A 129297-nucleotide genomic window follows, 5' to 3' on the forward strand; every position below is an offset into this window, starting at 1 on the left:
TTGTCACATTTTCTGCGTTGAAGGTTTTAATTTGTTAAGCAATGTTAATTCAATACAGTGTCACTGTACTTTTAATAGATTCCACGTTTTCTTAATCTTCTTTTTTTAATCCGTAATGAAACAGCAGGAATAGTAATAGGCTATTTGCTTGGGCTACTATTTAGTGGGCAATTACACACCATGTGTGAATTAAGCGATCTTTTGCTGCGGAACATTGCGAAACCTTTGGGGGATGAAAAGTGATTTTAAACGACAGGCAAATGACAAGTTAACGCGAATCATCATTTTACAGTACGCCACGTGACGCCTTACATGACATATGATTTGACAGCTGAACTCATACTGAATTTCAATGGGCTTCCAGGTTTAGCTAGAAATATAACTTTTAATCATAAAGTGCCAACCATATCGCAAAAGTTGAAGACGACAAATAAAGCGCTGCTCGTTGGTGTTTTCACTTTTTTAAAATAAGAATAAAAATAACTTGATCAAGACCCCTGAAGCACTTAAAAAATTTTGTTGAGGGGATAATTGCTCTGAAGCCTTCCGGCCCGTGTTATTTGATGATATTGGTTCAAAATCACCAAGGAAATATAATTCTCGTTAATATTTTGGTTTCTTCCTTGTTGTTAAAAACGTTTTTCGTTTCAGTTTTTTTTTTAAATTGGGATTTCATGGTTACTTTTATTTATAAGTTTATTGTAGTATTGCAAACGAAAATAATTTTGAATAATAACTTAGTAAGTTTTAATTTTGAGCAGGACCAATAAAACAATATTTTTTCTCGCATTGCGATATTTCCTTTTTGTTCTTTTACTTGTAATATTACAGACTTCCGCGTAATGTTAAAATTATTTTAAATCCCTTGCATAATTTAGAAATCGCATATGTGTTTCTGATAGCTTTTAATTGAAGACGGATAATAAAACCATTTCTTTTATTTTATAGAGGCATTTTCTAAATCATTTCACTAGTTAAACCGGCTTCTAATCTTAGAGAAAACAGATGAAAAGAAGACAATTTTTTTTACATTGATCAAAACTCGGCATTGCCTTGAGTCATGGCGGTTGCTGTTTTTCACCTTCAAGTTTTTGCTTTGGATGTTGTACTTCGGGAAAATTCGACTAAAAGATTGTTGGTTAACATTTAAATTTTTCTTATAATGTAAATATAATATCGCATAAATACCTAAAATAAGTACAATTACTAACCCTGAGATATTAGCTTAATGTACCTTTCGAAGAATAAACTGCATTAAGAATTAAAAAGTTGAATTTGGGGTTTAAAAAATCAACCACTTTCTATTTAAGGTTTTTGTATCATCAGTTTCAATTACGGCTTGCTATCGAAAAGAAAGAAGTTACAGTCAGCCCGGAAGTTCTTTAGCTTGCATTTGTAACGCTTCCGGTGCAATTTTAGAACAATTACTGGCAGTTTGGTGGAACAACTTCCTAATTCAAATTATGTTCCAGGGTGTGTTCAAGAAAGTTCCTGTTTAATTTTGTTCTTCCGAGAAATTTTGCTGCGGGATTACAGTAAGAAAATAATTACTCTTTGGTCAACTTCTTATCGATTCTTATCGATATACTACAAGAAATTTGTGAAATTTCGACAGGGTGCTTCGAAACTACGCTGTCAGGAAACTTTGAATGTGGGAAATTCATGACCTGCTCGAAATTAGAAATTCTTATCTTAATACAGAGTGAAAACATAAGTTAACATTATTCAGCAGGCCACTACATGTATATCGACCACGGCGTTTGCAGTGTAGCCCGTGTGATAACAACTCAAGATAATCAATAGTCATGTTTTACTATATTTTGTATATTTTTGAAATTATTACATTTTAAATTGTGATTGGTTGTTAGCATGCCCTTTTTGACCAAATTGGACCGCGAGCAACTTCGGTTTCCAATAACCAAATATCGAAGGACAAGGTGTTCAATGACATCTGAAAGGCATCCAACTTGATTGCATTTCCTCTGTGGCAAAAATTATGTTTAATATATCTTAGAGCATTTTCGACAAAGAGCATTTTTCACAAAGAGATGATTAATTGGTGACAGGCTTCGGTTTGTCTAAATTTGTAGCCTGCCGCGAATTATATCGAGGCTACGACTAATTGGAAACATAACCTCGTGCCGTCGAATCTATTTTATAAAGATTCTCACTGCTGGTAATTCACTGGTAATCCTATAACCCGTATTGTAACCTGTTTTTGCAAAATAAAATTGTTAAGAATAATAATAATTCTCGCTGGTGTCATTCTTTAAACAAATCGGACTCACTCGTACAATAACAGACCGAATTGGGCCCCCTCTGTCTCATTTACATTGTGTATTAAATTGATTAACATTAATTTATTACATTTTATTAGTATAATTAAATAAGGAAGCTAGTGTCTGTGTCAATTAAAGTTTAACCGATAAAGAATTAAAGAAAGAAAAATGACCCAGTTAGTAGAAAGGTTTAATTGGATATTATTCGTTTTTCCTGACGTATTTATTAAAATGTGACAAAACTGACCACATAAGTAACACGGTCAGTAAAATTTGCTGCCCACATGCGTAACTAAATAGATCAATATTCACAATTTACAAAAAATATTTTATGGACTACCGCTTATCGTGGGTGTTTGTGAATTTGGAGGCAAATCTCAACAGGAAAGTAAATAAGTTAAGTTTCCGGTGCATAATATTTTGTACCCTATCGAAGTTTTGGGTCAGATTATTTGTCAGATCTGCATCCGCATTTTTTATTAGGCACTTTTGTGTGAAATTTTGTTTTTGGTATTAACATTTAAACCTCTGAATTAAAACAATTTTTTGAACTACTGTTAGTAAATTCAAAGTATCTAAACGTTTCGAAATACTTCTGACACAGGACTGTGTGGGAGTTAAAAGGAGTGGCTTTCAGAGGCAGCTCGAACGCGTTAACAAAAGCTTTTATTTGTCAGTTAAACGGTTTAAAATATTTATTAGTTATATTCCACTTATATTTAAGCCCTGCACGGCTAAGAGTTAAAGGAATTCTTATTTTTCCATGTATAAAATATATTTTGAAACATTATTACATTATGTCACTTATACATTCAAGTTACACATTCATTAGAGCGGTTTTCACTTGTTTGTCGAAAGTAAATTGCGTTTCTTTGTTTTGCTTTCTACCCTTAAAGATCCCGCGCCACTTTCTCACCCAATAAGGAAAAAAACCAAAACCAAGACCCCCCCCCCTTTTCCCCCCTCCTTTTTTTTTTTTTTTTTTTTTTTTTTTTTATTTTTTTTTTTTTTTTTACAAAAACTAAACAAATACACGCAAACCCGAATAGTAAACCAATAATTGTGCTTAAGACAAGAATTTATAACATAGAAATGATATAAAAGAATATTTATAACAAATACAACATATTTTGGTAGACGGTTAATTTTCATGCATTTATTTCTGGATGTTTTTAAGCCTTAAAGTTCATTGAGAGCCTCCACGTACTCACATTTTTTGCTTTGTTGTTATAAAATTGCAACTAATCAATCCGTGACAGTAAAGCCCTTACTTACATACCATTATCCGTAAAAGTTGTCCTAACATTTCGGTTCATGGAATGAAGATTTTTCTCTATTTAGAAAAAAATGCTTACGTACAAAATGCAACCTTATTTCCGTATCTAGCCTATAAGGAGGGGCACACAAATACCCGCGCTGACTTCAAACTAATCTGACTTGGACACCATTCACGAAATTGTGACCAAACTTCGTGACTTCTGTTAAATTATCAGAAAACATATGTGTCAAACTGTTTGGTCGGTGAGTGTGGTTACCGAGATTTGGGTTTCTTTGAAGCTTGAAGACCTTTTTTAGCCTACTTGTTATTCTTTTGTGTTAATGCAAGTTAACCTCCAAGCCTCGTAGCAGGCAAAAAAAAAAAAAATTGAAACTGCAGCGAAGCTTGGAGGGCAATGCAAGTACACAAAAGAATAACAAATAGGCTGCAAAAGGTCCATTTTCCATCTTTTAAGTGAAATTCTTTTGAGAGGTTTTCTGACATTTTTGAAAAATTGAAAATCCAAGATCGCGGGTCAAAGATGGCGTATATATGACGTCGTTATAACGTCGTAATTGGCACTTTGCTGTGATATGAAGCATCCCTTTTAATTTGTCGGCTTTACACACCTTATAAGTTGTGAACTCCTTTGGAGGTTCCTTCCCCCCCCTCCCTTTCGCTTACGAACGAGAAAAAATAAAACAGGCTAATGAAGGTTAAAACAGATACTACGAGGTACGGTCTGTTTTAAGGTGCAATATTATAAAAGACTATTACAAAGGACCAGATTAAAATCAGTGAAAAGATAAAAACTGGTGTACAGATACTCCGAGTACATTTGAACCCACCTCGACGGGATCCTGACATAATTAGAAGGATCAATACAAGGAAACATATGATCCACACAAACAGAATAACGAGATTCCTTCTGAAATTATATACTCGACAATTGCCTCGCCTTAACATGCCTTGAGCTGACATGTTGTCATTTAACCCAAACTGCATTACACACTTGCTATTAATTTGTACTTTTGCAAACCCGTCAAAGCCGAGAAATGCACGTCTCGTCTCCAACGAATTGTATCTTGTAGGAATGGATACAATATACAAGTGGCTATTGATTTCTAAAGACGCATGTACGCCGATATCGTCGTCATGTAACTGTGGCTTTGTCACTTTGTTTCCAGGTGCAATAAAGACGTACGCTAATCTCGTCTGCCTCTTCTTCAACTTTGTTGTGATATTGAGGAAGTGGCTCCTCCTGAGCCCAGCCTCTGCCCGGTGTTCAGTGCTTTGGGATTGCACAATGCTGTGGCCTTCATGAGAGTTGCCCAAGAGAACTGAGTAAGTCTCACCATACAAAGTAACTGAGGCAAAGGTTGCTCCGTGTTTGTCTTCTTGTATGTCAAAGGGCGAGTTTCTGTTGTGAAAAAACGCTCCAACATATCGAGCTGGGCTTTCAACTTTTGTCTCAATATGGTCAACAACTAAAAGAACTCCAGGTCTTAGCAGTACAAGAGCACGATACACACTTGCGAGTCCCAGGGAAGAACTGTACCAACCAGACATCTCGCCACTTACGAAAACAATTTCTTCAGATTGTGTCGCTGCAACAATTTCAGCGTGAGCAAGCCACACGTCTTCACCTTTGAAATTCATCCATTTTTCGCAGTCACCAATTTGGCCCTCAAAAGGCCCAGAACAAGTGGGCTTCGTTGTGGGGCCAAATAAAAGAACGTTATTCAGCCATGTGTATTTTGGCCCATAAAGAGCCTCCGTGATGAAAGGGACGCCGTTGGGTGCAAATACAAAGGAACCTTGGTCCGGGTGTTCGTGACCTGGATTGAAACTACGCCATCCTGTTATCCAGTCATAGGGTTTGCGTCTAACAATTTCGTTAACTGCCCTTCCGTGCAATACGCTGGACTTAAACGAAAGGAAAGTGCTCTTATGTCCGTCTTTATCCAAAGCGCCACCTCCATAAGTAACGACACCCCAGTCGTTAAAAACATGAAGTTGAGGTGTGTATGCATTAGGTGGCTCTGTCTCAGGAATGCTTGCATCAAAGAAAAGGAATTCAGTGTGTAGTGTGCAGAAACGATGTCCAAAGGAGCCTTTCAAATCAGGTTCTTCTAATCGTAACCTCCTAATTTTACTCGCGAGCCAGTTTCCGTAACCATTTCTCATGACAAAATTATCTAAGAAAACTAGTTGACTTTCGGGACCGTAAAACCAGTTGGAATTTGAATCAGCAATACCGACCGTCTCAGTAAATCCTGGAAGAATCGTGTAGTAAATGAACCAAAAGTGTTCTTGTAACCAAATGTTGTTTGTCAAATCAAGACCAAGGTGCCTCTTGGCCAAGAAAATGTACTGAGTCAGAGACCTTGAGGTATAAGAACCATAAGCAACTCCTTCCTCCATGGATCCATCTACGACATGGCCCAGAAGGAACATGGTCCTGTTCAGCATGTGATGAGCTCTTTCTTTCCAGACTTTGGCCTCTTTGTTGTGTTTTTCAACAACTAAGGCACCAGTGAACATTGCAACGTAATTTGTTGCAACGTGATTTTGAATATACTGCGTACCCCAAGAAAGCTTAAAGGATCTTTCGTAAAGTTCCTTACTGACGCCTGAGACCTTTTGAAGGATTTTTGATCGGAGTGTGTCATTAAGATGCTCGTACAAAAAATCGTAAGCCGTTGCCACAGCAACCAAGCTATGTGCCACGGGGACATCATCTACCATCGAAGCATTTACACGCCAGTTTGGTAAGGAGACAAAGGCTTCAAAGAATTGCATAGCAACATCCCTAGCTAAGAGATCCTTGTCGTTTAAAACACAATACATTGCTAGAGCACCAAAATTATTTCCATGATCTTCGTTCCATCTGCTGGAGAATTTCTTCCAATCACGCGGAGGAAGAAACCTTAATGGTTCGTACTTCATTTCTTCGGTTGCTTCCCTCAAGCGAGCGAAAATGTTGTGATGGGTTGTTTGTGCTTGCTGTTGTAAACGGTTGATATCAGTCGAGGAAAAATAGAGATTTGGGTGAATGGCCTGTTCTTCCCGTGTAACGTGTATTCCATAGAGCAACAAGAGGATCCTGCCAAAAAGGTGGCCGACGGTCGACATATCTTCAAACCTGATAAATAAAAGAGGGAAGGAATTGACAATTGAATGACTTAATAAATAACGTTTACTCTGACCTTGTGCACGAAGTGTTTGTTTAGAATGGAGCAGTCTTATTGGAAGATGTTTGAATAATTCATAACTTACCAAAATCTTGAATGAATCAAATTTAGACATAATTTTTCTGGCTTCATCGAGACCTTTTTTCCAAACGCAGTGTTGGTTGATATAGGTACCATTTAATTGAAAGATGCTCAAATAATTCATAAATTCTTAAAATCGGGATCTTCTTTTCTCACGTAGTATTTGTTGCGACAAGGGCAAAATAATTGTAAGGTGCTGAAATAATTAACAAAATTGATAACTCTGCAATGCAAATTACAAAGTCTTTGTTTCTTCATTAAAGAGCCTTCCATTTACTTAATTCACTCTTTGTTTGCGTGAGTGGCTGGCGCTTGTCATTTCTTTTGAGAATTGTACATCTAAATCAAAACAAAAAGGAAAATTGGATGGTTAAAATTATTTTTAAGCTATGGATTTCTTTCTACTATCCTTTTTATTCATTTCGCATGATTGTATTTAAAAAAAAACAGTTACACGAACAGGCTTAAGACGAAAGGATATTTTAAACATGACAAAAATTGATCATGATCAAGATAAGGCAAAAGAACGGTAGGGGAATTAAAACAAATTGAATTTCCAAAGGCATTTAAAGGTAAAAAAAGAAAATTAATTATCACAAGATATTCTAATATAAAATAACGGTAAGCACAAAGCTGCTTTTTCTTACCTTATTTCCTCTTTTGCTGTTGTTATCGGTGATGGTCATGTAGACGACTTTTGCTGTGAGTTCGTGCATATATATTATATATTCCCATAAAGTGCTTATTTGCTAAAGGCAAATAGCAAACATCGATTAAAGAATAATTTTGGACCGATAAAGAATCTTTACGCTTTAACTAATGGACTCCAATTGGAAGAGGCGCACATTTATTTCAGTTCAATTTAAACTGAATCACGGCATCAGCTTATTTAGAAAGTGTTTTATGTTACTCGGTGAATAACACAAAAATAATTAAAATTGTGATTGAGGGTGGTTATTCCCGCTCAGCTGTGCATACACCATAAAAGTTTTTGACATCTTTAATGTAAAGCAGGGCACAATACAATCGATTTGTTAGTAGACAAAAAAACTTCCATTAGTAAACATTGTCGCTTTTTCCGTGATTATCTACTACACTATTTTAGTAAGTTAAAAATCACGCAAAACTTAAAGTGTCTCGAAGATATTTTTTGATTTGAAATGGTTTAACGTAGGTAGCTAGGAAATGGTAGGTTTTTAGAATTTTTACAGATTGTGAGCTGAAATCTTTCGTTGTACTTATACAATTTAATATTTACTTTTTATATCGTAGCTACCAGCGTACTTAAGGAGAAAAAATGATTAATGAACATTCACCACGTGTCGTTCAACTTGTCCACTGGAAGCAATTTTTGTCGAGTTAAAGGAGACTACACCCGAGGGGACATGTCGCTGCAGGGACGTGTCGCAGCCGCATGTAGCAGCGACAAAACCATGTACTGCTCACACTGAGGAGAGATGTAGCAGGGACGCGTAGCTGGGACATGTAGCAACTACAAGACCACAATGTGTACACACAAACACACATGAAAAGTAGTAGAGACATGTCCCAGGGACATGTCACCCCGACACGGGTGGGGTAGTAGCCGGTAAAGAGAAAACTGTCTCGCTTATAACAAAGAAAAAAAAAACGATACGGCTGTAGACGGACAAATAGAAGTTCAGATGGTAAAGTAACATGTTGTCGTTAAGCCTGGATCGTGAGTAGTTCGGCATTACTATATTTTTCCATTTCCAATGAAAAAACTTTTGTTTTCATTTATATTATCATTATTCATAATAATGTTTTAAGAAAAACGACAATTTTTTTTAAGTTTTAAAGACATGTTTCGACAGAGCATCTGTCATCTTCAGTTGAATGGTTTACAAAGCACAGAGAGTTGAATAATAAGTAGATAAAAAATGCTAATTAAGACAAGTAATAACAACAGAACGTGAAAATGTGTGAATTAGAAGGATAATTTTAGATTTACATGGTGTAATTGCTGATTGAGGCAAGGTAGTTCCTTTTGAATATGGATAGCCTCCTTTGTCTTAAGTTGAAAGCTGGTAGAGGCGTGATCTAAAATATGAAAGCAATCTATTGAACACAAGGGCGACAACGTTCAGAATTCTGAAGGTGTTTGAAAATGTGTGAGGCCTTATCACTGGCTAAGTGCTCACGCACGCGTGTGGCAAAATGTCGGGTGGTTTCGCCGACATAACAGGCATTACAGCCCGCACATGCAAACTTATAAACCACACGCGAACGGAGACCGCCGGGGATAGGGTCTTTCACCCCAAAAAGATTACCGATCTTAAAAGAAGAAAAAACTAGTTTGATATCTAAATCATTACAATAGCGCTTAATTAAGTGTCTAATCTTTTTCTGAGTGACAACAGAAAAATAGCCTACGTACGGCAGCTTAAAGTAGAATGTGGGCAAAGTAGTAGGGAGGGAGTCCCCGGGACAATGGTTGCTATGGATACCAGTGATGTAACGTTTAACTACTTTTTCAATTAAATGGGCAGGGAAAAGGTTCTTTTTTAAAATTTCAGTAAGCTTGGTTATATCCTCGTGTAACCCCAGCCAGGTGTTGTTGATCTTGTAGGCCCGGTCGACAAGAGTTCTAATCAGACCTACTTTGTACGAGTACGAGGTGAAGCTAAAATAATTAGTTAATAGCCCAGTAAAGGTTAACCAAGCTTACTGAAATTTTAAAAAAGAACCTTTTCCCTGCCCATTTAATTGAAAAAATAGTTAAACGTTACATCACTGGTATCCATAGCAACCATTGTCCCGGGGACTCCCTCCCTACTACTTTGCCCACATTCTACTTTAAGCTGCCGTACGTAGGCTATTTTTCTGTTGTCACTCAGAAAAAGATTAGACACTTAATTAAGCGCTATTGTAATGATTTAGATATCAAACTAGTTTTTTCTTCTTTTAAGATCGGTAATCTTTTTGGGGTGAAAGACCCTATCCCCGGCGGTCTCCGTTCGCGTGTGGTTTATAAGTTTGCATGTGCGGGCTGTAATGCCTGTTATGTCGGCGAAACCACTCGACATTTTGCCACACGCGTGCGTGAGCACTTAGCCAGTGATAAGGCCTCACACATTTTCAAACACCTTCAGAATTCTGAACGTTGTCGCCCTTGTGTTCAATAGATTGCTTTCATATTTTAGATCACGCCTCTACCAGCTTTCAACTTAAGATAAAGGAGGCTATCCATATTCAAAAGGAACTACCTTGCCTCAATCAGCAATTACACCATGTAAATCTAAAATTATCCTTCTAATTCACACATTTTCACGTTCTGTTGTTATTACTTGTCTTAATTAGCATTTTTTATCTATTTATTATTCAACTCTTTGTGCTTTGTAAACCATTCAACTGAAGATGACAGATGCTCTGTCGAAACATGTCTTTAAAACTTAAAAAAATGTCGTTTTTCTTAAAATCTTTACGTGTCTGCTGTTCTCAAGGTCATAATAATGTATTTTGTATTTAACGCTGTTGCGTTGGTTGGCATGGATATGTGAGGTTAACTGAAACACGACAAGCAACTTCAAAAGAGAGGAATGGTAGAATTAATTGTATTGACCTAGCAGCAGTCATTTGTATCCTTCAAATTGTCAATTGTTTAAAATAAAATTCACACAGAGGATAGTCGAATCGGCCAATGCTTGTTCGAGACCGTAAAGGGCTTTAAAAGTGAGGAACGAATGATATTGTTTTGACTAAGGTAGACACACAATAACAAATAGTTTTCTTTCAGTTGAAGAAAAAATGCAGCTGAACACTGTTTCGCGAAAATCTGAAGGTGCTGACAAACAAGGGGAGATGTACCCGCAACATGCAGCAGGAACAAAACTACATGTGCCAAGGTACAAATGAAACAAACTTTAGCGGGGGACATGTTGCAGCGACATGTGCTCTTAAAACCATCAGCACACAATAGGGGCCGTGTCGCTGCAACATGTCCCCGCTACATTGTCTTGTGTAGGTACATTGTTGTATTTTGTCCCTGCTGCATGTCGCTGGGAGGCAAGGTGTTATGGGAGGTGCGGCGGCCTAATGATTGGTGCGCTGGACTTTGGATCGAACGGCCCGGGTTCGAGCCCTGGCCGGGGCACTGCGTTGTGTTCTTCGGCAAGACACTTTACTCTCACAGTGCCTCACGTCACCCAGGTGTATAAATGGGTACCAGCGAATTTACTGCTGGGGGGTAACCCTGCGATGTACTAGCACACCATCCAGGTGGGGAGTAGAAATACTCCTAGTCGCTTCATGCTACGGAAACCGTAATAGGCTCCGGCCCGATGGGCCACGAGGCTCGTGAGACTTAACCTTACATGTCGCTGGGACATGCCCTGGCAATGTGCCCCTTCTTGAGTTAGGAGCTTAACAATCTTCTGAATGCTGAGCCAGCGATGAACAAAAACGACAGAAGTATGTCTGTAAGACAGCTAAATGCCGAAGTTATCTTATGAAAATCAGATCTTTTTCTTCATTTTACTTCTGTCAATTGTAAGCGTCAGGTCAACGAATCATTGTTTCAAAATTTGGTTGAAATGTCAGTTCACGTCTCGACTTGAACCAAGCCACTTTCCCAATCAGCTGGACGGCAAGAGGGTAACTCTGAAATTCATGATAAAAATTTTATTTGGTATGTACGAAATGTAAGTTCGAGAACAGTTCTCAGGACCTTCAGTTTTAAAAGGGCTCCAGGGAAACGGGCTTCAAAATGGAAATGTAAAGGGCTCCAAGGCTCGAAACAGTCTGGGCTCCACGACATCGTGGACCCCCGGCAGTGATCCCAAGCTTTCATAATAAAACACAGGAACATGAATTTTGAAACACGCAGAGGAAGTCAAGCAAACTCGTCATTTGATTTACTTTCTTATCTAGATCAACCAAATAAATTTCAATGATTTACAAAGTTATTCTTTTCACTTACTTATCATCTTGTCTCGTGAAAGGAACTGTGTCACGGATTTTTGCCAAATAAAGACATAAGAAACTGGCCACCAAATTGAGTGAAATATAAAAATAACCACTTAAAACTAGTGAAGGAACATTTCAATAACACAGCAAATACAAAAGAAGGTATGGATGGAAAAAATTTAAGTAGAAACAGACTGCGTTATGAGTGTTTGAAAAACTTTGGGGTGAACAGTTTTCGGGGTTTTTTTTGCAACTTTTAATTATAACGCCTGGGAGACATGTTTATTTGTAGTGAAGCTTGGTTTTGCCATTTAGATCCATGAGTAATTTCTTCTAAGTTTCATGGCGAGTATTTGACAGATCTTAGTAAAAATTTAGGCTAAGCAAAGCCGTGACACAGTCCCTTCAAGTAACGGATCACAGTATACAAACGCTTACGAAAAACGTTTTAACTTAAGACTAACTTTCAAGTCCAATGGATTCGTATTCTAAAACGAACCAGTCAGTAGGATGCGATAAGTTTTTAATTAGGCAATTTGCTTTAAGTTTAAATCCAGTATCCTCATCACATCTCCCTGTCTAAGAGTTTACACCTATTTCGTATATAGGATAAAAATTGTGAGCTACCCAACCTAAGGACGTTGCAATTACATTGTAATTTAAGAGACAAACATAACTTGCATTTATTACAGTACTACAAATCTCAACAATCAATATTTATACAATTATACTGGCCTACCTATTTCATATATATATAAATGTAGAAAACCCAAACAAACTTCAACCAAGTAAAAGCATCACTTGCAATAATTTTAGTTTCAAAGATCCTAGCAAATTATGTGTGCCTGTGGTAGACTTGTTTCGGTTAAACTGTTGAAAACAACTAGCTACCCAAACCTCGAACATCACTTACAAAAAATCGTCATTTTTCTTAAAAAACTTTTTTGATGGATTTCCCATCATCCTCTGTTATAGAGCGGTTTTCACTTGAGTGTCGAAAGTTAATTGCGTTTGCTTTGGTTTTGCATTGCTACGCTTGGTGATTGGCTTAAAAATTTCGCGCCACTTTCTCAGCCAATCAGAACTAAAACCAAAACCAATCGTGACTCGCTCGCGCACGTTTTCCCGCGCTTTGTGTCAGCTACATGTATTTGCTTCAAGTTTTGATTGGTTCACTGGATTGTCAGTGTTCTTTGTGATTGGCCAGAGTAATTACTTTGGTTTTGGTTTTACGACACTCAATTGAAAACTGCTCTAACAGATTTGCAAATTACTAGTTTGTGTTAAACCAGGCTCGTTTAACTGTTGAAAACAGTGAACTTTGAAAGCCATAGAATCCCTTACATTACAAAACTTTTTTTACTTAAAGACAAGGTTTGATGGATTTTCCATCTTCGTCTGTTGCAACATATTGCAAATTAATTGAATTTATGTTATTTTAAAAATGCTAACAATACAAGGTATGTAATGCATAGTTATTCATAATTCGAAAGGCAAAATGTCAGATTGATATGGAAAATTTGTTCATTGAGATTAGGTTTTTCCCAAAGCTCAGTAATCAATATTCATGCTAGAAAAGTGTGAGCTTTCCAACCCAAGGAGCTCTGGCGAATTAAGTAAAAGAAACATTACTTGCAATAATTCATTTTAGTTTTTACTCACATCAGCGATCAATATTTAGGGCAGCTTGTGCTATTGTCATGCAAACCGTCATCAATTTTGGGTACATATAGATGTTATATTTCAATGAAATATCTGAACACGGTCGTTGTATCTTTCAGACACAACCAGCTGACCATTGGTAAAAAATGCTACAGCTGACGGCAGCTTAAATTCTCCTACATTCTCGCCTTTTGTTCCAAACTTGCAAATGAACTTTCCATTCATTTCAAATACTTGTATTCTATTATTCCAAGAATCACAGACCATCAGATGTCCCGATTTGTTTACTGACAAGCAACGCGGGTTATTAAATTCCCCATCCCCTCCACCCTGCTTTCCAAAAGTGAATTTAAAATCTCCTTTCCTGTCGAAAACCTTAACACAATGTTCATGACCGTCTGACACTATAATTTTTTCGTCATACTGAACACAATGAGTGGGGCATGTGAAAAAGCCCTGCTCGCCTATCTGCATTAAAAACTCACCATTAGGAGAAAAGATCTTAATCAGTTTATTGCCTGAATCAGCAACGATAATATTTCCACTGCTGTTTATAGATAAACCATGAGGATTGCAGAGCTGATTATTGAGGCTTCCTTGACTTCCAAAGGTACCTAGGTACTCGCCCAGTCCGCTGAAAATCTGGATCCTGTGGTTTTCAGAATCTGCTACGAAAATGTTTCCATTTTTGGCAAAAGCTATTCCAATGGGCTTGTTAAACTGTCCCTCGTTACTTCCTTGTCGACCAAAGGATCTCAAGTAGTTGCCTTCACTGCTGAATATTTGAACCCTGTGGTTGGACAGCTCAGTCACAGCAATGTCATTAGAGTCATTCACCGCCAATCCACAAGGAGAGTTAAGCATTCTAATGGAGGAACCTTTCCTTCCAAAGGATAAAAGTGGTGTGAACTGCATTGGTTTGACTTGGACAGGGAAAGGACTGTCGCGGACATTTTCCTCGTTGATCTTTACTGACACTTTACATGTGCCCTGATGGCTTGGAAAATAGCTGATCTTGTAGATTCCATCTTGGGATTCTTTGATTAGCACTTCCGTCACGTACTCTCGTCCTCTTTCGTCGGAAATTTCTACCGTCACTAAGTCGCTCTTATTGTAACATTGTCTTCCCTCGGCATCCTTTGTGATCAAAACAAACATTGCTTCACGTCCAACGATTGCGTCTCTGAGACCTTGACCTTCGGCAACAGATTGATTTGCTTTTGTTTGGCGCAGTATTTGAAACGAACCAATCTCTTGGGTGTTGACAAAATCGAAGACCTTTTGATTTTCCACGAAGGCTAAAACAGGAAGGCCTTCCGATTCACGCTTCGCTACGGTTTCAGCAACGCCGGATACTCCGCCAACGATTGTCTCTAATGTTTCCTTCATTTGAACAATTTCAGCGTTTGTACTCCGTGTTAATAGTTTTTCAGCTTGTTCCAGCGATGATCCGATGGCATTAATTTCATGCTCCATCTCGGTCTTTTGAGTTGTTAGACCCTCAAGTGATTTTTTTGTCTGGTTTTCAACCGCTTCAAAAATACTTTGTTTCTTCGCTTCAGTGGCAGCAATGATCTTGTCAGCAAACGTTTGGACATCTTTCTTTACGCTTTCGCTTTGCTGTGTCAGTTTAGCGCAGTCTTCTTCAAGTTGACTAACTGCATTCACCTTTGCTTGCAAGTTATGTCTTTGAGTTTCAATTAAAGATCTCATCTGAGTCTTCTGCCGTTCAGCTTCTTCTTCTATGTGTTCCAGACCGTGACCAGCGTGTTCCAGGGTAACGCAAGTTTGACAAACGGCTGCTTGACAATTCTTGCAGAAGTATCTCAGCTCTTCATTCTGGTGTCGTTGCTTTGTGCAAAACACAGGTCGTTTCAAGACGTCCTCATAGTCCTTGTCTTGAAACTCTTTAAGCGCCAGAACTCGATGATCTTTATAGCTGCGGATAATGTTGTGACCACTAACGCATCCCTCACACCAGAAAGAACTGCACTGGAAACAGTAGTTACACTCGGAGCTTTTCTTGTCGCAATTTCCACATTTTACTTGGCCGCTGTTACATTCTTTTATAGTCAAAACATCGATCATACCGTTCAGATAGAAACTTGTTGGAAGATCTTTCAGATCGCCACTCTCGGGTACTCTGCTAAGTGCTTGACAGTTCGGACATTTGATTGTTCCTCGGCCATTAAAGCTTGCTCGGTGCCATTTCCTTAAGCAATGCAGACAGAAACTGTGTAAACATGGAAGCTGTTTCGGTTCCGTAAATATGCTCGTGCACACCGAACAAGACACTTCTTCGCGAAGGTTATGAAGCAGCGTTTTGATGTCCATGTCTGCTGTTAGCAAAATTAGTGAGAATGAAAGGAAAATTACAAACAAACGTTGACACTTTGTAGGCTTCTCGGAACTCTAGATTATTTATAAATATTGCGCAAGGCATGTGACTTCCTTTCTTGCGCACGCATGCAACTGGATACGAAATGTAAATAATACAAGTTAAGGGTCTTGTGACTTTGTTTTCTGTCACGCCTGCATTATTTTATTTGATATATAATGATGACCTTGTCCGTTATACTAGCCAATGACTGAGCGTTGTTATCATAAACAGAAAGCAAAATTACAAACGTTTACAGTTCGCCGTTTGAAGGCTTCTCGGAGCTATTAACACTGAATTTATAAATAATATTGCGTAAGGCGTGACTGACTTTCTATTTGCGTATGCATGCAACTAGATATGAAATGTAAATATTATAAAAGTCTTGTGACTTTTTATTCTGTCTGCCTTTGTTATGATGACCTCTTCCGTTGTACTAGCCAATGACTGAGCTTTGTTATGTTAAAAAAGAGTCCTTATTGTTTTGTTTTGGTTTCAGATTCTCAGAAATCAGTGACCTTATAATTTATGGCTCTCCACGTTCCGCCCTTGTTAAAACATGTCATCATGTTAGAACGCGAACAGAAACAAGAGAAATCGTTTACAGTTGTCTACAATACAAAGATTATGAAGCGACATTTTGATATCCATAATAATTTAATTATTAATAGTCATGTAGCATCAAAGCACAGTTTCAGCCATCAGTCAGCATCAGTTCACAATGTCTATTCTTCACTGAACTCGACTGTCTCGACTAAGTCATGTGATTATATTTTACCATCTTTCGACGACCTTTCAGTTCTGTTCGAACTAATCACTGGACTAAATTATAAGAGGATTTTAATTGTTTTCCTTCAGTTTCTAATGATCTAATCGCAAAACGTGTTGACACTGGAAGTGAGGTGTTCCGCTCTTGCTGAAGCCGTATGGCATAAAATTAACGAAGTTATTAAGATAATTAAGAGAATAGTCTGTATAACGTGATCCCGAAATAACTCATTTTCGGAGTGAGATGCAATTCAATAGTTTATTTATGCCATTTTACTTCGAGATCCCTTCTTTCTCAACTTACAAATGTTATAGACAAAAACAATAAAAATGAACCTTCCAACTTAAGACAATTTGGCATTCCAGTTCCAAAAGCATTTTTCTAAAGAAAAAATCACAAACCGTGAAGAGCTACAAACGTTAGGCAAGCGTGACGAGCGTGACCAATCTGTCACACGACAACATTCGAGCATGGCGTCGACCAACACAAGGTCCCGGGGGGGAGGGGGGGGGGACTGCCACATGAAACGGACGGGGATGCTCGTCGGAAATTTTGAAAAGAACCCCTAAAAGAGACCAATCTGGGTGTGGCTCAAGCTTTTCTTGACCCCTAAAAGAGACCAAAAAACTAAGAATGGAGTTTATATTTGTATATTTCTTCGTGTGTAACCCTAAACGAGACCATTATGGCTAAAAATACTGGCGTTTTGCCCGGAACACCCTAAGCGAGACCAAAAATCCGACATTTACACCCCTAAGCGAGACGACGAGCATCCCCGTCACTTTCATATGCGAGTTCCCCCCCCCCCCCCGGCACAAGGTAACATTCTTTCGTTCGCTTTCGTGACAGCATTACCGCTTGGATGTATGTTGCTAGCCAGTGTTTGAAATCCAGCAATTACCGAATAGATACTAACTAGTAGGTCAAAGAAATTCCTGTAGCCCTCAAAGAAAAAAGCTGGTGTTTATATCGGACAAATGAAAAGATTCTAGACAAGTAATGGCTTTATTGCATTTTGAAAACAGCAGTGATTATTGTTAAATTGGTACTTTCTCCCATTTGTTATCTTTAATCACCTTGAAAAAAGAAATGACAATAGTGTTTTCATGGCATCATATACGGTCTAGGTCAGAGGTGAAGACAAGGAAAACTAACAACAACCTCTGTTACCAAAAATATCAGAATTATAGAGCTTTCTAGTGTGACAGAACAAAACTGTGACAACTTTTTGAGAATAACATTAATTTAATCAGCTGATTTAATACGAGTAGTCTGTTTATTCCACCTTTCATTTCACCATTTAAATAATATTGTAGTCCACCTATTATATTATGGTCCTTTAAATATTATAGTCCATTTTCAGCGTTAAGCTTTTGTAATTATTTCTTTCTTTGGTAAAAAGCATCTCCAAATAGTTTCTCTGAAGATAAATCCATTGACACTCGAGTAGAGGTTTTATCTCTTCGTTTAAAAATGAGATGTCACTCACTGGCTATGGAATTTGGTCCTCATTTCCGTGACAAGCAAAATTAACTGTAGTGATTTTTCACGGTAATTTTGACCAACCAAAGGCCAGAAAAGTGTTCGCTTTTTAAGAAAATCAATTCCAGCCCAATCTTTAACCCAGCTTCTTTACAAAATAATTTGTTTCATGAAATCATCACAATCCACATTAGTAAGATAAGTCCAAAAATTATATATACTGTGCGAACGAGCCTTGTTAATTTAAATACACGTCGACCAGATCTTTTCAGGTAGAGTAACACAACGAAACCAAGAATCCACCCAAAAATAATCAGAACATTTGTTTTTGAACAGTTCAATTGGCAATTGGCACGCTTGGACATGCACTGCGTTGATGTGTTATTGTATAACCCAAAGTCTATCACACACTTGTTACCAACTTGGACTCTTGCAAACCCGTCAAAACTGAGAAAAGATCGCCTTCCCTTTGACGAATTGTACTTGGTAGCAATGGACACACGACACGGGAGGCCATTGATTTCTAAAGACGCATGTACGCCACTTTCCTTGCCTTGTAATTTTGGTTTTGTAACTTTGTTTCCAGGTGCAACAAAAACGTACGCTAATCTCGTCTGCCTGTTCTTCAGCTTTGTTGTGATGTTGAGGAAGTGAGTCTTTCTTCGCCCAGCTTCGGCGCGATATTCGATGCTCTGGGATCGTACAATGCTGTGTCCTTCGTGAGAGTTGGTCCAATGAACTAGGTAAGTTTCATTCTGCAAAGTAATTGAGCCAAAGGTTGCTCCGTCTTTGTCTTTTTGCACCTCAAAAGAGGTGTTTCTATTATGAAAAAAGGCTCCAACGTCTCGCGTAGGGCTTTCCACTCTTTTCTCAATATGGTCAACAACTAAAAGAACTCCAGGTCTTAAAAGTACAAGAGCACGATACACACTTGCGAGTCCCAGGGAAGAACTGTACCAACCAGACATCTCGCCACTCATGAAAACAACTTCTTCGGTTTGTGTAGCAGCAACAATTTCAGCGTCAGCGAACCAAAATGTCTCGCCTCTGTAATTCATCCACTTTCCACAGTCTCCAATTTGTCCCTCAAAAGGCCCAGAACAAGTGGGCTTCGTTGTGGGGCCAAATAAAAGTACGTTGTTCAGCCATGTGTATTTTGGCCCATAAAGTGCCTCCGTGATGAAAGGGACGCCGTTGGGTGCAAATACGAAGGAACCTTGGTCCGGGTGTTCGTGACCTGGATGGAAACTACGCCATCCTGTTATCCAGTCATAGGGCTTGCGTCTGACAATTTCGTTTACTGCCCTTCCATGCAATACGCTGGACTTAAACGAGAGGAAAGTACTCCTCTGACCTTCATTGTCCAAAGCACCTCCTCCGTAAGTTACAACACCCCAGTCTTCGAAAACATGAAATTGAGGTGTGCGTGCTATAGGCGGTTCTTTCTCAGGAATGCTAGCATTGTAAAAAAGGAATTCAGTGTGCAGAGTACAATAGCTATGCCCGAAGGTGCCTCTAAGTGTTCTGTCTTGCAACCGCATCTTCCGAATTTTACTTGCGAGCCAGTTTCCATAACCTTTTCTCAGGACATAATTATCTAAGAAAACGAGTTGGCTTTCAGGACCGTAAAACCAGTTGGAATTTGAATCAGCAATACCGACTGTCTCGGTAAATCCTGGAAGAATTGTGTGGTAAATGAACCAAAAGTGTTCTTCTAACCAAATGTTTCTTGTCAAATCAATACCAAGGTGCCTCTTGGCCAAGAAAATGTACTGAGTCAGAGACCTTGAGGTATAAGAACCATAAGCAGCTCCTTCCTCCATACATCCATCTATGACATGGCTCAGAAGGAACATGGTCCTGTTCAACATGTGATGAGCTCTTCCCTTCCAGACTGTGGACTCTTTGTTGTGTTTTTCAACAACTAAGGCACCAGTGAACAAAGCGACGTAATTAGTTGCAACGTGATTTTGAATATATTGCGTACCCCAAGAAAGCTTGAAGGATCTTCCGTAAAGTTCCTTACTGACGTCTGAGACCTTTTGAAGGATTTTTGATCGGAGTGTGTCATTAAGATGCTCGTACAAAAAATCGTAAGCCGTTGCCACAGCAACCAAGCTATGTGCCACGGGGACATCATCTACCATCGAAGCATTTACACGCCAATTGGGCAAAGACACAAAGGCTTCAAAGAATCAAACTGCATAGCAACATCCCTAGCTAAAAGATCCTTGTCGTTTAAAACACAATACATTGCTAGAGCACCAAAATTATTTCCATGATCTTCGTTCCATCTGCTGGAGAACTCCTTCCAATCACGCGGAGGAAGAAACCTTGAAGGCTTGTTCTTCATTTCATCGGCTGCTTCCTTCAAACGAGCGAAAATGTTGCCATGGGTTGTTCGTGCTTGCTGTTGTAAACGATTTATATCATTCGAGGAAAAATACAGATTTGGGTGAATGGCTTCTTCTTCCCGTGTAACGTGTATTCCATATAGCAACAAGAGGATCCTGGCAAAAAGGTGGCTGGTGGTCGACATATCTTCAAACCTGTTAAATAAAAGAGGGAATTGGCAATTGAATGGCTTAATAAATAACGTTTTCATTTACCTTGCGCGCGGAGTGTTTGTACAGAATGGAGTAGTTTGATTGGTAGATGCTCAAATTATTCATAACTTGCCAAAATCTTGAAAGAATCAAATTAAAACATAATTTTTCTGGCTTCATTGAGACCTTTTTTCCTCGCGCAGTGTTGGTGGAAATGGGTTAAATTTAATTGAAAAATGCTCAAATAATTCATTAATTCTTAAAATAAATTTTTTTGTCACGTAGTGTTTGTTGCGACAAGGGCAATATAATTGTAAGGTGCTGAAAAAAATAACAAAATTGATAAGTCTGCAATGCAAATTATAAAGTCTTTGTTTCTTCATTTAAAGAGCCTTCCATTTACTTAATTCACTGCTTGTTTACGTGAATGACTGGCGCTTGTCTTTATTTTAAGAATTATACATCTAAATCAAAACAAAAAGGAAAATTCGATGGTTAAAATTATTTTTTAAGCTATAGATTTCTTTCTACTTTACTTTTTATTCATTTTACATCATTGTATTTTAAAGAAACAGTTACACGAACAGGCTTAAGACGAAAAAATATTTATAACACGACTAAAAGTGATCATGATCAAGATAAGGCTAAAAAATAAGGGAATTAAAACAAATTGAATTTCCAAAGGCATTTAAAGTTAAAAAAAAGAAAATTAATTATCACGAGGCTAGGTATTCTAATATAAAATAACGGTAACCACAAAGCTGCTTTTTCTTACCTTATTTCCTCTTTTGCTGTTGTTATCGGTGATGGTCACGTAGACGACTTTTTGCTGTGAGTTCGTGCATATATATTATATATTCCCATAAAGTGCTTATTTGCTAAAGGCAAATAAGCAAACATCGATTAAAGAATAATTTTGGACCGATAAAGAATCTTTACGCTTTAACTAATGGACTCCAATTGGAAGAGGCGCACATATATTTTAGTTAATTTTAATCTGAATCACGGCAGCAGCTTTTTTAAGAAGGGATTTAGTTTACTCGGTGAATAAAATAAAAAATAATTTAAATTGTCATTGAAGGTGGTTATTTCCGCTCAGCTGTGTATACACCATAAAAGTTCTTGACATCTTTAATGTAAGGCATGGCACAATACAATCGATTTGTTAGTAGACAAAAAAACTTCCATTAGTAAACATTGTCACTTTTTCCGTGATTATCTACTACACTATTTTAGTAAGTTAAAAATCACGCAAAACTTAAAGTGTCTCGAAGATATTTTTTGATTTGAAATGGTTTAACGTAGGTAGCTAGGAAATGGTAGGTTTTTAGAATTTTTACAGATTGTGAGCTGAAATCTTTCGTTGTACAATTTAATATTTACTTTTTATATCGTAGCTACCAGCGTACTTAAGGAGAAAAAATGATTAATGAACATTCACCACGAGTAGTTCAAATTGTCCACTGAAAGCAATTTTTGGCGAGTTAAAGGAGTCTACACCCGAGGGGACATGTCGCTGCAGGGACGTGTCGCAGCCGCAAGTAGCAGCGACAAAACCATGTACTGCTCACACTGAGGAGAGATGTGGCAGGGACGTGTAGCTGGGACATGTAGCAACTACAAGACCACAATGTGTACACACAAACACACATGAAAAGTAGTAGAGACATGTCCCAGGGACTTGTCACCCCGGTGGGGTAGTGGCCGGTGAAGAGAAAACTGTCTCGCTATAACAAAGAAAAAAAAAACCGAGACGGCTGTGGACGGACAAATAGAAGTTCAGATGGTAAAGTAACTTGGAGTCGTTAACATCATTCCATTTTCAATGACAAAACGTTTATTTTCATTATCGCGAAACTCGGTTGGACTATGGAGCCACGTTTGAAGCGAGTCTTTAAAGCATATATTTTCATTATTAATAATAATATATTTTGTATTTAGCGCTATTGTGCTGGTTGGCATGGATATATGAGCTTAACTGAAACACGACAAGCAACTTCAAAAAGAGAGAAATGGCAAAAATTGTATTGACCTAGCAGAAATCATTCGTATTCTTCAAATCTTCAACGCTTTGAAAAAAAAACACTTTAAAATAAAATCTAGCAATATGGTTAAGAAACAACGTTTCGCCGTACGTCCTCAAAATGGCATTTTCAAGTTCAAAGTGTCAGTGTCAAGTGCGATGGCTATTTATGAATATTATTAAAATATGCAACCACCAAGTGAGTCTTTCTGAAGAATTACAGCATGATGGGCTGGAGCTCGGATTTTTTCCGAGTTTCTATAAAAATTTATCACGCTGATTATAATATGGCTGATTATAATATCGTTATGAGGACGGCGAAACGTTGGTCCTTCCTTATATCGCTAGTTTTTCTAAATGTTTTAACAAAACATCTTTAATTATGATCTTTAAAAGAAAATACAGAAATTGATAACACTACCCGCAGAAGTTAGTCGGAATGGCCGATGCTTGTTCGAGACCGTGAGAGTTTTAAAAATGTGGAACTTATAATCTTGTTTTGACAAAGGTAAGCTGAAAGGTGATTGCAATGTTGCTATGAGCTGGGTACTAGAAGGTAAAAGGAGAAAGGGAAGGCCAAAAACCACTTGGAGACGTACAGTTATGAAAGAAAGGCAAGACCGCAGCAACCAATCGGGAAGGGTGGAAAAGTTCTGTAAAGGGCCTTTGTGCCACAAGGCATGGGGAGGATAGGTGAAGGGGAAGGTAAAGGTGGACAAAGGTGGACGCACAATTACAAATATTTATCTTTCAGTTGAAAAAAAAAATGCATCTGAATACTGTGTTTCGCGACGGTCTGAAGGTGCTGACAGACAAAGGGAGATGTCGCCGCAACATATAGCAGGAATTGCATGTGCCAAGGGACACATTCAACAAAATTTAGCGGGGACATCTAGAAGCGCTCTAAAAGCATCAGCACACACAAGAGGCCGTATCGCTGCAACATGTCCCCGTATATTGTCTTGTGCAGGTACATGTTATGATTTTGTTCCTCCTGCATGTCGCTGGGAGGGGAGGTGTTATGGGAGGTGCAGCGGCCTAATGGTTAATGCGCTGGATTCCGGATCGAAAGGCCTGGGTTCGAGCCCTGGCCGGCCACCGGGCCACTGCGTTGTGTTGTCGGGCAAGTCACTTTACTCTCACAGTGCCTCTCTTCACCTGCAGGTGTATAAATAGGTGGTAGCGAATTAAATGCTGGGAAGGGGGTAACCCTGCAATGGACTAGATCCCATCCAGGGGGGAGTAGAAATACTCCCTGCCCCTATATGCTACAGAAACCGGGATAAGCTCCGGCGAGTATCGGCCACTTTGCTCGAGGCTTTACTTACATGTCTGTTCTTGTGTCAGGAGCTTAACTATTTTCTGAATACTGAGCCAGTAATAAAAAAAAATGACAGAGATATGTCTGTAAGGCCCGGTTCATACGTCGCATTTCTGCCGTGTCGAATTTAATTCAATTTAGTGCGGCAGAAATGCGACTGTTGATTCATACGTCGCACTTCTGTCGCACTTAATTTGGAAGTTATACTGCAAGTTGTGTTTACTGGGTATAGCCGAACTATATATCCAAACGCAAGATACGTGTATTCTTTATTAGATTCGACACGGCAGAAATGCGACGTTTGAATCGGTGTCGCATTTCTGTCGGATAATGCGACAAGACTAGTCGAACGTGCGGCAGAAATTCGACAGCCGATTCAGACGTCGAACTTCTGCCGAATTTAATTCGTTTAATTGAATTCGACACGGCAGAAATGCGACGTATGAACCGGGCCTAAGACAACTAAATGCCGAAGTTCTCTTATAAGAACAGATTATTTTCATCATTTTACTTCTGTTGAACAGTTTTCAAGCGTTAGGTTAAAGGACCCCAGTCAGCCACGCCTTTGTTTTTGTTGACATACGGGATTTTCAGTATATTATTTCTCACAGAGCGTGTCTAAAAGAAAGACATCACCGTGAAACTGCTTTAGGTAATTAAACAAACTTCCAGAAGCACAACGTGCGGCGATTCAATAAGATATCCCTTCATAATACAATTTTTTATCATGATAATTTTGATGGCATCGAAATGGGTGGAGGCAGACAAGGATTCTTCAACGAACCATTGTATCAAAACTTGGTTCAAATGCCCCATGTTAGAAATGTTATTCGGTATGAACGGAATATAAGTTCAAAAACAGTTCTCAGGGCCTTTCAGGGAATTTAATAGGGCTCCTGGGAAACGGGCTTCAAAATGGAAATGTAAGGGGCTCCAAGGCTCGAAACGGTCTGGGTTCCAGAACATCGTGGAGAAACCCGTTAGTGCCCCTGAGCTTTCATAATTAAACACAGGAACATGAATTATGAAACTCGCAGAGAAAGACAATCTTCATTCTTCATTTGATTTATTTTCTTATCTAGATCAACCAATTGAATTTCAGTGCGTTACAAAGTTATTCCTTTTCACTTAATAATCAACTTTTTTCGTGAAAGGCGGTTTTAGCCACATTTAGACATAAGAAACTGGCCACCAAATTGAGTGAAATATAAAAATAACCACTTAAAACTAGTGAAGGAACATTTCAATAACACAGCAAATACAAAAGAAGGTATGGATGGAAAAAATTTAAGTAGAAACAGACTGCGTTATGAGTGTTTGAAAAACTTTGGGGTGAACAGTTTTCGTTTTTTTTTTGTTTTTTTTTTGCAACTTTTAATTATAACGCCTGGGAGACATGTTTATTTGTAGTGAAGCTTGGTTTTGTCATTTAGATCCATGAGTAATTTCTTCTAAGTTTCATGGCGAGTATTTGACAGATCTTTTGTAAAAATTTAGGCTAAGCAAAGCCGTGACACAGTCCCTTCAAGTAACGGATCACAGTATACAAACGCTTACGAAAAACGTTTTAACTTAAGACTAACTTTCAAGTCCAATGGATTCGTATTCTAAAACGAACCAGTCAGTAGGATTCGACAAGTTTTTAATTAGGCAATTTGCTTTAAGTTTAAATCCAGTATCCTCATCACATCTCCCTGTCTAAGAGTTTACACCTATTTCGTATATAGGATAAAAATTGTGAGCTACCCAACCTAAGGACGTTGCAATTACATAACTTAACATAACTTGCATTTATTTCAGTACTACAAATCACAACAATCAATATTTATACAATTATACTGGCCTACCTATTTCATATATATATAAATGTAGAAAACCCAAACAAACTTCAACCAATATAAAAGCATCACTTGCAATAATTTTAGTTTTCAAAGATCCTATCAAATTATGTGTGCCTGTGGTAGACTTGTTTCGGTTAAACTGTTGAAAACAACTAGCTACCCAAACCTCGAACATTACTTACAAAAAAACGTCATTTTTCTTAAAAAACTTTTTTGATGGATTTTCCATCATCCTCTGTTATAACAGATTTGCAAATTACTAGCTTGTGTTAAACCAGGTTCGTTTAACTGTTGAAAACAGTGAACTTCGAAAGCCATAGAATCCCTAACATTACAAAACATTTTTTTCTTAAAGACAAGGTTTGATGGATTTTCCATCGTCGTCTGTTAAAACATTTTGCAAATTAATTGAAGTTATGTTATTAAATGCTAACAATACAAGGTATGAAATGCATAATTATTCAGAATTATTATTATTATTCAGGCAAATTGTCAGATTGACATGAAAAATTTGTTGATTGAGATTAGGTTTTTCCCAAAGCTCAGTAATCAATATTCATTCTAGGAAAGTGTGAGCTTTCCAATCCAAGAAGCTCTGGCGAATTAAGTAAAAGAAACATTACTTGCAATAATTCATTTAAGCATTTACTCATATCAGCAATCAATATTTATGGTAGCTTGTGCTATTGTCATGCAAACCGTCAATAATTTTGGGTACATAGAGATGTTATATTTCAATGAAATATCTGAACACGGTCATTGTATCTTTCAGACACAACCAACTGACCATTGGTAAAAAATGCTACAGCTGACGGCAGCTTAAATTCTCCTACATTCTCGCCTTTTGTTCCAAACTTGCAAATGAACTTTCCATTCATTTCAAATACTTGTATTCTATTATTCCACGAATCACAGACCATCAGGTGTCCCGATTTGTTTACTGACAAGCAACGCGGGTTATTAAATTCCCCGTCCCCACCACCCTGCTTTCCAAACGTGAACTGAAAATTTCCTTGCCTGTCGAAAACCTTAACACAATGTTCATGACCGTCTGACACTATAATTTTTTCGTCATACTGAACACAATGAGTGGGGCATGTGAAAAAGCCCTCCTCGCCTATCTGCATTAAAAACTCACCATTAGGAGAAAAGATCTTAATCAGTTTATTGCCTGAATCAGCAACGATAATATTTCCATCGCTGTTTATAGATAAACCATGAGGATTACAGAGCTGATTATTGAGGCTTCCTTGACTTCCAAAGGTACCTTGGTACTCGCCCAGTCCACTGAAAATCTGGATCCTGTGGTTTCCAGAATCTGCTACGAAAATGTTTCCATTTTTGTCAAAAGCTATTCCAATGGGCTTGTTAAACTGGCCCTCGTTACTTCCTTGTCGACCAAAGGATCTCAAATAGTTGCCATCACTGCTGAAGATTTGAACCCTGTGGTTGGACAGCTCAGTCACAGCAATGTCATTAGAGTCATTCACCGCCAATCCACAAGGAGAGTTAAGCATTCTTATGGAGGAACCTTTCCTTCCAAAGGATAAAAGTGGTGTGAACTGCATTGGTTTGACTTGGACAGGGAAAGGACCGCCGCGGACATTTTCCTCGTTGATCTTTACTGACACTTTACATGTGCCCTGATCGCTTGGAAAATAGCTGATCTTGTAAATTCCATCCTGGGTTTCTTTTATTAGCACTTCCGTCACGTACTCTCGTCCTCTTTCGTCGGAAATTTCTACCGTCACTAAGTCGCTCTTATTGTAACACTGTCTTCCCTCAGCGTCTTTTGTGGTCAAAATAAACATTGCTTCACGTCCAACGATTGCGTCTCTGAGACCTTGACCTTCAGCAACAGATTGATTTGCTTTTGTTTGGTGCAGTATTTGAAACGAACCAATCTCTTGGGTGTTGACAAAATCAAAGACCTTTTGATTTTCCACGAAGGCTAAAACAGGAAGGTCTTCCGAGTCACGCTTGGCTACGGTTTCAGCAACGCCGGATACTCCGCCAACGATTGTCTCTAATGTTTCCTTCATTTGAACAATTTCAGCGTTTGTACTCCGTGTTAATAGTTTTTCAGCTTGTTCCAGCGATGATCCGATGGCGTTAATCTGATGCTTCATCTCGGTCTTTTGAGTTGTTAGACCGTCAAGTGACTTTTTTGTCTGGTTTTCAACCGCTTCGAAAATACTTTGTTTCTTCGCTTCAGTGGCAGCAATGATCTTGTCAGCAAACGTTTGAACATCTTTCTTTACGCTTTCGCTTTGTTGTGTCAGTTTAGCGCAGTCTTCTTCAAGTTGACTAACTGCATTCATCTTTGCTTGCAAGTTATGTCTTTGTGTTTCAATTAATGATCTCATTTGAATCTTTTGCCGTTCAGCTTCTTCTTCTATGTGTTCCAGACCGTGACCAGCGTGTTCCAGGGTAACGCAAGTTTGACAAACGGCTGCTTGACAATTCTTGCAGAAGTATCTCAGCTCTTCATTCTGGTGTCGTTGCTTTGTGCAAAACACAGGTCGCTTCAAGACGTCCTCATAGTCCTTGTCTTGAAACTCTTTGAGTGCCAGAACTCGATGATCTTTATAGCTGCGGATAATGTTGTGACCACTAACGCATCCCTCACACCAGAAAGAACCGCACTGGAAACAGTAGTTACACTCGGAGCTTTTCTTGTCGCAATTTCCACATTTTACTTGGCCGCTGTTACATTCTTTTATAGTCAAAACATCGATCATACCGTTCAGATAGAAACTTGTTGGAAGATCTTTCAGATCGCCACTCTCAGGTACTCTGCTAAGTGCTTGACAGTTCGGACATTTGATTGTACCTCGGCCATTATAGCTTGCTCGGTGCCATTTTGTTAAACAATGCAGACAAAAACTGTGTAAACATGGAAGCTGTTTTGGTTCCGTAAATATACTCGTACACACCGAACAAGACACTTCTTCGCGAAGGTTATGAAGCAGCGTTTTGATGTCCATTTCGACTGTTAGAAAATCAGAATGAAAGCAAAATTACAAACGTCAGTCGACAGTTCGTCGTTTGTAGGCTTCTAGGAATTCTAGACTATTTATAAATATTGCGCAAGGCATGTGACTTCCTTTCTTGCGCACGCATTCAACTGGATACGAAATGTAAATATTACAGGAGTCTTGTGACTCTGTTTCCTGTCTGCCTTTGTTTTATTTGATATATAATGATGCCCTTGTCCGTTGTACTAGCCAATGACTGAGCGTTGTTATTATAAAGAGAAAGCAAAAATACAAACGTTTACAGTTCGCCGTTTGTACGGTTCTCGGAACTCTTAGCACTGAATTTATAAATAATATTTCGAAATATTGCGCAAGGCGTGACTGACTTTCTATTTGCGTACGCATGCAACTAGATATGATATGTAAATATTTTTGAAATCTTGTGACTTTTTATTCTGTCTGCCTTGTTATGATGACCTCTTCCGTTCTGTTCCGTTGTACTAGCCAACGACTGAGCTTTGTTACGTTTGAAAAGAGTCCTTATTGTTTTGTTTTGGTTTCAGATTCTCAGAAATCAGAGACCTTATAATTTATGGAGCTCCGTGTTCCGCTCTAGCTAACAACATGTCATCATGCTAAAACGCGAACAAAAACAAGAGAAATCGTTTACAGTTGTCTAGTCAATACAAAGATTACGAAGCGACGTTTTGATATCTATAAAATTTAATAGTTATCTTCTAGCAACAATGCACAGTTTCAGCCATCAGTTCACAATGTCTGTTCTTCACGGTACGGCTCGATTGTCGGTCATATTTTTGGTTTTTTTTTTTTTTCGCCTGTCATGTGATTATATTTTGCCTTCTTTTGATAACCTTTCAGTTGTGTTCGAACCAATCACTAGACGAAATTATAAAAGGATTTTAATTGTTTTCTTTCAGTTTCTAATCGCAAAACGTGTTGACGCTGAACGTGAGGTGTTCCGTTCTTGCTGAAGCTGGATGGCATAAAATTAATGAAGTATGTTCATCGGCTTAAAAAGAATAGTCTGTACAGTGGAACCCCGATATAACGATATAATTGCCAAGGGAGCAGTAAAATAATATCGTTATATCGAAACTCCCGATATAACGATATGGCCGTAAAATAACCGAAAATATCGTTATATCGGGGTAAACCAGGATAAAGAGAAAAATTTTGATAAGAAGGCTTAGAACCCCGGGGGGGGGGGGGGGGGGGGGGGGGGGGGGGGGTTTGGAAAAAAGAAAAAAAAAAATTTTTTTTTGGAAAACCCCCTTTGGTTAAACCCCCCCCCCCCCCCGGCCCCCCCCCCCCCCCCACAGTATCATTTTCGTATATCATCGTACAAAGCTGTTTTTAGAAACGTTAGAGATGACTCGATTACCGTAATGTTATTGCATTAAATTCGATGTTTTGCAAATAAAACGTGACGGTGTTCTGACAATTCAATATCGTTATATCGGGAGGATTTTACGTTCGGTCCGCTAAATTCTCATCGTTACATCGGGAATATCGTTATATCGAAGATCGTTATATCGGGGTTCCGTCCCTTACATTTTACTGTAAATTTTGCCGGGACATAGAATATTCATCGTTGTATCGGGAATATCGTTATATCGATGATCGTTATATCGGGGTTCCACTGTATACCGTAATCCAGAAATAATTCATTTTCGGAGTGAGATGCCATGCAATTGTATATTAATGCCAACTACTTCGAGATCCCTTCTTTCTTACCTTACAAATGTTATAGACAAAACAATAAAAGTGAACCTTCTAACTTTAGACAATTCGGCATTCGAGTTCCAAAAGCATTTTCTGAAAGAAAAAATCACAAACCGTGAAGGACCGTGAAGGGCCACATACGTTAGACAAGCGTGACCAGCATGACCAAGCTGTCACACGACAACATTCGAGCATGACGTTGACTAGCCTGCGTTACAGACGAACTATACCAGGGTTTTGTTCGTCTGCAACGCAGCCTATACGTTGACCAGCGCAAGGTAACCGTCTTTCGTTCGCTTTCGTGCCAGCATTAACGCTTGGATGTAGGCTGCTGGCCAGTGTTTGAAATCCAGCAATTACCGAATAGATACTAACTAGTAGGTTGAAGAAATTCCTGTAGCCCTCAAAGACAAAAGCTGGTGTTTATATCGGACAAATGAAAAGATTCTAGATAAGTAATGCAGGGTCGTAACCAGGTATATTTTTTTCGCTTCCCAAATTTACTCTAATTTTTTCCCCAAAAGACCTCTTTTCCGCCCGACACACCCCCGCCCCCCGCCCCGCCCCCACCCCCAAGTAATGGCTTTATTGCATTTTGAAAACAGCAGTGATTATTGTTAAATTGGTACTTTTTCCCATTTGTTATCTTTAATCACCTTGAAAAAAGAAATGATAATAGTATTTTCATGGCATCATATACGGTCTAGGTCAGAGGTGAAGACAAGGAAAACTAACAACAACCTCTGTCACCAAAAATATCAGAATTATAGAGTTTTCTAGTGTGACAGAACAAAACTGTGACAATTTTTTGAGAATAACATTAATTTAATCAGCTGATTTAATGCCAGCAGTCTGTTTATTCCACCTTTCATTTCACCATTTAAATAGTATTGTAGTCCACCTATTATATTATAGTCCTTTACATATTATAGTCCATTTTCAGCGTTAAAAGCTTTTGTAATTATTTCTTTCTTTGAAAAAAAACAACAACAACAACAACATCTTTTTTTTTCCGAAAATAAAAAATAATAAGAAAAAAGAAAAAAGCATCTCCAAATAAATTCTCTGAAGATAAATCCATTGACACTCGAGTAGAGGTTTTATCTCTTCGTTTAAAAATGAGATGTCACTCACTGGCTATGGAATTTGGTCCTCATTTCCGTGACAAGCAAAAATAACTGAAGTGATTTTTCACGGTAATTTTGACCAACCAAAGGTCAGAAAAGTGTTCGCTTTTTAAGAAAATCAATTTCAGCCCAATCTTTAACCCAGCTTCTTTACAAAATAATTTGTTTTATGAAATCATCACAATCCACATTAGTAAGATAAGTCCAAAAATTATATATACTGTGCAAACGAGCCTTGTTAATTTAAATACACGTCGACCAGATCTTTTCAGGTAGAGTAACACAACGAAACCAAGAATCCACCCAAAAATAATCATAACATTTGTTTTTGAACAGTTTAATTGGCAATTGGCACGCTTGGACATGCACTGCGTTGATGTGTTATTGTATAATCCAAAGTCTATCACACACTTGTTACCAACTTGGACTCTTGCAAACCCGTCAAAACTGAGGAAGGATCGCCTTCCCTTTGACGAATTGTACTCCGTAGCAATGGACACATGACAAGAGAGGCCATTGATTTCTAAAGACGCATGTACGCCACTTTCCTTGCCTTGTAATTTTGGTTTTGTAACTTTGTTTCCAGGTGCAACAAAAACGTACGCTAATCTCGTCTGCCTGTTCTTCAGCTTTGTTGTGATGTTGAGGAAGTGAGTCTTTCTTCGCCCAGCTTCGGCGCGATATTCGATGCTCTGGGATCGTACAATGCTGTGTCCTTTGTGAGAGTTGGTCCAAAGAACTAGGTAAGTTTCATTACGCAACGTAATTGAGCCAAAGGTTGCTCCGTGATTGTCTTTTTGTACCTCAAAGGAGGAGTTTCTATTATGAAAAAAAGCTCCAACGTATCGAGTAGGGCTTTCCATTGTTGTCTCAATATGGTCAACAACTAAAAGAACTCCAGGTCTTAACAGTACAAGAGCACGATACACACTTGCAAGTTCCAGGGAAGAACTGTACCAACCAGACATCTCGCCACTCATGACAACAACTCCTTCGGTTTGTGTAGCAGCAACAATTTCAGCGTCAGCAAACCAAAATGTCTCGCCTCTGTAATTCATCCACTTTCCGCAGTCTCCAATTTGGCCCTCAAAAGGCCCAGAACAAGTGGGCTTCGTTGTGGGACCGAATAAAAGTACGTTGTTCAGCCATGTGTATTTTGGCCCATAAAGTGCCTCCGTGATGAAAGGGACACCGTTGGGTGCAAATACAAAAGAACCTTGGTCCGGGTGTTCGTGACCTGGATTGAAACTACGCCATCCTGTTATCCAGTCATAGGGCTTGCGTCTGACAATTTCGTTTACTGCCCTTCCATGCAATACGCTGGACTTAAACGAGAGGAAAGTACTCCTCTGACCTTCATTGTCCAAAGCACCTCCTCCGTAAGTTACAACACCCCAGTCTTCGAAAACATGCAGTTGAGGTGTGTGTGCTCTGGGCGGTTCTTTCTCAGGAATGCTAGCATTGTAAAAAAGGAATTCAGTGTGCAGAGTACAGTAGCGATGCCCGAAGGTGCCTCTAAATGTACGGTCTTTTAACCGCATCTTCCGAATTTTACTTGCGAGCCAGTTTCCATAACCATTCCTCATGACATAATTATCTAAGAAAACGAGTTGGCTTTCGGGACCGTAAAACCAATTGGAGTTAGAATCAGCGATGCCGACCGTCTCAGTAAATCCTGGAAGAATCGTGCGGTAAATGAACCAAAAGTGTTCTTGCAACCAGATGTTGCTTGTCAAATCAAGACCAAGGTGCCTCTTGGCCAAGAAAATGTACTGAGTCAGAGACCTTGAGGTATAAGAACCATAAGCAGCTCCTTCTTCCATGGAACCATCTACGACATGGCTCAGAAGGAACATCGTTCTGTTCAACATGTAATGAGCTCTTTCCTTCCAGACGTTGGCCTCTTTGTTGTGTTTTTCAACAACTAAGGCACCAGTGAACAAAGCGACGTAATTAGTTGCTACGTGATTTTGAATATATTGCGTACCCCAAGTAAGCTTAAACGATCTCTCGTAAAGTTCCTTACTGACATCCGCGACCCTTTGAAATAGTTTTGATCGGAGAGTGTCATTAAGATGCTCGTACAAAAAATCGTAAGCCGTTGCCACGGCAACCAAGCTATGTGCCACGGGGACATCATCTACCATGGAAGAACTAACACGCCAATTGGGTAAAGAGACAAAGGCTTCAAAGAATTGTAAAGCAAGATCCCTAGCAAAGAGATCCTTGTCGCTTAAAACACAATACATTGCTAGGGCACCAAAGTTATTTCCATAATCTTCATTCCATCTGCTGGCGAATTTCTCCCAATCACGCGGAGGAAGAAACTTTAAAGGTTCGTTCTTCATTTCTTCGGCTGCCTCCTTCAGGCGAATGAAAATTTCGCGATGCGTTGTTTGTGCTTGTTGGCGTAAGCGATTGATATCATTCGAAGAAAAAAACAGATTTGGATGGTCGGGTTGCTGTTGATGAGTTACTGTTATCCAATTTATCAGGAAAACCACAGCAAGGTAGACAAAATTCATTTTCTTCCTCAGTTTTTCCTCGACCACTGTTGGAAAAAGAAAAAAGGTCACTGCAACTGGCAGATGCTCAAATAATTTGTCAGGTCTCACAATCTGAAATGAATAAAATTATCACAAGGGTTTTTTTTTCATTGTAGCTTGGTTCATATGTTTGCCTCACGTCAAAGTCGGCGAGTGATGAAGACTTAAGGGAAACGGCAGTCGCAACTCAAAATATAATTCATCATTATTTCACAGACATCTGTTGGATGAATCCTGTGCTTCGCTTACTCACGTACCGGTTTTTAATACCCACTAATTGCATGAGGGAGTTTTTTTAATTTGACTTTGAGAATTAAACAAACATTTTAGCATTTGCAATTTAAATCCAAACATATGGACAAACTAGCCGTCGAAGTTAAATAAATAAGCCATAAATAATGTTTTTTTTTTCTTTCTTTCTTTTTCTCTTGAACGTTCGACTTTAACAATTAATTGATACACCAAAAGGCTACAAGTGAAGAACAAGGCTACCGAAACAAAAAATGGAAAAAAATTTGAAGAAAGCTATAGCGAGCGAAAACGGTGATTAAAGCAAGTATCATTTCCACAGTGTCTTTACATCTTAAAACAAAAAATATTATGTCTATTTTGTGATACCGATACGCTTTTACTTCATTTTTGCGTTTTGCTAACTTTTTTCCTTCCTTTTTCGCCATTATTGTTGGTTTTATTATTGTGATGAATTTTAAGTGCGACATTATTTACTAAAACTATAGCTACGGACGAATTAAAACTTATTTTGTAGTAGACGAAAATGACAAACCTCAATTAAAAAGCAGTTCTTTATCCATGGTTATCTTTAGATTTCATTCATCTCCAAGAAGGTTTATTGAAATTTAAATAGCAGGCGTCAGTTTTTGCCGTGATTGCGGAAGAGCTGCGTAGAAACCCGACTAAAGATTTTTCTTGTAAACATAAAACACGGCTAGACTTTGTAAGACTGCAGCTGTTTAAATACAACATAAGTCTTGTCGGCGCCTCTAATATAAAATAAGTCAGATATTTACTCTTTCGTGGAGGCAGTATCTTAGTTAATGTAACAATACCTTATTCACACTTTGAATATCAGGAAGACTTAGCAGCCACGAGAGTAAAAGATGATTGGTCAGAAGTCAATCTTTACTTGTTCCACGCGGTCCTTGTCGAATCTCAAATTTAACCAGCTGACATCTGAAGATTTTCTTCTCCGAATAAAGAACTATTGTTATTTATGACTGCCGAGACTTTTTTGGCGATAATTTAGTCATTCTGATGCAAATGAGCAACTGCTTATGAGCGTGATAAGAACATACAATGTAAATCTGTATTTTATTCCACTTATTGAATGGAAATCTTACCTGGGGGCAAGCTTCGCGGCTTGCAAAGGACCGACAGGAATGGAGGCGAATTGTTGATGCCCTATGCGCCACTGGGCGTTAAAAGGATTGATGATAATTGAATGGGAGTTGTTAATCGTCACGTGATATAAACCACAATTTGATATGACAGCTGTCAGAAACACCCCTCTTCGTTTCAACCTTTGATTGGTTCATAGTCTTCTTTGGGACATGCTAACCGACATGTCGAACCCATGTTTAACCTAAGAACATAACGAACTAGCGTCTGGGTACAGATAAAACTTGTAAATCCCTTTCTCCACGTTCGGTTTAAATTTTCCCTGCTTCGTTGAGAAACGTCGATAAAATAATGAATTCGTAGTTGAATTTTTTTTTTAGTTAAGAAAAAAAAAACAATAAAACCAAAGCACAGCAATTATATTCTGAATGTAAACCGCGGGACGAACAAAAGAGAGCAAACATTATTTTAACTAAACAATTGGAGGCAAGCTTTATTTCAATCATATTCTTCACAAAAGATACAAGTGTTTCTGAAGTCAACTTTTGTCGTGTTAAAAATTTTATCTCAAGTGTTTTGCTTTACGATTGTAGTTACTGTTTTTCAAAATATAAAACGCTGGAAGAATAAAAAAAAAAACAGCCCGAGTGATCTTGAAAGACATTTTTAAACCAAAAAAAGACAATTTTTAAACCAAAATATTTTAATCTTTACTGATGTTAATTTGATAATAACATTCATCATGTTTACGGCTTGGAAGCGTGGTAGTTTTCTATCATTATCTTGTTTAAATCGCTTTAAGAGGGGGTGAATAGGGGGCAGGAGAATCCGTCGATCCGTGCTTTTTTAGCCAAATCCGTCAATCCGCCACTATTTTCGTTCAAAATCCGTATCCGCATTATTTAAAACTTTGTGTGGTATAGTTTCACTGCAACGGACAGTAGATGCTGTTTTTTATGTCAATTTTTCAAGAAGTTTTGCTCACATTTCTTGTTTTTTTGACAGTTTCGCAAACATACCGACAAAGACCAACAAAAGTGATTCGAACTTCCTGACATTTAGAGGCCGGCATCCTGGCCAAATTTGTCAGCTATTCCGCGATCCGCTGCCGTGCTTTTTCGAAATCCGCGAACCCTATTCACCCCTCTCCTTAAATGTTTTGTTGTTGTAAATTCTATTTAACGTAAATACTTCTTTTACTTTGAAATGTTAAAATTGGTGATCACCGCTTCACACTGGTCAACATCTTTTTTGTTTTGCTGATAGATTTTTGTCAGCGTAGATATATTCCCATTTATTTATTATGTTTGCTTGTACTTAAGGGAAGACACCTAATGTATGCTAAAGTCGTATTCTGTCGGTTTCAACCGTTTTTAGATTGGTTGGGTTTTTAGAACGTTTCAGTTCGGTTGTTGTGATCAGTCAACTTTCAAACCGGCATTAAATTTGTTGGAAACGGTTGTTTTGGTTCAAGTTTCCTAATAGAGCACGTTTCTACCTGTTTTCACCGAAAACAGTTTTTTGTCCAAAAGCACATCGCACGAAAAACCTCCAACGCCACAACCAACTGAAAGTGGCTAATCCCAGCAGAAATGTTCCAAACAGTTATCAACCAAAAGTGGCTGAAAGCCCGGGAGTTATATTGGAACCGGTCACAGTTAAAATGGTTGATTCCAATATGACACGACCCAAGCTCAATCAACGAACCATCCAACCGTCCGTCCGTTAGTCGTCCGTCCGCCCATTAACCTGACATCCTAAGCACCCATTGGGGGGATATTCCTACCATTAAACTTTAAACAAACTTGCAAGTTTGGAAGTCGTTGTTTTCTTGGAAACTGTTTCAAAACGTTATCCATGTGCAAGTGTTTTTCAAGTGACTTCTACCAGTGTGCAAAATGAAGTAAAATCCTCAAATACTTCCAGAAATTCTTTAATCTTTAGGACTCACTTGAAATACAGACTCAGTGTTTTGGGGGGGGGGCCCCCCCAATCTCAGACTTTCCAACAATTGAGATTTTCCTAGATTTCACTAGACTCTTCTTTTCGATGTATTAGTTTGAAGTAATTTTCCGATATCAGATGTCAGTCAAAGCATCACGCGCTTCGATTACGTAACTAGACACAAATACGAAATCTCTTTTTGGCAAGTTGTGATCTTGTACGTGGGACATTTCTTTTTGTCGCATGCCGTTCTTGTCAACATCGAGCTGTTGCCGTGGTAACCTTAGTGTCAAACTCCTTTAACTCCATTTTTTGCGTTTTCTCACTGGCGAAAAGAAACAAGCTAGGCACTTTTTTAAGACAAACAACGGCCAAACTATATTAAGGTTACAACTATAATGACCCTAATAAAAACACCCACTTATGATATTTCATGCTGGTAAAGTTAAAACACGCAAAGCACCTGCCATAGCTTCAAACAAGCTATTTTAGTATGAACTAAAATTACAAGTTGCAAGTTACCCCAAAGTATTCCATTTTCTCCTTGATTATGTTATTTTTTGGGAGAAAATGGCTAGAGAACTGAATTTATGGCTAAAGCGCTGTAGAATGTAGAAATAAAAATATAAAAACAAACCAGCCCAAGACCAAATTACTTTTAACAGCCACTAAATCTTTTGCACGACCCATTTACTGAAAAACATCGTCTTTCACTCAGTACAAGATATTTGAAAATATAGAATTCCAAAAACAAAAATGAGATAACAGAACTGACGTTCGGGAGTCCAGAGGACTGTAATATTAATGAAAGTTTGAATAGGATAATTGACCTCATATCGTGAGACAGCATTTTAAGCTAATGAAACAAAGCACTGTCGAAGCTTTCTACGTTCCTCAGTGCCGTTTACGTCTGTTTTCATTGGACGCTTTGTCGTGATAATTATCAAGTTTTATTTAAATTGCTTTCAAAACCGGAATATTTTTACCTCCTATGGCGTTCCCTTTGAAGCTGCAATGCAAAAAACATCTACCATTTCAACTTCATATTGGACTTACAAGGACAAATGGATTGTTACACCTTTTAAGTTTTTGAAGATCGCTTTGGAGTGCGTATTTTGAACGTTTAACTCGATCCAATTGGAATGAAATGGGTTGTTGTCGTCTTACGGTAAGTTCAAAAATTGCTATAGTTCAGTAACGGAATTCCAAAATCACTTTCATCTTTCGGTGACTTTGCTATTTTTCTTGTTCAATAGGCCATTATTATTTTCTGTGCCTTCGGATCAATTCTGGTGGAAACAGGTTAGTGGCATTACTATAATTTACGACATTATTAATGGCTAGCATAATTTTTTTGGCAGTGCGGGATTCAGTGACGCTACATAAAATACCAAAACGACGTTATAAAAAAAACCGTTGCAAGTTATGTTTCTGAAAGATATCATTTTAAATACAGTTTTAACAACGTAAAATAAGTGACTGCAGAAGTTGGATCTCCTTTTAAACCCTATACCTAAGTTATTTTTGTACATTTTCATTTGCCTCAAGCTGCAGGATTAATATTATACTTGTCATCCAAAAATTAAGTTGAAACGAAAAAAGAAATTAAAACACGGTTTCGAATTTTTGAAATGCACTTTACAATTTCATGGTGATCTTTTAAGAACTTCAAAATTTCGAGCAGCCATAATTCAAACCTGTTTAATTTACGATGAATGTTCTAGAATCTTATGTAAATGCCTATAAATTAAGATAGGCTTTCAAGGTGAAAACCGTTTTGCAGTTTTATAAATGTACGTTGCTCTCCTGGTTCAATAAATAACATTGCATCTTTCCTTAAAACAGCATATTTAAAAGGTTTTTTTTTATCGAAACGGGCAATTATTTTTGAAAACTTTCACCTGAGTTTTTAATGTTCGTCGTTCTTAATTCGAAATCTTAACTTTTGTTGTTTATTTATAGTTTTTAATTATGTGAGGTTTCGTATTGAGTTTTCTTTGATTTTTAAGCCAGTTTTGTACACTTCTTGACATAGTCTCGATAGACTTGTAGTCTGTCTCAATTTCAGCATGTCGAATCATAACCACTATGTAATTGTGGGATGTTGTAGCGGTTAAAATCAAGTTTTTTCCTGACTACGTGCAGCAATGCGTTTTTATGCGGACAGGTGTCAGAAGTGAAAAAAATATGTGAATCAAATTTCACCTGTCGCTGGAACACCCATGAATTTCGTAAAAAAAACAATGATGGCCTGCTGCTTACGGGAGAATTCAGATTGCGTATGCAAAAATGAGAACTGATTTGTCTCGTATTCATCTTTGAAAGTTTTAAGTAGCTCACCCTGCGATAACGTAAACTATTTTAAAACTATTTTTAAAGGCCCATTAACACAGGCGATTTTTTTTGTCACTTTTTTTTCGCGATTTCCACTTCGATTTTGGTCGCGACCAGCTGCAATTTCATCGCCATGTAAGCGGGATATCGCTAGAATTTTTATAAAAAGTGTTAAAATGAACAAAGCTCTGTATCAGGAATTTAAAAGCAGAGACCGTTACAACGTAGAATGACTAAATTTTGTGCTTAATTTCGCGATTTTCAAAAAAATGGCGAAATTAAAGACTAGCGAAAATTTATCTTTAACGTATTTTTACTGCTTTAACATATTTTTTGGACAAATCGCGAAAATTAAGTCCCGCGAAATACGCCCGTTCCATTTTCGCGTAAATTTCAAATAAACATAAGTTCCCGCAAAAATAAGTAACAATAAGGTGTATTTCGGTTGGCCAAGTCAGCAACAGCATAACCTTTCCCTTCCTCTCCTAGCCACACTGTAACGACATGCAATTAATCCCCATTGAAAAATAAAGTATATTTTCCAACAGAGACTCAATCCGTAAGACCAGGGAAGCTTTTGTTTAATTTTAAAAGGCAGAACAATTGATCCCGATGGTCTTAACATCTGTTAAGAAACATATAAGTTAATTTACTGGCGATTTACAGTTTATGTAATTTTTGTTCATTTTATCTTTAGTCTTACTTCTATTGATTTTTTCGTATTTCCGGTAAAATACCTCAATCAATACATATTTTAAAACACCCCCTTCCAATGCAAACTCCCATTGTACCTGAAGTAGGCCGGTTTGGCCAGCCGAAATATAGTACACAAAATTTATTCTACGTTCTATCGGTCTCTGCTTTTAAACTCCTCATTTTGAACGTAAAGCCGATTTGATCACGTTTGATCCAACGTATACCAGTAGGAATATCGTCCACAGTTGCTTGCTTGAATATTTTTAAATGTTCAAGCAAGCAACCGGGGAGTAAATACTCATTTCTAACAGGGCATCTACACCCGTTTTGTAAGCAAGGATGGTGTTGTTTTCGTCGTAAGTTTGAAACCTCCGGCGATATCACTCTGAAATCACGACCAAATCGCACTGGCACAGCTGGTTGAAATGCTCGATTTGCAGGTGCAACCCTAGCGCGATGAAAATCGAACTAATCGCGAGTTTAAATGGGCCTTTACTTTCCTCTAATAGTCCTAAAACCTCAGATTAAAACCTTGCTGGCTGTTTTTTACAGTTGAAATATTGGGCAGATGGAGCTTAGATGAGCTGGACAGCGGCCAGCTGACAGAATCTCTCAGTCAGAACGCCTCCTCCACCTTGTTGGTCGCTCGCAAAGGTGCCACACATACCCACATGGGGGTACTGAGCGTAGAAGATGTAAACCATTTGAGTATTGCTGTTCCCAATGGCGAGTGCCTTGTGGATATTGACGCATGTGCAGGAGGTCTTGGTGTGTCTTTCTGGATGAGACTTAAAGGTTGGAAGTAATATAAGACGGGGGGTTCAACGCCAGGGCGCATGCGTAGAGGTGCAAGGGGTGTTCACGGGGTGGTCATGACGTAATAATCCCTGAGGAATGAGGTTATTTCCCCTTCTGGAGGATGACATTATCGAGTGGAGGGGTGTATACGCAGGGAGGAAAGGGTGTTCCTGACGTAATTCTCCGCCATGAGATAACCCTTTTCAGAGGATGACATCATAGTTTAAAAATAGATAGGATGATATAATAGAATATTTTTAGAGGATGACATCATGCAATTAGGCATTTCTAGATTGTGCTAGTAAAAGTAGCATATTATGCTGGTAGCACTGCTCTTTTTCTGGCCAAATTATGCTAAAATTATGCTCGTTTTTCCAAATTATGCCACTTTTTTTTAAATTATGCTCTTTGAAAATTATGCTCATGTAGCTTGTCTGCGATTGTTATATTGCAGCATTACACTTGCTAGTGCATTGTCTTGCTGCTCATGGAAAGACGCCGAAAGCAGGCTAAAAACTCTTTCTGCGGCAGCCGACGAAGGTTGAACAAGCAATACTTTCTTGACTGCAAAAGACTGAGAACGTTACAAGTTTTCGTTCGGATCTGGCAAGACTGGCATGGCCGACGCCATTTTGTAGCCTTGCCTAATGAGAGGTACTGGGGCTGACATGGTTTACAATGTGACCTCCGGTTCCGGTGCACTCCAGGCCCCAGTCCCCAGTCCCCGGGATCAGTGAACTGCAAATGCTACTAATTGTACTAAAACATTAAATATCGAATAACGTGTGCTTAGGACTTGAAATCAAAAATGATCAAATTATAGGATGAAAAATGATCCGATAATTATCAAAATATGCGAATTATGCTAGCAGTGCTAATTGGGAAAAATTATGCCAGTTTGCTCAAATTATGCTAAAAATTATGCTAGCACAATCTATAAAAGCCTACATGCAATGATACCCTTGCCTCCATCTGGTTTATTGTCATAAAAGATAATAAAAATAATTATTTTGATGAAATATTTTATAGTAGGGCAACTTCATATCACCGTTAAATATCCGTTTTAATTGATATTGTGAGAAAAATTACTTGTTTATCCGCGATGGAATGTGTCCAGACCATAAATACGTATTTACACTTTGAGTAGTCGCTCAGCACGGCAAAATGTTTCCCCCAAAGTTGTATTATGGAAATGAGAAAAGTATTTTTAACCTATCGATTATCTAAAGAACAGCAAATGGGAAAAAATAAAGCAACGATTCTTGTAATCTGATCTCGTATGTCGATATATTTTTCTTTACAAACTGAAAAATTTAGTTATTAACACTATTGTTTCTGTCTTTGTTTAATAAACAATCATTTTACTATTGTCAAGTTTAACTTGGGAGTTTTTTAGCATTCAACGATTAGTTTCTTCTTCGATAATTTTTTCTTTTACTGCAATCTTCTAGGAAAAGTTAATGTGTTCTCACCCAACTTAATGTAGAGAAAATTTCTCTCCGCGTTTTCATGAAGATTACGTTCACCAAGCTGTTTTTAATATAAGCCTTGACTCACAGATGTAATAAAACTAATCACATGATATACGCTCTATCGACAGCGTAAGTTCCAACATATAACATTAAAATCTATAAAACTTCCGTGCCAACGTACAATTGTGTTAGCCTGAATATATTTACCGTCTACTTGTTTGCTGTCTTGTAAAGAATCGTAGCTACGCTTTTGTTCAAAGGCGAACATGGTTTCTCAAAGGACTCTTTTCAAGACAGCTAACAGTTAGAGATCCGGAGGTCCGTATAGGGAAAAACTGTGACCGAGTGAATGTATGATAATGATAATGGTTCTTGTATAGCGCATTTACAGAGCTCAATGCGTTTCGCAATTAGAAATACGGGACGAGATCGGACATCAGCATATCAGGCGCCTTTGGCAGCCGCTATCCGTCCATGTATATGATCTCGTCCCACCACCCCAACCCATGGATACAATTGAATAGGCCAGACCACAACACCGGGAACTCCGTGGTTTCTTTAACGTCCCCTGCTGACCATAACACTGAGAGGTCTTGAGTAGGCCGTAGGCTGAGGGCTGTGTTCAAGAGCGCGCGAGTTGTTTAGACTAAAACAAATGACCTGCTGTCACGGAATTAGACTTTTATGTTGTTCTGTTGTAGAACCGTGTCGCTAGTAAGCTATATATGCTCATTTCGTTCCTTTTTTCTGTGTTGATTAAAATAATCTTTCCGTACCTTAAAACACTTTCTGCGTTACGTTTTCCCTAAGCTTTCAGTAACCCACACGTCAACAAATTTCAATACCTCTCGCTCGAGCAAATACCTTTTCACCGCTTTGGAGCACTATCCTGGACAAATTTCGGTAATTCACATGTGGTAAACTGGGTTTTATAGACAACCATTCAAACTAAGACAATTCATCTTATTTCCCTCGTGATTGGAAAAACGATTTTAGGCAGTACAGTGCGTCTACGTGTATTTGAAAGTACAGTAGCTACGCTTTTGTTCAAAGGCAAACACGGTTTTCAAAGGATTCTTTTCAGGAAATAATTAGCAAACAATTTGACGGTAAATATATTCAGGCTTACTCCAGATGCGCTTCAATAATTAGGCTTGTTGGCACGGAAGTTTTATAGAATTTAACGTTTATATATGTTGGAACTTAATTATGCTATCGAAAGTCGCAGACACGGGTGTGCTTATACAACTACATATTAGGTATTTATTTTTATTGGTTCCGTTGATTCAAACTCATCAAACAGCTTAGTGAAACCGTAATGAGGATGACAAAGTGGACAAAAAAATTTACTTTGCTTAGTTGAGCGTAAAAACAGTTACAATAAAAGACCAAAATCGTGAAATGCAAAACAAATCCCGAGTTAAACTTTGCAGTTAGTAAAATGATCGTTTATTAAATAACACAGAAACAATAGTAAATGGTTTGAACCCAGAAGTGTCAGTAGCTCGTATAATTTTATTGTGACTGTCCGGGTGAGAGTTGAACCTGAGCGGAAGTCATCTTCAGAGTCAAGTGAAAAGTTGTTTTCAGTCAGTGATGTTCTAAATCTGGTCCGTTGAAGGTGATTGACCAGTTTAGCCGTTCGTGTAAAGTTTGTCAACAATAATTTGTCACATTGCGGACCATCATTTCCAAAAACATTTCATACGCCCAGTTAATTCTTTATAACTACACTTTGCCAAATAATTAAGCTCAAACTTGCTGTTGCGTTTCTTCTAGGATATTAGTTTTGTTTGTTAAGCCCTTCGGGCACTCGTGTCCTTTCTATTGTCGTATGCCATGTTTAAAAAACATGTCTCGTCTTGCTTAGACCAATGCTACCTCTTCTCATTCTCCTCCGAACATATTTATGCTGTTATCCTTTTTCGCGCAGTGCACTGCCTGATCTGACTCGTCCCCAGTCGTCTTCATATAGCATCTCACCTTGCGCTCCCTTTCTCGGTACCCATCTCTCCCTCCGCTGTACCTTGGCCGCGTGCTATATGAAGACGACTGAGGAAGTGTCAGCTGCCTGATGTGAACATTTTTCATGATTGTACTTAAAAATGTTTCGCCTTATTGTAGCTAGCGCTGTTTTCGTGGATTTTCGCGCAACGTTCTTCCCCTAGCGTTACGTTATGACCCAAGCGTCACGTAACGCCCAAATAACGACTGAAAAGGCGAGTTTAAACCACACATACACTGTTTTCTTTCTAACCAGGACTTATATCATTTATTATTGGAGACCAAATCGTAATGGAGAATAAACTCAAGGGCTGGTTAGATGGCGTTACAAGCCCTGGTATGCGCTGGGTGAACTGTTACCGAGCTACAGAACATGGCTGGGATGCGTCCGCATTTCATAGCAGATGTGACTTTAAGGGCCCTACAGTTACTCTTGTTGAAGTAAACAAATTCATTTTCGGGGGATTTACTGACCTGGATTGGGGAGGTGAGATTTACTTTGCTAATATTTCAGTATCGCTTATAGCTGCCCGGTGTTTAGTTATATCCAACGGCTACCTGCTATCTGCCTACCTGCCTACCAACCTATAAAGCCTTCATAAGCGCTACCACTTTCTTACCTACCTTCCTACCCCTTGTCCACCTACCGTCCAACCTACTGCTCATGCACCACCCGCCATATACCAACCTATTGACCTGCTTGTCTTCATATCTGTCTACCTACCTTCTGCCAATCCACCCACCCAAATACCAACCTTCCTAACCTACATAAATCCTCCTATAATATAACGTCCGACTGCCAGCGAATCAACTCACCCACTGATCATCTACCTACCTACAATCTACCTACCAAACAACTCCTACCTACCTACCTACCTACCTACCTACCCACCCACCTACCTACCTACCTACCTACCTACCTACCTACCTACCTACCAACCTACCTACATACAAAGTACCTTTCTGCCTACAAGCTACTTCCTCGATCCTTGCCACCAGCTATATGCCTACTTACCCATCAACCAACTTACCGTCCTTTCCAACTGCAAACAGTAATAATAAATAAATAAATAAATAAATAAATATATAAATAAATAAATAAATAAATAAATATTTCTATAGCGCCTATCCAGGCCTGCTCTAGGCGCTTTACACTAATGTTAAAAAATTATGGAAAAAAACTACTGAAATTACAATATAATAAAATCGATAAAAATGTAAATTCGATGTTCCCACCAACCAACTATCCGTTCTGCCTTCTTACCCATACAGGGTCTACAGGCTTCAAGAGAAGTAGCAGCTCATTTTTATTTACCCTTCGCAATATGGACAACACAGCAGGAGTAAAACTCGGTGTTCAAAACGCTGCAAGAGCAATCTACAATGATCCATCTTACGGGCCGTACTTTGGCAATGGCGACCTTGTCATCGGTGATATGGCAGCCAAAAATCTTAATTCAAGCAGTCACCTCGGTACCTCTTACAGTCTGCCAAATGACGTCATTGCCGGCAGTGTCGAAGCTTTTAACCACTTGGCTGGGAGTGAATACTTTTTGCCTGACGAGGTGGAAGTTTTTCACATAGGTAGGACGAAATATCGTCAACGTCCGATAATGGGTTAATGAGCCTTAGCGGGGCTTACTTTGGGAGGGGGCTATTATCTTGAGGAATTTTGCGTTTTAAAATTGTTTGGGCTTATTTTTGTAAGGGACTTTGCGTCCGAAACTTTTTTAGGTGCATATAAGAATTATACTAAGGCTCTTTTAACATGTCGATATGAAAGACAAAACATAATTAAGTCTTTACAAGTATCTGAAGAAACTCTTACATCAGAAAATCTAAATCTAAATAAAGGCCCGTGTGGTTCTATTCGAGGAAGCTATATGATACGTGCAAAATAGCACGTGGGCTGTCTTGATGCACCGCTTCAATACCGCCAACTTCTAAATTCTCAAATGTAAAGCAGTAAAGATTAGTACTCTTTGAAGCTTGGGACCGAATAGCAGGTTTTCACAAATGTGAAACATCTGCGTATGATTATCGAACCCAAATGGGGGTAACACGCATTGGTACCAACACTTTTTATACAGTGGAATCTCGATCTCTCGAAGCTCCAAAGGGAAGCGAGAATTGGTCGGAGAAATTGGCGTTAAAATTGCAGGGTTCGATTTAATGAAGAAAATCCCAAAGGAAAACGACTTTGCTTGGGTTTATCGGGAGGTTCGAGAAATCGAGATTCCAGTGTATATTTTTGACAAAGTTCTTACTTAATATACAGTCGAACCTCCCCGCACGACATCTCTCTAATACGGCCACCTCTCTATTACGGACAATCTCCGGTGTCCCAAAAAAATTCTCATATATTTTAGAATTATAGAAAAAACCTCTATAATACGGACCCTCTCTAATACGGACAACGGACACTAAACCTCGGCCCCAGGGAACAAATTCATATAAACTTAACCTCTTTATTACGGACAATCCGGTGATCAGGCGGTGATATTTTGTGTTCGTAATGTATTTCCTGTTTGTGGTTACATTAAAAAAAACACCGTAGTACTTTCAGTCATCTTAGACGTTTTCGGATTTGTGCTTAGTGTTAATTTTTTACCTGCAGCATTGCGTCGCAGAACCTTTTTAAGTTACTAAATACTGTAAGCTCTCATTGAAGTCAACAGTGACGTCATAGTGGTGACCTCTATAATACGGACACCTCTCTAATACGGACACTTTGCTCTGTCCCTTCGGTGTCCGTATTAGAGAGGTTTAACTGTATAACATATTTTCTGTTTCTATAATAAAGAATGCTTCCATCCGCTTGGTATGGAAAATGGCGATATTCTTGATGACCAGATAACACAGGCAACTGGTAGTTACAAAGGTGGAGATGTTAACAATGCTCCGTGGCAGGCAAGATTAAACAACCCGACTGGCAATACCTTTATTTCTGCAAGTCCAAACAGTGTATTGGTTGTGGACTTGAGAGATGTTCACCGTATTCTTGGAATTGATGCACATGGTAACAACAAATTTCCAAGCAAACCTGGATATCCAACTGATTTTAACATCAAATATGAATGGCCATCGGGATCCTGGCAAGCTGCCCTTTCAGTAAGTATTACTTACCCGGGCTTTAAGCGAAGACTTCAGGTTAATAAGGTGTCATGGAAAACTTGAGAATTGTTAAGCAACGATCAAATAAACAACGATCACCTATTAGTTAGATAAGAAATTGACTAAGCGTTTGTTTAGGCCGAGATGAAATGGTCGAAATTGCGAGGTGTTCGTGTTTAAGAATGGTCGCAGGGCGTGGCTACACTGCTAATCATGATAATCATGCAGACGTGTGGAGGCAAAAATTGCATAGTTTGTCAAGATTCGTGCCGAAACTTTGTGATTTACGTTAGCACTATTAGTTTTCTTCCCGATAAGTTGTTAAATTGAGTAGAACTGAGCATTTCGAACAGACTAACAATATTTGAACGCCGAGAGAATTACTTTGCATTTACGGCTTTGTCAAAAGGTCTCCCAGAATGAACGGCTTTGTGCAAACATATCTGAAAGATACTTAACAGAAGCCTTCATCTGGCTTCAAAAATATACACTGATATTTGACTTTGAACATTTTTTTATTACGGAATAGATAACATCCGCCGACAAATACCAGTTCATATCTTCGCGCCAAATGCAGAATATTGTTAATATATACTGGATTTACATGCTATTTGTCTACGCACTTAACTAATTGGGCTACTTAAAACAGTAAAGAGGTCCATAATGAAATTCTATTACTTATGAACTCTCCATGTTCTCATTTTTTTTCAGGGTCTGAGCTTAGATAATGGGTTCTCAATCAAGCGATTTCTCTTCATACCGTCATTTATCACAAGAAAACTTACATTCGAGCTCAGGGCGTGCGAGAATAGTGAATGTGGTTTTGCAATAGAGATTTATGGATGTTCCGCAGGTATGTGATTAATTCAGGTTCATTAGGCATAACATTCGCTAAAACATATAAATGTGTTATAAAAAAGCTAAAAAAGTTTGGCTAAAAAACAACACTTAACCTTACAATAGAGGGAAACGTGCGAGAATAGTGAATGTGGTTTTGCAATATTGTAAGCTACACATTGTATGGAAGTAAACTTTGGTGGCCAGTAACTGTCCAAATCTTCCATTTTTTTCTGGTGAACATTCAAAGGACCACCACTTAAGACGTCAATGGCCTCAAATTAGCAGCTATGATAATACTGTTTTCATTGTGATCTTTTCATTTTTAGCATCCTTAATATCGTTTCCCAAACTGTAAGTGGGAGGTAGGTCACATGCCCTGGAGCTTCAAAGGGGCTTGTCCTCACGATAACGTTTCGGCATACATTTTTATTTTTCGTTCACATGAGTCCGATGATTATTTATTAATCGTTTACGTCTGTTTACACGAGAAAGATAAGAGGAATCGAGAACGCTCAAATATCTATCAAACGAGGGCGCCTGTGTACGAGATTGGCGATAAAAATCTGCATTAAACATGCGCATGACTTCATCGACATAAGCGGCATTCAAAAAGCGTTTGAAAATAACCTGGCAAGAAACGACTTTAAGACTCTAATGAGTGATATATTGTAAGAAGTCCACCCCCATTCCCCCCAAGCATTAAATTCGTCGGTACCCATTTATACACCTGGGTGGAGAGAGGCACTATGAGAGTAAAGTGTCTTGCCCAAGAACACAACACAGTGACCCCGCCAGGGCTCGAACCCGGACCGCTCAATCTGGATTCCTGCGCACTAACCATTTGGCCACCGCGCCTCCCAAAAGTTGGACGGGGCAGGACTTATAACCGGGTTATGTATTTCGTTAGCGGACAGATGGACCTAAAACCGTGGGGGCGGGGGGGTCTTCTAATTGGCATTTTACGGTATAAGTTTACGATAACCGTTTATGTCATCAACGTGTGAACAAACGCATAACAACTTTCGTTTACGGGCATAAATGTACTGTGACTGTGAACATCGCCAAATCCGTGGAACATTCCCTGTGCCTGATGGTGCACCTTTACGGCCAGTTCATAACTGAAAGCGTCTTTAAAGTCAATAAAGGCTTAAGTCATAAATAGTTGTAAAGTAGTTTTCTTTTTCTTAAATTGATATATGTTTATTTGATTTAGAGTCCTGTGATCAAGCGCTTCGTATGGTAAACATCACGGCTTCCTCCTCCTCTCCGCAATATCAGCCGAGTGAGTCTGGGATCGATTCTTCGCTATGTTGGAAACCCAGCACTGACAATGATCCCAATGACTACCTGCAAGTTGACCTGGGAAGGGTCAAGGTTTTAACAGGCGTGGTCACAAAGGAAGCAGCGTCTTTGGTATATGTCGAGTCGTACAAAATCCAGTACAGTATTGACGGCGTGAAATGGAAGTATTACCCTAACTTCGACGGCACGCCAAAGGTATTTGACACTTTATTTACCGTTGCTGTCTCGTTCCCAGGCTTTCCCTGGGTCAAGAACGAAGCGTGTAGAGTGTAGAGGGGCATGTATATATTTGTCGAGCTTCCGGTAGGATTCGGGAGCACTTCCTGTCGGAAGTGCGCCTGAATTGAGATTCAGTTTCGGAATATGAGGACGAAGCTGTAAGGTTTCGTAATTCTTCATAAGAAAAAAGATGGCAACTGGTACATTTAACCATAATTCTTACCGCACAGAAACCCTAAAAGCGCTCATAAAACGTACAGAAAAGTTAAAAAAACTTCATACCTAGCCGATACACAATGTATTGTTAGTGCCAGGGTGATGGTCGCAAAAATAAGTCTTTCTATGTGCCTATTGGCAAGCTTAAGGTATTGCGGTAAAATGTACAGCCGCCATCATCTTTTTTCTTACGGAGGATTCTTTTGAACTTATACGTACGTATCTTTCTTTTCTATATATTTGTCCAGTGGGACAGTGAAAAAACAATGTTGAAAGGAGGGAAGAGCCTTTGGACTCTACAAACTAAGAATCTAATAATCCTTCGGGGATCGGACCTTTCTAGAACCGTAAAGGATTGGGTGCAATATTAAACACGATAGAGAGTGTTCTATCGTAAGTTTTTATAAATGTTTATCATTTATCAAGTATTTTTACTAGTGAATGTTGCATTTTTGTTTTTCTAATAAAATATGAAGTTAGACTCGTGGTGGCTGGGTCAACGTGACAAACATCCTGCCTACTGCTAGGATTAGCGTGAACGTCAATGTGTTGCTTTAACGCGATTATGAAACTGAAGATAGTATATTTGAAGTCTGACTCGGACTTTCTTTTTTCCGAGTATGCCTTTATCCTAACGTGAATTTGCAAGGACCACCGTGACAAAATAGAAGTACCGGATCCTCTCACTGTAGAGGATCTGATCAGCTATAACTAAATAACCAATAAAGAAAAAATTGCAAGGCCGATTTAGCATTACTTACTGATAAAACATCATCTTTCATTTAAATCACCTACCTTATTATAGAAAATAAACGATGCATGTTATTAACGCGAATTTCAAAAATTCGCGTTAATTTTATGCACCTTAATTACGTCACTGTTAAGGTGGCTCCATAGGGTAATCACATATGATATGGCGCGCGCTAGTGTTATGTTTTGAAATGTGGTTTTGCACTCGTTTTTTTTACTTCCAGTTCGCTCAAACTTATCAAATGCAATCAGCAACGATGATATTGTGTTCTACAACCATCTCTGTTAAAATGATGGGTTCAAGTCGTGAATTAAGACTACTAAAAAAAATGCGTCTTTTAGTGTTTACGTGGCTTTAAATGCGATTTTCTTCAATTTCCTTCGGTGAATTCTTCCTAATTTTTTACAGTTCATGAATACTACCTGGACAAATATTCTAAACAGCATAAAAATAAAGTTTGTAAGGCACATTCTTTGCTATTTGCAAATTTGTGTCTTTTCCCTCTGCGAAAAAACAGGTCTTATAGAGCGGTGCGTAAAGCAAAATAATTGTAACCCCTCTGCCAACGTTTACGAAATTTCACCAAAGAAAACTCGAGAAAAGCTTGACGAAAGTTGCGATTTTTGCCCCAGACATTTGTAGCAACAACGTCAGCAGAATATAAAATTCGCCAAGATCGCTATTTGAGCATGCGTCAACGTTGAAACTACTTGGCTTGCTTACAGTGTTAACTGGGCGTTTGATGAAATTTCATGTAGAAAAGCTACAAACTCATAATCTTTGGAAGATTAAACAGCATTGTCCGGCCTTGAAAATCTATTTCGGATACATTTATCCTTTGAAATGTTAATATAAATCCGTGGATGATTATTTTTGCCTGAGCTCGCGTCAGCTCGTGCGCGCAGATTTAACTCAAACTATTTTTTAGCATCGTTATTTTTAGACACCCTTATTTCAAACAAAGCTACATGAAATCTACCTCTCTCGTGACGTTTCTGTTTCTGTTTTACCATTTACCGGTGTATCTGTTGTTAGGCATTTGAATTGTCTTGTGAAAATTACAGGAAGCTGTAGAAATTTTTCACGCATATAGCACCAAATTCGCGTTAATTAAATGCTTGTTAACATAACTTTTGGAAAATTTGCGTTAGTTTTATTACGCGTAGATTTTGTTCGCGTTGTTAAAACGCTGCGTTATATTCCTATAATAAAGTAACTATACTATCTTCATTTCTATCATCGTGAAAATAATGACAGTTTTAGCAGTTCATCGTGGTATTTTTAGTTCTGGTATTCTGGTGTTCCGTAATATAAATAGCTGCAAGAAACCAACATCGTTCCAAGGACGTTGTCCTTTATAAAATGGGATAAACTTAAAAGCCTTGGAACTGAGGTTGGAAAGAAATGACAGCTGAAAATGTGACTGCCTTGCCCTAGTTCCAAGGAACTATCTGTGAATCGTTTTATATCAGGGGAGAAATTTCTCTTCTTTTTTTACTTGAAGGTGTTTACAGGTGGAAGTGGCCTTGTCACTGTAACTCTTGAGCCCGTGGTGCAAGTGCGTTTTGTTCGGTTCTATCCGGTCAGCGGAGACAAGTGTGTAAAGTTAGAGCTCCGCGGATGTTTGTCAATTAAAGGAGAAAGTAAGTAGCTAGCTATAGGGCCACTTGTTTGTAAAGTGAGTAGCTAGGGTCACGTGTTTGTTAAGTGCGTAGCTAGGATCACGTGTTTGTAAAGTGACATAACTACTCAATGACATTTATGACGTACATCAGTTGCATCAAATAAGTAATCAGCGATGAGTAATTAATGAATTATCAGTTGATAAGTCATTGAATATTGACATTTATCAATAATCAATGAGTAATCATGAGAAGTCGTTTGTGGGGTCACGTGTTTGTACAGTGTGTACAAGAGGCACGTGTTTGTGAAGAAAGCTACATTTTAGGTTTCAAGTATATACTGAATGAAATATTAGCGACTTTACACTCAGTTTTTTCAAAAACGCCAGCTGTTTGTCTAGAATATTAGAAAAGGTTATAAGTAGCTTTGTTTGTTCCTCGTCGAGATCGCTAGTATAGTATTCTATTCACGGGTTTATAAAAACCATATTTGATAGGTGAATTAAATAGCGAGCAGGATTGTTTTAATCTCTAATTTAGTGAATAAAGAATTCATGGCTAAGATACGAAACAACCTCGCGATTTCCCCCCTTTAATCTATTCGCGGTATTTTATACTTTAGGTGCTGGGATTTTGTCATCTGGTAGCAATCCAAAGGACGAAACTGGCTTGTTGATTTACTCTTCGTCTAAGTTGAAAGCACAGTACCATACTTTAAATGAAGATTGCTACACAAAAGCCCAACCGCTGCCCTCAACGGAATGGGCTCGTTTTACATTTATGTTGAAAAATAATAAGGATACGCGTATCTTTTTGAACAATGCTAGGGTCAGCCCAAGCAATGAACACCCTAGTGGTTTCGTATTTCCGTTAAATTCTGCAAAAGTGGTCAATTTGGCCAGCAGTTTGTCTTCCTTCCAGTGGTGGAGTGTTGAGAATATTCAACTATCTGATCTGAGTTTGTGGATCGATATAACGAGTGATGGTAGCTGGGACGATTGGGCTGAAAATCTACCTGATGTGCTGGGTAATATTCTGTTACTTATTGATTGCAGTTTAAGTATCCTCACTATTAGAGTTATTGTATTGTTGAAAGTATTATTTTGTTAAGAAGTGGAAGAGTATTTTTTAACGTTCTGTTCATCTTGTAACACGATTAATATTCGTGCCACCTTTCATACAAATACTTTATACTGTACGATGATTATAATTACACTGCGTCTTTAACACAAATTACAGGCTTTAAAGCTTACTATGATTTGCAATATTGAAAACGTGTTACTTACTGTTGCATTTTAAAATCACGGTTACTAACTTTCGTGCTACCACAATTATATAGTTGAAAGAGAAATCAAAAGAGAGTTAGCATTAACTCATATTGTGGAGTCAGCGTTGAAAACCTCAGGATAATCTTGGGTTATTTAAGGAACTTGGTTTTGGAGGCATGACGATTTGCTGAGAAAAGGGCAATCAAATCCACAGGTTGTTATCTCCTATCGTTTAGTGAACAAATATTAATTTTGAAGATTTTTGGCTGCAATCCTTTAGAGTGTGTAGACTACTCGCCCTGTTTTCCATGAGACGATAGTCAACTCTGCTGCGCCTCGTTGACTATTCGGCCAAAGAAAACTCGGGCTCGTAGTCTAATTGTTATAAAAACAACAATGAGAGAACGAATCAGATTTGTGGATTTTCAATAAAGCACGGTGAGTATCTTTTAATTTAGTACTTCACTCGAGCTTACTGGAATGGAAATAAAACAATAATTCGAAACATTTTTTTAGCGGAAAAGCAACCAACACACACCCCATCTTATCGACACCTTGCTTATTACTTGAGCAGATCACTTAAAGAATTTTTTCTCGACTCTTGTGAAGTAGACACCTTTTAATGTGGTATGAACTTTTAGAAAATTCCGGGATGTATTCTCTAGCAGACTGAACAACAAAAAATTATAATTCTCTTTGTCTTCAAGATCTGTGTAATTTCGACGACACGCCGTGCCCGTGGAAGATTGGGAACTGGACGCTTGGAAAGGAGTGCGTGCCGAGCAACAGTTTGGGGACTGGGCCTTGCCAGGATAAAGATGGTGCACCAAGTAAGTGGTGTTACGCCAGTCCTCGTTTTCAATCGGGGGAAATAGGCCATGTTTTCGACTGTCTACAAGGCAACGTTTGCACCCCTTTTAAAAACTATTTTAAATTTTAACTCATAATCGTGATACGAGGAACTGTAGAGCCACTGTTGTTCTACCTAAAGTGAAACTTGAATTTGCACGAAAAAGTTTTTATTTCTCTGGTGCAAATATTTTTAATTCTTTACCTTTAAAAACTAGACAAACTAGCAGTAGGGTTTTATTTAGGCAGTCTTTAAACGAATTATTTTTATAGGTTAAGTAAGCATAATTTAATAGATTTTTAACTTTTTAACTTTTTATCCTTTTATATGATGTTTTTATTTTTATATTGTTATATATTTTTTTTCTTTTTACAGGACCCCTTTGATAACAGTACCCATGTACTGAAGGGCCATCCTGTTTAAAAATTCGTTATTATTATTATTATTATTATTATTATTATTATTATTATTTGTCTCCGTTTCAAAACGAGGTCTACGTATGAAACCATTCAAATAAATATGAGTTTGATTTGCATGAAAATAGACCTGTAGGTGAAACTCATTTTCATATGAATGATTTCGCACGTAGACTCGAATTGAAACAGAGGCAAAGGGAAACTCGGAAATGACCCATTGTACCACATTTTTATGTCATCAGTTCAATGGAGGCTATTATTATTATTATTATTATTATTATTTTTGATTGGAAAGTAAAAATCGGGAACTAAACGAGTGCCTCAAAGATCAAAAAATGACTTGCTCCCAAAACTGTATAATAATAAGCGCTTTCCATTTGCACGGAGAAACTAGTTGTTCCGGTGAAAGTCAAAGAACGTCCTTCACAATGGAAAATTTCGGTAAAAATAGAATACCTTCAGAGATATTCCTCTTTTCCCGGTTTTTACCGGAATGCTCGGAATGTCATTGTACTATTTTACCCTCTCGAAATATTACCACACTTCTTGATCAAATGCGCGGCTGTTCCGGTGGGAAACAGTAAAATGGAATGGTCCTTTTAGAGTGTTTTTAAATGGTTCACACTCGTCCCGTAACAAGTTTGTTGAAAAATTGTACTGTTTCTTTTCCGGAAAATTCTCACCGGTTTTTCCAAACAAATGAAAAACGCTCAATAAAAAAAGTTCTAAATCCTCCTTCAAGAAAGAGGCATCTGAGATTAGCTCTTCTTTTTCTTTCTCTCCGTGCATTGTCCCTGATTGGTTGTTTCTTGCGCGCGAGAATTTAAAACCAAGCAAAAACCAATCAGAGGCAAAGCGTGAATCTCTTTAGATCATGTAATCAGTATCGAAGTTTTAGTTTCCAATCTTTTACGTCTCTCATGGGCGTGTACAAACTGAGCGCAGGAACAAAAACGTTCCTTTGCTCAGGAAATATACAGTACGTAACAGCGAAGAATAAATGGCCTGTTTATAATTTTCGATAATGCAAGCAGGTTTAGAGATTTCTTCTCGCTAAAACGTTATTTTCTGCTCATTTATCGTTCGGCTTGACGAAAGAATTTTTTGAATGACAACGTGTTTCTTGTTTCTTTATATTGAGAATTTTCTTTTTAATCTATGCTATTTTTGCATCCTCGTCCGGTTCCGTGTCAAGGTAATTATGTAATTGCTACTATCAATTTATACTCTTGTGAGAGGCGTAATGGCTTAATGGTTAGTGCGCAGGACTCGAGTGGTCCGGGTTTGAGACCTGGCTGGGATCGCTGCGTTGTGTTCTTGTTATGCCGGGGGTAACCCTGTTGGAAAACAGATCTGTGTACAAAGAGGCGTGGTCAGGGCAAAGTGCTTTACCCAAGAACGCAACAAAACAACCCCAGCCAAGACTCACACCAAGACCTCTCAATCCGGAGTCAAACACTCTCAGACTAGCCACTAGGCCACAACACTTTCCAATACAAGGTAACGTTAGAGTCTAATTGATGTTTCCAACGGTTACAGGCTTTTACATACACCTGGAGTCTTCTTATCCTCGTTCAAAAGGTGAAAGTGTCCGCTTTGAGAGTCCGTATGTGATAAGTTCGTACAAGTGCGTGGCGTTTTGGTATCACATGTGGGGAGAATATATTGGTCGTTTGAACGTCTTCCTTGTTGATAGACTTGGCTCAGAAAAGCTCCTATGGCGACTTAGCGGTGATCAAGGAAATTCTTGGAACGAAGGGAAAATAAGAGTAAATAGGGGGTTCGCTTTTAAGGTAAGGATAGTTGTTTTGCTATAAGTGCTTTCTTTTAGAGTTGATGTCGTACGAAATTGGCCCTGCCCTTTGTACGACCTGGACATGTGGTAAAAAAATTTCCCTATTTTCGCGATATTTTGAAAATCGCGAAATTTAAGACTCGCGAACGCATTTTGGAACGTTTTTTTCTGCAAAACATGTCCTTTCCTTTTTCGCGAAATTAAGTTCACGCAAAAATAAGTAACATTAATTTAATTCGCGCTGGAATGTAGCAACTGCAACAGTTTTTCAGACCTTGCCAGCCACATCAGCACATTTTGTACCATTAGACCATGCCATAAAAAGGGCCTGTTGTTAGATATTTACTAACATTCTCTATACTCATTAGCTGAGAGCATACCGCAAATTTTCGAAATGACAGCGCGCGTTATAACTTATTGATAATGTTGAGCGTGTTAGCGAGAACTAGATTGAGATGTGGTCATCAGTTCTGCTTTGAAACATTTTCGTCCCAATAGGACACCAGAAAGATCGAGGACCTCTGACGAGGAAAATGGCTTCGAATAATGACACAAATTGAACTTTATTTTATTATTAGCTTGGGGTTAATATAAGTTGGTGTAGAACCCTTTAATACTACATAATTGCTTTGTTGACTGTTAATACCATTCCTGCTCTGGGAGCAGGGATGGCGCAGTGGTGAGAGCACTCGCCTCCTATCAAAAAATTATCACTGCGACCCGGGTTCAAATGAATCCCGGATCCGGCGTCAAATGTGTTGGTTCTCTTCCTCGCTCCGACAGTTTTTCTCCGGGTTCTCCCGACCGGTTTTTCTCCCTCCACAAAAACCAACATTTCTAAATGTCAATTTGAACAGGGAATCCAAGGGCCACAGGTTTGTCAGTCGCAAGACTGTTATCTGCAACCCTCTTTAAACAAAGTTGATTTTTCTATCTGTTTTATTTAATACAGGTCATATTTGAGGCAGTGGTTGGGGATGGATTCCTTGGAGACATTGCTATGGATGAAGTACAACTGTTGACAACATCCTGTACTATTATTCCAAGTAACGCAAAGCCAGGCGTCTCCACCAGCCTCTATGGTAAGTACAGTAAAACCCCTATCAAGCGGCCACCCTCGGGGAAATGGCAACTGGCCACTTAATAGAGGTTGGCCGCTAAATAGGGGTTCGTCAGAAATTAGCATAAGGCCATTTAAACACAAAATAACGTGAAAAAGAAAACGAAACCACATGAAGACGACAATAAACCTGTGTTTGAATGGTTTTATCAGCCTTCACTGTCCGAGCTTGTTGAAAGTAAATCCAAACATCGTACATATTACATTCTTACTTACTGGCCGCTAAATATAGAGGTAAAAACAATAGAAGAACGCTCATCGGGACGATAGAGGGGTGGCCGCGGCCGCTTAATAGAGGTGGCCGTTTAAAAGAGGTTTTATTTACAGTATTATACTTATGGTTTCGGGACTTTAGTAACTGGCCGCTTAATAGCGGGTGGCCGCTCAATAGGGGTTTGACTGTACTTGAAAATTATGAATCATTCCACCCCACCTATTTGTTAGACCGCCATTGAGAGGCAGTTTGAGTTTCGGTCTCTTGAAGCCGCAATACAGCGCTGGAAACCTCAACGCTAATAAAGAAAGAACGCAGGCCGATAAATGCTATTTGCGATTGGCACTGTGACCTCCCATGCAGTGGCGATGTCATAAATGTAGTTGGGGCCTTGTTTCATTATACTGTACCCCTTCATATAAGGGCACATAAAGTCATTCTAATTAAGGGGACAGACCATGAACGTAATGGCGCTGCTGAAAATATCTAATTGCCGTAACCGTTCATTAGTAGGATGCTTAAAATGCGTGCAATTCCATGCACAATTTGTTTCGGCTCCATTAAATCCTATACCAATTGCAGAACATTTTAGGAGAAGCCACCCACGTTTTGAGCACACATAGGGAAAATAACGTAAAATAAATGTAAACCGTTAAATTACGCATTTGAAATATATAAACACCATAGGCCACCATAGTTGACAAATACGCGATATTAATAAAACATAACACACTTTCTGAATCAAAATGAAACTAATTGAGAGATTAACAGTCAGCACAGGCGTTTTATACATAAATTTGTCATAACTGAGGAAATCGTCCCAGAATTGGTGTCGAAAAAGAGAAAACCAGCAAAGCGCAATTCGTAAATCGTAAATCCAATAACACACTATCTTCGACTATCTTTCTGGGACGTGACTCGAGATGAATAACGCGACCCCGTTAATATAGTGTGAGAATTGTCAGAACATAATTCTTGAATTATTGTTGTACTGTCTCATCAAAGTACTAACGTTGTATTTGTGTGGATTCCTTTAATTATTAGAATGTGAAGCTCTCGGCATGGAAAATGGTGCAATCACTGACGGACAGATCAGTGCATCTTCCGCATGGAGTAACTATGACGCCCACCTGGCCAGACTAAACAATAACAAGGGGTGGTCAGTCGGTGTTGTCACCAATAATGAATGGCTTCAGATTGATCTGGGTTGTGGGAAACCTACCGTCACACGAATAGCAACACAAGGACTTGAAAATGGTGATGAGTGGGTAACTGAGTACAAACTAGACTATGGTAACGATGAAGTGAACTTCCAGTACTACAGGGAACAAGGACAAATTGTAGACAAGGTAATTCTGACGTAATACACTGGGAATGTTGATAAGAGAGATCATATTGTAGATCTGAGTACGAGCCACCATAAATTTATATATATTTATACTGTACGAAACGTGGAAATGATTATTCAGTAATTCAATAATAATACTATTGCGCTTTTTCTCTTGTTATGATCTAGTTGGGGAGATGATATACTGATTGGGAATCAATAAGCTGTGGAAATCATAAATCCTTTTAAGCACATTTATCATTTTATTGATTTAGGTATTTACTGGAAACACGGACCGGAACACTGTTGTGTCACATGACCTAAACCCGCCAATCACAGCACGTTATATACGTTTTCGACCAGAATACCAGATTCGGTGGATAGCAATGCGAGTGGAATTGTATAAATGTCCAGGTACAGTAGTTTCTAGTTAACAATTAGACTACGAGCTCGAGGTTTCTATCGGCTGATTAATGGCGAGGGGCGAAGCCCCGAGCCAACTATCTCATTCTATAGAAGCCGAAAGCGAGCAGTCTTATCGTTTTAGCAATACCTAGTGGCTGATCTTGACGGTTTTGTTTAATACTTTCCGGTCGTAATGCCCAAAAATCCTGCGCGCAGTGCGAGAGTCTTCTGTTATAAAAACAGAATGTTTCAGTCGAGGGCCTACGGGCTGGTAATTGCCCCGAATTTTTTGTTGTTGTTGTTTTTAAAAAACAATTTTAATTGAACTCATAGTCTAAACTCTATCTTGAACTCATAAATTTAATATTTAAATGTTGAATTTATTTTTATTTTGAGTCCGAGTTAGAATGTCGAGGTAGAGTTAGAATAAAAAGTTAGAGTCAAAATTCCGATTTTTTTTAAAGTTCGGTTTTAAGCTTAATGGCGATAAATCTGAAAAAAGTGTTACCCTTGCCTACATATGAAAGCTTACCCTAACTTTAACTTAAGGCTCACCGTAGTGCTTATTAATCGCTCGGGCTAACCGGAATGCTATTAGGCTAACCGCGATGCTTTTAAGGCCAACTAAAGTTTTTCATTAGCTACATTTTTGTAAAATTAGTAATTTGACGTTTTAACTCGAACTCAATATTTCCAACTCGAACTAGTGAAATGGAGCAATAAAAAATCACAGAGTTTGCCGAGAGGTCCACATCTTCGACAACTTTGTTGGGTTCTCAAATTTTGTTGTAAAAATAATGTTTGTACTCTTCAACGTCAATGGCGGTTCGTTGAAGGAAAAGTCACCATCCTTTGCTCGCAATTAACGTTTTGGTTGGTTACTTTTTTCCAAGTGGCGCGGTTAAAGTAGTCGCACTGTGACATGATCCAAAAGATCAATAAACCAACTTTTCATATCAGTCAAAGATAAATCGAACCAAATTCTACAAATAAACCAATTTCATCAGTAACTGTCATACAACTGATTTTTGACGATTAAATTGTCACGACTAAACATTCACATTTCATTTTTTGTACGCATTGCATGTATATGTTTATGTCACGTGGCGACCTCGTGGTTGTCGGCATGTCTGAATAAATGGTTTGTTTTGACGAATTTACAGTCCTCATTTTGGTTGTATATATATTTCAAGCGACACAAACGACTTTCAGATCTGTTGTTTAGTCGAGATTTTAGTGTAAACAAATCTTTCTTGAAGCGCGCGCTTGAAGAGAATTTCCAAGAGCACTCGTGAGTAATCCAGAAATTGTCATGTCAACATGACACAATGAACATACTTCGTGTTGCTTAGCAACCAACGAAATCCGTGGACTCAGTTTAGACTCGGAGACAGGTTCTCGCGTGCCATCAACTCGTACTTTTTCCCCCGACTGTTTTTCTTAGTACGCAAAAACCATAAGTTTTTTATCCTTGTGTAACCGCCGTCGTTATATATGCTAAAATTTTTCTTCTTTAGCCTCATCAGTTCCTGGTCTTGATAAGTCTGCAATAATTGGCCACCTTGACGGGTTCAAATCTTTCCTGTTACAAGCACTGAGTGATGCTGGTTCAACCGACAAGATCTGGGTCCCATGCTATCGGGCAATAACCAACGGAAGAGACGTGGCAGAATTTTACTCCAGATGCGCAGGGAAAGAAGGAACTGTCACAATTGTGCGGTCGGACAACTTTATCTTTGGTGGATATACGGACAAAGACTGGGACGAGTCTCGAGGTTAGATTAACACTCCATAATTACGCATTGCTTTCATACGCAGCTACCTACCTACCCACCTACCTACACTGTACTTACATTGTACTTACATGTACAGCTGCTTACCTACCAACCTACCTACCTACCTACCTACCTACCTACCTACCTACCTACCTTCCTACCTACCTACCTACCCAAAAACCTACTTACCTATTAAACAAAGCTGTCTATCTATTTACATGCCTACCTACCCGCCTACCTACTTATTTACCTAACAAAGCTAACTACCAAAAGATCTACTTACCTTCTTAACAAAGCTACCTACCTACCCACCTACATACCTATTAATCTAAAAAAGCTACATACCTACCTACCTACCTACTTGCCTACCTACCTACCTACCTACCTATCTACCTACCTACCTACCTACCTACCTACCTACCTACCTACCTACCTACCTACCTACCTACCTACCTACCTACCCAAAAACCTACTTACCTACTTAACAAAGCTCCCTACCTATCTACATGCCAGCTACCTACCTAGCTACCTACTTACCTAACAAAGCTACCCACCTACCTACTTACTTACCTACCTATCAACCTACCTACCCATTTACCTACTTAAGGAAGCTATGTCACGAGGATTTCGTAGATTTTTGGTCTAAACTGTTCTAAAATTAGTGGTAGGCAACTGAACACATGAAAAACATTATCTTTAAACATCTAAAGGAAGATGGAACCTAATCTCTAAATATCGATGTTTTTGATGACACGCGGAAACAAGTTGAAAACGTTACTCTAACTTTTTCAAGTTGCAATCCGTTTCCATCCGAGCCATCCGCAGCAAAAGATGCACGTTAACAGTTTCAGTCCTCTAATATAGCAATAATTAATAAAAATAGATTTTTATTTTTAGGTTTCCTGGGGCACAAATATAAATTTTGGCTCTTCAAAAATCTGGTAAAAATCCGTGACATAGTCACTTTAACTACTTAAAAACGACCTATCTGCCTAGCCACCTACTAACCTTTCAACCTACTTACCTTCTACCCTAGCATACATGCCTACCTACCCTTAATCTTCAAATTTTCTTCGCAGAGATCGGAGCTGGTGAGAGCTACGAAGGATTTCTCTTCAGCCTAAACAACAAGCAGGGCACAAACCCGGTGTCATTTCCCCTAAAAACCGACAAGCGATACACGGCACATCCTGTGAAGCCGGGTGAAGGACCTACATTCGGTGATGGTGATCTTGTCCTGGAGACAATGTCCAGTGGATACAGTGAGCTGGGGAATTCTTTTGGTACTAGCGACGACGCCGCGTTCCAGTTTGCAGACGCGAGCACTTTCGTCATTTCTGACGTTGAGGTGCTGTATATGGGAGGTAACTATGTCAGCGTTCTATACGTACCTTTGTTGCTATTAAGGCTTCAAACCGGAGGGGAGGGGGGGGGGGGAGGGAAGCAACTTACAATATTTCATATTTTAATCGACGTTGTCCAGGGCATCGCTGTCGTAGTTGCTTAAGCTCCCTACTATTTTCAAGTATTAAAATACTTGAAACAGTGTTAAAGCTCGCTGTCAAATTTCGCGGGAAAAGATGGCCAGCTTCCTCATCGTCGAATATCGCTGCCTGGCACGTGAATTAATCGCTTTGCAAGTTGTGAGAACATCGCTTTTTCGCACCAAACCTCCTTTCTTCCACCCTCCCCCCCCCTCCCCCCCCCCCCCACTCTCAGTAAAAAAATACACTGTAACGAAAAGGATGCTGTTAATTGCACGAGCGTTAATCTACCGTTGGAAGTTGTTGTCGTGAAACTGGTCCCTTAAGTTTATTGCAATACGAAGTGTTCGCCAAATATTTCGACTTAATTAAGGATATTTGTCAACACACATTTTGTATTTTTATTGTCAGGATATTTAGGCCAAAACGTGAAATTGACCGATTTAATAATTAACTTTGTTACCAAGTTCACTGTTGTAAATGTTATGGTTTTGGTATATTTAAGCACGTTAAACTGGGCTTAATTTTGCATGAAACAATAAGACAATTCCCCCACATAACGAAAATTTCGCAAGATTACGAGCTCAGAATCTAACAGATGTATGGCTTACGGAGTAGTTGTAATTTGAGTGTCGGAACACAAAAATCAAAGCAACCACCATCCTTTTGGATGTACTACACACTATTAGAAGTTTTAATGCTTAGCTCTACATCATTTACTAGTATTGATATCTTCTCTATAACAGACACCTTGTGCAAAGACTCTTGTTATCATGCCGAAGACCTCTGTGATGAAAACACTGGCAAGTGTATCTGTGATTGGTCGGATCGCAGCGTGGAGTGGTGTCTAGAAGGTAAACTATGATCACTTAATTAAAGGGGTCATGTCACGATATTTTAAGGCCATTCCTTAGTATTGCATTGTACATCCTTTAATGCGCATAATTTCACGCGTGATTAGCGCGCACATTAAAAAATGGTGGCTTTTTCTATAAGGCTGGATCTTGCCACAGAGGTAAATCGCCATTTTCTCGTAGACGAATATGGTGACCTTTCATTTTTTTTTTCTCTTGATTTGTAAAAAAAAAATTCAAATCAAATCACAACTATTTCATTTCGTTTCATTAAAAATTTTGATGTTAAAACGAGTTAAAAGAAGTTATTTACAAGATAAAAAACGGGTAAAAAAGTAAAACTATTTGTGTGATAAAAAAAAAAAAAACTATTGACATGATTATTATTTCATCGGTTGTTTGATAACTCCAGAGCTTCGGCCCCAGGTATCTAATGGAACGCTTCCCGTACGTTACTGTCGCGAAGCGGGGCAGTAAAAGTCTGATTGCCTCAGCCTGTAGGTCGATGATGGGGTTTAACAACTACGCCATACATCCAGATGTAAAACCCTTTGGACCAGTTTGAAATCTAACAGAAGTCCGATGTACTAACAATGCGGTGCTTTTCATTGATAGCTGGTTATTTGAACTATTGAGCATATTCTAACTAAAAGTAAAAACAATCGGGTTTATAAAAATAATGAGTTAAGTGAAAATAATGGTTATTTCATTTTCTGTTCATGGTCAGGTGAGCCGCAAAAGATTCTTAATTTATACCAATGCGCTGCCTCCTATTGGGCTCTAGACTCTATCGAAGACCTGAAGGACCGAGCAAGACTGGGCTGGGGTAAGGTACATGGTGGAGTGAGCCTGGATCCTAAGGGGCTGAGTGGCCAGGCACTGCAGCTGGACGGTGCGAGTGGATGGATGGATCTCGGGGATCTGGACACTGCTTGTACAGGAGCGGGCTGTTCAGGAGATTTTAGCATTTCCATGTGGTTTAAATATTATCCCAAAGAGAGTGGGGAGGATCAAAGTTTTTTGACCTTCGGTAAGTGATCGAAATCTAATTTCTTCCTACAATATCAATATATTTCAAGCATTCAGGTGGCAAGAATAAGACTCATCAACTATTAGAAACATTTCCGATTCTTATTATCTAATCAAAAATCGCTCAAGCAAGTCAAAGTCTGTGACGTCAGGATATCTCATGTTGCTTGGCAACATTCCGCTAATAAATCGCAGTCTCAATCCTTTGTGGTTTAATTTTTTTCCGAAAAGATTTTTTTCAATTATGTGTATACACTTTATTGCAATAACGTTGTTATATTAAAAAGAAAAATGAAAAAGATAAATAGGAATAAATTAGCTTAATTATCATAACATTATATCAGGAAACTCGTTAGTTTATATCATGTACACTAATTAATCGTGTAATGAGATAAATTGATTTATGTGTCAGTTTTTAGACGTTTTGAGGCCATTTATTTGGGTGAATTTTACAGCATACGCCAAATTAATTTTTATTTGCCTTTTATTCATTTTTATTTTTTTCTATGACAACGTTGTCAGTTGCAGCTAGGTATATGTTCACTCCTGTAAGCTCCTGATATTTTGTAAGAAAGAACTTCACAATTAAAAGGCAGTAAAAAGTCAACGTTTTAGATAGTTAAATTATTACATTTCCCAGTCCTCATTTCACTTTTAACTGTCTCTTTAGATAACGGAATGATGGGACTCGAGATATATTACGACGCAACTCTGAAACTAGTGGGTCTGGCTATACACACTGCCAACCAAAGTGCGTCTTTCATGTTCTCGGTATTTAAAGGATTCTGGACCCATCTTGGTATCACCTGGAACAACGAAGACAAATCCATTGGCATATACAAGTAAGTTTCTGTTCATTATGTAATAAAGCCGGAATTTCAACTTGGGCGTTTCCTTAACCCTATTCAGACCGGGGGGGGGGGGCTTTTAAGGCCCGCGCTGACTTTGAACTTTTATAACTTTTTAAAGATTTAACCAAACGCTGCCAAACTTTCTGAGTTTTCCTAAACTTTATCTGGCAACAATTTTGTAGGGTTGGATGATGTGTCAGGAACTTGACATCAACATGACAACGGCATTTTGACAGGCATGTTTTCCCAAATTTGTAATTTTACGTGTTTCTGTTAATAAAAATCAACTTAAATGGTATTTTTTTACATTTTTACGGGTTTAAAGCACATTTTTATTTATTTTGAGTTTTTTGCAGTGATTTTGGGTGGTTTTCTGGCATTTTGGAAAAATTTTGAAATCCAAGATGGCGGATCCAAGATGGCGGCTGTTTTGATATCATGATGTAATTGTCACGTGATGTGACGTCACTATCCCACGTGACGTATACCAAAAGAAAGAGTTTCGGACATACAATACATCCTACATCGACATAGGGGGGGCTTCCGAAGCCCCTCCCCCCCCGGTCTGAGAAGGTCAAAAGAAAGCGCGGTCTGAATAGGGTTAAGCCCCAGTAAAAATATGCATTGGAAATCAATGCAGAGTCGGTGAACACTGTCTTCTAGGGTTCAAAATTTAAGGCTCCATAAATCTTAAAATGTTAAAAGATTTTCACTGTATTGCCTGAATCCCCTTCGTTTTGCTGCTCGAAGCTCTGACATTTTCTTTTCTGCAAAGCATGAAGCCCTGCGGTCAGAGCCCAGAGTCCTGTATTTTTTTTTAAGCGGCTAAGGGCCCCTAGAGTCCTAATTCTTTTTTTAGATCGAAATAGAGAGAAAAGTCACAGAATGATGTTTTCCTAATAGGTGACAACTATGCTTCCGATACAAATACTTCGCCTATTGATCTCAGAAGCATTTTTATGCATTACGTTCTTGAATGAATCGATAAGAGTTGCGTTATATTGTAGCCAGAAATCCACAACACGATAACGAAACTTTTATCAAGCCACAAAATGAGTTTTAGTTTTTAATAGATGAATGAAGTTCAAAAGAGGAATAATGTATTTGGGGTGAGGAGTGTTTTGGTTAGCAAAGTTAAAGTCCCCAGGAAGCAATAAAAAAAAATACGAAAAGCAATCTATTTTTAAATAAACTTTGAAAAATATCACGAGACACTAAGCCCACAGGGCTTTTGATTTTTTTCATCACTGGCTTAGCATTCAGAAGAAGCATGCAGTTATATCATTTTAAAAGGGCCACCCTGGCCATTGTGTAGAGAGGTGGTCTTTATAGGTAGGTTTGAATAAGAATAAAGCGTACGGAACTGTGCACGGGCAGGACGGAAAAATCCTTGCTTTGTAGAAAGGTGGCTGCTAGCGCGTTAAGGCAGGTTCGCCTGTAACTTTGTTTCTGTCGCGCAGGAATGGTGAAAGCTTATCTGCGGCAATCACGTGGGAGGTGTGTCACGCATGTAATCGTCCCGCCAACAATACGTCTGTCACGCTAGGAGCTGGTTCTTTCCCTAACGCTTCGTTTGACGAGATTGGAATTTGGTTGGAGCTACTTGAAACGCAGACATTTGTGGACATTTATAACACATATAAAGGTATGTATGTGCGGATTTAGTTTTCCCAGTAGATCAATATGGTATTAATTTAGGTCTTGAAAGACTGGTAAAAACAAGTTGAAATAAGTCCCGGGGGGGAACTCCCTATAATGGCCTATACGGGGAGGCTTCGCCCGAAAGGGGTACCTTTTTCATGTTTCAGGTATATAAAAGGGTAGGTATTTCACAAGTTTAGGTATATGAAAGGGTAGGGATATCGGTCATTTAGGTATTTAAAAAACCTTCAATTAAAATATTTCGAACATACGCACATTATGGCTGTATCATTTTAATTTATTAAGTGCTACATAAAAATGACAACAAGACTTCCTGTTTTTGGAAAATGCCTTGTCCATGTTGTCTTTTACGTATATGAAAGGGGTACCTGTTTTCAGTAAAAGGTATACGAAAGGGGTGCCTTTTTCTGTCAAAATGGTATATAAAAGGGTAAGGGGTTGGACCTCAGGGCGGAGTCTCCCCGTACAAAACGTTTTTTTATTAGCACCCCCCCCCCCCTACCCGGGAAATAAGTTCAAATATTTCAAATATTGAATACTCAAAAAGGACTGGTTGGCTATGACGTCCAGCTTCTCCAAAGAGAGAAGAAAGAAGGGGATGAGATCTTCGTGGTGATACACTTGATCATTAAAGCAGTTGAAAAGAAAACCTGCATGGAAAAAAATCAGACTCCAACGGTTGCAAACTCTCTACTGCTATGGGAGTTGGTCAACTGCGAGATCTATTTGTAACAGCCATGAAGTGATGAATATCAGATGATAAAAAATATGATATAAATCATATTATGTGAACTGCAATTAGTTTTTCTACAAGCACTTTGACAGTTGTAAAGAAACAAGTTTGTTTTCAGTGGAATCACTTTGTCAGCTGAGGTGAAGGCTGCCCAGAACCTCTTCATATCACCCTTTGTGCTAGTCTATAAACTCCATATTGCATGATTGACTGATCTTTTCAAATGGTATATTTCTCAGGTCCTGAAAGACTTCACGTTGAGTTGTCTCTTCAGTTTACGGGTATTCAATGGAGGGATGAGTTCCATGATCCTGAATCAGCAGAATATACATCACTTCTTCAAACCTTAAGGGATGAGGTTTGTAAACAACAATGTTTGCGTGATTATGATCGATCGCCGGCGATCAGCTTAAACGGACTATGTCACGGGGATTTCGCAGATGTTTGGTCTTAACTGTTCTGAAATAAATAAGTGGTAGGCAACTTTACCCATGAAAACAATAACTTTGTACATTTAACTGAAGATATAACCTTTATTTGGGATAGAAATCAAACTGGCTATAAATGTCGCTTTATGAAGACGCGCGGAAACAACTTGAAAACGTTGGCTAACGTTTTCAAATTGCACTCTATTTCCATCCGTACCATCCGCAGCCACACGCGCTTAAAAACAGTTTTAGTGCTCTATAAAAGCAATTGTTAATGAAAATGGACCATTATTTTTAAGTTTTTTTACGACACAAATATAAATTTTGGCTGTTCAAAAATCTGTAAAAATGCGTGACAAACATATCTTATTACTTGTCCGTCTTTCTTCTTCTGTCGTGGATATCCTTCGCCTAGCTTTCTTCTGGAGAGCTAAGGCCTTTTTTATTTTATTGTTTAGTTTTTTTGGTTGCTATTTCAAATAATGTATTTTTTAATAGTCTCCACAAGAATTCGTCGAAATAAGACGTCTTTGTCGTATACGTATGTAGGGGTTTTTTAAAGTATAAAAAAATTAATAGTTGTAGTTTGCGTTTTTGTGCCGGAAAGAGACCTCTTCTTGCAGGCGCAAAGTGGTCTACTAATAAAAACTACGGTTATCCACTATGAATACAGTTAAAAAATATTTCAAGAAATTTCAATTTTAAAAGAGCAAGACATTAGTAAGCAATACCATGATTTCATTTTTAGTGCGTGTATATAAGTCATATGTATGCCTCTTTGTAGATTACAGCTTTCTATTCAAGTATGGCTGATGTAATTACAAACTCGGAAAACATATCTTTGTCGAAGTGCTGGTAAGGGAATGCATTATGTGATAACTGTTCATGGTCGATAATTAAACTTTTCTACGCAAATGAACGTACAAACAAAAAACATTTCTATAAGTAATATTTTGATTTCGTAGAGTGGTAGTCTACAAATTGTGGGAAACGCGGTGGGCCAGTTGCAAATGATAATTGCGCTGGGCTTTGAATCAGGTGTTGCGGGGTAGAATCCTGGCCTGGGTCACGGCTTTGTGTTCTTGGGCAAGACATGTTGCTCTGACGTTCACAGATCCTGTCTCAACATTGGGGTATAAATGTGAAGCGACGAATTTACTGCCTGGAGTAACCCTGCAAATGACTAGCATCACATCCAGGTAGGAGTAGAAATACTCCTAGTCACCTCACGGTAAGGGACAATAGACAAATAGGAAATAGTGTACCCTCTCGGGTGCTTATTTGGAAGTAAAAAAAGTTTGCGTCAAACCCAGTGGCACTAGCCTGCGTAGCAGGTGCCTGTGTAGGTTTTAAGCACATTTGCATTTGCGTTTCCCAAATGCGCGCCCAAAACCTACGCAGGCTACAGTGGCCGGAGCTTATCCCGTTTTTGTAGCATTAAGCGACTAGGAGTAATTCTACTTCCCCCTGGATGGGATGCTAGTTCATCGCAGGGTTCCCCCAGCATTAATTCGCCGGTACCCATTTATACACATGGATGGAGGGAGGCACTATGAAAGAACCAAGAAAACAACACAACGACCCCGGCCAGGACTCGAGCCCGGACTGCTCGATACGGAGTCTAACCATTAGGCCACCGCATCTCCCACGTTTATTTGGAGAAATGTCGTATTTTTGTCTTGTGTAATTGCCTTGTAAAAGACTTATATTTTTCTAACAAAAGCTTGCCTGATTCGTTTCCCTGCAGGGATGATGGTGGCTTAGTGTCATGTGACTTACAAGTGGACTATTACAGCTCAGGATACAATCAGCTTGGTCTCTTATTAGAAGACTGGTTACCAAGTGCAATTTTATCAAGCGGCTCTGAAATCGTTCTTCTTGGCATTAAAAATGACAATGGTACGCTGTTGTTTAATTATGACCCACTCGCTAAGTACTCAGTACTAAGGAATTTATTAGTTATAGTAACTGGATTAAGTGGAGTGCAAATCAGATAGTAATGGCCGATTTTAAATTGCGAGCACTGACGATTACTCTACGAATTGTACGACAAGAGGTCCAATTACTAATTAATCGTATCTATGAAATATTCGAGGTCAGGAAGTCTTTGAAAACCTCTTTTCTATGGAAAGGCAAAAGGTATATTAAATCAGTTTTACAAACAGTAGGAAAACAGGAAGAAAGAACCTATCTATAAAGTGCATATGATCGAAGCGCGAATGACGTAGTGTCCAATTACAGGTATCCAATTTGAAGCTTGGATACCTGTATACGTAATGGCCAATTCCCTCTATGAGACGCGCCTGCAGGAAATTATGGCAGTTGTTTTAAGCAAAACATGCGCGAGTCTTGGCGACGCTGAATACAATTACCATGATTCCATGAAGCCGTATCTCAAAGAGGGAATTGGCCACTGGACACCCGCATGATCGCGTGTCAATTACGCGACAAATAGATGGGAAAACCATCGATTGGCGGTCCCAGTCACATACCCGCCTCTTACTTCGCGGTTATATATCTCGATTGAGTCTACAACCGTCCTGAGTTTGTCCCAGGCCGGAGTTTCTCCCTGCACCTAATTAATAACAAAACGTAGAGCGGGTGAGAGCAATTCAATAGCTTTAGGTATGTTCTACCAAGTTGGCCAAGTGCGCCATTGGCTGAAAGTTTTGACCATTTTTTTTTTTTTGATATGGCTAGAACTAAAGCTTATCGTAGATCTCTTATTCGCTCGTTATTATCTTTCTTTTAGACCAGATTCTTTTCTTTTCTTTTCTTTCCTCTTCTTTTTTCTTTTCTTCTATACGTTTATTTCGAATGTTTTTCAGCCATTCTTCCTCAACTGGGAAAACCGATGCATCATTAGATCTAGGATTGTTGTGTATTTGAATAGTTTGAGCTATACATGTAAATTCACCGAGTTGTGTTTAAGTAGCTCGTGATTAAGACAAATAGCCCTTGAGCTTCATTTGTGCTCTCCTAAACTTGCTATACTTTCTTTTCAAACGTTTCGCTTGAATAAATTCTCCTTCTATTTCTCCAATCCCACTAGTTTTGGAATAATAGGCGTATAGGTCAAGTTTAAGTTAACGTAAAATAGCTTAAATCTATTGCTGTCATACAAAAGTTTTAAATGAGTTTTTGTACATAACTTTAGTCCCAAGTACGCCAGTCTCTGGATTAACAGCATTTGCTACTGGGCCATCCTCGGTCAATGTGTCCTGGTACCCACCCCCTGACGAAGATATTCCTGGAATATTGATCGGTTATGTAGTCTACTACAAGGATGCATTATCAAACAGTGACAACTGGGCTACGAGACCGGTTTGGAGTACGGACGAGCCGTATGCTATATTAGACCTTGAAGCTTTCACGAGCTACACTGTGAAGGTAGCAACAGTTAGTCTCGAAGGTGAAGGAAAAGCTGCTAGTGTTAACGTTTCCACGGAGGAAGGCGGTGAGTTTCTTTGTGTTATGTTTGAAGAAGTAATTTAACCTAAGCCTGGTTCACATATGCGATAAAAGGGACTATGTCACGAGGATTTCACAGATTATTGGTCTAAACTGTACCGAAATAAGTGGTAGGCAACTTCATCGATGAAAAACACTATCTTTGAACATTTAACAGAAGATATAACCTTTATTTGGGGATAGAAATCAAACTTCGGCTATAAACATCGATTTTTTTGAAGGCGCGCGGAAACAATTTGAAAACGTTGGCTAACATTTTCAAATTGTAATCCATTTCCATCCGAGCCATCCGAGCCATCCGCAGCCAAACGCGCTTTTAAACAGTTTTAGTGCTCTTAAATGGCAATTGTTAATAAGAATGGACCATTATTTTTAAGTTTCCTACGACACAAATATAAATTTTGGCTGTTCAAAAATCTGTTAAAATCCGTGATATATTCTCGTTGAGGTGAAATAAGCACAAGTTTAAGCAGATAAAAAAAGAAACTTGTTCCTTTTTCTTGTGTCTGTGCATATGCTTATTTCACTTGTGTTATGCTTATTTTACAAGTGGGAACAGACGTGAAATAAGCACAAGCACAAGATTTGGCGGTTGACATGACAGTCATGACTTGTCTCATGCAATTTTCATCAAAATTTCTAAATCACTGCGCTCGAACGCAGTTGTGTGAACATCCTTGTAGTTATGCTTGCGCTTATGGATCGTGCTTGTCTCACAAGTGTGAAGCAGGCCTAAAGTCGCACGCTGCCCAGACACCAGCTGGCGGTTAATTCTGCAATTCTGCCATAGTGTATTCGTTCTTAGCACGCTAGTGTTTGCGCTTAGAGTGGTTTTCACTTAAGTGTCGAAAATAATTTACATGTGCTTTGGTTTTGCATTACTACATTCAGTGATTGGTTTAAAAAAGCTCGCCCTTTCTCATTCAATCGAGAGTAAAACCAAAACCTAAATCGCGACTCGCTCGCGCACGCTTGCTCGTGCTTTGTACCGGATACATGTATTTGCTACGAGTTCTAGACAAAAGGTGCTCTACGCTTCGATTGCTGCTGTCACACTATTTTTATCGCTGCTGTCGCTAATGAAAACAAAGCTTTGCACATACAGATCGCTCGTGCGACTTCAGTGCCACAAATTTTTTATGCGCAAGTTGCTTAAAACTCGCATGTTATTTGCCTTTTTTGTCTTTTAGCTCCACCCAGGCCCCCAGCCAATGTTACGGCGCTAGAGCCCAACACAACTTCTACGAGCATTACGTTGAAATGGGATCCACCCAAAGGACCAATCCCTGGCGTATTACGTGGATATCGTATCTTCTACGCCAGGGCCCCAGACGTCATCAACACAACAACCTACACGACGGTTGATAATGAAACCATAGAGTATAAGATTGCCAAGGACATGACGTTGATGAATGTGACCATTAACGATACAGGACTGACCGAATATGTGGTCACAGGGCTCGAGCCGTACACCTGGTATTTTCTGTGGATCACAGCATTTACCATCACTGATAGCCCGAACAGCCATGCCGTTTCGTGGCAGACGGATGAAGACGGTAAGTTACAGTATTAAACAATCTTCAGCTGTTTTTTTTTTTTGTTATTTGTTATTGAAATAGTTTTGCAGCACTTGTTTAATACGGACACCAAAGGCATAGGGGAGAGTGTCCGTATATAGGAGGTGTCCGTATTACAGTGGTAGAGTTGATATAATTTTGGAATTTTTTTGACCAAATGGGCTGTACTGTCCTTATTGCGGTTTTCAGTGAAATGCGAACTCTGAAATTCAATCCTCAATCAACGGTTTACGCTTTTTGCTGCCGTCAATCATCTTAGCGGACCTCTTGGGAAACAGGAGCTCACTTCAACTGGGTCAAAAGGTCACGTCTGTCTGATGTGATTGGTAGATTTCGATCCATTTTGTTTTTCATGGTTCGTTGGCTGTCGCCATAATTATGATTGACGGCAGTGAAAACGCAATCGTTAGTTGGATTTTGAATATCAGAGTTCGCATTTCACTGAAAACCGCAATAAGTTTTAATGTACTTTTCAAAATTTGAATTCGACCTTTGATCTTGTTAAAATTAGAAAGCTGAATTCTATTATCAGTTATTTGCCTGCAAGCAAGCTTTCTTTGAAAGATAAAGTAATTGTTAATACTTGTTCATGCGTTCGTGTCTTCAAAATTAGATCACTGCAATACTCTACGGCTCACCGAACTATCTATAAAAAGCAGAACCCGTCTTTTAAGACGGGTTTTGCCGAATATGCCTTAGCACCTTAGTCAGCCACGCCTTTGTTTTTGTTTACATACGAGAATTTTGGCATTATATTTTTCACGGAGCATGTCTAAAGGAAAGAGATCACTGTGAAACTGCAAAGAGTAATTAAAGAGACTTTAAGTGCAATAAGATTTCGCTTTGCCGTACAGGTTTCATAATTTCAATGGCATCAAAAATGGCGGAGGTTGACTTGGATCCTAGGTCAGCTGATAAATTTCACTCAAAACAAACAAAAACATGATTGAATAACTAGTCAAAACTAAACACCGCCAATTTTAAAAAGCATTTGTGGCAGTTTAAGACCTCAGTAAAGCAAACACACAAGGATGGACGAGGATTTCTTTTCAACATGCGAAATGTCCGAATTTAGATGGCAGAGAAAATGGCGGAGGCTGACTACGATCCTTTAATCGTCGGCGGACGCAGGACGAATGACGAGTACATGGTTTCAATAGTCACAAGACCCCGTGCAGAGTAAGAGGGTGCATACACGTAATGAAAGACGTAAAAATTCTATTTTCGGGTAAATATTTTATTTTAATTGTTTCTTTTGTTTGTTTCAGTCCCTGACGAGGCCCCAGTAATAACAGGTGTGGGACCAAAAAGCTCCAGCAAGTGTGCATTAAGCTGGAACGCAATCCCTCTCGACCATCACAGAGGAGAACTCCTGGGCTATAGAATAGTTTACACTGTTGCTGATGATCCGCTGGATTCCTCCATTACAACCTTTGGTGCATTGGGGATGGGAATAACTGCTTATGTTCAAGGATTAAGACCTTACACCAAATACTTACTAAAAGTAGCTGGTTTTACGTCAAAAGGCGATGGTAATTTCAGTGCCGTGGTGGAATGCCAAACTCTGGAGGATGGTTAGTTTCCTACACAACATCCCAATAATAGAAAATATTGTTTATATATTTCAACTTAACTACCCCAATAACAAGGAGCCCAAGCATGATGTAACAGGGGACCAAGCAGGGAACCCAAAATTGTAGTAGCGGAGCTCCCACGCGCCGAAGGCGCGTAGCGTAGCTCCATTGGTAACATGCGGGTACAAGGGAACAGACAGGGCAAATGGTATCCTATCGAACCGAGAAATTTTGGTTGTCGCGTACGTACGTCCGTCCGTACGCACGGATTAGGCCTGGGAACGAGCTAGGCTCCGGTGGCAACCCGCGTCTTTTGGCGGGAAAAATCATTACTATCAAGGCCTTAGAAAAAAAGTTTTTTAAAAACGATTTCTACTCAGCTAAGCTTTATATAGTAGGAAGTTTTAAACGCGAGGAAAAAAAAATCATCCTTAGCTCTTGTTGACAATGTTAGAATTACATGAAGGGGAGACTAACTTGAGGAAGTCCGCTGTGTGAAAAGTCAGGAAACAATCTCACAGCATGCTGATTTACCAAGCGTACGCATGAGTTCACTACTAAGCATGAAGACTCCGCGATTGAAAAGCACACGAAGGACTCAGTTTTAAAGACGGTTTATTACAGATACATTATTTCTGGATATATTCCTCGTTTCACCCGCGATGACAACCATAGTTAGTAGAGGAGTAAAGATTGTGGCCGATCGAAATGGAAATCTTCCAAGCTTCTTGGTGAGTTTGAAGGAAAGACGGTCAAAGACAACATTCCTTTACGAAAACAAGGTGAGCTATTGATGTTCATTTTTTTAACAGATTAGAAAAGTCTTTGGTATTTAGATTAACCAGCATTCAACCTAATACATCATTTTTAAACGAAGCTGGGTTCTAGCTCTCAGTCGTGTACCGGAATGTCAAACAAGGACATAGACTTAATGAACTGAAATTCGTTTTGTCTTAAACACGAGTTGTATTCAAAGCATACCTTACTTCTGGTTTTTCCTATCCGCGTTAATTTGTTTATTCTGTAGTTAAATCACCGAAGTAGGAAGAACACACCACTTTTAAACGTTGGAAAGAGTACAGAACAAGTAGAGAACAAAATTTACATGAAAATTTGTAAGAATGTGGTCGAGTCAGATGCAATACAGTATGGGGCCCAGTTCTCGGCCACTTTAGACGTAAACTGGTATTTCTTTCCTCAGAATAACCAAAGAAACTTGACATTTCTCCCAGAGCTTTCTACATTATTCAGCTTTTTGTTGTAAAGCTATCGACCGGTTAATAATTAATTATCCCGAACAATAATAAAAATAAAATCTCCTTTTGTGGGCCCAGTTCTCGGCCACGCGGGCCCAGTTCTCGGCCACCAAAAAGCTTATGCGTAATTTCCGTATAAAAAGGCTCAATTAATTTTCACAGTCATAAAATCACTCTGTAAACTTATTTATGTTATATCGATCGCAAATTATTTTTATGAGGCTTTGTTTTACTTTAGAAAGGAAGGTTTTTAACGCGCCTAGTTGCTTGCCTATTTGCAGGTTCTTGCAAAACCGCAGAATTGTTTTTCTTGATTGTAACAAATTAGGTTTTAAGGTATTGAAATTGACTTTTCAGGCATGCACTAAAACATGTTTCCGGTTTTTTTTTAAATTTAAATGTTCAGTTACCATACTATTGTTTACAAGAAATGAATTGAATTTTAAATGAACGCCGCCCTCGTATAAACGCTTCCCTCTAATAAACGCCGCACTCGAATCACGAAAAATTAAATAAACGCTGTGGCGTTTAATCGAATAAATATGGTACATAAAAGAATATAGCACAGATTCTAAAATGTTATGCGAAAGATCATGAAATTTTCTTAAGTTATAACAACCAAACTGATCCTGAAGTTATAATGTAGGATAAGGGCTTGGAAAAAAATAAATTCCAGATTGCCCTGTGGTTAACAAGCAGCTCTCAAATTTTGCTTGCCTAGGACTGTGCATGATTGTGTTTCTTAGTAAACTTGTGACTGTATAATTTACATGTAGACGACTTGCCTGGGCCTTTTAACCTATTACGCAAACAGGCACGAAAAATTAATTGCTTGACAGAAAAATCTACTTGCCCCAGACAATCAGAGGGTACTTTTTTAGCCCTGTGGCTATGAGCATTGCTGTCTTGAAGGTTGCACATGACTCGTACAATTCTTTAAGCCTTTCAAAGTTTTCCAACTTAAAGCAGTGACTAAATCAAATATTTTTGCCAATTTTTTTCTACAAGAGAAGTAGGATTAGTTTTTGATCGTAAAAAAAATAAGTTCAAAATGGGCCTGTCTGCGATGACTCGAGGATTATATAATTAAAAGTAAATAATACATACATGTATTATTTATTTACATGTACAACAAGTTTTTTGAGGTCAATTTCAGTGAGAAGTATTTATGGAGGGTGTAAGATGCAGTTTGAAGTTATCATTTATTTTGGTAAATCTGTTGTCTTTCTAAAACTTGTTGTTAGGATTTCCATACTTTTTGCCAGGATGCAAGTTAAGAATTTTACAGGTTTTTGATATGTATAAATTTTGTTTTCAGTGCAGGGAAAACAGTCAAGGGAATACCGGAATACTTGTAAAGATTTTGTGGGAGAAGTGCAAATTGACCTGTTGTGTTTGAATTCCTTTTGTTAATACCTTAATTAAACCTTAATAGCTAATAAGCTCAAGCCCTAACTTAACATAAATTGTCTTGTTGTGGTACTGGGCAAATGTAGAAATAGGACTTAATCACAGTACTTTCAACAGCACCTGTCAGAGATAAATAATTATAAGAGTCTCAAAAGACACATCATTTTGTAGGGAACTCTTGAATTAAGCCGGTGTTTCACACCCCAAAACATTCATCAAAGCCTCGCCATGTGCCGGGTCTTATTGATAGCACTATTAGTGTCTTCAGTAGGTAAAAAAAGGTTTTGCTGACACACTCACTCTGAAAGGACTTTTTGGTTCTAAACATACATGTATCACCCAACACATTCCCTGGCCCATGCAAAAATTGGAAAAATAACTCTCTTTTTTATGTATCTGTATAATGTTCTGAATAAATTCAATTAAAATTATAAATATTCATTTGATGTCAATGATCATCAACAAAATGGTATTTGTTATTTTCCCTTTTTCAGGGTTAACACGAGTAGCAGAATTTCCACAGAGAGTTGCAGACACAGAGAGAGAGATAAATGAACAATCAGAATATATTATTTCTTCATTGCATGTACAACTACCGGTAATACTTATGTACTCTGTGTGAAATACAATTTATGTGGTCAGGTGTAATTTTAAAGTTAATGAAATAGAGTCAGATAAGGTTCAACCATGTACGTATTTCTTAAGGGATCTCTGACAACACAATATAAAAATCATCCGGCTACCCAAACATTTGTGGGAGGTGTGGTGACCTAATGGTTATTGTGCTGCACTCCGGATCGAGCGGTCCGGGTTCGAGACCTGGCCCGGGCACTACGTTGCATTCTTAGGCAAGACACTTTACTCTCATAGTTCTTCTCTTCACCCAGGTGTATAAATGGGTACCGGCTTATTTACTGCTGGGGGAGGGGGGGGGGGGGTTAACCCTGCGATGGACTAGCATCCCATCCAGGGGGAGTAGAAATACCGTATTTATTCAATTTACCGCCCTGGGCGCTTATTAAATTTTTGGACCTTGCGGGTGGGCGCTTATTCGAGGTGGGCGCTTATTCGAGGCTGGGCGCTTATTACATTTTCACCATTTTAAGCAAGTAGCACGTTTATTTTGCAAGAAAACAACAATTATAATAACTAAATGTGAAGGTGTACGAAAGCTGAAATTAAATATTCATTAAAAGTTTCAGTAAAAAAGCTAAAAAAACTCGTTTTTCGGGATAGTCATTTAATAGTAGTTTGTCAATTTTAATCTCAACTTCAACAATAATTAGAATTCCTCTTGTGCCCTCAATTTAGAGGGGTGGGGGTGGGCGGTTATTCGAGGCTGGGCGCTTATTAACTTTTTCTACCTTCAGGGCGGGCGCTTATTCGAGGTGCGCGCTTATTCGAGGTTGGGCGCTAAATCGAATAAATACGGTACTCCTAGCCGCTTAATAATGCTTCAGAAACCTGGTTACGCTCCAGCGTGATGAGCCACTTGGCTCAACAGCAGGCTTTACCTACCCAAACATTTAATTCCCAGTGCCCACACTGTGAAGAACAGTAATCATGATAATGAGATACACAGTTCATCAATCTCTAAATTAATCTCACATGTTGCAATACAATAATAACTGATAAAATATATGTTGTTAATAGGCAAATTTTTACTTCACCAAAACCAAACTCAGTCATTAAATAATAAAACATTAAACAGAACTGTTTTGTTTTGTGGGTGTGTCTCACAGATCAGTTATTTGTTGTTTAGCCTTCTGTTTCAGTAGAACTAATTTAATAGCCATATTTTTTGCTCATGCTTGCATGGTTTAATATACAAGCAATGCATGGTAAAAATTTTGCCAAACAATCTATACAGACTATACCTCAGTTTAGGACTAACAAACAGTATGTCTGCCTCTCCAGAATTTTTCTTAGTTTACATGCAATTAAGTAAAGTGAAGCCCCTCAAGGACAAAGGGACTCATATGAAGGGAAAATGGTGTTATCATTTTGGGGGAACCTATTTGGCAAAATGATAAATGCCACTAATTTGCTTGCGGCTGGCTTTTACTCCGGTTTGCTAGCAGACAGCTGTTATTTATAGTATCGGGAAATAATACTGTCACTGTTCCGATAGGGCCCCCGTTTGGGAGGGGGGGGTGGGACAAGCTACATGCAAAACTTTCCAGTTGTATGCTATGTACAGCTATAACATACCAGTTATGGTGGGTGTATGGATATTTTCTAGAGCAACGCTTTCTTTGTTCTAGTTTCTCTTTGAGAGTTTATATATCTTTGGGAGGTTATGCACAAACTGCTAGATGATCATCCTCTTTTGATTGATCAACTATTTTTACTTTTATTTGGTGCTGTTGTTCATGATGAAAAACAATACATAATATATATATATAAAGAAAATAACACGAATAAAAAATCATTCTAAAAAAACTGTAAAGAGCATATAACCGGGGAGCTCCGCTTTTAGGCTTGCCTAAGTCTATATATTAACGAATGACGCGACGGTGCACCCAAAAATGGTCAAAAATGGTTTCCACGTTACCTGACGGGGATTTGTTACGCAATAAGTTATGGTTTATAGTTTCTTTCCGATTTTGTGGCTCAATGAAATGGCGTTTAAATTGCAGTTTCCTTAGCCTAAAGCGATCGCAGTGACGACGTATTGCTACTCCCCTTGGATGGGTAACTAGTCTGTTACAGGTTTTCTACCAACATTTTCTCTACTTTTGCTTCTGAGTCGAGAAAGGCGTTTTAAACACAGTACAAGAACTCAAGCTAGAACTCAAACCCAGACGGCTCAATGCGGAATCCAGTACACTAACCATTAGGCCACCACGTCTCTATACGTATTTTTATAATTATGAGACATTCATTTTATTGTCAGTTCCGAAATTCCATAAATATGTTTGGTGGTACATTGAGAAAAAAATCGATTCATCACCAATGTCGGCTACCGTATGTATCTGTGTGTAACCGCTGACCGGTCAAACACTCGCACCTTTCTGGATACTAATGAGTAGTTGTTAGAGCCACTTGCCTTGACAGCCTTATACCTGAAGTCTTCGCTGCCCTTGACCAGCGGTAGAAAATACGAGCGATCCTGAAAAGTTCTAATTTGAAATCCGAAAATATTGGACTTCCGGTTAAATGGCCAATCCCCACTATGAGACAAGCCTGCAGGGAATCATGCTAGTCGTAGTCAACGTTGCCAAGTCTCGCGCATGTCTTGTGAATACAACTACCATGATTCCCTGCAGGCGCGTCTCACAGAGGGAACTGGCCATTGCGCATGCCTAACTACCCAAAAATGACTCAACGAACTTCGTGGTGTTTTAAAAAAAACAATTAAAATTGATCCTGCAACGGCACTTTTAAGAGTCGCTTAACCCTATTCAGACCGGGCTTTTTTGGACCTTCTCAGACCGGGGGGGGGGCTTCGGAAGCCCCCCTTATGTAACTTCCAGAATATTAAAGCAATCACCATGAAACTTATAGGATGTATTGTATGTCCGAAACTCTTTCTTTTGGTATACGTCACGTGGGATGGTGACGTCACATCACGTGACAATTACATCATGATGTCAAAACAGCCGCCATCTTGGATCCGCCATCTTGGATTTCCAAATATTTCCAAAATGCCAGAAAACCATCCAAAATCACTGCAAAGTACTCAAAGTAAATAAAAATGTGCTTTAAACCCGTAAAAATGTAAAAATAATTCCCTTTAAGTTGATTTTTATTAACAGAAACATGCAAAATTACAAATTTGGGAAAACATGCCTGTCAAAATGCCGTTGCCATGGTGATGTCAAGTTCCTGACACATCATCCAACCCTACCAAATTGTTGCCAGATAAATTTTAGGAAAACTCAAAAAGTTTGGCAGCGTTTGGTTATATCTTTAAAAAGTTATAAAAGTTCAAAGTCAGCGCGGGCCTCAACAGCCCCCCCCCTCCCCCCACCGGTCTGAATAGGGTTAAGATTGCGCAGTAAGGAACGAAGGCTCGAGATCAAGCCACTATCGTTATATTTTAGTTAAGGGTGTTTTTTTGGAAATGCTTAATTCTCACGATCCTTGTCATTACTTTGTACTAGTACCCAGTGCCCCTCCAGAGGATAGAGATGTCTACGATGTAACCAGTACAAGCTGTGAAATACGCTGGGGCCAAATTCCCGATGAGGGTAAAAATGGTGTCATTATCGGGTACGAACTGCAGTATAATTCGCGCTTATCCTCACGGCAGACTGTTTCCTTGAATGGAAATACGTCCTCGTATCATTTGACAGGTCTTCAAAGTTACACGCAATATCGCATAAGCATTGTAGGTGTCACATCTGCTGGCCCAGGATCACACGATGACAACACAAAATCACCATGTATCACGGAGGCTGACTGTAAGTAGTACAAAATAAAACAATAGGAGAAAGATATTTTAGTCAGTTAGTGATATAATAAACGAGATGAATTTTCCATATCAACCAACAGTAGCCTAACCGATTAGTCACTCCACTAATGTGCTATAAGAGACTCTTATGAGCTTTTAAGGTTCAAATGTGGATTAGGTTCCAAGCTTTACATAAATTTAGGGATGGCGGATTATGAAAAATCTTCTCCAGTCTCAAGTATAGTTGATCGTTTTTAGTTTACTGTTAGCTCTTTGGTATTCAATTGACATTTTATCGTGAAACAACTCCATCCGATAATTAGCAAACTGATCGATTAAGGTAACAATATAAAGACCTTTATGAAGTCATTATTATGAAGTTATTTTTTTGGTATTTACCTGTTTCGATCCTAAGTTTGTGACAGCTTATCCTTAGTTCTACTAATGTTTTCCTAAAAGGGTTTCTTCTTGTTAAATCAAGATAGACATAAGGGCTATAGTTATTTTTTATAGCGTAAAATAAAAACTGTGTTTGCTAATTTTATAAGGTTTGGTCCCAATGCGAAATATACTTCTGTTTCATGATATCAATAAGTTGTTTATTTTAATTAAATTAATGAACTATAGTTTTCGATTTCGTCTCAGTCCATAAACACGCAAAATGAGAACCTGGCCAATACAGTAAAAACCCGCGAGTAAGAACCTAACATTTGTATATCATGTCATATTCTAAATGATTAGTACTTCATTTTTACATAAGCACTTATGCGGTATGCGAATTTTATACACGGAATCGGCCGAATACCACTTAAATCTCTATAACAATATTGGAATGTTTTCTTCAGAAATTAAGAACCTATTAAGAACTTAATTAGCCTAAATTTTAATAGCCCTTTATGTAAGAACCTGTTTAGGCTAACCTGAAAAATAATAGGTTCTTACTCGCGGGTTTTTACTGTAACTTGCCATCGTGACCTCACGCTAGGTCAATGACCCATATTTATCATCTCTGTTTCTTCCTTCTACAGACCCCTCTGCCAGTCCCACGGGGCTATCCGTCATGGATACCACCTCCACCAGCTGCCAGCTCAACTGGACTACCATTCCTATCGAAAATGCAAACGGTGAATTGATCAGCTATGAAGTGCATGCGCTGAAAATTGACTCCGCTGACCAACTACCCACAACCCTGTTTGCATGCGGCACGGCCAATGAGGCAAATGTCACTATGCTAGATGTGTATTCTGCGTACAATATTAAAGTGGCTTTCCACAATCACATAGGGAGCGGGAATTATAGTGACACGGTGGAATGCATCACTGGTGAAGCAGGTAGGGTTGGGATTTTTTTTTTCATTTGATTCCACTGTCGCGTCAAACTGCGGCAAAGCCGGTTTTGGCAACTTGTATGGGAAATTGGTCTCTTCAAGAAACAATTAGGCATTAATTGTACATGTGAACAAATTGTACCTTGAGTTATTTCCACGAGAAAAAAGACTGATTTCCTTTATAATACAACAACCGTAAATACAAGCTTTCCAAGGCTTGTTATGGAGATATCTTTACGGTATTTCTTCTTCGCTTTCATTTCCGAGAGTTCAGAATTAGTTTTAAAACTTCAATTTTTTTCAAGTTATTCAGTCCTTTTATTGCTCTTCAGAGGTTTTTCCTCACTGTTAACTGACTCCAATCCTCGTTTTGCGTTACACAAAATGCGAGCGCTACAATGAAAATTAAATTGTTCAAAACTTAATAGGAACTCAATAGCAACTTAACCATCAACTGCTCCTTGGTCCCCAGGCTGTGACTCGGTCACAGTCAAAAGGTCGGGTAGCAGCTCTCGCAAGGTCTAACATGAATGGCTCGCTACCCCTTGAGAGAACAATGGAACAAACAACAGGAACAATGCCCCTGGCCTCAAAACAATAGCAACTGCTACACTAGAGGACCAGCAGAATTACAAGCTTACGAGGGCTACTACACTACTGCAGACAAAAGTGAACTATTTGCCGCCATGCTTTGCAACTTGATACATCCTTTTTTAATAAACTTTGACATCTCCGTGTTGATTTTCCGTGTTTTCAAAATAGGTAATCCAGTGCCAATTTAAATAGGGACAAATTCAAAGGCGCTGAATTGCGCATGTGCTTTCTGGTATCTGATTGAATGAAACGTTTGAGAAAAAAAAAACAGATAACAACAAAAAGCAGCCGCCTAAAAGTAAATTGTATTCACTGATGGATGAATCTTCAAAAAAATTAAAGGACAATTGAAAAAATCCAACTTGAAAAACGCTCAAAAAATGTTCGTTGTTCGCTTATATTATTGGTTTAGTCCTTGAATTACCTCGGCAAATGAGATTTTTGTGCCGCGATTTTTGTGTAAGAGCTAGCCGTGCGTTTATGATTGAGAAATTCAGTGTTTGATTCTTAAAAAAATATATTTAGGCATTAAGTTTCATTATAGCAACGAATTTTGCATGTCCTTAGATAATCAAATATTGATAGATCTATACTTAAAATGCGCTGTGGTAGAAAAAATTCTCTTTTTTAAAAGGGCTTCGTCAGAGGGATTTCACAGATTTTTGGTCTAAACTGTTCTAAAATTAGTGGTAGGCATTTTAAGCCATGAAAAACATTATCTTTGAAGATGCAAAGAAAGATATAACCTTAACTTGCAGATAGAAATCAAACGACGGCTATAAATACCGATTTTTTTGAAGACGCGCGAAAACAACTTTAAAAGTTAATCCTTAATTAATCCGAACCATCCGCAACCAAAACAGTTTCAGTGCTCTGAATGGCAATTTTTTAAAAAAAAATGGATTAATATTTTTTTAGGTTTCCTACGACACAAATATATATTTTGGCTGTTCAAAAATCTGGGAAAATCCGTGACAAAGCCCCCTTAAGCGTCCGTTTCTTTTACCTTTTTAGCACCCAGTCTACCGCCGCAAAACCTCAGAGGACACAACACAAGCTCAACAAGCATTAAGGTCTACTGGGATCCAGTCCCTGAAGCCAACAGACACGGTATCATCAGATGGTATTATTTGTACATCTATCCTCTCCAGGACCCAGACGCGGCTTTCACGAAATTGTATTCAACTGTCAATACGTTTGAAGTAATTACAGGACTTCAGCCTTATACGAATTATTCCATTCAAATAGCAGCCAAGACTGTCGAGATAGGAAACTACAGCGAGCCCATTTTCGTTATGACGGGCGAAGGACGTAAGGAGTATTTTTATTGTATAGCTTTTATTTTGCGGCTTACTGAAATGATAACAAATTAAAGGGGGTGAATAGGGGTACGCAAATCCGCCGATCCGTGTAGGAGCCATGGGCTCCTTATCTGTGCTGTTTTTTTAGCCAAATCCGTCAATCTGCCACAATCTTCGTTCGAAACGAATCTGCATTACTTAAAAATTTTAAGTGGTATAGATTCTCTTCAACGGAGGGTAGATGCTGGAGGCGGCGTGGCCGAGTGGTTAGAGACTAACTCTCTGGAACCTCTATTTTCATTCGCCCGCTGTGAACACTACCTCTATTGTTATTCAGGGCTAGGGGCATTGTTGTCACCTGTTATCTATTGTTTTAAGAACCAATGAATTAACCCGTTCCGAGAGGTAGTGGGCGACCCGACTTGTCTGGATTTGTCCTCGGTCACCCGAGTTCAACTCCTCGCCTACGCTTTGTAAATAGCCAACTGGTCAGCCTCCTGCCAGTTGGGGATTTTAACAAGTTTGCATTCCTCATCTAACCCCGAGGAAAGAGTGCAACTAAATAACCTCCCCGGGGGTGGGGGGTGGTGTACTTAAAAAGGTTTTCTACTAGGAGGCTCCGCCTCGAGCTCTTACTCCTTACCCATTTAAATACCATTTTTGACAGAGAGTGTACCCCTTTCATATACCTAAAAGACTTGGCAAAGACATAGAACAGGACGTTTTTTCCATATTCGTGTAGCGCTTAATAAATGAAAATAGTACAGCCATACATTGCGTCTATTCAAAATGTTTTAATTAAAGACCCTTTTAAATACCTAGATGGCAGATTTTCATACCCTTTCATATACCTAAACTTGTTAAATCGCTACCTTTCATATACCTAAAGCCTAAAAAAGATACCCTTTTCGGGCGGAGCCTCCCCGTAGAGGCCATTATAGGGAGTTCCCCCCCCCCCTGGATACCCTCGAACATTTTACAATTATGAACAAAAGCTGTGCGAAAATACTTTTAAGTATTTTTGCACAGCTTTTGTTTTAAAAAACAAAAAAAGCAAAGCAAGTACGCCGAGGACTGACCGACCTAGAATGACCTAATTCTCCCGCCAAAACCTATAGTATATTCCATGAACATCCCATAACAACCCGCGAACCTCTCAAACGTGCCGTCGATCAAAATATTTATTTCTGTTTTATTCATTTAAACGTCAGTAATTACATTTAATGTAATATTGTGATAATGTATTGATATTGTAATGATAAATTATTCATCCGGTCCCATAATTCTTTTCGTCCTATTTCCACTGAATATTTTCAGCTCCTGTAACGGCACCAGTGATTGTCCAGGCATACAACACCAGCGGCCGCAGTATCTTTGTCGAGTGGACACCTCCACTAGGGCCAATCCCCGGAATTCTACGCGGTTATCGAATCATCTACTACAACTTGAACATAACAGGAAGTCCGATGGAGGAATTGACAGTGGATGCAAACACGTTGAGCTATGAAATACCCTGGCTGGAGACTTATAGTAGATATAGAATCGGGATAGCTGCTTTCACCGTGGCCGATGGTCCATGGAACTCATCAGTCATGGTGTACACGGATAAAAAAGACCTTCCACGTAAGTCTCTTACCAATTTTTAAGTATTTTTCGTAAAACAAAAGAGAAGCCATGGCCATATATATACTTGGTATAATTCTACTAAAGCAAATGCTGCAATCTGAATGCACTCATGACCAGGCTGACTATTCATTAATTAGACGGCAAGCCGGAGGTCTCTATCGGCTGTTGTAACAGCGCGCGTGCAGGCTTTATCTGATTCCTATTGAGAATCTATTGAGCTACCATGGTGTATAACGCAGCGTACGCACGGCCCTGCGTATATAAGATTACGTTTGAAGTTGCATTTTAGCCCCGTCGAGTTTTACAGCTGCGATTTACTCTCCGATAGTCTTTATAGACAAAAGCGCGCAGTACGCGCAGTGCGCAGTGCGCAGTACGCGAGCTTTGTTATCGGACACCATGTTACTGAACACCTTGTAATTGGACACTGTTATTGGACACTTAAGCTGCGCGCGCTCCAATTTGGTGAAAAAAGGGCATGCTAAGAACCAATCAGATTCGAGAATTTTGTTATGGATAGGATTAATTAGGGGATTTTGATATTATCGCTAAATCTTCTGTTATTTCAGCACCAGATGGAATTCCTGAAAACGTAGCACTTGGCAACAAAACATCAACCAGTTGCTTCCTGAAGTGGAAGGCCGCTGGAAATTCAATCGCGGACCCCGACGGAGCCATACAGGGTTATTTTATCTACTATTGGAAGGAAGGTTCTAATGATACAGCCAAGTTAGATGTTCAAGGAGAGAATAAAACAAGCTCTGATGTGGAAGAACTTCAGGAGTTTACGAAATACGAGTTTCAAATCGTAGCTTATAACTATTATGGAGAGGGAAATGCGAGTGATGTCTTCCATTGCTTTACGGAAGAGGATGGTAGGTACAAGTCCTAGATGAAGAGATCAATTCTCGTTACTAGCTGCCATCCTTTTGTTCTAACTTTAGTTCTGAGAATTTATTAGTACAACAGACAATATTTCCTGGTTGATGATTGTCTTAATTCTCGTTACCTGTCTGTGTGACAGAGTGTTAAAGAGGCTATGTCACGCAATTGTAGGCAATTTAGGCACTGACTAACTAACTGTTCATACAATTAACTAAAATATCACGATAACGGCTTAAAACTGTAGAAAAACACAAAAGAAACACAGAAAGGCCAAAAAGGGGCAGGGATGGGCAAAATTCGAGAAGATGAATTGACAAGATGGATTGCGTTCGGGTGTCACGATGATTTTCACTGCAATAGCTTTAATTCCACTCTAGTTGTTCGCTGATTTACACTTTTCATTTCGTCTAACGAGTGTCACATGTTTTTCTTTTCGCTCGCTGAATTCACTCCTCGCCTCATGGCGGTCTGACCGGTCTAAACCGGTTTTCCGGCTGACGTCACTTAAAAATGTAAGAGTCACACAAACTGTCACGAAACTCACATTTCCGTCCCGACACGGGTGAACTTGAAAAAAGTCGGCCCAACTTTTTTCAAGTTTATCTCAATTTGTATGAAAGTGTCATTTACAACGCTCGAAAATCAACCTTGTTTGTTATGTGGCCGTGATTTTGCCAATAAAAGACTTTTGCTCTGCCAATTTAAAGTTTAGAGTTCTTAATTAACGAAAATAAATAGAATTACCTAAAATACCGTGACCTAGCACCTTTAATATCATAAAGAGAATGGGATATTCATCATTCTTGTCTAAAGACAAAAACCATCACAAGATAGCGTACGTTTTTTCTTTGCAAGGGGTTATCCGTTTTCCTGGATACAGCGGTAACTACGGCCGTATGACCTTCCGCGAATCGCGTCATTTTGGTGGCGGAATTTGTCAATCTGAACACACTTTCCTGGTCGATCGAAAACATGAATTGGGGTTAACAAAAGCCTACACATTTTTGCTTTAATATTAAACAGCATTTGAAAGTTCAGATTTTCCGTCACCAGTACTAGTTTTAATTTAAAAAGGCGCATTTTTTTTAAATGAAAACAACAACAAACAAACAAACAATCCTAGAGGCTAGGGAGCAGATTTACCATTTGAGAGTTAAAAACTTAAAAAATACCACTCGCGCAATAAACTCGAAATAACGCAATTATAAAAAAGCACAACTTCTTTTGAAGTTAACAATTCCGCTTGTATTTATAATGTGTGTAATAAAATAAACTTTTCTACATTGTTTTAGCTCCAAGCGCGTCTCCAGTTAATGTATCAAGTGTTCAAGTCACACCTCGGGGAATACAGATCGAGTGGGACTTACCACACGAGGAGGACTGGAACGGCATCATACGGGGATTCACCATTAAGTATTACAGGTATACAATTAAAATAATCAAAATAATTTCAATTTGCTCATGCACCTACCTGCTCGCACCGTTGAATGGGCAAATGCATACATGTTAGTTATTTTAACGTTTGAAACTGATAAGAGAGGAAAGTATAATGGCGGGGGATTGCGAATTGGCTTTTTAGTTATCTGGATGTCGAGATTTTAACCAGTTAGAGCAAGCGAAACACGCTCTTCACTGTGTATTATAATTGTAATGTTAATCCAATTTAATGATAGACAATATCACTAGTTAAGTAGTCAGTAGGAATGAATTATTAAAGAAATTATTATGTTTGCATAAGTTAGATCAAATCGGTAAGACAGAACAACACTATTTATTGACCATTTTAAAATGTAATTATTTTTTTAATTTTTGTAATAAAACCGATCATTCTCAGCTTAAAGGAACTTCGTTACGATATTTTAAGGCATTTTTTGTGTTGCGCAAAATTACTTTCAAATTGAAGGATTCCTCAAAATAGTGGTTTTCTAAGGCAGAAAAACACCAAACAAGTATTAGTAAGCCGAAAACAAACAAGGAGGGCTAGGACTACAGAAGATTAAGTCGGATTATGAACGACAAACTTCGATATATTGGCCATTGTTTTAAAGATGCCTGATCTGTGACGAAGCTTCTTTAATTAGCCAATAGGAACACAAGGTAAACATACTCGTCAACTTTCGAAGTGTGAGTGATCCATACTGAAACTCATGTGTTGTTTTTGTTACAGGAAAGATGAAGGGAATTCTTCAGCCAAGTTTTTAAATGTGCCACTCAGCAGTTTGAATGTACAGTTACAAGGGCAATCTGGAAATGGCGGCTCTATGAGAAGAAGACGAGCTACAGAGGACCTATCCTGGAGTCTGACTGATCTTGAAGAGTACTCGATATACGTTATTCAAGTTCTGTTCTATACTGTTGGTAACAGCCAGTACAGTACCCCTGTGGAAATACAGACGGCTGAAGACGGTAGGAGTACGATAGTTAGGGGGCGTGGGGGATTTGTGAGGGGGGAGTTTAAAGTGCGGAAAAAGGGGGAAATGGGGGTTTCAGGGTATGGGAAAATGGAGGAGTAGGGTCAGGTGGAAGTGGGAGAAAAGAGAAGTCTGGAAATGAACGTAAAGGGTATCTCACTTCCAAAAAAAAAAAACAATATTGGTATAAAGTGGGAATGCGTGTTTAGTTCACCTCATTAATCTATTGTGACAATGTTAAGTTCGCCATGCGAGAAAATGTCTCCAAAGTGACGTCTTAAAAGTGATGTTTGTTGTATATACCCGATTGAAATGTTGTTTGCTTTCCCTTATCTAGAGTTGCTCAGACGCACACTTCTTAAAGTCAGAAATTTTGTTATTTCACATCTCCTTTTGAAAAGAAGGGAAATTGTTGAAACATTTATTTTGCCTGTCAGGGGCCCATGTTCGAGGTTATTTAGCAAAATGGCCTATTCGTATAGCGTAGTGCTTTTGTAACAACTAGCTTTGTTGTTTTCGAGTAACTACTGAGTCCTGCGGAATACTTGAATGACTAAATGACTCAAAGAGATTTGGAAACTCGCTTGAGGTTTGCGGATGTTACAACCCTTGCTAAGTTTAGAATATGACAGGTTTCTAGCAAATAGAAAAAGATCTACCACAATAAACAGAGTTCTTACGCCAAGACGTCATTGATTGGACAGAACTTGTAACCAATATAGTAATCAAAAGATATTACACGCTAACGTTTGTTTACATACGCGACTTGAAAAGGTTAAGTAATAGCCCGGGGGGGGCACCGTGTATATTTTTGGGTGGGGGTGTGCCGCTGGGAATTTAAAGCCCTTACCCTATACTAGACCATGTTAAGCTGATTTTTGCAACCCTATACTAGACTAGACACCGAAAATCCCTACCCCATCCCAGACTTGCATTTTTTAGAACTGTATTACTATCAGTGTTTTAATGGAAAACCATCTGTCAACAACGATGCCGTAATGATTTTATTTACGTTTAGGAAAACCTGTTTCTCTTCTGAGTTTCTATTCCTATTCTGGACTAAATTCGTCATACCACCGATCAGTTTCCAGGCAAATGCTTCCCTTTTCTAGACCAAAACTCTCTGATTTCTATACCCTATCCCAGACTAAACTGCTTGAAAACCATACCCTTCACAGCGGCACATACCTATATAGCTCATATATGGGAGTGCCCCCCCCGGGAGTAATAGCTGACTATAAATGATTGAACTCAAATTACCTCATGTTTTTAGATAGTTCCACTGGTAAAAATGGAATGTTTCTTTTGCAAAATTAATCGCTTCATAAACAGTACAGGTGGATACTAGAAGATGACACATATTTTCTGTCACAACAGGTATTCGTTACGGTTAACGAACTGGAACATAAACTTGTTACTTACGAAAACACATCTATTAACTTCTCGCCTTGCTTTCCTCCAAACTCCAAAATTGAAACTAAAAACTTGTACTTCTTTTTAGAATGATTTTAGCTCTTTTTGTATTTGATTTTTGTTCCGGAATCGCGACAAATATAACAACCGCAGAGATTCAATTTTAGAAACGGTTCGTAGGTATTTAAGTTAAAATTTCCAATTAACTGATGTTTAAATAATGGAAAGAAACTATTATAGAGAGAGACACTATTGCTAATAAGATGTGCTGCTCTACTCGGCCTTTTAAACTAAAACACAAGATTTTCACCACATCATATTTTCGTGTTTTTGATATGGCGGGGTTAGAAAAGTCTTATTTAATGAAGGCTTACTTAATTAATTTTCCAAATTCGCAAAATGACAGGTCGCCAAATATCGTTCTTTCAAAATCGCAAAATTAGGTTGTAAGAGGTATATTAATGAAAGTTTAATCTGTTTTGTCATTACGCAGCCCCGTCCTCACCCCCCACAGGAGTCATCGCCGTCAACAATGGAAGTTCCACGAGTCTTTGGATCACGTGGTCTGATGTTCCGGATATTGATCAAAATGGCGTCATAAAGGGTTTCGTGATTGGCTACTGGCTAAAAGATAACTCAGATAATGTCACCCCTGTTAACGTTTCTAAAAGCAGTGTTGTTTCACCTGCTAAGAGAAAAAGGAGAGCTTCGGGTACTTCATATAGCTATGTTTTAGAAGGTCTCAGAATTTGGACGGAGTATTACGTGGTGGTTGCAGCGGTGACAGTTGGGCAGGGACCTTTCAGTGAGCCTTACTTGGTGCGAACAGACGAGGGAGGTAATCTGGAGTGCTCTTATTTTCAACCTTTACTTTGGTATTTTAAACCAGAACGCGCTCATTCTTGTCGCAAGAGGCCATTGCCTATATTACGATTAAAACGAAAAATCACAGAAGTTATTTACTTCGTACGCTTCCATCCAACTTAATCAAGTAAAATTGTTTAAACTCATCCTGTTCCCTTTGGTCTGGGTAATGGGGGAGAGAGACTATTCTGGCGAATTTTGGGTGGGGAACTTAGCCTATACTAGACCATGTCGATTTTCAGCTGCATTTTGCAACCCTATTCTAGACTACACGCTAAAAATCCCTGCCCTACCCCAGAAGTCTCCAGAAGTCCTACTGCTATCGCAGTCAGTTGGTTTTAAAGTTGCTGTAATGATTCGTATGTCCATTTATGTAAGGTTGTTTCATTTCGAAGCGTCAATTCCTAGTCTTCTTCATACAACTGAGCAGTTTCCCTGTAAGTGATACCGTATGCCGCTTTGCAGCTAATCATCACATGGTACAAAATAGCATCTTGTTGGAGGACAAGCAACGAGCTGGAACATCCAAACGAAAACGACTTCAACCTGTCATGCTTGACTTTTCTTTGTTTTCGAATGTCTCAGTGCGTAGCTTGCGCTCTAGCCTCCTACGCAGACGTTCTTTGGGCTCGTCACGCGTTTCTTCCCCACGAACGTCTGCTCAACCGAGCTGCCACTTCCGTTCGCCGGCGGTTTGCCTTTGTTTTGAAGAAACCAATCAGCATCCGTCTATGGAACTCGCCAGACGCGGCTCACCCGCGGGGCAATTTCCGCAAAACGATTCACGTCGAAAGCTTACACGACTATAAACATTCGCGACATTTGTACATTTGCCGTTCTCTATAGTTTTCCGACTTATTTTACTTAATTATTACTTGTTTTTGAAAGGCACTATATGCTGTATTTCTAGCAGGCGTTTGAAGTTGAATAGAGCCGCAAGTCTGTGGCCTCGGGACTGCTTGTTTCCTGTTTGTAGATTTTGGCAATCTGTAATTTGCTTTGTGTTTTGCCTAAGCAGTTTGTTTCGTCTTATTTCTGTTTAAAAGACATGTTTGAAGCACTCAAAATTTTCGTTCTGGAAGGGCAAGGTCTGAAACTTTGCGTGAGCTATTGATTACTTGCATTTAAATATCTGTGACGGCGTCAGATGCGTTACATCTTATCACGGATGAATATCTGTGATATATTTATTTTGGTCAGTCCGACTTCGCCTGACGCAAGCTTTACTTCGAGAAAGCTACAGGTTTGTTTTAGAGAGATTTCTGTGCTGTATAACGCGTAAAGCTTATGTTTCCTGCACTATTTTGATCGAGCGTTTAGTCACTTGAGCGTGATGTTCAGCTTTTGGAGCGTTTAGGTCAAAGTCCCACTTTCCAGACATTGGAAGACGAGCCATGATTGGCTAACCGCCGGCGAACGGAAGTGGCAGCTCGGTTGACCAGACGTTCGTGGGGGAGAAACGCGTGACGAGCCCAAAGAGCGTCTGCGTAGGTGGCTACTTGCGCTCCAGCAAGGTGTTATTTTTTAGTATGTGACCGTTAGCTGCAAAGGGTCCATTGTAGACCCAAACAAAACCACTTGAAAACCATGAACTTTACTGTCGGACATATACGTATATAGCTCATATGATGGTTACTCCCCCTCCTGGGGAGAACCCAGCATTCCAGTTTTACCCAGTTTTTACACTCGTATAATGATCTTAATCAAAAACGTTTAGTGTTCCTCAGTTAATTTTATGGTAAATTGTGTACCATAAAACGTGTTTTTTTCCTACATTTATTTGTTATTATGTAGTTCCCTGCCTACCACCACAATACGTCACCTACGATGTCCCGGGTCTGACGATGCTGCTTGCAAAGTGGCAGCCAGTCCCCAAACACTGTCGTAACGGAGTGATCCTGGGTTACAGAGTCAAGTATCAGCGATTGGACGGCGTTTCCCCAGCCAGGATTGAAAACACAACAGCTGATGTGCTGTACGCTTTTCTTTATGATATGGATATTTATGCTAATTACAGCATTGAAATCTCCGCGTTTACAAGGAAAGGCGATGGGAATGCAACTTTGGATCTTGCCTTGCCCGACACACTGGGTAAGTTTTCGGACTTTGTAATAGTGATCATGCGCGCTAGTACAAGCGTGCTAGTAAACACATACTAGTACAGTCGCGCCAGTTCACGCGCGTTAATACGTATACGGCGTGCATGTTAGTGAACGCGCGCCAATACACATGCACTAGTACAAGTGTGAATGTGCAGGCGCTTCAGTACACAGACGCTCAGCTGGTGAGCCTCACTTATTTTATGGTGCCATATAACGAGAAAGTGTAATTTGGTTAATTAAGATGCCAATCTCTTCACATTTTAAGTAACAAGTGTTTATTTAGCGGAGAATATCTTATATTTTAATGATTTAATGTGTAAATGCAAACTCTTAGATTTTAGTGAGTTTTAACTGGATTTAATGATCTCTCGAGTCAACCATAGTAGGTGGGAGAGGGGCTTGGGCAAGGCTGCTCTCCACATTTCTTTCTAGCCATGGTCTTGTTTATGTTATGCATTTATAAAGATTCATATAACCTAGTGTGAGCTGACTTGCTCCATGTTACAGCTTAATTCATAGTCAGTTGAGGTGTTAATGCGATCTCTCTGGTATAAAAACATTTGAATTGTATCAAATAATACACAACTTAAGATTGACTTAAGAATATGAATAAGAATATGAACTGTTTGATCTCGCATTTTAGCTGACTTCAACTTATCTTTGTAGTAACTTGTCATGTAAATAGAGCAAGCTCCTGCCCAGTTCAGAATAAATATGTTTGTGCGAAGTTCTGTGTCGTGTTCAGTTTAAGGTGAGTCGATCGAAATAAATGACGTGCTGTATGCCTGTCAAAAATTTCTAATAACTTCACCATTTCTTACTCGATTTCCCTGAAAATTTCGCATTTTACTCAAAATTTATCGACAAATAATACGCACGTCAATATGTCGATGTAATGATCGTGAGTTTTGCGCCATGTTAACTTTATTGAACACACCTATTTGGATAAAACTGCTATTTACAGAAAACTGAGCGCTAAGATTTCGTTTAAACTACTGCAATTAGCTCATTATAACATCTTATTATGACTCTCTAAGTTTCCGATAAATCGTCGGAACAGAAACCTCGATACAATTTGATCATCAAAATATTAATCACGGGCAAACTTCGAGGCTTGGAACGCTCCAGCGCTTCCACATTTCGCCCAAAAGTACCATAACCGAAGACAAAGAAAGTTCAATGCATCAGTTTTGTCAGCTCCAAATCACATTCGGCTATTTGCAACGATGAAAAAGTTTGAGCAAATATTATAAACTCACCATTTGTGTCAAAATGTAGGAAGGTCGCCAAATTTACGATTTTCTAAATTACATGAAAACTAACCATACGAATTGCTTAAAACAACCGGACAATTAAATTGAACATCTTACACAAACTTTACGCTGCTTTACGTTTCAGGAGCTGCCTTGATTTGGATGAAATAATGTTTTAAAGTGAAGCACTACTCCAACTCTCTTTTGAACACGGCCATGTTGTTGTTTGGATTCTACAGCTAACGCTATGCAAATTTCCTTGGATTTGACAAGAATTTGAAAAATTTGCACATGGATAAGGGGGGTGCATTGACAGTGTTCAGTTGCTTCATGTTCTGATGTCAGAGGTGTCCTTAATTTATGCGACATGGAATTTGAAAGCTTCGGTACTAGAGTTGAAATTAACACATTGTAGGCTGTATATTGTAATTCAAATAACCGCTGTTTTATGGGGTAAAATGCACCCCCCCTTATCCATGTGTAAATTCTTCACATTCTCATCAAATCCAAGGAAATTTGCATAGCGTCAGCTGTAGAAATCAAACGACAACATGGCCGTGTTCAAAAGAGAGTTGGAGTAGTGCTTCACTTTAAAACATTATTTCATCCAAATCAAGGCAGCTCCAGAAACGTAAAGTAGCGCAAAGTTTGTGTAAGAAGTTCAATTTAATGTTCCGGTTGTTTTAAGCAATTCGTACGGTTAGTTTTCATGTAATTTAGAAAAATGTAAATTTGGCGACCTTCCTACATTTTGACGCAAATGGTGAGTTTATAATATTTGCTCAAACTTTTTCATCGTTGCAAATAGCCGAATGTGATTTGGAGCAAACAAAACTGATGCACTGAACTTTCTTTGTCTTCGGTTATGGTACTTTTGGGCGAAATGTGGAAGCGCTAGAGTGTTCCCAGCCTCGAAGTTTGCCCGAGATTAATATTTTGATGATCAAATTGTATCGAGGTTTCTGTTCCGACGATTTATCGGAAACTTAGAGAGTCATAATAAGATGTTATAATGAGCTTATTGCAGTAGTTTAAACGAAATCTTAGCTCTCAGTTTTCTTTAAGTAGCAGTTTTATCGAAATAGATGTGTTTAATAAAAGTAACATCGCGCAAAACTCGCAATCACTGCATCGACATATTGACGTGCGAATTAATCTTCGATAAATTTCGAGTAAAATGCGAAAGTTTCAGGGAAATCGAGTCAGAAATGGTGAAGTTATTAGAAATTTTTGATAGGCATACAGCACGTCATTTATTTCGATCGAGTCACCTTAAGCTAGATATACTATCAAGGTTTAGGCAGAACTATGTTCGGTTCTCCTCAACATCCTTTGCTTGTTTAGACTTTTTCCTGTAATTTTGTAATACACTTATTTACAGTGGAATCTTCCGAGAGGAAGGAAAATTGGCTCGACAAAATCGGGTAGTTCGAGCAATCGAGGGTAAAATTGCGGTGTTTGACTGGATTAAGGTTAAGTCTGTGTCCGAGCCAAGTGGCTTATACAGCCGGAGCTTATCCCGGTTTCTATAGCATTAAGCGACTAGGAATATTGCCACTCCCCCTGGATGGTATGCTAGTCCATTGCAGGGTTAACCCCAGCATTAAATTCGTCGGTACCCATTTATACACCTGGGTGGAGAGAAGCACTGTGAGAGTAAAGTGCACAAGAACACAGCGCAGCGCCCCAGCCAGGGCTCGAACCCGGGCCGTTCGTCTCGAAGTCGAGCGCACTAACTCTAATTAGGCCACCGTTCCTCCCTGCGGGAAGCGAAATTACGTTGGTTCGAGTTATCGGCAGGTTCTAGAAATCGAGATTCCACTTTATAACTTTGATTTGTTTGACATAAAGGTCCGAAGAAAACACCGATTAACGTAACAGCCTATAACCACACATCAACCACGTCCATTAACGTCACTTGGTTACCTTTTGATGACGAGTTTATACTGGAAAGAATGCTTGGTTACCGCGTCTCCTACCGGGCCGTGAGGATTGGCGATGAGGATGTGGAGGAGTGGCAAGTACCAACGTACAACTTTACGGTTCGTAAGACAACTTTGGACGCTGTTATCATGGGACTGGACACGTACACTCGGTACCAGATCAACGTATCTGGGTTTAGTCGCAGGGGGGACGGGCCGAGTGCCATCACTAACGGAGGTATGGTCAACAAAAGGCTGTTTCTGAGGCGTTTTTCCACTGCGTTTTTTTTTTCATTGCGGCGCCTCATCTTCTCTTCCTATAGTTTAAGTAGATTTTCAACTACATTTGCAAACGTGATTTTCCTAAAGCAGTTTATATAATTATAGGTAATGGGCAGTGTATTTGGTCCTGCAATCATCTTCGGAAAATTTCGGAACGTATTCGGGCTATTTTCGGAAGTCTTTGGGTGATCTTCCGAAATCTTCGGAAGGCGTCGATTAAACGTAGATCATCTTCGAAGTACTTTCAAGATGACCATTGGTAGCCTTCGAGTTTTTTTTGTACTAGCTTCGCGAGAAATCTTCGTTGTAATTTGCACCCTTATTACAATTTTAAACTTATATTACACTTTTCCACACTTCTATACACTTGTGTTTCAGTCCCACTATTTTTAAACCGGTCAGAATTCAGTATTTTTTTTAGTATTTTAAGTGTAAACCTGTTTTTCTTGTCAGAAACATGTCGTTGCCACAAGCGCCTTGCAACAAATTATCGCCTTTTCCCGCCATACGTGGCCATGAAGGGTGAAATTACTGACGAGGGACATTTTACTGTTGCAAACATGACTGGGATGTTGCCTAAGATTCTAGATGATCTTGTGGTCACGTGCTGCCAAACGTGCGCAGCTCACGGAAAGTCGTATGTGGACTTCATGTATAACGGCACGAATGGTACTGCTCAACAGAACAGTGAACAAGAGATGAAATTCTTGATTGAGGATCGCAACGATCTTAGGTAGGTGAAATAATTACGTCACAAGCTAAGTTGAAACTATAGTTATATTTTTTTGAAATTCAGAATCTTATGCGGTTGTTTAAAAAAAAACAAGTTCTATATTTTGTTAGAATTGATATTGAGTCAAAATGTAATACAGTAAAAACCCGCGAGTGAGAACCTATTGTTTTTTTAGATTAGCCTAAATAGGTTCTTACATAAACGCTGAAATTGCAGTCAGGATTATTCATAACTCAAATATTTGTCTGTCACTGACTATTATCAAACGTTTTAAACAACGTTTGTTTGAAACTTATAAAGACGTTTCGGCCGAGAATCTTCGGCCTTCCTCGGTTTTGAAAAAAGCCAACGGCCTACAACGTTGTAAGCCGTTGGCTTTTTTCAAAACCGAGGAAGGCCGAAGATTCTCGGCCGAAACGTCTTTATAAGTTTCAAACAAACGTTTGATAATAGTCAGTGACAGACAAATATTTGAGTTAGGTTCTTACATAAAGGGTTATTAACACAAATTTAGGCTAATTAGGTTCTTAATAGGTTTTAGTGGTATTCGGCCTTTTACTTGTAGAAAATTTGCATTTCGATGCATTACATTGCATCTGGGGTAATAAGGCTTCTAGGTTACGTATCTCCAAAGAGAATCCAGAATGTTGACTTATCATATGTTCCCAAAAGTAAACATATTTAATCAATTTTAGAAAATAACAACCTGTTTTCAAATTTTAGGCTAAATAGGTTCTTATAACAAAGGTATCTAATTTGTAAATTTTAGCCTAACAGGTTCTTAAATGTTAGGTTCTTACTCGCGGGTTTTTACTGTATATGAAACACGAGAGAGACTGTTTCATCACATTTCCAAACAACGAGAAGAGAGTTGAAAATACGACACGCAGCGGAGAATTTTTGACGAGCTTCGGGTGTTTGATATATCTTCTCAATCGAAACTAAAACTACAAAGATAACAGAGCAATAAAATCGTTTAAATCTATGCTAATTAAAATCACATATCCAAACCACCATTATGGTTCTGATTTCCACTGTACTAACTTGATGAATTAGAGCGGTTTTAACTTGAGTGTCAAAAGTAATTCGCATTTGCTTTGGTTTTGCAATACTACGCTTGCCACTTTCACAGCCAATCATAACTAAAACCTAAACCAATCGTGTCTCGCTCACGCACGTTTTCCCGCGCTTCGTGCCTGCAACATGTATTTGCTTCGAGATTTGATTGGCTTGCTGGATCATCTGTGTCCTTTCTGATTGACCACCGTAATTAATATTTGGTTTTGGTTTTACGACACTCAGTTGAAAACTGCTCTATTAATAAGTTTGAGAAATATATTACTAGAATATTTCTCTTTTCATTCTTAACCTTGATCTACAGCTTTCCTGTGTATGGCTGGAAGTGGCAGGAGTTCTACATTGCTTATTACCGCTATATCCCACTGGTGGAGTCTCCAGGCCTGGCTTTCATCACCATCGAAAAAGAAGGTCTCAGCCCGTCACAGCGACTGGTAAACGAAGTCATGGCAACATGGCCGTACTTAGTTATAACAACCCTACTAGCTGCTTTGGCCGGGATCATTATATGGGTCTTGGTAAGAAATAACTCTTCGATGCTTCCTTTCTTGCGGTATAATAACGTGCAAACGAGGTTTTTGGGTCATTGGCCTTATTCACGATAACTGCCATATTTGTTTTTGCTTTATAATGCAAATAAGGCACGTGATTCTGAGTGGGGAAACAAGCTTAAATAGGCAAATTTCAGCTGGTTTCTTATTATGTCTGTAATTTTTTTCACACCATGCTATAGTTTTAGTATTGTTGTAAAAAATAAAACTGCTTGCGTAGCTAACAAGCCAATTTATCGGGAAACGTTTTTAAAATTATCTCAGTAACATTACTGAAATCATTATTCCATAACCTGGATCGCCAATGCCATTTTGGCGCAGATAATTCACTATTTCGACCAGCCGATTTTTCGAGAAAAGGCAGCATTTCGATGTTTGTCCCCTGGCAGAAAACGAGGCTAATTTGCATTATACTATGAAAACCATCATGGCAGCTATCGTGAATATGATCTACACATTACAAATGTCTCGTTTGCGTGTTTTTCCATCACTTGATAATGAGGCTTTCACGTCACCATACGGTTGTTGGTCACGTGTTTTGTAATCTGTGAATTTTCTTTTGACCCTCTCTTGGCAGGATGCAAAGTCCAATCCAGATCATTTCCCTCGTCCATTCTTCCGTGGATCAGGAAACGGGTTTTGGTGGGCGTTTATTTCAATGACAACTCTAGGGTGAGTAGTATACAAACAGGCAAACAAACAAACATCTGTATTATTGTAAGGCAATACATTCGTACCCGGAAGTAGCAAGGCAGTTTAATGTTAAGGTTTCTTTGCATTATGTGTGAACCACATCAACCTGGAGACTGTGACAGGTTTGCTGAGATTTTTGATTGGTGCAGTAATCTGTAATAATATTTTAACCAATCGGAGTGGCGATCTGCTGATGAGCCAATCAAATGAAAGCAATGCTCACTCGTGTTTTGCCTTTAGCCAATTTTTCCCGCTCTTTACGTATGCAGGTGGTATGCATATGGTCTTGTTAAACTGTTTAAGGACTAATAATGTGATTTATGTATTCGCTTTTGTTTCGTGTAAGTATAGTTTCGCGAGACTTTAGGATGAATATGAATATTTTATTTTATTTACTTGTATTTCTAAAGCGTCAAATCCACTAATTTACCATGGTGTTTGACAATCAAATATTGAAAAAATAATAACCATAATAACAATCAATGTTAAATATAGTGGATTTGGCTTTCATTTGTAGAAGTTTTTTGTGAATGTTCTAGTCAGCGGCTGATCGACTCACTAACTTCTTCGATGATGATGATGTTAGCTAACTAAAGAAAGTGTATTATGTGTAACAGTGTATTCCCAGAAGCTAATTTTTTACTTAAACGTAGATTGATCGTTGCTTCTTTTGTTGACAGTTTATAATATAAAACTTCATTATTATTTTTTTTGTTCCTGCTAGGTATGGCGACAAAGTTCCAAAGACTTATGTGTCCAAAGCTTTCGCCATCATCTGGATCTTAACTGGTCTGGTGATAATGGGAATACTTAGCGGCGCTCTAACATCAGCAGTTACAAGTTTCGTGTTTGAAACCGACGTTATGCTGTACGGCACAAAGGTACAGCTTAACAAATAAAAAGCTTTGTTCGTGCTTTGTTCAGTTGTGTTGTAAGCAAGTAAGTAACGAGAGCACGAAAGAAGTTTCTCGCTACTTCTTGATTGCTCTCGTCACTTCCTTGAGTGATTTAAAACATACCAAATCATTGAGGCTTTTTTATTTGTTACATGATAATACTTACATTTGTAGGGAAATTGGCTTCAAGCAAGTGTTATTCATGGAATACGCGTGCATTGTATATGTCTGCGTCAAAACAGTGTTTAGTTTAAAAAAAATTCTTTTAAAGAGCGTCTGAATTCAAACCACTTGAGGTTGTTTTATTAATTTTGTGGTCAAAGTATCAAAAAGCAGAGAGTATTCGTCAGTTCCGTTCTTTGCCCTCCAGTAAAGCACGGTGTTTAAACCAATTAGAGCGCTTGTTCGATTGACACTTTATTATAACATAAATTCAGTGGCGGATCCAGACCTTCAGATAAGGAGGGGCCCGATCATTCTCAACCCTTCGGTCCTTTATTTGTTCTTAAATTAAGGTGGGGGCCCGGGCCCCAGGGCCCTTCCCCTAGATCCGCCACTGAAGTTTTTTAAGGTCTAGTGCAACGTTGTCTGGTATGACAGTCACGGAAATGAGCGTCAGTTGAATGAGAAATTGCTTCTCGCTAAGTTGACCGCGATTTTTGTCACCAAAGTTGCTAGGCAACGTGATATATGTTAATGTGTCATACTGGCGTAGAATTTGCTCGTAATACTTCGTGAGTGATCGTGCTGTGCGTTGATTGGATAATAAGACGACTCGGAAACTACACGAGTGCTTCCGATAAGCAAACAGTTTGCCAAAAAACCACCTTAATGATACGCAAAGAAGTTTCAAAACTCTAAACCTTGCTCCCAGTACCTCTCTAGTGTTAAAATTCAAGATTGCAGCTAGTCCGAATAGCATCCATTTCACGCCAAAAAGGATCCTGGGACGATTCGAAAAGATACTGTAGCTCGGTCATGGGAGAGTCCTTTTTAGTGTAGTGTTTGAACTACACTCATGCGGTAGATTGTTTGTGAGGTGAAAAGTGCTACGGGGATAACGCTAGCTGTAAACAATTCCAAGCATGCCATTCATTTCAAAAGATCGGCTTTCAAATAGCCTGCGTCATGTTGCAGCCAGACGTGTCACCAAATCCTTGATATACTGCCAGGCTACTTTCAAGAGATCGTGTGTATTAAAGGGACCGTGTCACGGATTTTAGGCAAACTTAGGCATAGGAAATTAATGACCATCAAATTCGTTTAAATGTATAAAATAACCTCTTAAAACAGTAAAGGAATATTTAAATAACACACCAAATGCAAAAGAAGGTACGGATGGCCAAAAGTGTCGAAGATTGAAACGGATTGCGATGTTGGCTTTTGAAATATGGTCCGGCGGAACAGTTTTCAAAGTTAATCTTGTCTGCTTGTAACTTTAATTTATGACGCCCGGGAGACACATTTAGCTGCAAGGAAGCTATGGTTTTGTCATTTAGTATCAAATAATTAATTTCTTTGCAAACATTTAGTTTCATAGCAAATATTTGGCAAAATTTAATAACATAAGATTAACTTAGCCGTGACATAGTCCCTTTAAATTATAAGCAAGATTTAATTCCTCGCGTTTCTAGGTATGAATTGCAAGACTCACTTGTCTTTTGCTGAAAAATTGAGAAAAAAAAAACTGAGAAACAGCAAATACATGTCAAAAAGCAAGTTTCTTTGATTTGTCAAACATGCACGAAAGCGAATGTTTTCCAAATTTATATTTAAGCAACATGACCTTTTCCCGACATTAACAATCCGTCACGCAAATTGAACATTTCTCAAGTACAGTCGACTCCCGATAACTCGAACCCTCGCTAACTCGAACCTCGCGCTAACTCGAACCAAAATCGATTTCCCCTGGATTTCCGTCATACATTTACTGTAATTTTACCCTCGGTAACTCGAACCCTCGATAACTCGAATCTCCCGCTAACTCGAACCAATTTTCGTTTCCCTTCAGGTCATTTTCTATATAATTTTACCCTCGATAACTCGAACCATGTCTGACAATACGTGACAAGTCAAAATAAATAGTGTACAGTAGTCCAAAACGTTGGATTTATTTTGAAATAAAAACGTACACGAGTCAGAGCCGTTCCCGAGACGACCTTCAAAGCACAAACTGTGCCATACAACTGTACATTGACGTTGCTTGACGTGCTAGAGACCTTCAGTTTGTTTGCAGAGGTTGTTACCTATGCTTTCAAATCCAACCTTAGAAAACGTTTAAGGATTATCGCCAGAACGAATGACCTGACCTTTGCTCGAAAAAGTAAATCGCATAAACTCTGCAGCAATAGCCTATAGCGTTGTACTCTTTGAAACCGACAACGTTCGCAGCTGATTCGCTTTGTTTTACGTTACGTTACGTTCTGTTTTATACAGTGATTTAGAAATGTATTGTTCCTTTCTCTTTTGGCTTCTTTATACTCGAATTAAATTTGTTTAAAATGTACACTGGTCAAAGCTGTATGAATAGAAAATCAGTAAACACCGTTTTTTCCCTATTTCCAGTCATTCGTTCTTGACTTTCGATAACTCGAACTCCCGATAACTCGAACCATTTTCAATTTCCCTTGAAGGTTCGAGTTATCGGGAGTCAACTGTATTTCCTTCCATGAATGAAAGTTTTGTTTGAGAGCGGAATATTTTCTCAGAAGAAAGTTTTCAGACCGTCGGACATTATAATATAACTAGTGTGCCGTGTGAAATCTTCGTAGTGCAAAAAACAATACTTTCACTGCTGATTCCATCTGTTGAAAAAAAAAACATTTACCGCAGTTTTCTGTTTTTTTAACGTGGGAACAGTGGCTTCATTGTGAACTAAGGAACTGTTATATAGGTTTGGCTTCGTCAGTTGGAAGGAAGAGCTTAATGGAAGAGCTTAAGGGCCGAAGGAAGAGCTTAAGGGCCGAAAAGTCCACTTTGACTGGTTTGTCAACTATTGTTATTCAACTGAAGAGAAATAGTTATTGATATATTGTATTGCCCATCTTTTCGATATTCATTGTGATTTTCTTGTCCGTGACATTGTTTTGCTTTTGGATTTTCGGACGGTCTGTAGTCAACATAAGTTTGTAAAAACATTTCGCATATTGTGATTATAACGAAAATTAAACTGAAATCACTACATTTCGAAATAAAACACGATGTAAATTTTATTGTCATCAACAGTAAGTAAATTCAACTTATCGTCGTGTCCAAGGGAGGACAATGTTGTGTTTCATTTTTTTATGGTCTAAACGGTAACCGCTTCGGCTTGATAGAGGTGTCAGTCTTAGTTGCTACAAGTATTTCAAACACTACACTCTCCGATTGGAGCACTCGTTGCAGTTTTACTCTTCTGAATCAAAATTTGAATTTCTTCGATATCTCATGTGCCTGTTAAATCGCAGTTATTCAGTTATGTTTGCCCTTTCTGAGATTTTATGAAGAAAGTTTGTTCACCTGTGGATTTTGTTTTTTGAAATACTGCTATAATGCCAACCTTGCACACATAAATCTGTAATATAATTTAATGGACATTGTTTTTTTTTCTCTTATAGGTGGCAGCAATTCAAGACACACCTGAATATAGACTAGCTGTGGCGAGAAATGCCAGAGTAAATGAAGGTATTCTTAAAACACTTCGCTGAGCATTTTACTCTCGTACTCTTTTTAAAGGGGCTACGTGGAGGACGGCATATTTTGAAACAATTGGTCAATTCAGTTTTACATTTGCCATTCATAATCAGTCATCGCCGTTCTTGTTTATTTTTGGTTTATTATTTTACGTTATAAGACTGTTATTTTGAAGCATTTTGAGGTTTCTTTTAAGTTGAAAGTAACTTTTACAGTCTGAAAACGGGTTGTTGAATTGACCATATTCGTATTCTCGGTATTGGACTGGAACTAGCTCGCAATGGAGGCTAACGCGGGGGAATCAGATTAACAAGAGTTTCATGTCATTTGCATTTGAAAAGATTGCCCGCATTGGCCTCCGTTGCAAGCTAGTGCCAGTCCAACACCGAGAATACGAATATGGTCTAGCTAGAATGACCAGAGATACCCTAATTTACCCTGGCGTGACCTTACTAGCGTGACCTTAACGTGACCTAGTCAAACGTAACACCAACAAACTTTGTAAAATTTTTCAGAAAAAAACTACACAACATTTTCCGAAGTTTACGATGCCCTCATTAACGAAGAAGTACAGGGAATGTTAATAGACACATACGAAGCTGGATACAGGAAAGACGAGTTTAAAGACCCGCGGATACGAGTTCACACCATCTTTGATTACAAGTCTACGTACGGAGTCGTTCTGGCTGGAAATTCCACAAAACTTCTACAATGTTCAAAAAGTTACATGCAGTCACACAAAGATGAGATGTTTGACCACATTGAAGAGTTTGTTCACACCATTGTGGTAAATAACATTTATGACACTCGTGAAGTTAGGTTGGTTGTTAAAACTGTTTCAGGTTAACAATACATGGATTTTTCCAAGCCTGTTTTAATAGGAAATAAAGCGTAGTCCTTGGAATTTATTTAGCTGCATTTCTGGACCTGATTATCTTATTTTAATTAAGAAGTAGACAACATACTACATTCTGTGCGGTTGTTAGAAGCCCATCTACCGTAACTCCAAGAAATGAGAGAACGAAAATACAAACCAACGGACGGAAGGACGAACGAGCAAGCGAGCAAACGAGCGAACGAACAAAGGAACAGACGGACGAACGAACGAACGAACGAACGAACGAACGAACGAACGAACGAACGAACGGACGAACGAACGAACGAACGAACGAACAAAGGAACAGACGGACGGACGGACGGACGGACGGACGAACGAGCGAGCGAACGAACGAACGAACGAACGAACGAACGAACGAACGAACGAACGAACGAACGAATCTAAAAAAAGATGCACTACCCCAGAGGGACCTATGAAAATAACCTAGTGCCCTTTTCTTTCCGCTACAGCCTGATAAATTCCGCTTCTTGAGCCCCTCCCTAATTAGTACCCCTTCCCAACGGTCCCTCTCTGATAAATGGCCCTTCATAATCCGCCTCGTTGAGCGTTGCTTAAACGTTTCTGTTTGATTGTGACAGGAAGAACATGTCCCTGAGAGTGTAGAAGTTTCCTCAGGCTTGTTTGACCCGCAGAACGAAGTCTTCAGGTTTTTTACCATCGTCATTGGAGCTGGTTTGGCCTTGGCCATTATGCTGGGTCTTATCTGGGAATACAGACGAAAGGTGCGCATCAGGGAGGCTGAACAACGCGGTAAGAGTCAAACATTACTAGCAAGCAAATGGTTATTCCACTGAATGGGGTTTAGTGTTTAGTGTTAGTTGCCCATAGTTTTCAGTGTTTTATTGTTTACTGTTTTCGGAGAAAATACTGTTTAGTGTTTGGAGGATTTTCGTGAAAAATTTTAGCATTGTAAATTCTTATCTGCTCTTCAAAAGTCGGATAAAATCACTCATGAACTTATAGAAAATTTTCGGGTTTTTCCAAGGACATCTTCGGTAGTCTCCGGACATCTTCGGTAGTCTTTGGAAATCTTTGGTAGTCTGGGAATATTCGGTAGTCTTCGGAAATCTTCCGAACTGATCGGAAATCGTCGAAAAATTGGCCGAAAACTTCTTCATATACTAAACAAAATGATATTGGCCTTTTTGAAGCCGTTTTTGTTTCTTTTTGGAGAAAATTTACTGTTACAGTGAACTTTTTAAGGTTAATGTTAAAATGCCTCACATTTCACTGTTTCATGTTACAGAGCCAAAAAATTAAGTGTTTAGTGTTATCGAGGTACCCCCATTCAGACCCTCCTTAATCATTTGGAACCTGCACTGAGATATTTGTCAAACTTTGCCCAATAGTTATTCACGTACTCGTTTTGGAGCAACAACACCTTGTTTACATGCAGTTATTCCTTATAATATCATCATGGCTATAGTTTAGATAAGATTGCTTGCTAAATTCACGTTTCCGACGATTGCTTCTGGCTCTACACTGGAAATTCGTAGTGGTCTATAATTGTTAGAGAGTTATTGCTCAATTCAAAACAACAACAAAAAAAATACAATTTTAAATGTGTCCTACTCATCGCTAGCCTTAATTTTCAATGCGATGGACTTGAAGCTAAAATTTTCCCCTTAATGCACTGTGGTACCGGTGAATCTAATGCTGAAGTAACCGTGCAATGGACTAGCATCGATCCCGTAGGGGAGAGAAGAAATACTCCTAGTCGCTTCACATGCTACGGAAACCGGGATAAGCTCCGGCCTGATGGGTCACTTGGCTCGAACGCAGACTTACTGAATTGATGCAGGATGTTAAAATCTAAGCAGTCCTCAGTTCAGTGACCTGCACCTTGGGTAGCGGAGGATTTTCTTGAGTAGTCTTTAGCTACGTTTGCAAATTGCCCATTGAAAGTAAATTATGACGGTATCATGATTAAACTTAAGTTTTATCATTTGCAGAAGGTCACTCCGACAATGAAAAGACCAGAGAAAAGCTTCGAGAAATGAAGACTTTTGTGGGAGAATTCTACTGCAGCTTCAAAGCAAACTATTCACGGCTGTCGAAAAAGCACCGATCGCAATTACAAAGCCTTAAAGCTCAGTACGCCACTAAAAAGCCCGCTTCCAGCAAGAGGTCTAAAGCTAAGCAAGGATTCTTTAATGAAACGTATGACCGAGCCGAAGTGAGTACCTCTACTGCAAGTTCGGACACGGTTGCAGCTTTCATGCACTAATTTTTAATCAATGTAATCAGGCATCCTTTTTATTGTTTTAGGCCAATTTGGTTTAAACGTTTCCGTCTGTGGCATCCAATTGCAGCTCCACCAATAATGCTGTGGTACAGTTTTTAGATCAAACTTGTATAATTTTTACCAATAAACAAATTGGGGTGGCTTTGACATCAAAATTTGTTGCCATGATAGCAAATGAGGCCAATAGCTTGAAAACGACTAGGTGAAAATTTTCGTTTTTAATATATTTTGTCTTCAAATTTAGAAAGAGGTCTTTTGGTTGGGTTTAGAGCTATGTTACATTAACATGAAGTTAAGGTGGCTCTGAACTCTACCGACGGATTTTTTTAAAATTTTGTAAAAAATTTTTGTTGTGCCGATTAGACAAAAATATATCAAAAAGCAAAACCTTTAAAGAGTAGCTTTTAAGAAATAGGCCGCAAATGGTCAAAAAGGGTATTTTATACCTCTTCGCACATAACCATGGCAAAGAATTTTGACGTCATTTTGATCGGACACTGTTAACTGATAAATGCTTTAACGATTTAAAGAGTAAACGTTTTTCAGCCGCACCATCGTGCTTGCTGTAATAGATTGCCAAAAAACAGAGAGGAGTCTTAACTATTGTGCCGGGTTTTTCTAAAGCCGATTCGTGCTAGTCCAGGATTAAAAGTTCGCTAAGTTTTTTTTAATTCTCTACTACAGTGTCTAAATTGTTGTTTCAAGTTTTACATAAGTCAAACGCAAAACTTAAGGACAAAAAAACTATACAGAAAACCTCACTGGAAAGTTAGAAAACTTAAATCAAAATTCGCGCTAGCCCTAGGTTGGTTTAATTGTGTTTTGTAACACAAAACAAAAAACAATTGATTTTGTAGAGGATTACATCATTATAATAAGCGGCCTCAGCAAGTGTGGGTTATCCGTTATACTGAGGTTTCCATAAAGGCGCTTCGACCGTTACTTAATTAGTATCCTAACTAACATCCCGTCAATACAGTCACTTTCTGTGGTCCCTTTATAATTCCCCGGGTACTCGGGGTCCCATCTGTAAAAATACCTTACCAACGCAAGGAGGAGCGTTGCGTGACGGCTGCGAAGGGAAAATGACAGAAATTGGTTAGGACATTGGCAAACGTAACAATGTAAGTTTTTGAATTTTGCTTAATTCCTGTTAACCCTAGACTATACTGAGCCATCTTCTAAAAGTTGCCTCTCTGCAACATTTTGGTTCATATATCCCTTAATGTTGCTTAATTACTGGAGCTTTTTGCGACGTACGAAACATATTACTTTTCAATCTAAGAACATTCCAAAATAATAGTTTACTAGCGTAGAAAATCATTTAAGAGGTCATAATAACCCAACAAGAAAGGAGAATGGTTACATTGGAAAAGATTAACACGGATTACGAGCAACGTACTTAAACCATATATTAGGCTAAGACACGCCTTCCGTGACAGTGGCTTTTTTAATGAAAAACGTTCCTGAATGTAAAACAGCAGCCTAATCCCCAGGCGTTCTCCTCCTCCCTTGGGCGAGCACGAGGTTCACGTAAGGGCCTACAATAGGTACCGGTTGACATGCGTCATTCGGTGACGTCACGAAATCGGCAAGCGGAAAGGGAAAGCCCGGGAACTAGACTGGTAAAACAGTTTTTAGTAGTTTTTAGCATATCCAATGTAAAACTTCGCCCTTGTACACTAATATCACTAATATTTATTTGCATTGACTAGCTCATTTTGAGCGTAAGTGACTCGTTTTATTTAATCATTGCACTGGTGTCCATATAACAGTATGTAAAAAAAACATTTCGTTTTTAGCTTAGTTTATCTGGAGGCCAGTTCATGCCTCCGGGTTTAATTTGCAATTGGAGCTATAAGCAGCTATTGCTATTACATAAAATTACGCGACATATATTGAGTCTCAGGTGATCGTATCGCCGAAATCCTGATGCCTAAATAAGATTTACGGGTTTAATATCTTTAATCATATGTAACAAAGCTACAAAAGCTCAGTTGTGCGTGTTTTCAGCTAATAATAAAAATACGTTACCTGTGTGGTGTCAGTTTTCTTTCTTTTTGTGTCAGACAGCATTTAAAATCCCATGAAATAATCTGCGCAGTCAGTTCGCATCTCTTTACATATAGGCGGGTATTTTTAGTTAATTCGGCCATGAACATTCTCTTTACTTCGAACCTCAGTGGACCTTTTTCACAAGTCGCCAAACGGAAAGAAAAGGATAGAGTGTTGTCTAGCAAACAGGCGGTGTTTGACACGGCCCCAGGGGGGGTACTTGCAGTATTCATGACGGGGGGTCCGACGGAGCTTCATATTGCGAACCCAAAAAAATACATGAGCCTGAAATTTTACACCCAAAAAAAACCTGGCATCAAAATTTTCTACCCCAAAAAGTACAAGACCTAGCACCTCGATACTGATTTATTCAATCAAACTGACTTTAAGACCTAAAAAAATACATGACAGATTTCTTGACCCAAAAAAATACTGAGGGTGTAAATTTTCAATCCAAAAAATACGTCGGACCTCCCCGTCATGTATACTGCAAGTACGCCCCCTGGGGACACGGCTCGCAAATCATGCCGGAATAAATTTTCAATTGCACTCTATTGTCTGATCGTCAAACTGTAAACATCTCATCGATGTGAGAAGATATTCCTATGCTGAAAGAAAATATCGGAGGAAATCCATATGAAATCTTTTGCGAGCTAAGTAGTACCTTTAGATGATCATAGATACACATTTCTGGATTCATAAAGGCGCCATTTTATGGCGGAACAACTCATATTTGGAGTCGTAACATCGCGGTTCGTCCTTTTGGCTCGTCACGCGTTCCTCCCCTTGGAAAGATTGCGTGACGAGCCCAAAGACTCCTGCGTAAGAGGCTAGGTAGGGCCCAAAGGAGAGCACTTTTTAAAGCACTGCAATCTGAGAGCCAAGAACGAAACTAGAGCCGACCAGGTGACTTGGAAATCTCGTTGCCATGACCCCTTTCTTTGTCCCTTTGAGGGTCGGAGGGAGAGAGGAGTGTGAAAGGTTGAGTGACAGCGAACGCAAAGCTTGCAAAGTTCAAATTTCTGTGTAAAATATAAAACACGAAGAACCGTCACACTGCATGAAATAACAAATATAAGGTGGCATAATGAGTCCGTATACGTAACGTATACGGAAAGAAATACTGACGTATAAGGACATCTATGTGTAAGGATTGAGTAATGAACCGTATACGTAATTTGATTCCTTATTCTAATTTATTAAATTCTCAACCTCGGATATTGCATTTCTAGCTTTCTGATTGGTTCACTGAATCCCGGTTATCAGCTCATATACCTATGTTTGACCTTATATGGGAAATGAGTGGGGCAAGTGCCGCTCCGTTTTTCTGCGGGAAGCGACAGTTCCATCAGAAAAGTGGCATCCATGTCCATTTATACACGACCTGATACGAGTCGTAAATGTCATCAGACGAATCGTACGAGTCGTGAAACAATAGTTTACGAGTCGTACCTACGTATGTAAATTGCCCATTGTATATCACGTGGCGCTCTCAAGAGAATTGTTCCTTTGTCTCTCTGGAAATTATTCGTTCATTTCCACGTGAATTTGTTTGAATTTGAAAGAAATAATTCTCATGGGAAGCATCACGTGGTCTACAATGGGACAACAAACAAACGAAGCCAAAGAGGTCTATTGTCGACTGGAGAAAAATAGTTGTCAAGTGGAAAAATGCATCTCATTATGGACACTTAGAAAGTTCCGTCATGTTGTTAAGCAAAGGCCCTGCGATGGGTTGTCAATTCTTACGAGTCGTACGAGTGGACAACATAATTGTCGACTGGAGAAACATGCTAAACGCAACGCCAAAGAAACACGTTAAACATAATGTAGTCAATGTATATTCCTCGTTCTAAAAGCGTGATGGCCGAAACACGCTAAACGCAATGTGTATATTCTTCGTTCTAAAAGTGTGCTAGCGAAACACGCCAAACACAATGCATATTTCGCGCTCTAAAAGCGTGGTGGCCAAAACACGCTAAAAAACAGAAATTAAACAGAAACATCACTCAATTTATCACCTTTTTTGTTTTTTATTCTTTTACTATTTAATTTAAACTTTCATCCCTTAAAGTTTTACTAATCCTCGCATCATTTTTCATTTGATGATAATCTTTGTATTTTTCTTGGCTTATTTTTTTATAAGCCATCGCATTGCTTGTCAAAACACTAATTTCCTCTGTCAAATACTGGCCCATCATTGGTTAAAGATAAGATGTTTACATAATCTAAACATTTTCTTTTGTTATTAAAAAATAAAAACCACCTACTCTTTTCTCATATTGAATATTTATTTTGGTAAATTTAGGAGCGAGCCAGTTGTTTTTTTTTGCCTGTAGTGTCGCTTTTAAATCTTCAACATCAACATTTTCTGGTTCACTGGACTTTATTTTCAATCTAAGTTCTCTTTTCAGCGAATGATATTGCTCCAGTTCACGAAGAATTAGGTTAAACTCCGCATCACTGATCGACTCATCGTTCAAAGCCTTTGAGGTAAGTTTATTTATTGAAAGACGTTTCGCTTCAGCGAGAAAGATAGTTTTCTCGTGTTTCGAAATTTTCTTATTGAGCATTTTGCCGCCGACAATGAACCCGGATGATATTACACCTAAAACGGAAGATACGGCGAACAACGGAATGCTGGCGATCAGTCCGACTCCAGTCAAAGAGGTGGCTATTCCTATCGGCGAAAGTATTGTGGAAATTATTCCTGTGACGGTGGCGGTAGCGTTTGTAAAAGCTCTCCCTTTTTTATACTTTTTACAAACTGTAATGTAATGAAAAATTTCATTGTCTAGTTCTGTTTTACAACTATCAATTTTCAATAATCTATAATTTTCCACACCACTATCAAGCTTTGGATAGATTGATTCTGGAGGTGCTGTTGCTATAATATTCTGATTAGCCATTTTATTATATTAATTTTTATTTTTTACAAGATTTCGATTTCGAATGAGAGATTAAAGTTATTGAATTTTAAGATGTTATTATTCTCATCTGTAACCCAAACTTTCATACTTGTAATATGATCGGATGCAGACACGTCACGCAAGACATTATATGTATTTGAATAATAAACATTTTCATACGGTTCTCCTCTGATGTCAAAACAAGCTAAAATATTTGAAGGTTTTCCATTTAACAGGTTTTTCTGTTTTTCAACTAAATCACAGTGAATATAGTAACAGGTAGGATTTCTTACATTTCGAATTTTTGTAAAAGAATCATCATCATTAGCATTTAAATTTAAAAACTTAATAAGACTACTATTCATTCTAAAAGATTTAATTTTAGATGTTGCTTTCATTATTAAAGCATGACCAAAAATGTATTTTTCTACGGAAAACATATTTTTCTCTGGAAATCCTTTTTCAAAAAATATTCCAACGTCATCGGGTGTATAGTTTCCTTTTGGTAAAATATGCTTTGCCTCTTTATTTTTCACCTTTTTTATAATAAACTACCCCGTCATCTTTTAAATTATAAAAGCTGTTGTAAATAGAGCATGATAAGACTCTGATATAATTTATTTTTAGAATTGGCTCATCAAAATAGATGGTTTGATTGTTGTAATGTAATTCATTTGTTAAGATAAACATTTTATTTGTTTTTAATAAATAAAGTGAATATATCAGAATAGATGAAATTTCTTAAAACAGATCAAGCTAAACAAATTTCAGACAAAGCTAAAGCCTGGAACGATTTTAAAACCAGATAGCCAAATGCAAATTTTTCTTAATTCACTGCAGAAGTTGAATTCATTGATAAAAAAAAAAAAAAAACAGAAACAGCAGATGCTAATTAGTTTAAAGCTGGTTATGGTCTTTTGCAATCTGTATCTGGATCAGATAAAAGAAATTGGTCTGATAAAATGAAAAAAGCACTTGGAGTAAATAATTTTCCTCAATCTTTAAATGTAAATAATAATCAATCATTACCAATTCCTGCTGTTAATTTTTCTGAAGATACTAAAAACTTTGAGCTAGATACAAAAATCTATGTTACTCCAAATCAATATTTTACCACACAGTTTAGAAATATATTCAGAAATAATGTTTTAACACATACATCAGGAAAAGAATAAAAAAGATGGCTTGCAAAACCTGATATGTCATATTGGCCTCAACATGTACAACTTAACTTTGCATTTTGGTGTGCAACAACAGGGTGTGGAATAAGAGATTTATAGGACAATGTAACATCTCAAATAAAATCTTTTATTAATTTTCATATTTATTTTACAACAAGACGCATTCTTTTTGAAATGGGGGGGGGATTCAAAGTGTAATGAGTTTACCAGACGATCCAAATTTTAATCAGTTTAATAACAAATATGATATTGCTAGTTATAAAAGAATATGTGCTGAATTTGGTATAAGTAATAATAGTGATTTTAGATATAAAAAAGGTCATAATCACGGTCTTGGTCAAACTTTTTTTTGTGAGTAGTATTGGACCAGAAATTGCAGGGATAAAATATCCTGGCGGATATAATAAATTCTCAGATGACGGTGGAAAAGTAAGTGATGGAAATTTGCTTTATAAAATTAAAAATAATAGTAAACCGGAAAATCAATGTGATTATTTTATGTCTGCTGTTAGTTATGGTCTCACAAATGCAGGAATGGCTAATATAAATCAATCTATTGACGCGTTGGTTTATTGTGTACTGGGTGCACAGGTTAATGTAAGATCAAGTATTCTTGGAGATGATGGTAGTGCAATAGAAGCACAAAGAGAATTGTTAATTTAAATTGAAGATGCAGTTAGACAACCTGACATAAGTAAGAGTGTGCAAAGATTTCAGCTTGCAATTGATGAAGCAAAAGTTAGATTAGATCTTGCAATATCACCTGGAACATTTAATTATCAATACTCAGAGTACGATTGGGTATCATAATAGCCTGAAAAAAGCAGATAGTAATATGAAAATGGGGGTAAATAATGAGATTAATAAGGATTATAAGAATGTTGGGGTGAAGATGATGAGTGGAGGTAGAGATAAAGTTGACAGAAGTCGTAATGATTTTAAGTCAACTTCACGTTTGACAAAGTCAACTAAGACTATACTTAAAGAATCTGACAATGATGATAAAGATAAAACAGTCACTCTAAAATCAGATGATGATAATCATGAAACAAATAAAGAATTGTTATTTATGGTATCAGCATTAGCAGCATTTGCTGCATACAAAATATTTTAAAACATATATAATTTTTTTTATTTAACCAATTTGCAAAACCTGGAGAAACATTGAGAATTCCTGTGCCTAAGTTGAGTCAAGGTGTTGTGATTGTACCAAATAGTTTTGCATTGATTTTTAATCTCAAGAAAAAAGAAATTGTTGAAGTAATTGAGTAAGTTGTTAAATAAGTTGTTAGATAAGCTATTGATTAAGTTTTTATATAAGTAATTGATTAAGAAATTATATAAGTTATTAGATAAGAAATTATATAATTTGTTATATAAGTTCTTATATAAGTAGTAGTTGTTACATAAGAAATTATTTAATAACTTTTTAAAATGGAAGATGATAAAAGTAAAACTGAACCGGCAGCAAAAGTTACAACCGATGTAAAACAAACAAAACCAAAAAATCCAGGAAGAGTTGCCCAAGGTAAAAGATTAGCTGAACAAAATAAAAAGAAAAGAGAAGCTATAAAACTTTTAGAACAGTCAAATTGTAAGGTAACACAGGATCGCGAAGCTGCGAAGCATAATAAATCTAAAGACAGTGAAAAATCAGAAGATTCTTATCTAACTGTAAAATGATTGGAATAGCAGGAGTTTGTGTGAGTGCTTATGGTTTATATTTACAAAGAGAACAATTGATGGGTTATTTTCAAAAAACCCAACCTCAACCTGAACCTAAACCTAAAGAAAGTGAAGAAACAAAATCAAAAATTCCTGTTCGTGTAAATAAAATCCCTCAAATGGATAAAAAAATTATTTTATAATTATCAATTAAAATGTCAGAAAATAAATAAGTAAAATCATTAACTTCCGCAGCAACAATTACAGGGTTAGTAGCTGGATATTGATGGATTGCTAAAAAAGTAATCAAAGAAACAATGACTAGTGATCCGAGTTCGAGTTTCATGAATTATCTCAAATCTTCTGCAATAGTAGCTGCCAGTATAGCAAAAAAAAATTTTTGGAAGATCAAAAGATCTTGCCTGATAATATGTTAATTTTATAAATGTTATTAAAATATTGTCTGATTAATCTATTTTTGCATTACATTTTGCAACTGTTTGCTTAATTTAAGATTTTTTTATTGTTATCAGAGGTGAAATTAATTATGCAAAAGAAGAAATTATAGAAAAGTTGAGTGAAAAATAAATTTTAATATCAAATGATATTAAAATGGCAAGTATAGCAATAATGGAAGTTCAACAATTCACTATTACTTGATATCGATTACGTTGAACTGCTCACTTTTAAAATTCCCGAATTTGTTATACGTCATCAACAAGTAAATGATAAAGGACTCTTCTGGGAAATGATCAAAATGGAGATCAGGGCTTTCACAATTAAATATTCAAAACGCAAAGCAAAGAAATCGCGTGATGAAGAAGCGTCGCTTCAAACAAGATTAATAAGTATTCAAAATAAATTGCAAGCTAACCACAATGAAAGCGACAAAATGGAAATGGACAAATTAAAAGCTAAACTCGCAGAGGTAGAAGCTCGTAAAACACAAGGCGCAATCGTGCGCAGCAGAACACGTTGGTACGAGTACGGTGAGAAAAATAGCAAGTATTTCTACAGTCTAGAAAAGACCAACTATAGACGAAAACACGTGACTTCCGTTAAAATTCACGAAGATAAGAAGATAACCGACCCAAAAAAGATTCTTCAAGCAGAGGAAAATTTCTTCAAGCAAATATATACTTCGGTTAATTCGGACCCACAGCTTCCGGAATTTAGTGACTTTTTTGAAGTTATCGAGAAACAGTTATCAGAAGAAGAAGCTGAGACCTGCGAAAGTGAAGTAACGCAAGAAGAATGCTATAACGCCCTAAAATCAATGGCCAAAAATAAAAGCCCAGGCTCAGACGGCTTTACTGTAGAGTTTTATCTACATTTTTGGAATATGTTAGCAAAATATATGACCGAGAGTTTCCACTATGCACTTCAAAGCGGAACTCTGTCCATTTCACAACGACAAGGTGTGATCTCTTTAATTCCAAAAAAGAAAAAGAATTTAGAGCTCCTAAAAAATTGGAGACCAGTTTCACTCTTAAATGTAGATTACAAAATTTTAACTAAAGTCATCGCTCTTCGGATAGAGAAAATACTACCAAAAATTGTTTCTTCTAGCCAGTCTGGGTATGTCAAAGGAAGATACATTGGCGAAAGCATAAGATTAATCAAAGACGTTATGGATTTTACGAAGCAAAAAGAGTTGCCTGGAATAGCCGTCTTCCTAGATTTCGAGAAGGCCTTCGACTCGATCGAATGGGACTTTCTCCAAAAATGTTTACAAACGTTTAATTTCGGTCCGCAGCTCAGGCGCTGGGTTAGTATTTTTTATAATAACATTACTAGTTGTGTTTTAAACAACGGCTACGCATCCAGTCACTTCACTTTAGAACGAGGGGTACGCCAGGGTTGTCCCCTCTCTGGTATGCTATTTATCATTGCCATAGAAGTTTTAGCTCAAAAAATCTCTAATTCCAAAGAAATAGAAGGAATAAAAATACAGAATAATAAAACGGTTAAATTATCACAATACGCCGATGATACCACAGCCTTCCTCGCTAACGTTCATTCCGTAAATAACCTCTTTGTATTGCTCTCCCGTTTTGAAAAGTGCGCGGGGCTAAAGATAAATGTATCAAAATCTGAAATGTTATGGCTTGGCTCAATGAGACATAGAAAAGACAAAATTTCAAATCTTCAAATGACAGATGAACCTGTCTATGCTCTAGGTACACACTTCTCGTACGATGACAATCTGTCAGACCAGAGAAACTTCTTCGACAAGCTGTCAAAATTACAGAAGACTTTAAACTTTTGGTCTCAAAGGGATATCTCTGTTTATGGAAGAATAAACATTGTTAAAACTCTAGCCCTTTCAAAAGTCATATTCATCTGCAGCTCCATGGAAACGCCACCGCGATTCGCTGAAGAAGTGAATAGAATGACTTTTGACTTTGTATGGAGCCACAAACCTGCGAAAATCAAAAAGTCGACTCTGATAAAATCTAAAAAAGAAGGTGGCTTAGAAATGAAAGATTTCGCCATTTTTGACAAAGCTCTAAAATTAAACTGGGTAAACCGCCTATGTTCAGACCACGACGCTCCATGGAAATATATCCCAACCTCTTTCCTTGCCAACGTCGGTGGCACTTTCTTATTTCAGTGTAACTATGATTGTAAGCTTCTTTGCCTAAGTGAACGCCTCCCAAGATTTTACAAAGACATCATAGCCCATTGGCAGAAAATCACTGCGACCGATCCTCAAAATAAATCTGAGGTACTAGAGCAAGTAATCTGGAACAACAGGTTTCTGATTGTTAATAAAAAATCGATTTATTTTCCACATTGGCATCAGGCTGGAGTCACGCACATATCAGACTTGCTTAACACAGAAAAAAATCGCTTTCTATCTTTTAATTCTCTTTGCGAAAAATTCAAGACTAAGTTTAATTTTCTACAGTATTACAGCATCATTTCTGCTTTCCCTCGCTCGTGGAAAAAGCTTTTAAACTCTAACAACCAACTACCCATTAAACCCCTTGATTCAATAAGCGAATCGTTGAGTTGTAAAACTCTCTATGAAAAACTGTTATCCCTAGAAAAGTTATCTCCCCCCACAGCAGAAAGGAAACTTATTGAATATGGGGTAGAAAAGAACAATCTGTGTAAGGTTTATCTTTTACCTTTTAACGTTACAAAAGAAACCAAAATGATGATGTTCCAGTACAAGATCATTCATCGCATCCTACCTACGAATAGCTTATTACATAAGATGAAGAAAGTTGACTCCCCAACTTGTCCTTTTTGCCCTACCGAGTTCCATACCATCTGGCACCTTTTTATAGAGTGCACTCAAGCAAAATCTTTCTGGGTAGATTTTCAAGATTGGTACAATATTCATAGTAGAAAAGGAGTCCATCTTTCGAACTTAGATGTCTTATATGGTATATTGGACTCTCCTCGTGGTTGTTTAGCCCTAAACCATCTTATTATATTAGGAAAATACTTTTTATACCTTAACACCGGCCAAAAAAATAAAGTTCAGTTTAACGAGTACATATCCCTCGTTCGCGACAAACTATCGTTAGAAAAACATATTGCTATCAAATCCGGTAAATACGATAACTATATCAAGAAATGGAATTTTTTACAAAACATTTAGTTTCCTTTTGTTTTTGTATCTAGCTACATCGTTCATTTTTCTTTCTGGTAACAATTATAGGCAATGTTATTTGTTATTTCTTTTTGCATTTGTTAGCCTAAGTGTTGTAAATGTTAATAGTATTGACTTCATAAAGTAGAGTAATTTTTGTAACTATTTTTCCACACTTTCTAAGCTGTACTGTAAAGTAGCTCCTTTTGTAAAGTTAGTGATCTATATTTTGTAATCATCGTAATGTTGTATGTTTAATGTTGTAAGTACTTGCAAATAAAAAATAATAATAAAAAAAAAAAAAAAAGTATAGCAATAATGATCGCAGCAGCAGTTGTAAATGCAACAGCTTTTGTTGGCGGGAGTTATCTCGCAAAATATTTACAGTCAAAACACCTCATGCGTTCCTGTCAAGGGTGGATTAATGATTCCATTATCGCAAATTTGATTCATTCTTTGCTTCAATATTCCATTGTTGAATTGAATATTGCAATGTTCAAACGGCGACTTGATTCAAAACTCGAATGTTCATTTCATTCATGCGACAGACACGTGAGAATTTGAAAATGTTCCCCAATTTGCATAAAATGGGTTAACGACATTTTTCCCACTTTTTCTTCTGCCAGTAGTATTTTTGTGCCTTTTCAGTGTACAAAAATGTCTCGCCTCTCTTTTGGTATTATCATAGGGTTGAAATAAAGAACGTGAAGAAGAAAATGAAGAGAAAACACGATAGGTGACATTTGACTAGTTGACTAGTTTATGCAAATTCAGGCCGAATTCCCACGTGCCCGTCGCGTGAAGGCAGAAAACAATCCAATCAACATTCAAGTTTTGAATTGAGTCGCCGTTTGAACATAGCAATATTCAATTCAGGAATGCAATATTGAAGCAAAGAATGAAATCGAATTTGCAATAATAGAATCATTAATTCACCCTTGACAGGAACGCTTGAGGTGTTTTGACTGTAAGTGGTGATAATACTGATGAAGAAAGAAAGAGGCATGATTTAGCTGTTGAAAAGTATCAAAGTGATTATGATAAATATCAGGAAGAGAGGGGGAGATTGTATGATTGGGTAAAGACTCAAGATAGAATAAAAGGAGAAGCAAAACAGAATTTTACAAATAGTGATTATGCATTAAAATTATATAATCAAATGCATCCTGATAAAATTAGTTTAAGGTGACTCGATCGAAATAAATGACGTGCTGTATGCCTGTCAAAAATTTCTAATAACTTCACCATTTCTGGCTCGATTTCCCTGAAACTTTCGCATTTTACTCGAAATTTATCGAAGATTAATACACACGTCAATATGTCGATGTACTGATCGTGAGTTTTGCGCGATGTTAACTTTATTGAACACACCTATTTGGATAAAACTGCTATTTACAGAAAACTGAGCGCTAAGATTTCGTTTAAACAACTGCAATTGGCTCGTTATAACATCTTATTATGACTCTCTAAGTTTCCCAAAAATCGTCGGGACAGAAACCTCGTAACAATTTGATCATCAAAATATTAATCTCGGGCAAACTTCGAGGCTTGGAACGCTCCAGTGCTTCCACATTTCGTCCAAAAGTACCATAACCGAAGACAAAGAAAGTTCAATGCATCAGTTTTGACAGCTCCAAATCACATTCGGCTATTTGCAACGATGAAAAAGTTTGAGCAAATATTATAAACTCACCATTTTCGTCAAAATGTAGGAAGGGCGCCAAATTTACGTTTTTCTGAATTACACGAAAACTAACCGTACGAATTGATTAAAACAACTGGAACATTAAATTGAACATCTTACACAAACTTTGTGCTACTTTACGTTTCTGGAGCTGCCTTGATTTGGATGAAATAATGTTTTAAAGTGAAGCAGTACTCCAACTCTCTTGTGAAAACGGCCATGTTGTTGTTTGGATTCTACAGCTGACGCTATGCAAATTGCCTTCGAGGTAGTCAATGAGTGGAAGTTTCAGTGGCATGGAGACATGTTCTATTCCCATGGTACAAATCGCAGTAAAGGTGTTTTAATATTGGTCAGTGATAAATTGCAATTCGAATTGAAGTCCGTCAACCAAGACAGTGAAGGTCGATATGTCCTGATTGAAGCATTAATTCAAGAATCGCCTTTCTTACTCCTAAATATATATTCTCCAAACAAAACATCGGAACAATGCACTTTCTTTGCAAATATTTTATCAATACTTGATGGAACAGATTTCCATTAAAAAGGTCAGATAATTATCGGAGGCGATTTTAATGTCCATTTGGATGCTGAGATGGATAATGAAGGCGGTCGGGTAGAAAAAAAAGACTCAGTTAAAAATATTTCTGATATAAAATTAGAATATGATCTGGTGGATATCTGGCGGATAAGAAATCCTGACAAGAGACAATATACTTGGAGGCAAATAAGACCTCGGGTCCAGAGACGCCTTGATTATTGGCTAATTAGTGACTGTTTACAAGACTTCATAGAACACGCCGACATCATACCTTCCATTAAATCGGATCACTCCGCGATTACGCTACAAATAAATACCATAGAAGACAAAGTCCGTGACCCTTCGCATTGGGTGTTTAACTCTAGTCTTCTGGAAGACGATACCTATATTGACCTTATCTGTTCTAGTCTTAAAGTTTCGTTGAAAGAGTTTGAAGATATTCATGATAAGCAGCTTCTTTGGGATCTGGTTAAATATAGAATAAGACAAACCACAATTTCGTTTAGTAAAGAAAAGGCTAAAGAAAGACGAAATAGACTTGACGTGGTAGAGAGCAAACTTAAAGAGAGTGAACAGCTGTGTGCTATACACCCTACAGAGGAAAATATCGAAAGCTTAGAAAAGTATAAGATGGAATATGATTCAATGCACGATTACATCACGCAGGGAAACATCATCCGATCAAAAGCTGCCTGGTATGAGAAAGGGGAAAAAAATAACAAGTTTTTTCTAAATCTTGAAAAGTCTAGAAAAGCAAAAACTTGTATACGAAAATTAATTAACAAAGAAGGACAAGAAATAATAAATAGCAAGGCTATTATGTTTGAATTAAAGGATTTTTATAAAAATCTTTATGACGATAAGGACCAGGAAATCAGCTTCGAAGAACTGCACAATTATACTAGAAATCTCAATACACCTAAATTATCAGATCACCTGCGGCTCCTTTGTGAAGGTCAGTTAACCTACGATGAATGCTACAATGTTGTGGATCAACTGAAAAACAACAAATCTCCGGGTAACGATGGCCTAACAGCCGAATTTTACAAACAATTTTGGCCTATATTAGGGAATCTCCTTGTAGATTCCTTAAATGCGGCTTATGTAAATGGCAGACTATCAAACTCACAACGACAAGCAATCATTCGGCTTATCGAAAAAAAAGACAAAGACAGGAGACACATTGAAAATTGGAGACCTATATCCTTGCTAAATGTAGATTATAAGATCGGCTCTAAAGCTCTAGCAACCAGGTTGGAAAAGGTTCTACCACACATTATTCATGCAAGTCAATGTGCATATGTTAAAGGCAGGACTATTTTCGACGCAATTAGATCAATTAATGATGTCATGGAATATACTAAAATCTACAACATTCCCGGTTTAATGACCACTTTCGATTTTAAAAAAGCTTTCGATTCTTTAAATTGGCAGTATCTATTCAACACACTAGAAACTTTTAATTTTGGGGATTCCTTTATCAGATGGGTCAAGGTTCTTTATTCTGATATCTCGAGCTGTGTAATGAACAATGGCTTTGCATCAGATCTTTTTGAAATCAAACGTGGGGTGCGACAAGGTGACCCTTTGTCGCCTTACCTTTTTATTATCGCGCTTGAAGTTCTTAATATTGCAATACGTCAAAACAAAGAAATCGAAGGTATTAAAGTGGGCAATGAAGAAGTAAAACTAACTGTTTTCGCCGATGATCTTACTACTTTCGTAAAAAACACGAGATCCTTCTTTTCATTAAAGGAAGTTATAAATAAATTTGGATTTGTTTCTGGGTTGAAACTAAACAAAGAGAAAACGGAGGCATATTGGCTTGGCAGCCTACATAACTACCCTGAAGATCTAGACCTTGGAACAGACAAGGTCAACAAGCCAATAAAGATTTTAGGTATATATTTCACCTACGACTGGCAAAGATTCCAAGAACTCAATTTTGAAAAAATTATTAATTCCATAAAAAAATCTTTGACTACATGGCAATGGAGAAATTTAACTTTACTTGGAAGAATTCAAATCATCAAGACCTTCGCAATTCCAAAGTTTATGTTCCGAGCCTCTCAAATTCCCCTTACCAAAGAAATTATCAAAGAGATAAACTCCGTTCTTTTTAAGTTTGTATGGAAATCTGGAAGAGATAAAATAAAGCGCAAAACTCTGATCAGTGACTTTAAAAATGGGGGATTGCGAATGCCCCATATAGAGACGCTCATTAAAACACAAAGAATTATGTGCATGAAAAAAATATTCGGAGAACTATAACAGCACCTGGAAGGTGTTCCTAGATAATTACCTTTCCGATTTTGGAGGCTCCTTCTTGCTGAATTGCAATTACGATGTGAAATATCTTCCAAAGTCATTTCCAAAATTCTATAGAGAATGTCTGAATGAGTGGGCAAATTACAAGGAAAAGCTCATTTCCACTCCTGCGAACGTGTTAGATGAATTCATTTGGAACAACAAGTTTATTTGTATAGACGGAAAACCGCTGTTTAGAAATAAAATAGTCAAGAAAGGTATAATCAAATTACGTGATTTGTTAGATGACACAGGTAAACTTAAAACTTGGAACGCATTACAGAACAAAAACATAACAATGGCTGAACACTTCCTTCTTATGAGTATTTTTGACACTATCCCGTTGGAATGGAAAGCTATTTTAAAACAACAATTACAAATAATTCGCGCCGACACGAACGATTCTAAAGACGTCGTTTTCCCGACCACTTCGAAGGTGCTATATTGGGATCTTGTGAAGAAGATAGAGGCTGTTCCGACATCAAAACGTAAATACGAAGAATTGTTTCCAACAACTGATTTGCCATGGCAAGATATTTATAACCTTCCTAGGAGCGTAACTGTCTATTCCAAAACTAGAGAATTCCAGTATAAGTTATTACACAGAATTGTGTTCACTAATAAAGCCCTTTATAAAATGGGTCTAGTTTCTTCCTTCTCGTGCACGTTTTGTGGTGAATCTGAGGAATCCCCTGAGCATTTATTCATTCACTGTGAAATTACATCTGGCTTTTGGATTTCAGTAAAGGAATGGCTTCAAAACTACCTTACTGACGTTAATAATTTAAATGCTTTTAATATAACATTTGGGTTTTTTAGAAAAGATCTTCCTTTACTAAATCATATCATCATCTTATGTAAGCAAGTAATTTTTCAATGTCGAAACCTCAATATAAAGCCATCTCTTTCATTATTGAAAGCCAGGATAAAAATAACTTACGATTTAGAACTTGCCATAGCTAAACAAAACAAAAAGCTAAAAAATCATAACGAAAAATGGAAAGAGCTCCTCCCTGTTTTTCAACAGTAATTAAGAAATGTAGAGTTAATATTTTATAATTTTTTTGACGGAACTTATAACTAGACACTTCTTGTATTTTTCGCATTTTCGTGTGTGTGTAATTTTTTTCCCCTTTTTCTTCTTTGTTTTTCTATAGACTAAGTGTAAGTAGTGTTAGTTTTCTTCTTCTTCTGCTCAACAATTATAATTGTATTTTAGTAATGTAAGTAACCGTCCCGTAAGTAGTGTAAGTAATCTTTTTGTAAGTAGTCTTTTTTTTTCTGTAAGTGATGTAAGTGCCTGTATCAATTGATTTGTAAATAAGCGTTTTCTTTTTTTGTGTGTTGCAAATAAAATAATAATAATAAAAAATAAAAAATAAAAAAAATAAAAAAATACAGTGAAGAAATAAATAGCAGGATTAAATTTTCTACTCGAGAGAGATATAATAAATGGGTAAAACGGTTGCCAGAAGTTGTGAAGAGTTTAAATAATGAAGTAACTAGATTGATTGGTAAAAAAACCTGTTGATGCAGTGAGAGAGAAGAATGTTGAGAGAGAAGATAAAAAATATAAAAGACCTGTAGGAGATAAAGAAAAAAGTTAGATGGTGGTGTGAAGATGAGATTTTTATATGAACCTGGTGAGTTAGAGCGTGGGGGAAGAAGGGCAACTGATCCTAATTGGAGTTTAAAAGTGCATCCTATTGATAGGATGATTATGAATACAGGAGAACCTATCATATATTTTCTGAAGGATGGTCCAAAGCGATCTTTTGTTCGTGAAGAGTTAATGATTGTTCCTGAGGGGACAGAGTTGCCACCTTGAGGGGAGCGTAGAACAAGATGGGGGGTTCTGGATCATTTTTTTAAATAATTATTTAAAAAAATGAGCCAAAAACCCCAATCTTGTTCTACTCTCGGCTTTTTCTTGTAAGTTTTCTCGCCATGACAAACTTTAGGCAGGTGCCCTTTTCGCCCCCATTTAAAACACTGAGCATCTTTGAATCGACAGGCTGAAGCTTCGTGTTTCTCTCCACAACGGTAACATCAGGATCTGGACGATGATCTTTGTTTTTCTTGTCACGAGCGCCGACTTGATGTACTTTGCTGGGGGTCGTTTCGGACTGGATGTCAACCACGTGCTTCGCTGCCAACTCTTCTCCAAGAGCGATTTCCTCGGCCTTTTTCAGGGTTAACTCCCGTTCTGCCAGTTATCTCCGGCTGTATTTTCTTTTCATTAATCCCACAGACTAATCGGTCTCTCAGCATTTCCGGCAAAGACTCGCAGAAATTGCAATGTTCGGTAAGCTTACGTAACTCCGCCACAGACGCTGCAACTCCTTCGCCGTCGTTTCGATTTCGGCTGTGAAATTTGAAACGCTCCACTATTTCGCTAGGCTTGGGCGAAAAGTGCCTCTCCAATGTCTCGACAATCTTCTTAAAAGTTGTCTCCGCTGGTTTTGCTGGTTGGAGTAAATCCCGCAAAAGTGCGTATGTTTTACTCCCTTAAACGCTGAGTAAGATCGCTCGTTGTTTCGCCGCGTCTTCGACATCGTTGGCCAAAAAAAAAACTGTTCGAGTCTTTCGATATATTGGGTCCAAGATGAGTTCGCCTATTTTTCCGTAGGTCGCCATTCCTGCTCGATTCTAGATGGAACTTTCCTCGTCGCCAAAATGTAATATTAACCATGCAGCCATGAATGGATTGAACACACTGACTTATTCGACACGAACGCACATTACAAATCACGTGATCAATGTCACGCAACAGTTCTAAATCACAACAGAAATCCCAGGCGTTCTTTTACTGAATACGAAAACAGAATCGGCCAAACGACTTATCCCTAAGAGGCCTACATTGGAGTCGCAACTCACCAATTGCAAAGCTTTAGACCAAGTTTAGCCCTTACGCCTCAGCTAGACGTAAGCTTACAGACTCTGGGATCAGTTGCATGTGAGGCCACGTACCTGGCACAAACCGACGACGCTGCCGCGTATTGATACGAGCCCTGTACCCTCTGGCTGATCATATATATTTGATTTGGTACAAAAATTCTCTAGAGTGTGGTAGCTACCGTAATCCTATATTCAGATGCGCATGCGTAAGTGACCCTTTTTAAGCAAACTAAAGCTTGCCAGTTCTAACGAACATTTCTCAGCCAACGTTCTTTACTATAAGTGCAATAATAGGGCGTACTTCGACTTATTACTTTGATTTAAAGGTGGTTTAAACCTGTTTTTACATTACTTATAATGGTATCAATCATTAAACTTACTGACGTTTCTTTACGCCCCTTCACGATCCTTTACAATTCTTTACGATTCTTTACGCACCTTTACGATTCCTTTTTCTTTATTTTACGTTTGTAGCCAAATTAAACTAGACTATCTCAAAGTCGTTCGGTCCTCGCTTCTGATTCTGTAGTAGACCCCAGCACGATCTTCGCGCTTTCTGATCGTGTGAGCTCGATTGTAGGAAAATATCCGGCGGACTTCCGGTTGAATTGCCCATGCCTAGCTTTCCAAAGCATGACCAATGAACTTTTTTGTGTTTCGCTTTCGACCATTGCTCTTAAATACCCAGAACATACCACTATGCATTGCGCGCGTTTGTTGCTGTTTTGATGAACACAGGATCGAGGCGCCATTGTCTGAGCGGTACATGTGCGACTTTGGCGGGTAGTTTGGCAGGTTCTCTCGATCAACGATAGCCAGGACAAAATATGAGTAACTCACTGTCTCTACTAGAAGCCTCTTTTGAGGAAATTAATGCAGACGATATATGTGTAAACGCGTATGGTTCATTAGTAGCGGAAAATGAGGAAAATGAGACTAGAATGAGCGAAGATGAAACAGACGAAGTTTTGGAAAAAAACTTAAATCTAGCC

At 38.4% G+C, this 129297-nt stretch overlaps 6 protein-coding genes and 1 pseudogene across 8 annotated transcripts; 2 read left to right on the forward strand and 5 right to left on the reverse strand.

Annotated features, from left to right (window-relative positions):
* Nucleotides 1-4241: 4241 nt before the first annotated feature.
* On the reverse strand, nucleotides 4242-6672 carry LOC144630856 (dermatan-sulfate epimerase-like protein). The gene has a single exon (XM_078489209.1). It carries the CDS (start codon nucleotides 6670-6672, stop codon nucleotides 4285-4287), a length of 2388 nt encoding a protein of 795 aa, XP_078345335.1. The 3' UTR covers nucleotides 4242-4284.
* A 6364-nt stretch (nucleotides 6673-13036) lies between these two features.
* On the reverse strand, nucleotides 13037-15743 carry LOC144630530 (E3 ubiquitin-protein ligase TRIM45-like). Its single transcript, XM_078488889.1, has one exon. It carries the CDS (start codon nucleotides 15732-15734, stop codon nucleotides 13482-13484), a length of 2253 nt encoding a protein of 750 aa, XP_078345015.1. The 5' UTR covers nucleotides 15735-15743; the 3' UTR covers nucleotides 13037-13481.
* A 2452-nt stretch (nucleotides 15744-18195) lies between these two features.
* Nucleotides 18196-21375, reverse strand: LOC144630860 (dermatan-sulfate epimerase-like protein; annotated as a pseudogene). The gene is made up of 2 exons (XR_013566644.1): nucleotides 21350-21375; nucleotides 18196-20577 (listed from the first exon to the last, which is right to left on the reverse strand). The product of XR_013566644.1 is annotated as a dermatan-sulfate epimerase-like protein (transcript).
* A 5028-nt stretch (nucleotides 21376-26403) lies between these two features.
* Nucleotides 26404-29351, reverse strand: LOC144630455 (E3 ubiquitin-protein ligase TRIM45-like). The gene has a single exon (XM_078488816.1). It carries the CDS (start codon nucleotides 28744-28746, stop codon nucleotides 26494-26496), a length of 2253 nt encoding a protein of 750 aa, XP_078344942.1. The 5' UTR covers nucleotides 28747-29351; the 3' UTR covers nucleotides 26404-26493.
* A 2210-nt stretch (nucleotides 29352-31561) lies between these two features.
* On the reverse strand, nucleotides 31562-35456 carry LOC144630033 (dermatan-sulfate epimerase-like protein). Of its 2 annotated transcripts, none has more exons than XM_078488312.1 (2): nucleotides 35221-35456; nucleotides 31562-34158 (listed from the first exon to the last, which is right to left on the reverse strand). In XM_078488312.1, exon 2 carries the CDS (start codon nucleotides 34130-34132, stop codon nucleotides 31775-31777), a length of 2358 nt encoding a protein of 785 aa, XP_078344438.1. In that variant the 5' UTR covers nucleotides 34133-34158; nucleotides 35221-35456; the 3' UTR covers nucleotides 31562-31774. The 2 variants fall into 2 exon arrangements, with proteins under 2 accessions (XP_078344438.1, XP_078344437.1); XM_078488311.1 differs by having other exon boundaries at nucleotides 34938-35456.
* Nucleotides 35457-38629: 3173 nt separating this feature from the next.
* On the forward strand, nucleotides 38630-61996 carry LOC144630861 (neuropilin-1a-like). The gene is made up of 15 exons (XM_078489233.1): nucleotides 38630-38755; nucleotides 41036-41278; nucleotides 45014-45244; nucleotides 46030-46341; nucleotides 47561-47868; nucleotides 48583-48724; nucleotides 49925-50208; nucleotides 52704-52842; nucleotides 53444-53848; nucleotides 54797-54919; nucleotides 56895-57148; nucleotides 58103-58232; nucleotides 59529-59833; nucleotides 60087-60225; nucleotides 61734-61996. Exons 2-15 carry the CDS (start codon nucleotides 41155-41157, stop codon nucleotides 61994-61996), a joined length of 3159 nt encoding a protein of 1052 aa, XP_078345359.1. The 5' UTR covers nucleotides 38630-38755; nucleotides 41036-41154.
* LOC144630298 (phosphatidylinositol phosphatase PTPRQ-like) lies at nucleotides 61742-109627 on the forward strand. Its single transcript, XM_078488629.1, has 30 exons — nucleotides 61742-61991; nucleotides 63071-63355; nucleotides 64222-64329; nucleotides 65057-65359; nucleotides 66029-66200; nucleotides 67670-67854; nucleotides 68844-68962; nucleotides 69817-69887; nucleotides 70780-70931; nucleotides 72190-72489; nucleotides 73694-74059; nucleotides 75349-75654; nucleotides 82427-82726; nucleotides 83745-84047; nucleotides 85652-85948; nucleotides 87256-87561; nucleotides 88134-88439; nucleotides 89742-89871; nucleotides 90617-90855; nucleotides 92767-93111; nucleotides 94932-95228; nucleotides 98344-98652; nucleotides 99150-99429; nucleotides 100811-101024; nucleotides 101635-101729; nucleotides 102475-102631; nucleotides 106243-106309; nucleotides 106834-107105; nucleotides 107795-107966; nucleotides 109169-109627. The coding sequence occupies exons 2-30, from the start codon at nucleotides 63238-63240 to the stop codon at nucleotides 109441-109443; spliced, it is 6564 nt and encodes a 2187-aa protein (XP_078344755.1). The 5' UTR covers nucleotides 61742-61991; nucleotides 63071-63237; the 3' UTR covers nucleotides 109444-109627.
* Nucleotides 109628-129297: the final 19670 nt, after the last annotated feature.

This window comes from Oculina patagonica, chromosome 11 (assembly GCF_052425735.1).
Source record: "Oculina patagonica isolate OP01 chromosome 11, crgOcupat, whole genome shotgun sequence".
In the NCBI taxonomy this organism is placed as follows: Eukaryota; Metazoa; Cnidaria; class Anthozoa; order Scleractinia; family Oculinidae; genus Oculina; species Oculina patagonica.

Coding starts and splice junctions, on each gene's coding strand:
- LOC144630856 (XM_078489209.1), bottom strand. CDS start 6,672: ATGTCGACCGTCGGCCACCTTTTTGGCAGGATCCTCTTGTTGCTCTAT.
- LOC144630530 (XM_078488889.1), bottom strand. CDS start 15,734: ATGGACATCAAAACGCTGCTTCATAACCTTCGCGAAGAAGTGTCTTGT.
- LOC144630455 (XM_078488816.1), bottom strand. CDS start 28,746: ATGGACATCAAAACGCTGCTTCATAACCTTCGCGAAGAAGTGTCTTGT.
- LOC144630033 (XM_078488312.1), bottom strand. CDS start 34,132: ATGAATTTTGTCTACCTTGCTGTGGTTTTCCTGATAAATTGGATAACA.
- LOC144630861 (XM_078489233.1), top strand. CDS start 41,155: ATGGGGGTACTGAGCGTAGAAGATGTAAACCATTTGAGTATTGCTGTT. Junction 46,342..47,560: donor GGTGGAAGTTTTTCACATAG/GTAGGACGAAAT, acceptor TCTATAATAAAG/AATGCTTCCATCCGCTTGGT. Junction 53,849..54,796: donor AAATCTACCTGATGTGCTGG/GTAATATTCTGT, acceptor TTTGTCTTCAAG/ATCTGTGTAATTTCGACGAC.
- LOC144630298 (XM_078488629.1), top strand. CDS start 63,238: ATGTCCAGTGGATACAGTGAGCTGGGGAATTCTTTTGGTACTAGCGAC. Junction 102,632..106,242: donor TTATGCTGTACGGCACAAAG/GTACAGCTTAAC, acceptor TTTCTCTTATAG/GTGGCAGCAATTCAAGACAC. Junction 106,310..106,833: donor AAATGCCAGAGTAAATGAAG/GTATTCTTAAAA, acceptor AAAATTTTTCAG/AAAAAAACTACACAACATTT.